Below are 143,129 nucleotides of genomic sequence, written 5' to 3'. Positions count from 1 at the left end.
AACGTGCTTGGCATCAGCCGTCGGCAGGACAGTGCAAAGGAAAAAACCACGGTGAGACACCACAGCACATCCATCAGTTTGGCGGAAACGGACATGGTGATGGAGACGGGGAATGCGCCGCGGGGAGCAACTCTACAGGACAGTTCAGCAGCGCCTTGTAAAGGGAAACGTGCAGCTCTTACTAACCAGCGTCCCAGAGAAACGAAGGCTGTGTCCACAGAAAACTGTGGACTTGTTCACAGAAGCTTGATTCCTCAGAGCCAAAACCTGGGGCCAAGCCGATGTCCTTTGACGGGTAAATGGAAGGCATGCCCACAGCATTTCATACAGCTGAGCCATAAACAGGAGCCGAGGACAGACAGACACAGAGCCTGGAAAGCTCTCTGGGGCACCGTGCTGTGGGAGGGAGCCGGGGCAGAAGCAGACAGGCTGTATGGGGTTATGAATGGGAAAGGGGCACAAGGGAGGTGCCTGTGGTTGGAACAGTCCAGCAGGCAGGATTGTCTTTCCCCAGGACAACAGGGGAGCTGGTGAGTGACCTGCTGTCCATAACTGAAGATATTGCACACATTAGTAACATAGTAACATTAGGAACCCTGGGGAAACTGAATAAGAGGCATGGGTATACCAATGTCAGTGTCCTGATTGTGATGTTACGAAATGTTACCACTGGAGGAAAATGGGTAAAGGCCCACAGAACCTGTGTGTTATTTCTTAAAACTGCATATGAGCCTGTAATTATCTCAACAAAAATTTCAATCTAAAAGCTAAACACATACCTGCTGTAAGATCCGACTCTCCTGCCCCTCGGTGTGTAGGCACACAAGGAAAGCGTGGAACCGTCATGATGATGACTTGCAAGTCGATATGCGCTGCAGGTTCATTTGTTTTCACCCCGAACCGGAAACACCTCCACTGTTCCTCCACAGAGGATGGGGAAAACGAGCTGTGGGCATCGTGGCATGGAGAACGATTCGGCCATACGACAGGAGGGAAATCCTATCAGGGGGAAACATGGAGAGTGTTCATGACAGAGGAAGCCAGAGGCAACAAGGAGTAGGATTCTGCTTACAAAACTCTAGGAACTGCTACGTGGTCTACAATGAAAGAAAGCAGGTCAGTGGGCGGCTCGGGGTGAGGAGGGGGCAGCAGGAAGCTTCTGGGGTGAGGGGTGTGTTCACTGTCCCATGTGTGCTGAGGGCTTTGTGGGCGTGTGCACCTCAGGCTGACCTAACTAGGACCTTCCAATGTCCGGAGCCTCGTGCCTCAATACAGCTGTGTGTAAGAGGAACATGGGATGTGCACATGAATGACTGGAAAGGTCAAGAACGGGGGTGCGTATGTTTAAATGAACAGGAGGGGGAAAAGCAGATGTGAGGTGGGGTGCAAGGAAGGAGGAGCCCTTGAAGAGTCCCCAGGCAGAGGCCAGACCCAGACATCCACTCTGGCCCAAGTCTGGCATTCAGACAATCGCTGTCCTGGGTCCTGACCAAGAAGCAGGTCTCAAGCCCGGGACCTTCAATTCCGCTCTCCTGGGCCCCAGTTCCCTGGCACTTCTAGGGCAACGCTGCCAGAACGCTGGGACATGTGCTCAGAGCACGAGGGGGCAGGAGTCACCCACCACTTCCAGCACAGGACGCAGGTCGAGGGAGTGGCGATCACTGAACGTGGCTCTGATCCTCCCCAGGAATGGCCAGCCTGCCTCCCACCACCTGTGCCAGATGAAGGGACCCCCAGCCCGTGGGCTGCTCAGGTCCAGGGCTGGGACTCAGAAGGGTTCCAGAATAAGAGAACTGGGACAGGGAGGACCTGACCGGGAGGTGATGTGGGTGATGCCTGGGGGCAAGAGCTGCTGGGAGGGACCAACTGCAGAGCTTGGGGTGACTTCCCAGATGGGGTGAGGACAGAGGGAGCCCCTCCCCAGAGCCATGCAGGCCACCTAGAAGCACCTGCCAGGTAGAAGAAGGTGTGGTGCCTGCCTTGAGGGCAGGGGAGAGAGTCCGGCCCCATCTGAAAGTCTCCAAACTCCCCACCAGGTGCTGCAGACCCTCAGGAGGACCCGGAATGTGCACACTTGTAGCTGTGCCTGAACCTAAGTCATCACGACCCCTTCCCCGTCCTGCACTGGGGAAATACAGCTGCCCAGAGCTAGGACAGGGGAGACAGCTAGCAAATACCTGTGGCATGAGGGGGAGAAGACAACCCCGAGTACACGCGTGCCCACAGGCACACACCCGTGCACCCGTGCACACACTTCAGCAGCTCTTGGAATGGTAGACGCATGGAAGGTGCCAGACCCAGCAGCCCCTGGGGCGGGAGGCCTGGTAATCCTCTCAGGTAGGGACCCCGGCTCTCGGGGGTGGTCCTCACCTACAGCACAGCTGCAGGGGGTTGGCTCCTGATTCCCTGCCTGCGGTTTGGGGGGAAGCTGAGTTTGGCCCTGGGTTGGTCCTAAAGCCTCCTTGCTGACTCTGGGGCTGAGGGCTCTGGCCCCATGGCTGAGCTGGTCAATTTGGAAGTGGTAGCAATAACTCTCCAGGTGTGGGGGATGGACAGTTCAGTCCTGTAGCAGTGGCAGACCCACAGGGCTTGTGGCCGCTGAGAGCACAGGGGCCTCTTGGGCTCCCGGGAAACTGCTGGCCCAGCTGTGCCCATCCAGGGGGTACAGACACACACTCGTGTTGGAGAAGGCAAGCAGGGCCAACACCCACAAACTGGGTGCTCAGACTGACCCAGGAAAGGGGCCGTGGGTGGGAAGGAGCCTGGGATGCAGGCCCCACCAGCTTGGGGGGCACCCCCCGGTGCTCAAAATGAAAACAGCAGTAACAACCAGGCCACCCGAACCCCAGCCTCACAGAGCTGCTCCCACTTGTCTACCCTCCTTCCAGCCCTGGTCCTGTCCTTGTCACTCTGCAAGTATAATATGTACGTCATTTTGCATCTGGGGGCGGGGGTGCTGTCCACTTAACAACATGTAATAAACATTTGTCAAGTTTCCACACAGGTTTCATAATCAAACAACAAACAAACACCACCACACGGATGGCCCTAACTTACTAGAAAAACCCATCACTGGGTGCATTGGTTTCTGCCGAACTGTCATTACTGACAGAGGCCGCGTCTCACATTTCCAGGAAAACATTTTTTCTTTCCAGAAGTAAACTGACTGGGCCAAAAGACGGCAGTTTCTGACTATACCGCACTATACTGATTATATGTTCTGACTATACACACACCATCTGTGTAGAGCAGTGACGTCTCCTTCACCACCGAGAGGAACCGAGTTCAAGGGCGACGCCACTTTCACGCCCCAACCCCGACCCTGCCAGGGCATCTGGGGGGGGGCACTTTCTGCCAGCTTAGCAGGTAGTATGCAGCACCTCAAGACGGCTTCGACTGCCCTCGCTCTGACGACCAGCGAGGCTCCCGGTTTTCCCAGAGCGGCTGGCTCTCTGGAGCACCCCATGTGAGCAGCCGGGCTGGAACGCGGAGCCTGCTGGCAACCGGGTCACCGTTTGCCTCTCGTGAACCGTGACGAGCCCTTCGAGGGCACAGCTATTCCCCCTCTGCACACCCCAGCTGGTGCAACCACCTCCCTTCCCCTGGCCTTTGCCCATGTACACGGGTCTTGGCTTTGTTCTTGCTGTCATCTACCCATGTTTCCCTCTGCGGCTTCTTGTGAGGCTTCAAAGCTGAGAGTGGTCTTTCTTCGTTAGTATATAAATATTTCATTATGTGCTAACTGTCCTGTTTTTTTTGTTTTGTTTTGTTTTGTTTTTTAAAGAGGTTTGGCTCTTTGAGGCATCTGTTGTCTATTCCAGCACGGCGGGTGGCGGGGGGTGGATCTAAATTAAAATTCTTCTATGTTATCTGGTTTCTCAACATCATTCATTTTTAATTATTATTTTATAAAGTGTTCTAACGTCAGAAAGGTGAGGCCTTCTGACTTGCTATTTTTATTTTTCAAGTGTCCTATGAAACCCTCATCTGTCTGCTTCTGCAGAACCCACAGAAAAATACTGTTGGGATTGATTCGAGGGAGGCTGTGTCTGCAAATGAAGCTGGTGACCTGTTCTCCCCCTATGACGTGTGCTCATTGTGAGAGAGATCATGTCTCTCACCTTGTCCCTAACCCGCAGGGGCTGTAATTTTCTATACAAAGGTCAGGCGTTTATTATGTTCCTAAGTCAGTCAGATCACCTGTTTCTGTTACAAATGGATTTTTTCATTATATTTTCTGGCCTGGGCATTCCACTATAAAGGGCTCTGCCCACAGGTGCTCAGAGCTGGCCAGGAGGGCTTGTATGCTCCAGGGGCTCAAGGACAGAGTGCACTTGGTGGGAGGGGCTCGGTCTGGCCTGCCAGTTGAGGAGGGGCTACAGGTGAGAGAGAAGCCCAACAGACCCCATTCTGAGTGGGAGGAGGCCCCAGGGGACTAGGAAGGAGGGACAGATGGAAAATCCCTTGGGGAATGAAGGAGAAGAGTGGGAACTCCAGCCCAGAAGGTGGGGCTGTGGACGGAGGTGAGAGGCTAGTTCACAAAACACAGTGAGGGGAAGAAGACAACCCTCCAGAGTTAGAGAAGTGAGGAGTCCAGGGTCCCACAGCCGCAGGTGCAGAACAGGTGAACCCAGGGCTCCCATCCCCAGCCAGGGCTCTGTGGATGGGCCATGGTTGCTGGAGCAAGTACACCTGCAGCACCCCAGCAGGCAGGGCAGGTCCAGGGCTCCAAGCTGCTGACCCGGTGAGTCCCACAGGTGATCCCATCCCAGTGTGGGTGCTGGCCAGATCAGTGAGAGGACCCAGGGCCCTGAGAACAGAAGAAATACAGCTGGGAGTGGCTGCAATCTCTACAAAGGGGCCAGCACGCGCACCTGCCCACTGAGGCCTCACTCCCTGCAGAATCTGCCGACAGCATCAACAGGCTCTGGGATTCCTGTTCTAAAACATCCTGCTGTCGGGGCACCTGGGGCCTCAGTGGGTTAAGCCTCTGCCTTCTGCTGAGGTAATGATCTCAGGGTCCTGGGATCAAGCCCCGCATTGGGCTCTCTGCTCAGCGGGGAGCCTGCTTCCCCCTCCCTGCCTGCCTCTCTGCCTACTTGTGATCTCTGTCTCTCCAATAAACAAATAAATAAATCTAAGAAAAATAAAAATGAAACATCGTGTCACTCCCTGGCCCTACCTCCCTCCAGCCACCACCCGGTCTCTGCCCCCAGGCTCCCCAACAAAGCTTGTGAGTGCTGTCTGCAGCTCCAAGCCCTCACCTCCTGCCCTGCTTAACCCATCCTGGCCTGGCTCCTGTCCCGGCACCCCTGGAGCCGCCTTTGTCCGGACCCAGGGTCCCCTGCCCTCTGCTCTGTCTGGATCACTACTGGGATTCAGAACGAACTGCCCCAAGATGGGCCCCTTGGCCACGCAGATAATTTTGAGCTGGAAACAGTCAAGGCCCAAAAAACTCAGGAAGAAACTGTGACCTCCTCAAACTGCCTGAAAGCTTAGAAAAACTCAGGAGGAGCACTCTCTTGGTAGATAGCTGCGTCATACTGTGAGCGAGGTATGGGGAGCGGGAGGAGCCCAGGAAGGACTGTTTGATCAGAGTTCCCTGCGTCCCAACATTTCACCATGGCCCAGCAGACACCTGCTACCAAACATGGGTCCTGTTTGTCTTCCTGTAGACTATATTCCTTCCCTTTCCAAGTTCCCAAGCCCTGCCCGGTCTCAGTCCCAATGACAATGCCCCTCATTTCCTTGCATTTGTAATCTCACATTTTTGCAAGAGCGGGGCAGGGGCAGGATGTCCCTATTCCTCACGCTGTTATGCCCTGCCTGGGCTTCCTGAAGGCTCCATCTGCCTGCACTGATTTGCAAATGAGGACACAAAACAGGGAGGCTCCTGGAAAGAGTCTCCTCTGAGGGGTGCGCTCCAGTTCCTTGTCCCCCCACCCTCCTGTACCCCCATCCCTGCTTCTGTGTTTAGCCATTCTAATTAATGAGCAAACATTCTTTACAGAACAATGTTTAAAAACCTTGGGATTAATTTAATCAGATATTTAATTGCCCTGTAATTAATCATCTAAGCTTAACGAATTGAACCCAGATCTCTGGGAGTTGGGTGTATCCCACTGACTTCTGAAAATAACTATGTGTCAGAACCTCAGGCTTCCTGCTCCCATTTGATGCCTATGGCCCCTGATACCCTTGCCCCCAGCAAGCAGCCTGGGCTCGGCTCTTTGAGGCTGGAGGGCACAGCCGTTGCTGGGAGAGGTTGCCGGGCTACAGGTCACCCTAGGCTGGGGAGGCTGATCCGGCTGTGCCATGTGCCTCTGTGCCCACCGCGTCCCCTCTGCAAGCTGCCACAGTTTCTTCATTGGTGGCAGGGGGAGGGCTCCGGCCAGCCAGTCTCCCTGGGCCCTGTACAGGCTCAGAGTGTCTCAAGGAGGGGCAACAGGGTTTATAGACTATGAAGTCTAAACCACTAGTGAGAAAGACCCTGAAACCCCACACTTGGACCCTCTCTCCACTGTCCCCCAAGTCCCTCTGGTCCCCTGCCCGAAGCAATGAAGGAGGGCAGTGGCCCACCTCTGAGAACATCTGAGGGGCTGACCCCTATTTGGGCTGGGATCTGAAGAACCCCAGCCGAGATGGCCATCCCAAGAGCCCTAAGCCTTCTCCTGGGAGACTGGTGGAAGGCCAGGGCACAAGGGCAGATGAGGTCCTCATGGATGGGAGCACTCCCAGTGGGCCAGGCCCTGGGCTAAGGCTCACTTGCACTCATGTGCGGCGTCTTTTGAAGCCCTATGCTGGGCCGGGCAGGGTCATCCTCCTATAAGTGAGGAAACCAAGAACCAGAGCCAGCAGAGGATAGGGTCAAGCTCTGGCTGCACAGGTGAGAGATGGGGCAAGGGCCAGTGGCTGATGGGCAGGACCCCTGCACCTGCCCAGTCCTCTGGGAGGACTGTGGCTGCCCAGCTCATTCCGGGAGCCGGCTGGACTTCTGTCTCTGGGCCACCAGGGACAGAAGGCCAGACTCCTAGCCCCCAGGGCAGCCTTACTCTGACCAAAGGACAGCAGGTTCTGGGTAGCTGCCTCTGCCCGGAGGGAATTAGTCCCAGACGGGCCAACCCCTGACTAACCCCAGACCCTCTGACAATGCGTCGGCCAAGGACTGATGAACTTGTCTGACTTGGGGGCTGCCAGGCCAGGGTCCTCCCTGGAGTGATTTATGCCACCTCATTAGTTCAGGAAAGGCAGGATTCATAGAGCATCATGGGTGAGGACCCAATGCAATTCATATTTCTGTGCCCAGGCCTCCGCTAGCGGATCGGGAAGGAAGTGCAAATCTTTGGATTTAGAATCAGATGGAAAGAGGAGTCTGGCCACGTGTCCAGCGAGCGACATGGGCGCCTGGAGAGAACGCTGCCCTGTGGCTCTGTGCTGGGAGTGGCCCCCAGCGGAGTGGCCCAGGATGTCGTGCACTGTGGGCAAACACAGCCCTTCTCAGCATCACGGTCTGGACCGCCTGGTCAGCGCAGAACCCAGGACCCGCCGTGTAGCAGGGGCGTATGTCCAGGCGTCTGATAGTTTGTCTTTAAGTTACCGTGGGTCTACGCAGCTATGCTACTGAGCTCGCCCACACCTCCCAGCCCCAAGGAGAGAAAATGGGGGCGGGCAGAAGGCGAGACACACTTTGGGTCCAGGCCCAGGCAATGGCCCCACTGGGGTGGGCTCCGTGGCAGGTCTGGGACGCCGGCAGTGGGCCAGGGATTTGCTGGAGTTCCGCACCACAGACTGGGAGGCCAGACAGCATGAGGGCACGGGTTCACAGCTAGAGAGGAAGGGTCTGCTCCTAGTCCTTCCCTAGGCTTGCATGCGGCTGTCTCTGTCCCCACCATGGTCTTCCCTCTGTGCCCATATCTTTGTCCTAATTCCTCTTTATTTCCTTACTTCAGGAGACTAGCCACACTGGATTGGACCCCCAGCCTGGTGGCCTCATTTTGACTGGATTCGTCTGCCAAGCCCCTCTCTCCAAATCGGGTCATGTGCGAGGCAGTGGGGGCAGGAGACTCATCAAACCCATACAGACTGCAGCTGGAGATATGCAGCCCCCAGCACAACAGGCCACACGGCCTCGGGGTCGGGGCTCAGACACACCAGCCAGGCGTGCCGACAGGACATCTATGCCCATTGACAGTGAAGATGGCTCCGGGGAGGCCCACACAGCTGGACGCCAGGTGCAGGAAACCCCTCAGGGCCCCCCAGCACCCCACAGAGAAGCCACTGACCCCCTTGGGTGAGAACACTCGATCGCACGCTGAGCTCTCTCTCTGACCAGCTTATGACCTCAAGAAGTCATTCTTTCTCCCTGAGCCCCTGTTTTCTCATGTGGAAGAGTGAAATAAAATTATTTAGGCTGTCTCATACCATGCGACTTTCTCCGCAGATCGGACGGGCCACCGGCTGCAAGAGCACCTTGTACCAGTCAGTTTTTGCTACGTAACAGGCAGCCACAATGATCTCTGCGATTTCATCCACATGCCCGCAGGGAAGCTGGGGCTGCCTGGGCTGGGGCAGCCGCTCAGCATCAGCCTGCAGGTTTGCCACAATGTGGTCGGTGCCACCAAGCTGGCTGGTCCATTCCCTCTGTGTTACTTCTGCTGTGGGCTGGAGGAGCAGTGAGGGCACAGGTGCCAGACGCACGGCCACGTGTCAAGCCCATGCTTGTGTGGGGTCTGTCCACACCCCAAATAACCGACAGGGAGAGAGAAAAGGGGTGGTCATCTGGATCTCACATCCCCCACGTGTGGACAAGTGTCCCCAGATGGCACATGGACTCTATCGGACCCCACGGCATGACCCTGTGCAAGGCTGGCCCGGTGACAGTCCCTCTACCACAGGCACAAAGGTTTAATCTCTGCCGTTTATGTGAACAGAAATAACTCACTAAAATTTAATTTGGTAAATTCCGGTCATTGTAAGCAGTGAATTCAACAGAGACACGATCAGACAGGCGGCAGCCAGCCAACCAGAGAACAGCAATAGCTCCGCATCGCAGACTGCTTTAAATCCCCATTCCCTCGTTACCGTGTCAAGGGCAGTCATTATGTGGTGACGGCAACATTCCCCACCTAGAAAAATAAAACATAACCTTGTGTGGGGGATTAGCATTCTCTGCCAGTTGTCAAATGGGGAGACTTTAGAAGCACGATTTCTGAATTCCATGGTCGGACGAGGTGTTAGCCACGTTAATGGAGACAACGATGGACCCAGGCCAGAGCAGTGCTGCCCAGCACACCCACCCCACGTCTCGTGGGTCCCCTTGGAGGCTTCTGCCAGAACCGGGGAGCCAGGCCCCACATGCTCTGGGGAGAGGCAGGGGCAGGGCCGACACACCAAGACCTGGGTCACACACACCTGCCCACATGGACCAGAGCTCTGGGGACTTCCTATGAGTTGATGACGACAGAGTCCATGCACACCTGGTGACCAGCACGGCCTGGGAAGCAGGTGACCTCAAATGTCCGTGAAAGCCTGTGCCTCGTCATCCGCATTGGACTGATTTGCTTCTGCTGGGTCCAGGGAAGCAGAGCTGACTCCCTCGGGTCAAGGAGAGAGGATGAGGTGGACCTTGGAGACCCCAGGACTGAAGTCACTACAGAAAGGCAGGTGAGAGGGGACCGCCTTACACACAGTGATTGGTACAGTCGTGTGTTCGCAGGCACAGGGTGGTTCAGGGAGGCCTCCCTGGAGGTGAGTGGCTGGAGAGGCAGAGCGCTTGGGGCGCACCCAGGAGGTGAGGGCCCAGAGCCATGCATGTGGCAGGCAGAACCAGAGTTTGGGCTCTGGCCAGTGGAGGATAGGCTGAGGGCAGCGGGAGAACAGGACAGGTGGAGAAGCCTGCTGGTCAGCAAGAGTGTGGCATCCACAGTAGAGGGGCCGGGGCTGGGGGGAGTGGACACGGCCAGTGGTGGCGGCCACGCGAGTCTGACAGTTGGAGGCATGTGGCTCCAGAAGCTCGGGCCCCCCTCCAATCCGTCCCATTAATCCGGCCTGGGACCGCTTTTCCTTGGCTGTAGATCTCTCTAGGCCTCTAAGGGTACTTGTGAGACCGGACAGGTCGGGACACCAGTACAACCCCTAACCCCGACGTGCCCGACACTTGTCGGGCAGCAGATGTGATGTTGTGGAGTCCCTGCGTCAGAGGGCGACGGGCGGGTTCTGAGATCCAGGTCTGAGTTGGGCCTTAAACCTGCCAACCACCTGGTATGAATTTCACTCATCAACACAGGGGTCCTCGGCATGGGCCCAGGAGAGGGTCCCCCCCCATGGGGGACTGGCTTTTCTGGGACAGATTCACGTCAGGACGTCCACATTCTCCCCCCTCCTGCAAGGTACCATCAGATGGGGGTTGACAAGCGATGGTCTGCAGCCTGTTCCAGCCCCACTCGGACGGTGGTCACCTCCACCACACCCTTGTACCCACTCCAGCATCTCTGCTCATGTGACACGTCACGGCTAACACCAGTGACATCAGAAGTGCACCCTCCCCCCGACCCCAGCCCTAAGCTGCAAACTGGTGTGCTGACCGATCTGCTGGACATCGCTCTGTGGGTGAGGGCCTCCTGCTAAACAGACCCACATGGGTGGCTGGAGACCCCCTTGCCCACTCCTGTTCTCTGCTCATGTTCTACACCAGTAGCCCTGGCCATGCTGCAGGCAGCTCATGGCACCTCAGTGCCCACATGAGAGCCTCCAACCAGGACTGCTGTGGGCCTGACTGGCTAAGATGGGTTCACACGGGAGCGGGGCGGGTCCTAAGCGGTCTGACCAACGTCCTTACAAGGAGACATTTGAACAGAGAGATCCACACATGGAGAGCATGAAGGCAGAGACTGGGTGAGTGTCTACAAGCCAAGGAGCTCCGGAAACTGCCAGTGACCTCAGTCACAGGGGTGAGGCCTGGGGCACTCTCTCCTCCCAGCCTCAGCCAGAACCAGGTCCGCCGCCCTGACCCTCCAAAACCGTGGGATGCGAGCTAGTTCTGCTGCTCACACCCCTGTGTTCGGATGCACCGAGTCGGTCATCACGGGGCGGGAGTTACAAATACCGACAGGGAGAAAACCAGAATCTGAACCAGGTGTACCGATGTGAACTCAGGGCTTCCCGTGTCTGGAGACTGATGCAGAAGTGTCAGCGTGTGCGTAACGGGGACTGACGGTACATCCGGATACGCACCATACGGCCATACATACGATATGTGAACTACATGTAGATAACAACAACACGTAACATAGTGTGACATGGTATCTCGCAGACATCTTTCAGCTCTGTTCTCAGAAAGCCGGAAAGCAGGGGCGCCCCGATACCGCTGAGCACGTCTAGCATCTGCGTCTGGGCTTCTACATACCACCATACTACATACCACATTCCACTGAAAGCAGAAAGGGCTCCTCAGAGAAGGGACTGATCCCAGACCTGGAGGGGTCAAGGTCAAGCAGGAGGCATTCTTAGAATGATGGGGACAGAGCCAGGACGGGTCAAGGGACACAGAGGGCTCCCACTGGTCAAATACTCGATAATGTGAGTATGAAATCGAATGGCGGTAGTAACGGGTTAGAACCTGCTGAGTAAAACAGGAAACCGTGAGTCCACATAGATGTTCATGTACAAATGAACTGAAAATGTGACGACGAGTAAAATACTGACACAACTTGAAGCACGGTCTCGCAGCGCAGAGGCATGACAGATGTCCTCCTGATGAGGGGACTGGAGCCATCGCCTCCAGCAACAGGACACATGGGAACAGGTACCCCATCCTGCGGAGGATGCATCGACACACCTTCCTCTTGAGGAGCCCCACACGGACCCAGGCTCCTGTCCCGTAGCCTTCTGCATCCTCAGGGGAAAGCCGAGGGCCTCTCCAGCCCAAGGGAGCCCAGGGAAAGGGAGAACTCAGGGAAGCACATGGTTCTTGGGCAACGCACGTCACCGGCACAGCTGGAGGGTGTGGGCTCTGGGATCAGGCACACTGTGGCTACCCCCTGGGTCGGGGGCTATGTCCTAGTTGTGTGGGAAAATATCCTTGTTTACAGAAACATACGCTGAAGCCCGTTTGCAAATAACTTTGGGGCACCAAGGAGCCCCGGAAGCCGTCCTGTGGCCCACAGCCCAGAAACCACTTCTCTCCATGCAGTCTTCCCAGTCCAGGCTGATCTCCCCTTTCCAGAGGCCATGGTGCTGGTGACTCATGACGTCTAGATGCTGCTGAGGGCTGGCCCACCCTGTGCCCGGCCTGTGGGTGCTCACAGGTGCAAGCAAATGAGACCGACGCTAACCTGGGAGCCTCTGACACTCACAGGGTCAGAAGGGGTTGGAGCCTGCAGTTTTCAACCTCGTGTGAGAAGGAACGCCTCACGTGAGATGGATGGGAACCTCCACGAGTAGGGGATATTTAGTCGTATGTGCTGACGTCTGGACAGTAACGAGCGGCCGTGGAGCTGGCTGTGCCCAGCACAGCAATTAAAGCACAACGCGGGGAAGACATCCTCACCCTGTGGGCCGACGGGGGCTCGAGGCTCGGCTCCCTGCGCATCTGAAATAATGACGCCTCTGTGTCCAGGAGGAAAATGCCCACAAGTTCCGCCCACTGCGTGTCATGGAGCCAGCGTCTCGGGGCCCCTTCTGTGCCGATCCACAATCTACCTCACGTGCACATCTTCGTCTAACAGGCTCCCGACGCCAGCTGTAGGCCGCCCCCTTCCCGCCCCTCCGCACCCTGGGATCTCAGGACAGCCCAAAGGCAGAAGGGAGCCTGACATGAGGCCCATCCTTCAGGGTCCGGGTGGGTCCCACCTGCTCGCTCAGTGAGGAGCGTGGGAGGGCGTCAGCTCTCACCAGGCCCCGAGATTCCTGTAGGTGGACTTTTCCCTAAACTTTCCCTGACTCCTGCCTGACATGCTCCTCTGGTGCTTCAGCAACTCCTCGGCTCCGCCCTCCAGCAAGCGTGTCGGGCTCCAGCTGCAGCACCATGTGCGAGTTCCCCACACACCACGCTGCACCACATGGGACGGGGACTTCACGCCAGCGGCCTCTGTCAATATTGCGCACGACCCACCCTTCCCTTGGCACAACTGCCACTGACGATGAAGTCCTTGAGACTGTGCTAGGGTCACCTCCGCCAGGAAGCCCTCCCTGATTACACAGGAGTTATCTTGAAGATCCTCACCCTCTCTATATCAAATGACTGTCCTCAGCTCCACTGCGTGTGCCCACACGAGCCTGCACTCCCTTAGGTCATAACATGAACCACTCTTGGTGTCACCTTCTCCACCAGACTCTGATCCTCTCCACGCTGTGGACTCTGTCAGCAGAGACTTGACCAACCGAGAAAAGCTTTCCTTTTGGGTGGGGTGGTCTCAAGGTCTGGTGTGGACCAGAGCTGGCAGGGACTCACATGGCCTTGTGACTCTGCTAAGTCCGGAGCTCCTCACCGGGCCACCGCCAGCAATGTGCCCAACTAACCCTCCGTGCAGCACCCAGGATGCAGGGATGAGGGATATCCAGAAGAGGCCGGCCCCGGAAGAAAGGCATCTTCACCGCCAAGACAAGGGATCCAGAATTTGCCCTGCATGCAACAGGGGCCAGGACAGCCCCACGCTTCATAGAGACACCACCTTCTTGGGACCTGAGCCGGCACCCCAGCAGTTGACGACTTGCTGGCTCTGAGCTCCTCCTGCAGCAGATAAGACAGACAACCATGAAGGCCCAGGAGGCTGGAGACCAGGGGCAGCTGTCCTTCTGATGGGGATGTCCTCTTCTTGGCCATGATGGATCCTTCTGCAGCCCTCAAAGCAGAAGCCCATCAAAGCGCAGACAGAGTGACGGGGCCGCGACGCCTCCTGGACCCCGGGAGCATGCTCAGGTCTGGGCGAGATGGCGCAGAAGTCAGAGAGAACACGGCCTCACTGGGTTGAGGATTCGGCCAGTCAGAGATGATGGGCTTCCAAGGAAGCCACGGTCTCCACATCCAAACCATCTGAACAGCGTCCCAGGCTTGTGATCAGGATGCAGGCCTCGAGCACGGAGAGAGGGCAGAAGAAATCAGACGCTGCCAGGCCTCTCCCCCAACACCAAGCGCACCATCCCCAGGACCGACCCAGGAGCCCCAGGCCAGGGCAAGCACCTTCCCTGGACATCAAGACCTGGGCCTAGCCCTGGGGAAGCAGGACGGAGAGGAAGACTACGTTCTTTGTGCTGGTCCTGCCGGCCTCCTGGTCATCCCCTCAGGAGCAAAGGGCAAGAAGGAGCAAAAGACAGAGTTCTCGTCCCTGGGGATTCTCAGTCCACACGGAAAGAAAGGCCCAAAGGAGCGCCCCAGCCCATGGCCCCGAAGCCACTGGAAAGTCACAGTGTCCAGCCCCTCCCTGGTTCTCCTGCACAAGTGGGAGATGCAGCTCCTGAGAGACCCCCACGTCCAGGGCGATGCTCCCTTGCCTGTGATCCTCCACACCCATCTGAGCTGGGCCTGCAGCCCCACCCATGCAAGGATTAGCTTTTTTCTCAAAACAAGGAGTTCCCTGAGGCCAGTGGCTTTGTCAAGCCCCAAGCATGGCCTGCAGCAGGTGCATGGTCCCAAGTCCTGAACTGCAGAAACACGTGCCACCAGGCCCCCACAGGAGCTCACGTGGTGGGTGCGCCACCCGTCCTAGATCCTTCCGTGCTGCTCTCTGAGATGCAGGACCTCAGCACCTGGATGAGCAGAGACGATCACCGACAGTCTTTGCCCCAATGGAGGACCCTCCTTTCTCAGGGAAGTAGGTCCTTGGTGGCCAGTCACACCCCCTGGCCAAACCACGGGGACAACCCCTCCCTGAGCATGGCTGACGCACCCCTACCCCCACCAGGCACCATGGAGCGCAGGACATGCACGCGCTGGGGTGGGGTTCCCAGAGGTCGGCCTTCAGCACTGGAGGCCGGTGGGTGACCAGCACAGAAGGGCTTTGGGGGGTTCCAGGAGCGGGCAGCCCCCAAGAAGCATTCCCCTGGGCTCACGGAAACTGTTAACGTGGGGGAGAACCCCGTCAGGCCGGCCCGTGACGATCCGCCAATGAAGAAAGGCAGGCATCAGTTTAAATATGTTGTCTGCTCTTCATTCCAGGAGACTGTAACTGGGACGGCACGGTGGAAAGATATTTCTGAACACTCGGAATATGTCTGAATGAAAACTTTTGCTTGGAGACTTTACAAGTTCCATCTTGTGCCAAAACATACACTTGACTTTTTTTTTTTTTCCCCCAGCAGTTTTTGGTCTTTAACTTATTGATTGATTCGATTACCTAAAACTGCATAATCCTGTCTTCCAGTCGCCAAGAAAGGCACTGTGCACGTGTGGCCTGAAGCTTCCGGGCCACCCCAAGGTCGCGGTCAGTACTAAGATAAACTGCTCACAGCCCATCTCCCTCTTGAACTAGAGGCAGGCTGTCATGCCTCCAACGGGTTTCCCGTGGCCACTGGGAAAAGTCACAACACATTCTCTTGCAGCTCTGGGACCATGAGGTCTACATTCGGGGCCGTGCTCCTTCTGGAGGACCCAGGCAAGTGCGTTCTCTTGTCTCCGAGGAGTCCAGACACAACTGTGCCCTTGTCCCCAGGGCCATCCTCCACCTCCAGCGGCGGCGGCAATCCTCCACCTGCTTCCCTCACTCCCGGTCTGTCTCTTCCACGCGCAAACACACACACGGCAACATACACACGTGTGCACACACACGCCTCTGCCTCCCTTGTCTCACTTCATCTGATGCAGACCTGCCTGCCCCCACGTAGGAGGCTCCTCGCACTGACCTGGTGTGTGTCCCAACAATCCAGGATCACCCCACCCTCAGTGAGAACCCTGAGTCAGTCCCATAGGTGAAGCCCCTCCTGAAAGGTGATGTCACACATTCCCAGGTTGGGGGCAGCAGGACATGGCATCTTCCGAAAGCCGGGACCCCATCTGGCCCAAGCCCCGGTCAGCTCCTCAGGTGCAGCTTCTACAGCCCCTCGGGCCTTGGGCTGACCCTCCCCGGACAAAAGCCTATCTGTGTGGCTCTGAGCAGTGTGCCACCCCCACTGCCCGGCCCTCAGTCTCCCGTGTCTGCAGGGGCATGGGCTTCCAGTTCTGCCGTCCTGCCGCAAGACCGCTCGGCACACAGGCTGACCAGGGAGGCCCCGGCCTGTCACTCACAGCCTGGCAGTGAGGACAGCTGTGTCCAGAGAGAAGCTGCTCGCCCAGGACCCAGTCATGGGATGAAGAACTCCCTCGGCTTACATGTTCTAATTGAATCGGCACAGATTTAACTCGGGTGTGACGTTCAGAACATGAGCCATAAAAATTCCACCAGTGCTGCTCTACGGGGCCACCCGGAGGAAAAATGCGCTCAGGGGTCCAGGAAAGACCACCTGGCTGGGGCTGTTAGCCAGAGGCCAGGAAGGGCTGGCGGGAAGCATGTGAGGAAGGGTCTACGACAGGCCAGAGGATGCTACCTTCCCACCTGGACATCCCGAAGCAGAGAACGGTGTGTAGGGATGGTGAACAAGCCGGCCACGGGTCCGAGGCTCAGTGTTCTTGGCTCCAAGACGTGTGGGCCCCTCAGCATGGCTCTGAGACGGACTGAAGGAAAACCCATCGTGCTGCTCGGCCAGCAACAACCTTCCGCGGCAAGTGTCCACTAGACCTCCTGACCTCTGTCTGACCAGCCTTCGCCCAACCCCAGAAACACTCTTACTGGTTCCCACTCTGCTAGTGAGGAAAAAGCCCTCCTAATAAAAGCTCCTCCCTAATGACAAGAATCCCGTGTTGTGGAAATTTGGCACACATTCTTCAACAATAAAAATGAAAACAGGATGTCTGCTTTGCAGCACTTACCAGCCCTGGGAAGGAGACGTGGTGGACTCTGACTCTGTTTTGCAACCACCCCGGGGAACGGAGATGCTATCAATGTGAGCACGAAGGAGCTGTGGGGACAGAAGGTAGAGATGGAGTCCATGAGAGTCTAATAGATGTTATTTTTGGAATTGGATTTGGGGGCAGCAGCCAGAACCGTCACTGCTGGGGCTGTGAAGGTCACACCTGCGCTAGGACACCCGGGGCCCCAGTGTCGGAAGCAGGAGCTTCCAAGGGGCCAGGTCTTCCCCGATCCTGGTGTGGTGGATTTCCTCTGAGAACACCTCCATCCTCACACGAGGGTCCATGTCCACACAGGAGGGACGAGAAAGGCTGACACAGAGAGGGACACATGGGAGTGGGGACAGAGGTTAAACCCATCGGCCAAACGTGGCACGCAGCCACCAGGTAAGCCTGCGAGTGGTGCCAGGAAGGTGCCGGAAGACGTCCTGGCAGAGAGGGTCGGAGAGACCGCCTCCCCTGCGGACGCAGGGCGTGAGCAGGAGGCCAGGGTCGCCTATTTACCGGACTTCCAACTCCTGAGGGCTGGCTACATTCTGCCTTGTCCATCCCTCTATGTCCCATGCAGAGGAATGTGCCCAGCAGACAGCAGGTCCTCACAACGTGCTAGCTGGCTGAAGGAAGGATGAATGAGTAAGTTCCCAAGCACACGGTGCTGAACCAGCTCAGGGCTGAGCCCTCGGGACTCCAGTGCACTCTGGTGGGGGATCACCCAAGCCAGGTCATCTCGAGGACCCCCCCCCAACCAGCTGCCCTCCACGCAGACTCCTCTGGCTTCTCTGGGTCTCCTTTACTCAGCCCTGCCTGATGGCCGGCTGTCCATGGGATGGGACCTAACCCAATGCAGGGGCTCCTGGGGTTGCCTGGACAGCTCCCTCCCAGTCCCGCAGCCTTTTGGCCACCAAACGCTCCTCATTCCACCTTCCATCCCCCTTTTGCCTTACAGCTAGATCCCCGCGTCTCTGCCAGCCCTGAGTCCTGCCCCAAGTCTTGGCCCTCCGGCCGGCGGGCCCCAACCGGCTCTGCTGCACTAACAAGCAAGCCCCATTTCAGAGCCGGGGGCCACCATCACTGTCACCTGAGGCAACCACGGCCACTCTACCGTCACAGCACCCAGTGTCCAGGGAGGGGAAGTCCCATCTGGGACACAGCGTTTTCACAGCACAAACAGAAGCCAAGCCAGTGGTGGAAAAACTCAGTGCCTCCAGATGGTTCCATAGCTGGTCCCCAAACATGTGATGCCCCTCTCTCCATGAGAGCGGGTTATTGGCCCCACTGAAGGTGATCGGGACTACTGGCCCACTGCAGCCAGCAAATGTCCGCCCGGGTTTCCTGGAACCCCTAGGCTGTGGCTGCAGGGCCCCCGGGCAGCGTGCTGGCTTCCACCTGTGCCCAGAGGGCTCTGTCTCCACCGTCTGGGTGAACCGGATTTCCACCGTGGGAGAACGGGGTGCAGGGCATTGCCTGAACCCTACACCAGCAACGGGCGCAGAAATGTGTGCAGAGAGGCGGGACAGCAGGCCTGCGACGAGACTGGGACACACCGCTCACACCCCAGTAGACTGCAGCCTGGGAGAGGAGACCGGGATCTAAGTGATGCCCGTGTCCCCAGCAGAGGGGAGCTCCCCCAATGACCCCACCAGTGTCCCCTCACAGCACCCCTTCCCCTGCCTCTCACCTCAGGACACACCGTCAACCTGCCAGGTCACACACGGAGACTTATCACAAACCCGTGTCGATGGCAGCACCCCTTCCCCCTAAAACCTGCTGTGCCTCCCAGTTCCAGTCGCCCACTACCGCTCCAGCATCTGGGGGCGCGGAACCACAGGGTCACATCATTTCCCGTGAGTGGGGTTGATGGGGCAGGGACACACGCGCAGCGGCACTCTGCTGGCCGGCTGGGGTTGGGAGCGCTCCTACAGGCTGGGCAGACATCCAGCAAGCACGGCCTGCTGCCTGTCCTCCCCGGGGGCCTCTCTTTGCAGGTGGCCCTCGCCCTGACAGCATGGCAGCAGGATTGCAGGGAAGTGGGAGCATGGGATGGACTCTCAGGGGCCAGCCCTGAACAACACGGTGTTGCTTCTGGCACATTCTGCGCATCTGAAAAGACCGCAGGGCAGCCGAGTGCTACAGGAGGGAATGATATCCGTCCTCGGGCAGGAGGAGCAGCGTGTGCCTTTGTGGAGGGGGACTTGCTGCGGTCCATGCTGGGATGCTGCATCCCATCACAGGCTGAGATCAGGGCGCTCGGTATCTACACACTACAGAGATGCATTAGGTCATCTCAGGAGGGTCTGCACAGGGTTGACCCCAAAGTCACACACTCCGCAGGTCTGCCAGGGAGACTTGGGATGGTGAGACGGAGTCCCACAGGGCTCTCCGGAGCTCTGCGGTGCCTTCCCTCTCCTCCCCACGGGGAAAGAGGTTTCCTACCTGGTCATAAGCCCAAGGCAGCCTTCCAGACGAACACGGACTGATCGGACTTGACCACACGGGCTGCAGCACGTGCACCCCACTGACAGCACACAAGCCTTCCAGGACCACCAAAGGGTGAGCAGGAACGGCTGCTGGACACAGACCAGCTCTGGGGTGGGTGGGGGTGGATCCCATCAGAGTCTGCAGAGTGCACAGCGAGAAGCCAGGGCTGAGGGGCACCTGGGAAGGAAGGACAACCCACCCATGCCAGGGTGCTGCCACCAGAGTCCCCGAGAATCCCCGAAGCGTCCCAGAGAGAGAGAACCAGCTTGGACGCAGCCCACCCTGAACCCCAGCCCCTGGGGCTGCCCCCCCTCAGCTCCCCCAGTAGTGGAGAGGGGGCGTCCTTGGCCCTGTTGCCCACGCGGCTGTCGCAGCCCACGGGATATCTGGCTGAAAGGGGGTGGAGACAAAGTCGTTTGGAGCAGTGCATGAGATTACGCCTGGATGACCCAGAGCACCAACTCTTACGGACAGGGGAGGGGACAGCTCGCTACCAGTAAGAGCAGTGGAAGGTCCCCCGGAGACCCACCTTGGACGACAGTTCCTCAGGACCAGGGAGCTGCGGGCAGAGCCGTCAGTGCACCGGGCGCACGCGTTCCGGTCTCTCGCGGCTGGGGGGACATGGGCTCTGGAGACTCTGGGGCACCTCCATCCCGCAGGCCGCGGGATCTAACCCCAGCTCTGCCGCCACAAGCAACGCGACGGGAGGCGAAGTGCGCAGCCGCCCGTGGCACCCACCAACGAGGGGCTCGCAAAGGAGTCACAGGGTGACCCAACGGGCTGAGCTGTTAGGAGTGGGGTGTTGACAGCCGAGCTCTCTCAGCGCCTCGGCAGCCGGCCTGGGGGAGCAGGCGGAGGGGGCGCAGGCCGGCCGGGCGCCTCAAGAACATCCTGCTCCGCAGTGTGCCCCGCTCCCTGTGAACGCCCGGTGGACGTTTCCGGCGAACTTACGGCACTTCCGGCGTACTTACGGCACTTCCTCCTACGGCCATCCCACGCTGCCGGCTGGCATGGGATACTTCCGGCACTTACGGCCCTGGCCCTCGGACGCTCACAGCGGGCGCGGACACTCCGGCACTTGCGGATGCTCCAGCACTTCCAGCAGCGACGGGAAGACGGGCTGCTGCTGTGGTCCCGCTGTCTTCCTTGGAGGAAGGAAGGAAGGACGACGGAAGCTGCATGGCCCCAGCCCTCAGGCTCTGGAAGGGCGCTGGCAGGGTGGGCTGGGCAGCAGCTCCAAGCATCTTCAGGCTCATTGCCCGGCCCCCGGCCCGCCCACGTCAGCTGCAGGACCCGCCCTTCCGAACACTCAGGGACAAAGGACACGTGGCTGGACAGTCCACGGTTGCCCCTGGGCTCCGCGGCTTCTCAGGACAATGGCCCTTGCTTCTGGGAGCCAACTGCGGAACAGATCCGGGGCCGCTGCTGTGGGGTCTGCCCTACCGGGGCGACCGCATCTCCAGGGGGCAGGAGCCAGGGGACCGACGCCCGCCACACAGCTCCCAGGGATTCCGGAGCTAGGGGCGCTCACCGGATGTGGGCAGGCGGCCTCCACTCTGGCGCTTGGCTGCTTCTGACGCGCCTCCCCCAAATGCCGCTTGTCCAACGTGTGCATGTCTGCTGTGGGCGCCTGCCCGGGCTCAGATGCTGGAGGCAGGGCTTGTCCACAGGTGGTGACTGGGGTTACTTTCAGACGACCCCGTGCTGGGTTGAATGGCCCAGGGTGGCAGGCCGAGGAGGATGCCTAGGACCCTCAAGTCCTGCGTCCTTCTGCGTGGAGGGGGGACAGGAGGCAGGTCTCTGTGCAGGGCGCATGTGGGTGCTGCCTCAGTGGACTTCTTCCAGCCAGCGACCAGCAGTGGGCAGCCCACCCTGCAAGCATCTCTGCAAGGGAATCGGGCTACTTGAGTGCCCCTGGCAAAGCTGAGGTGGCCAGGCGTCACCACCCAGACTTCACAGCTCTCGCGGCTTGCAGAAAGCTCCTCCACGGGAACCTCCAGTCGAGCGGCGCCTGGCCTCTCAGCGCACAGGAGGGTCTGGCATCTAGGAGCAGCTCCATACTGCATGGTGCCCTCAGGTGCGAGAGCGCGGCCCTGGCCTCCTCGGCTGCGCCGCAGGCCTCCCGGCTCCTGGAGAGCCCGGAAACCAGGGCCAGAATTGCAGGACGAGTGTCCTCTAAAACCACACATGGCCACGGACACTCTGAGCTGTGTCAGTGAGGCTCTGTAACCAGAGCGGGATCAGGGCAGCACCGGTTGGCTGCCCCAGGACAGGAGGGGCCCTGGCACAGACAGACTCCGCCACGCTGTCCTCCCTGCCAGCAGATGCCTGGGAAGGGGATTCAAAATCAATCCTTCCCATTATGTATATGCACTTGCCGGTCTTTTAATGACAGAAACGGCCTACGCTGAAATCAAGGCACCACAGAGCACAGAGAGAAGGGCATCTCCCTGCCTGCCAGCAGCACCCAGCAGCCCGGTCACGGTCCGAGGGCATCGGCCAGCAGCGTGCCATGTCCCTTCCACCTCCCCTGTGCCTGTAAGCACGCACACGCTTTGCCCCTGTGCACCTGTCCGCTGAAGACGTCGTGTGCTTGAGAAGCTAAACTGTCTTCTGACCGATGTCTATCTAGGTCAGAAAAAACTGGTGTGACCTGTTCTCTTCAATGACTGCCTGCTACGCCATCCTGGTACACCTCATGCTGTTGAACTGTGGTCCTCGCCGGTGTTTTAGTCAGGATGGGCGAGAGAAACAGAACCAATAGGATGTGTACAGAGATGGAAAGTTATTTCCAGTGATGGGCTCATGGACGGTGAAGGCTGGCAAGCATGCACTGTGGCAAGTGAGGCTGCAGGCGGTAGGCCCAAGGGAGTGTCTCAGCTTCAGCCTGAACGCATTCTGGGAACAGAATTCCTCTTTCCTAGGAGGACCTTCAACTGATGGGACAAGGCCCACCCACACCATGGAAAATAATCCCTCTTTCGTAGTCTGCTGATTTAAGTCTTAGTCTCACACACACACACACACACACACACACACACACACACACACCCCTCCACAGAAACATCCAGAATCACGTCTGGCTGAGTACCTGGGTACCGGGCCCTAGCCAGCTTGACATAGACGATCAACCATCACAGCAGACATTGTTCACTGTCAAATTCTAGACTGGAAGATTTCCATCCACGTAATTTTCCTGAATCTTCCCAGTAACCCCTGAGATACGCAGAACCGCCTATTTCACCATGGCAAAGCGAGGCTTAGCATTCAGGTTTGCCTCAGGGCGCCTGGGTGGCTCAGTGGTTTAAGCCTCTGCCTTTGGCTCAGGTCATAATCTCAGGGTCCTGGGATCGAGCCCCGCATTGGGCTCTCTGCTCAGTGGGGAGCCTGTTTCTCCCTCTCTCTCTGCCTGCCTCTCTGCCTACTTGTGACCTCTCTCTGTCAAATAAATAAATAAAATATTTTTTAAAAAAAAGAATTCAGGTTTGCCTCACGACGTGTTCTGAGCACTTCCATGAGTTCAACATCAGCTGTGTTCTCAGGATGAATGCGGACAACGTGCCTGGCAGAGAATAAACGTCTGACAGAGACAGAGACCCCTCCTGTTCCCAGTGGGCGGGGATGCCTGGGCAACCCCTGCTCTAAGCGAGGGAGCACTCTGACTGCACGTGCATGGGTGTAGCCAGTGCACAAACTACTTACAAACCACAACTGGTGCCTGCAAGCTGGGAGGGTCCTTAATTAAGCAGCAGCCTGGCCCACCATCTGGCAGTGTTTCCATTTCCTAGCCTGAAAGATGGTGTTGCCACAGTTGGGACTTTGCAGAGGAGATCTGAGAAACATAGCGCTCTCCGAAGCCCACGCTCCAGACCGGCTGGGGAGCCCACCTGGCCATCTGCCGCCGGCCCCGAGCTGAGCCTGCACCGACAGCCCCAGTGCAGGGGGCAGAGGGGGAGGCCGAGGAGCTCTGTGCTGGGCGTGTTCTCCTCCCACACCCGAGCCAGGGCCCCGAGCCAGTCTGGACAGCAGGACAGGGGCCTCATGGCATGTTCCGCTGGTGCCACTCTGACCCTGCACTCCCTGCACTGGACTCGCTTCAGGGGCACACGGTGTGCAGAAGCTGTTGCCATCTGCTCATGCTTCTTCCATTCCAGACACCTGGGGCTGGAGGGTGATGCCAGGGACCTCAGAAATGGCACACTGCTCTGCTGTCCGCCACCCCCACTGCACAGACACAGATACCCCCCCCCATTTAAGTGTGAGAACCGGGGTCATTGCAGGGACTGCTGATGTGCAGTTTCTCTCTGGGCTTCTAAGGTGGAGACAATAGGAGCATAGAAAGGCGAGAAATGCAGGCAGGACTGACCCTCCAGCCAGCCATCCTCACCCTGATCCATATGGGAAAGCCCCCACTGCTGGCAGAGGGTGGTGGAGGGAGCAGGTGACTCTGACCAGCGCAGCTGAGCACCCTCCTGCTCCAGGGTCTGGAGAGGGAGTGATGTAGAGGAGGAAGATCTGGTTGGGACCCGCAGGCGTGGGGAGGCCAGGTTCTCAGGGGTGTAGACGACAGGCATGCACACCTCAGGGTCCCCAAGTCAGGGACTCGGGCCGAGAGTGGGCCAGCGGTCCCAGTGAGTGGACAGGTGAAGGGATGAAATCACTCACTGGGCACTTGGAGTCAGAAAATAAATCCAGCTGCAGCAATCAGGAGCATCACACTTCCCCCCCAGTCAGCTCTGTGACCACTGAGATTCCATGCCCTCTACACAAATGCCAAGTGCAGGGCTCTTCAGGAGATTGGTCTCCAGAGCACGGCACACAGCCCTTGACTGCTGGCTGGGAAAGACAGCTGCTGACTTTAGCACTGTCGTAAGCGTGGGGCTGTCACGGCTGGGATTTCTGGACTGGGTGTTACGGCCACCTGTAGGGAAACCATAGCACATATCCTTTCTTGTCATGGGAGGGATTACTCCCCCCACCCCCAGGCTCCCTGTGGTATCAAAGTCTGGGTCCCCCCAGAAGTAGATTTCAAGATCGAGGTTTGAGCATGGGTGGTTCCCTGGCTGATTACTATCGGGAGCCCTGTGAAGAGGTGGGAAGGGAAGGGGGCCGGTTCCAGGGGCCTTCATGAGCAGGATGCCCCTGTGGGCAGCGGGTCTGGAGCGCTCCCATCGCCACCACCCAAGTAAGGAAAATGAACTCCTTGTTTGACCGCTTCTCTCTGTCATGGGCCAAGGGGGGCTACTGGAGGCCCGGACCCCCCGGTGCTTCTGAGCCTGGTCGGAGCATGCGGTGGGTGCCAGCCACACAAAGATGCTATGCTCAACATGTGTGCATCTAGTCCCACCTGAGACCCACTTGTGTGTGTGTGTGTGTGTGTGTGTGTGTGTGTGTGTGCGTGTGTGTGTGTGTGTGTGTGTGTTGGGGGTGAGGCTTAAAAATGCAGCTTTCCAGAGCTGGCTGGCCAGCTCACTTGGGACAGCATGTGACCTTGATCTCAGGGCTGTGAATTTGAGCCCCATGTTGGGCATAGAGATTGCTTAAAGAAATAAAAGCTTAAAGAAGAAAAGTACAGTTTGGAGAACCTGGGCGACTCAGTTAAGCATCTGTCTTTGGCTCAGGTCATGGTCCCAGGGTCCTGGGATCAAGCCCCGCATCGGGCTCCCTGCTCAGTGAAAAGTTGGCTTCTCCTTCTCCCTCTGCCACTCCGCCTGCTCATGCTGTCTCTCTCCCTCTGCCAAATAAATAAATAAAATCTTCAAAAAATAAATTTAAAACCCCTCCCACAGATCTCTAGCTTTCAGGGATCACACTGAATTTTATTTTCGCTAACTGTGGTGATCTAAGAAGACCAGGACAAGGAGGCATGCTCTGCAGGAAGGCAGGGGACATGGGGAGCCATAGATGGCTTCCCAGGAGTGATGACAGGAAGGCGGAGCCCATGCTCACAGGAAAGGCTGTGATTGAGGCCTGGTAAAACAGCATCCCATTAAGTTAATGCTATTAATTTGGATTTTATTTATTTCATAATTTGCATTCTGTAATTCATCCATTTGTTTTGCTTTTAGAGTGAAATGAGAGCCATAAACAGAATTCTCCTCCAGCTTCGTGTTGGTACATGTTCAAGTGACATTAAAATGGGGAATACTTGAGTCAACAGAAGTGGGTCAGAGTTCTTTGGAAATATGTTCATTTTAGAAAGGGATCCCAGCATTGCTTGGGTCTGAGATAAAATTTACTTGGTGTTAGCTTCTTCTGCCAAGGTCAGCGTCTTCAAGCCTTCCAACCACAGGAGACTTCATCACGTGGCATCTCTGTGATGTCTTTTGGAGGCACTGTCCCCCCATGGGCAGCTCGGAGCCTGCAAAGTGACATGTGGTGGGCTCCCCACGTGCACCCGAAACACGCCACAGCTGTGTGTGGCTGTGCAGACAACCCCAATTCAAATGATAAAAGCCAGTTTCTCTCTGCCTACCAGAAAATGAGCTGCAATTTGAAACACACAGGAAAATATAATCTTTCCTTTTTAACACTCGAGCGCCTTCATTCTCGAGAAAGCCAGTGGTGGGCAGATTGGATTTGTGGGGTTTTTGTTTGTTTGCTTGTTTTTTGAGTTCTTTTTCCCCCCCAAATATACATTTTGCTTCAAAAGCTGCGTGGAGAACAAAACAGAAGCGAGAACAGAGACTGTCATTCTTCAAAGTTGGCCATGCCCACCTCCCGGGTCTGCAGCTGAGCACGTGACTTATTAGCGCGAGGTGTGTGACAGGCCAGAGTTACGACTAGTGTTTACACACGAGTGTGCCGTAAAGAATGTCCTCTATTAATGACAACAGCTGTCGGTTTAATAACCCCAGAGAAGATCATTAAATTCCTTCACATTTACCAGAAACAGATGGAAGAATTGCAGAAAGGTTCAGGCATATGGGGGAACATATGGGATTATGGCAGCGCCGCAGGGAGGCCAAGTCTTCTGCACAGATGGAGGGGTGCTGGGGCCCCACGGAGGTGCGGGAACCACAAGCCTTTTGTGCCCCAGGCCCGGCGGGAAAGGGGGCTGCCCACTGGCGGGTTTGGGGAAGGCCGAGGGGTTGGTCCCACTTTGCCGCCTCTGCCATTGCGGGAGGCGCCAGCCATTGGCCAAGGACAACGTGCTCAGGTTCCCACACATGCTTCTCTGGATCACCGCTGGCTCATGGATGTGCGCAGATGTATCTGGTTCAGTGCCTGGCGGGGGATGGCCTGGCAGGTACAGCAGCAGATACAGCGTTGAGGGAAATGCCCACATCAGAGGCCGTCAAATCCCAACCCATCACTTCCCTGAGTGCAGGGTCCCAGGACCTGTGCGTCCCCTCGGTGCATCCAGTCACAGGACTACATTCATTCCAAGAGCTCAGGGGCCGGTGTCCTGAGGATTCAGAGCTGACCCTGCACCCTCGGAGGAAGGGAACAGCCACCATGGGGAAATGCAAGGTTAAGACATTATCTCCTCCCAGAAAGGGCACAGGATCCTTCACTCACACATGCATTAACTCCCGCGCTGCGTCAAGGGCTCCCACTCCAATGCGCCGACGGATTTGGAAAGCCAAGCTGCACTTTCTATGGAGGAAGCAGGGTCCGCATGGCACGTGGCAAAACGTCAGCAGAGGGAGAGTGAGGACACGCATGTCTGGGAGTGCTGATACACGTGCCTGTATAAGCAGAGGCAGGACAAAGAGAAAATTACTCGGACAAATAAATGGATTGATCACGTTTGCAAAAATGGCTTGAACTTACATCGTTAATGAGGAACGGAGAACACCTCTGATGCTTTTGGGTGGAAATGTGAAACGGGGTAAGGATGTCTTCTGCTGTTCCCTTCGATTTGTAGTCTTCCCAAATGTGTTCATTGGTGTCATGGGTTGAATGGCTTCCCACCCAAAAACGATACGGTGAAGCCCTATCCACCCCCCACTTGCCTGAGAACAGGACCTTATTTGGAAATAGGGACTTGCAGATGGAATTAGTTAAGGTGAGGTCATGCTAGGGTCAGGTGGGTCCTTCATCCAGGAAGACTGGTGTCCTTATAAGAAGACAGAGACACGAGGAGAAGCCCAGACCACAGGGGCAGAGACTGGAGAGCGGCACCCACCTGCCCGCCCACCGAGCACACCAACCATGGCCGGCAGCGCCAGATACCAGGGATACGCAAAGAAGAACTCTCTTGTGGGTTGGAGAGGGAACAGGGTCCTGCGGACACCTTAACTTTGGATCACAGGCATCCAGAACTGTGGGACCATAAACTCCTGTGATGTTGAGTCAAACCCTGTGTGGTTCTTTGTTATAGCCTCAGGAATCCCACAGAAATGGTTTAAATCACCTGCCCATGAATGACAGACAGCCAACGGGCTGTTTTTCCCCAGCCCTTGAATTAACAATGTTTTTTTATGTTTTACATTTGTGGAAGAAGAGGAGGGAAGATTGGGGGGAGAAAAAGGAAAGAGAGAGGAGGGAGAATTATAAAACACCTGTGTCCCACAAAGACTAGAATATTTAGTATTTGACCCATTACAGAAAAAGCTTGCTGATTCTTGGTTTAATACAACCCTAATGAAAATTCCGAACAGATAAACATGGGAGAAGCAGGAAAAGGACAAAGTTTCAGCTAAGAAATCTTTGGGTAGGGGCGCGTGGGTGGCTCAGCAGGTTAAGCCTCTGCCTTCAGCTCAGGTCATGATCTCAGGGTCCTGGGATCGAGCCCCTGCATGGGGCTCTCTGCTCAGCAGGGAACCTACTTCCTCCTGTCTCTCTACCTGCCTCTCTGCCTACTTGTGATCTCTCTCTCTGTGTCAAATAAATAAATAAAATCTTAAAAAAAAAGAAATCTTTGGGTAAAGGAACAATGAGGGTTTGTACGTGAGATACTTACATATATAAAGTCTATAAACCCACAGGATAAGGAAACCAGGAGAAATATCAGCAAACAGATCAATGAGACAGGACATTAAATGAGTCTGGTTTATAATAATGAGTAAGCACTCTCATTAATATTTCCTGTATATTTCCTGTAGCAGCAGCTGGTGGGAATACATAGAATGTTTTCAGTTTGGGGGGAACTTGTGGTATGGGGAAAAATAAATTATTAGATCATCACATCACACAATTTGGTAAAAATAAGTCCTAGACTAGTTTTTTTTTTTTAAATTAACTGTTAAAAAAAAAAAAAAGCCTGGAAGATGATGCCACCATTTTACCAGCTGCCGGCTGGCACAAAGCCACAGAGAAAGTAGTAAAGACGTGATGACAATGTTGAAAATTCTGTGCCTCAGGAGAATCCTAAACAAGGGGTGCCTGGGCAGCTCAGTCAGTTAAGCCTCTACCTTCAGCCTAGATCATGATCTCAGGGTCCTGGGATCAGGTCCCACATCCGGCTCTCTGCTCAGTGGGGAGTCTGCTTCTCCCTCTCCCCCTACTCTTGCTCTCTCTTTCTCAAATAAGTTTTTAAAAATCTTGAAAAAAAAAAGAAGCATCCTAAACCAAACCAAGAAGAAAATGACAAGCTGAGAGAGTATCTGACTGGTCACGACAGAGAAAGGATTAATAACCTCCATACATAAAGAATACCATGAACACCCCAGTGGAAGAACGGACACCACCAGGCCCCAAAAGTTCACGCAGGCCATAGAACTGGCTGAGGAACATATGAAAAATAACCATTTCCCTGGTGATAAACAAAACAAAACAAAAACCACACACTGAAAACCAAGATCCCATGTCTATCAAATTGGCAGTTTTCTGTGTCGGGAAGAGTCCAGGTAAGGATGCTCATGCACTGTAAATGGAAGGATACTTAAGCCACCAAGCTGGCCTGCAGGTTTGCAAACCAGTCTGTCCATCCTGCTCTTTGATGCGAATGAGGGCGTATATATGCATATACCTACATATGTATAACGGTGGATACTATACATTTGTACAACATCATAGAATATGCAATACCAAGAGAGAATCATAATGTAAATGATGGGTTTAGGTGGTAATTATGTGTTAGTGTAGGTTCACAGATTGTAACAAATATACCACTCTTGTGTAAAAATGCTTATAATGAGGGAGGGATGGGGTATGTGGGAAATCTCTGTACCATTGCTCAAAATACTACTCAATAGTAAAAGAATAAGAACATAAGGGAATAATCACATATATGCAATATTGCAAATTAATTTTAAAGCATTACGCTAAGTAAAAGAAGCCAGATACAAACATCTCATGTTATATGATTCCATAAACTACAGTGTAATGTGTAAAGAAAACGATCCTCTAAGGTCACTGAAGACTGAGCAAAGCAGGCAGATGTTACAGGTAAGTCAACACTTGGTAGAAGAGAATAATCCTAGGTAAGCTTCCTAGTTTTACTACTCAGAGCCTGAGGTCAGACACCATTAGTGCAATGTTGTGCAACTACAATATGGATGTGATAAGACTTTTTTATTAGACTGATGAACCAAGAAGGACAGAATCTGGGACAACTACACAGCTGAAAAATTAAGAGGGGGCAGAGTGGAGTGAGGGGAGGATCTCTAAAAAGAGAGACAAGGTAGGAACACCACATCATACCTAAATGTTTGGCTGAATTTGCCATGCACCACATGGAAAAAAAAAATTGTAGTTTGAGTTCTGTCAAACTGAACACTCAAAAAAAAAAAAAATCAACATTCTTTGAAAGCATATATCCTAATCCAGAATCTCAACAATGCATAATTCATACCCAGAACACAAATCCAAATCACACAAATTTCAATGAAATGGAAAAATGCCACACTCAAAGAAAAAAACAATCAATGAAGACAAAACTAGAGATGGATCAAATGTTGGAATCAGAACAGATTTTAAAGAAACTACTGTAATTATCTTCATGGATATGGAAATATATTGATGATGAATAAAAAGACAAGTCTCAGCAAAGGAACAGAAGCTATAAAAGAAGTATAAAAAGGAAATTGAAAAGTGAAAAATAAAATCTGAAATAAAAATTTCACCTAACAGGATTAACAACATATTGAAGATAAAGTAAATGAACTTTAAGACAGATAAATAATAAATTAGATAAGAGAGACAATTAGGGGTGCTTGGGTGTCTCAGTGGGTTAAAGCCTCTGCCTTCAGCTCAGGTCATGGTCTCAGGGTCCTGGGATTGAACCCCACATCGGGCTCTCTGCTCAGCAGGGAGCCTGCTTCCTCCTCTCTCTCTCTCTCTCTCTCTCTCTCTCTCTGCCTGCCTCTCCGCCTACTTGTGATCTCTGTCAAATAAATAAATAAAATCTTAAAAAAAGAGAGAGACAATTAAATGCAAAAAATGAACAGACTCAGAAAAACTGCAACAATTGAAGACGGTCTAATATATATGCAGTGATAGTACCAGGAGGAAAAAAAAATTAAGGGACAGAATAAGTGGATGAAGAAGTGGGGCTTATGTCTCAAATTTGGTGAAAAACATAAATGTACAAATTCAAGCTCATCAGAACACAAGCATAGTAATTGCAAGGAAAATAGCGTCTACTCACATACAGTCAAATCTACACTTAATTTGAAAGTTTTGAAAGCAGCCAGAGAAAAACAACATATTAAACAACATACAGAAGAACAAAATTTACTTGAGATCAGTCAAGGCAACTCTTCATTCTCTACTGTGTAACACAGAGATGTCAGAAATACTAGAAATCTTGTAGATATTTACTGAACAAATAAGAGATTTATTGAGATGTCTAAATGAGGCTATTAATTATTGGAGTGGGCAAAGGTAGTGGAAAAGACACTATACTTGGGGTAGAAGAGCTCAGTTAAGGTTCACATTGACCAACAAATAGCTGAGATTCTGAACAAGTTCCTAAGACTCTGTAAGTCTAATCTTCTTATCTTTAAAATTAAAATAATTGCTCCACAAGGTCCTTGTGAAGATGACCTAAGATAACACACTGAAGAGGTGCCTGCGTGGCTCAGTCTGTTAAAGTGGCTGCCTTCAGCTCAGGTGGAATCTCAGGGTCCTGGGAAATGCAAATCCTGCATTTGGATTCCTGCTCAGTGGAGAGGTGGCTTGTCCCTCTCTCTCTGCTCCTACCCCTGCTCCACCCCGCTTGTGTGCCCGCACTCTCTCCCTCTCTCTCCCTCTCAAATAAACAAATGAAATCTTGAAAAAAAGATGATCCAGCATGCCTGGGTGGCTCAGTGGGTTAAGCCTCTGCCTTTGGCTCAGGTCATGATCTCAGGGTCCTGGGATCGAGTCCCACGTCGGGCTCTCTGCTCGGCAGGGAACCTGCTTCCTCCTCTCTCTCTGCCTGCCTCTCTGCCTACTTGTGATCTCTCTCTGTCAAATAAATAAATAAAATCTTTAAAAAAAAAAGATGATCCATGTGAAAATGCCTGTTTTTAACATATAGAAAGTATAATATTTATGATATTCAGTTGAATCTAAATGATGTTTCATGTTCGAGTATTTCTTACAAAGATACACTGTTTAATTTCTGCAAGGAAAGGCCATAATTTTGGTACAATTTTTCTGTGTCAATAGTTTATGGACTAAAAATAATTGTCCAACATAAAGGCAAATTACCTGTTGACATCTGCAAAATGACTTAAATCTTTAAAATCTTGTCCATATGTCCTCTCACTCCCCAGCATGGTGACAGAAATTTTCCTTTAATGCTTCTAATTATCGATTTTCAACGACTGACCATCCTCCAGAATTTCCTTACATGGACTTTTTAAAATATGTGTTATATTAAGATTTCTAATAAATTGAAATTAGTTTTCCTTAAAATTATTGGAGAATTATATTTTGCATTTGCCATTCATTCCATCTCATTAAACATCACCATCTAATATCTACCTCCAACTAGCTACTAGTATTTTTTACATTTGTACCACAATAAACTTTGATGGTTTAATAGTTGTAAAAGTATACTGCAATGTTTAGCTGTGCTGCTATTGCATATATAATCAGGACTTCAGAAAGCATATCAAATTTACACAAATGTACATTTTTTATCTAGCAAGATTCAATTTATCTGAGGTAGGCTGTTTTAAATAGAAATATCTCAGGGGAGCCTGGGTGGCTCAGTGAGTTAAAGCCTCTGCTTTTGGCTCAGATCGTGATCCCAAGGTCCTGGGATCGAGTCCCACATCGGGCTCTCTGCTTGGCGGGGAGCGTGCTTCCTCCTCTCCCTCTGCCTGCTTCTCTGGCTACTTGTGATTTCTGTCAAATAAATAAATAAAATCTTTTTAAAAATCTCAAACATATAGGAATATGTTTTCTTCTTTTATGGATTAATATTTCCAAAAAGAGATACCTTATTTGACAGTTTCTGAAACAAACCATGAGCTCCTACAAAACTGAAGTGGTCAAAAAGACAAAATATTACTAACTCGCCAACAATACTATGTTTTTATTCCCTGGAATCTGGAGATTAAGAAAAAAAATACACTGTACTCTAAGCCATGTTAGGTGGGATTATTATCCTAATACTGTAAAGAAAATTTTCATTAAGTCATGGCTTTTTCTGTGTGAAGTACAAGCAGAGAATTACCTTTAGGAGATGGGGGAAAATTGTAACTACTTTTCAAATGTAACCTTGGCATTTTGAAAAGTGCAGTTATGGATCTGTCCTCATGGAGACAAATATTTTACCCTTCATTTCTGCACCATAATTCAGCACATTATACCCACGTCTGATCTAGTCTCCATGCTCTCTCTTAGGAAGGTTATATGCTTTTAAAGATATGTCCCGATGAACAGCAAAAATTCACTGAATGTTTCTCTTCTCCACCCTTTTAACTGATACTGACAGTAATCTTCTTTTTTAAACTTCAGGTTTTTCAAGACAAAAATCCATTTTTATGCACTAAAATAGATGATTCGGTCAAAAGAAAAAAGTTTGTGAGAACTTCAAAGCAACCACAATCCCTGGGACTGAGAATGAGACCCTATGGCCCCATTCTCCCAGTAGGACACACTTACAGAAATCAACATCACTTACAAACATCCAGAGTTTGCCTTCATTTTATCCCTTATTAATGAGAAGTGGAAGAAATGTTTAGAGTCACAGAATTCCACTGCTACGTATGTCATTATTTTACTTTTTTCTCCTCTTAACATTGAGATAATCTACACAAAATTGCTTTACCTGGTACCTAAAATATATTAGTTGTCCAGTAATGTGTTCATTTTAGTCTTTTCATTGTTTTGTTTCATTCATTTTTCCCTTTACACCTTGAAAAGATGCTAATTAAGAAATTCTAATCAATACAGTCAAACAGCCGACCTCATGTTTTTTTTTTTTTTCAAGAGTTCAGCTTCTTATTGAGCAGCTTATACAAGTGGTTTAGTCAAAAAGACCAAAGCCCATGTCATCATCACACTCCTCAGATTCTTCTTTCTTTGCTTCCACTTTCTCCTCCTCAGCTGGGGCAGAAGTGGTGGAAGGAGCGGGACCTCCTGCTGCTGCAGCACCCGCTGCGGGGGCAGGTCCACCAGCTCCTCCATTGCAGATGAGGCTCCCAATGTTGACGTTGGCCAGGGCCTTTGCAAACAAGCCGGGCCAGGAGGGTTCAACATTCACACCCGCTGCTTTAATGAGGGCATTGATTTCATCCTCCGGGACCGTCACCTCATCGTCGTGCAAGATGAGGGCCAAGTAGATGCAGGCGAGCTCCAAGACCGAGGCCATGGTGCTGGCGAGTGCTGAGCGGACGCTGCTGGGCGCGGTGCTAGTCCCAGGATGAAGTGAGGGCCTCACCCCAACATGGCCTTAGCTTCCTCGGAAGAACCGAGCACCTTAGCGGCAGCTGAGGAAAAAAGGAGACCTCATGTTTATCATCTGCAGAACTTTCTAAATATGTAGAACAAAAACAAAACTTTTTAACGAATCTCATTACTGGCATGTTCTTACTGGTAATTTCACACATGTGACTCATCAAATTTTGCCTCTGTGTATGCCGAGGAATAGGAGATCTTAGATTGTTACTATGCCAATGTACTTAAGCATTATCTCTTCTTGTATTTCAGTGTTGTTGTCTACCATGCGGTCTGAGGACCTGGCCTTTGAAAGCACGATAGAACTTGCTTTCAATGCAAACACAGTAATTTCACTTCAACACCATATCACGATATAGCTAAACAACAAAATCACATAGTTAACCCAATCTAATTCAGTCACTTACTCATTTCAGGGTTTTATTTTTCTTAATCACTTTATATTTTTACTGTCCAATGCTCGCTTCGGCAGCACATATATATATTTTTACTGTCCACATGGAATTTTGCCTTTATGTACCTCCATCTCCAGAGTAGGCATATCAAACATTATGAACACAGTTCACTTACAAAGGCAAAAACTTTCTGATAATTCATCTCATGGATTACAATTGGGTTTTTAACCTAACTGATTTTTCCTCATGGAAAATTTTAACACACAAAATTACATAGTGCATTTGTTTCTTTACTTACTTGTCTCTCTTCTACACTAGAATATCAAGTTTAGGAGGGCAGGGACTATTTCTTTGCTGCTCTATCCTCACTGAATACAGCACGCAGCACACGGCAGATGGACGATAATGATTTGTTGGATGGCTGAGCAGATAAAAAAGCACAGGGAAAGTCTGTCTGTACTTGTTCAACCTTATGGAGGGTCAGAAGTTTACACTATTAGTTGGGACAGGATTGCTCCAATGGAATGGAATTGAGTATTTTGCTTCTCTTAGGTCAGTTAGGCTCTGTGAAAGGACCAGAAGGTTAGGGTGTGGTTAAATCCTCCTGAGGGCTAACATTGTGAAAAACAGAATGCACATGGTTCCCATGAGAACCTGGTAAAGCTTCAAGAGATCAATGTGTGGGGAGTGGGAGGTCTATGACTGGGTCCCCATGGAGTTTTTGTCTCTTAGACTTGTCCATACCAAGCCTCTAGAAGTTGTCAAAGTTCAGCTTTCCCCCCATCCAAGTACTAACCAGGCCCGACCCTGCTTAGCTTCCGAGATCAGACGAGATCGGGCGCGTTCAGGGTGGTATGGCCGTAGACAAAGTTCAGCTTTCCCTACCCCAATACTGCTCCTAGTTTTCTGCCGGTGGATTTTTGCCATAGTAATCTATGATTCTCTGTATTCACCTGTCTTTCCAATTCTAGGGACAGCAGTCTTGCTTGTAAACTCACTTCTCTCAAAGATCTCAGAAGAGCTGTTGACTTTTTAGTTTGTTCACTTTTTTACTTCTTAGAATACAGTGGCGACTTCCCAACTTCTTCTACGGTGGACAAGAAACAGGAAGTCCAAGTATGTGTTCTTCATTCTATTTAAGAAATCTTTGCCAGACAAAAAATCAATTTCTCCTATTCTTTTTTCTAGATGTTTCATAATTGGGGGTTTATACTTAGGTCTATGACTCAATTTGAGTCTGTTTTTGTGTATGATAGGAGGTAAAATTTGAGATTCATTTTATTATCTGTATGTGGCTAGCCTCTATTTTCAGCATAATTTGTTGATCTCTATCCCCACTGAATTGCCAATTGGCTTTATGTATGTGGTTCTATTTTTGGTTTTGTTATTCTGGTCCATTCACTTTTATCTTTTTTTTTTTCCTTTTAAGATGTAATTTTTAAGTAGTCTCCTTATCCACCCCAGGGCTTGAACTCACAGCCCTGAGATAGTCACATACTCCACCAATTGAGCCAGCCTGGCACCCCTCGTTCAGTTCTGTCTTACCTTTATGCTTATGCTACACTGTCATGATTTTTGACCTGTATAATGAATCTTGAATTTAAGTGGTGTAAATCTCCAAAGTTGTTCCTATTTTTTAAAATCATTTTGGTTGTTTTAAGTTCTCTTCATTTCTTCATGTATTTTGAATGTACTTTTCAGATTCTGTAAGGTGTCTGTTTGGAATTTGATGGAGACTGATTTAATTCATAGATAAATTTGGGGACAATGTACATTTTAACTGATTACTTTGGTCTGTTGGACACTTCTTTGTAAGCTTTGAAGGCAAGGTCTAAAATAGCCTTTACTCTAGGTTAGTTCATTCCTGCTTTAAAAAAAAAAAAAGCATTTTATGTGTCTTTCCTGAACACCCCAGTTATCCTCCCAGGTCTGTGTGATCTCTGAATTATTCAGCACAGAAGTCCTGAGAATTTTCACCTCCTTAGCCTGATGAAGGTTACTCCTTTGTGTGCACAGATTAACATGCACCCACAATTTAAAACGATCCCTCTGCCTACTTCCATCCTTTATAGTATTCTGCCTTGCATGACCAGCTGGCTCAGGCTTCCCCAAAAGTGATTTCTGTTTTCTAAATGCAACAAGACAACACAGTTACCATTGGATTTCTCCTCCCAATGCCATGATCTGGAAAGTGTTTTTAGATAGCAAACGTAGTAACCATGATTTTAATCTCTTTTTTTTTCCTTGCCTTATGTGTCACACTCCCATGCTGTGTTTTCCAGTTTGTGAAATCAACTCTTTCATTTGGGTTTTTAATAGCAGAAAGGGATATTTGATTCCAGTTAGTCTAATATGGACAAAGCTTGAACTTGTGAATATTTTAAATCAGAATTTTCTTCTCTGCTTTTGCTTATATAATAATACGTATGAACACTGATTTGGATGGAGGCTTTGTAAAATATTGTTATGTGGAACCTTTACTCTTCTGCTTTTTTCCCTTCTTCTTTTACATTTCTCTCCACAGAAACAACTTTTATTGAATCATATGCTTCATGGGACCCCATCATCATCCTGTTAAGGGTGATATTGCTAGGTACTCTAACGACACCACATCTCGCTAGCTTAGCAGCCTAAATGATTCTTTCTCACTTAGTCATGAGCCAGGCAGACTCTCCGTGGTAAGTCAGGTATCCAAGATCTTTTCATCCATGATGCTGAATTCACAAGCAGAAGAAGAGAACAAAGGGGTGATTATGCACAAGGTGTAATGATTAGGCTAAAAGTTCTGTTTTTCATTTCATCATTCAGAACTCACTTACATGGTTGCAATCAACTCATATGGAGTCTGAAAGACACAGTCTTCCATTGTGTTCATAGGAGGCAGTGGTGTGAATGAATAATGACTCAGTCTTTACCACAAATACTAACTCATGCACAATGTCTCTATTATTTTATTTTATGTTATTTCTCCCTCTCTAGCTCTGATTAGAAGGCCCATTATCACCCATCATCATAGGCAACTACTCTGGTGGATTTCCTTTGCTATGACTTTTACTCGAAACTTTGAGTTTTATATAATATGTATGTATATATACATACATATGTCTATGTCTATATCTATATCTATATATTTAAATTGTGCTGTGCCTAAGAATTGTTTATACTTAGTAATATGATTTAAAATGCATTTCTGTTGTCATATGTATCTTTATAGAATATAGAGACTTTAAACTTTTAATTATTTAGCATCATAACTTGAGATTCTGATTTAGTAATTATAAGGCAAGGAAAACATTCAATAAAAAAGGACAAATAAATCAAAACACTAAACAGACATAAAATAAAATAAAAACAAAATTTAAAAAAAAACAAAAAGCAAAAATAAGCTTTCAACAGAACTGAGATTCACAGCCATGATAGAGACACAGTGATATAGTTTTCAAAAATCATAAGAAATATATTAAGAACTGTCATTATTGGGGCACCTGGGTGATCAGTCTTTGCGTTTGGCTCCAGTCATGATCCCGGGGTCCTGCGATTGAGCCCCGCATTGGGCTCTTTGCTCCACGGGGAGCCTGCTTCTCCCTCTCTCCCCTCTCTCTCTGCCTGCCTCTCTTTAAAATTTTAAAAAAAAAGGGCACCTGGGTGGCTCAGTGGGTTAAGCCCATACCTTCGGCTCGGGTCATGATCTCAGGGTCCTGGGATCGAGTCCCGCATCGGGCTCTCTGCTTGGCAGGGAGCCTGCTTCCTCCTCTCTCTCTCTCTCTTCCTGACTCTCTGCCTACTTGTGATCTCTCTCTGTCAAATAAATAAATAAAAATCTTTTAAAAAATTTTTAATTAAAAAAATAAGAACCGTCATTATTATTTGTAATCTCAAGAACTCCAAATTCTGCTTATTTCTTCCATTTGTATCTTCCTTTCCCCAAATTATTTTATAGGCATCTGTCTCATCTATTGATCAGAGATCACCACTCTATGTCAGAAATATCATAATAGAATCTGTATTCCTAATATTTCTAATAATGTTTTCTAAAAATAAAACCAAAAACAAGGTACTCACTAACATCATTTGAGAATCATAAATTTATGACATTTCTCTGTTCACATAATATGTGCACATACATGTATACTATATACTCATATTCTTACAAAAACAAGAATATAAAATGCATATACTAATTGAGAAACAAGCCATGAAGATAATTTAGAAATAAGGAATTGTTCAAATCAATTAAAATTGTAGAGTTTTTCATAAATTTCTATTGCCGTATTAGCAAATTGGAGGTTTTTTGAATGGCTAATTATCTCCTTAGAAAGTATATATCTCTTCTAGCCTCCAAAGGTGACAGACAGGACCAAACCAGGGAATATTAGTAGTTGGATGGTATCAATGAGTTCTGAGTTCCAAGGTTGGAAAGTAAACTAGAGAGCTCCAAATGTGGAATTCCTGAAAAGTCAGAGAAACAAGTTAAACAAGAGAGCAACTGGCAAGGGGTGGAATGTCTTAAAATGTGTCCATTTCATATATGATGTCTTTAAATATGCAGGTTTTCTAGCGCTGAAAAATTTTCCCTTTTATGCCTAGTATTTTAAAAATTTGTAATCATTGCAAATATTGAACTTCAAAAATGTTGTTATGGGGCCTGTGGGTGGCTTGGTAGGTTAAGCATCTATCTGCCTTTGGCTCAGGTCATGATTTGGAAGTCTTGGGATGGAACCGCATGTAGGGCTCCCTGCTCAAGGAGTCTGCTTCTCCTTCTCCTCTGCCCCTCTCCCTGCTTGTGCTTTTTTTTTCTCTCTCTCTCTCTCAAATAAAATATTTTTAAAACGTTATTACATCTATTTTTTAAGTGCAGTGACACATTGCCTGATATTGGAATGCTAAATCATCCTTGAATACTTGGGTAAGATCTTTCTTTCATGTCATGTGTTACTGTCATGTATTTTACAGGGTAACTGTACTATTGAATTTATATTATGTTCCTGACCTTTTCCTTTTTTTTTTTTAAAGATTTTTTTTTTTTATTTGACAGAGAGAGATCACAAGTAGATAGAGAGGCAGGCAGAGAGAGAGAGAGAGAGAGGGAAGCAGGCTCCCTGCTGAGCAGAGAGCCCAACGCGGGACTCGATCCCAGGACCCTGAGATCATGACCCGAGCCGAAGGCAGCGGCTTAACCCACTGAGCCACCCAGGCGCCCCTGACCTTTTCCTTTATGACAAGTTTTTTGATTACCTTTATACTGTTGGACTGATTTGATTGTATGGGCTATCTCAAATCTGTTTCTGTTTTGCTGCTATGTTTTGAGAGTTCTTTACACATTCTGGTTACTAACACTTGGTCAGATACGTGGTTTGCAAATATTTTCTCAGTCTTGGTTTCAGGCTCTCAGAGTCCCTTTCACAGAGCCTGGATTCTTAAGTTTGGTGAATTCCAGCTGATCCATTCCTTTACATGAATCACACTTGGAGTGTCAAGTCTAAACTCTCTTTGCTTAGCCCCACAGTCCACATATTTTTATTAGAATTTTTCCTTTAAAGTTGTGTAATTTTACCTTTTACCTTTAAGTATGTGATCATCGGAGTTCCTGTTTGTACAAGTTGTGGGTAGGATGAGTGGTTTTAAACAGAGACGCTGGATCTAGACTTCGAGTTATATTAGAAAGCTGTAGGAACCAAAACAGTCTGGTCCTGGCACAAAAACAGACACATAGACCAATAGAACAGAAGAGAAAACCCAGAAATACACCTACAACTACGTGTTCTGTCAATCTTTGACAGAGGAGAAAAGAATGTCCAAGAGGAAAAAGACAGTCTCTTCAACAAATGGTGTTGGGAAAACTTTACTGCTACACACAAAACAATGAAACTGGACCATTTCCATACACCATACACAAAAGTAAACTCAAAATGGATTAAAGACCAAAATGTGAGACCTGAGACCATAAATATCCTGTAAGAGAGCACAGGCAGTAACTTCTTTGACATCAGCCATAGCAACTTCTTTCTAGATATGTCTCCTGAAGCAGGAGAAACAAAAACAAAAATGGAGTATTGGGACATCATCGAAATCTTCTGCATGGGGAAGGAATCAACAAAACTAAAAGGCAACCTACTGAATGGGATAAGATATTTGTAAACAACAAATCCGATAAAGGGTTAGCATTCAAACGCTATAAAGAACTGGTACAAGTCAACAGCCCCCAAAAAACAAATAATCCAATTAAAAAATGGGCAGAAGACTCGAACAGATGTTTTGCCAGAGAAGACATCCAGATGGACAGCAGACACATGAAAAGATGCTCACCATCACTCATTATCAAGGAAATACAAAGCAAAACAACGAGATACCACCTCACATGCATCAGAATGGCTGAAACCAGCAAGACAAGAAACAAGTGTTGGTGAGGATGGGGAGAAAGGGGAGTCCTCCTGCACTGTTGGAGGAAATGCAAATTGGTGCAGCCACTCTGAAAAACAATATGCAGTTTCCTCAAAATTTTAAAAATAGTTACCCTCTGATCTAGGAATCACACTACTTGCGTATTTACCCAAACAATAGAAAAACACTAATTTGAATGCGACCCACTCACCCCTGTGATTACTGCAGTATTCTTTAAAATTTAGAGTGCCAAACGGTGAGTGCAACCCAAGTGTCCATCAAGAGAGGAATGGATCAGAAGATGGGACATATATATATACAACGGAATATTATTCAGCCACAAAAATGAAATCTTGCCATTCACAATGGCATGGCTACAACTAGAGAATATAATGCTAAGTGAAATAAGTCAGAGAAAGACAAGTACCATATGATTTACTCATGTAGAATTTAGGAAACAGAACAAATGAGCAAAGCGGGGGAGAGAGAGAGGCAAACCAAGAAACAGTCTTAGCTATAGAGAACAAATTGATGGTGAGCAGAGCAGGAGTTGGTGGGGGGGAATGGTTGAAATAGGTGACGGGGAGCAAGAAGGACACGTGTCCTGATGAGCACTGGGTGATGTAAGGAATTACTGAATCACGTATTTTATACCTGAAACTTAACTATACTGGAATTAAAATAAAGTATAAAAAATAAAAATAAATGATACTGCATAAAGCTCCCTAGATCTTTCCGCCATATGAGATTATAAGGGAAGTCTGCGACTCAGAAGAGGGCCCTCACCCAACCATGTCAGTGCCCTGACCTTGGACTTCTAGCCTCCAGAAATGGGAGAAATGAATTTCTGTTGTTTTAAAGTCACCCAGTCTCTAGTCACTTGTCACAGCTGACTGAGTTGGACTGCTCATAAACCAGAACACACACTGTACTGCATTGTATGGACACACCAGAGATTCATCTGGCTCCTCTGAATGACTATTATTTTTCCCCAACTTTTTGTTCCTGAAACAAGGAATGCTGAAATCGATATTCTTAGAACATCCATATATACCTGAATGCTCCCCACACCTATTTACTGTCTGCTGACTTTCCTTGTGGTTTATGCAAAGGTAAACTGTATTTACTCAGGTGGTCAAGTTGATCGATTATATTTCCTTTATGGATTCTGGACTTACTTTTATGCTTCCTAAGACCTTGTCCACTCCAATGTCATACACTGAAATTGATCCATCCACGTTTTCGGCCAGTACTTTCATGGTTTCAGTTTCACAGGCAGGCCCACTGGACACCCATGGAATCTTCTCTGTCCACCCTGGAGATGGAGGAGCACCGCTGTCGCTCTGGGAAGCTGGGGTAGGGCATGGGGGCTGCTGGCGTCTCTGGGAAACTTTGATGTTTTCCTCTGGCACAGGAGTCGCCAAGAGTCAGCCGCCTTCTCCTTGGCAGTCCCGGGCAGGCAAAGGCGGTTTCAGGACACCTCTTGGATAAAAAAGTCAAAGCCCTTCTTCTGCGTTTGGAGTCACGGGGTGCCAGGCCTGCCGATCCCGCTGGCCCTGTACTCCGAGCCAGGCTATCCCGGTCCACAACCGGCGCCCTATGCCCTCCTCGCGCTGGGAAGTGGGATCCCAGCCAGACCTGATTCGATCCAACCTGCAGCAGCCGCCTGCGCACCCCGCGGGCCTGCGTCCCCGGTGTACAGCCCGCACTTTTGGCCTGTTGTCTGGCGCCACCTGGCGTCGCCGTCATAGTGTGCCTCCAGAGCAAGGGATGGGATTTGACTGCAGTCCGCGAAGCAGCATTCCGGAAGGCCCACGGTGCTCCCAGAATCTCCTCGCGGGGCCGGGTGTCTGCAGGTCTCCAATCCGCCGAGGGCTGTACCAGTAGGTTTGCTGGGGAAGAGGTGGGCCTCGCACTTCCCTCGCAGAGGGTCATCCAGCACACGCCAATGCCCGACCGCCGGCGGGAACCGACTGGAGGGCCGAGAGGTTACAGGATAGGGCCTTCGGGACCCAGAGATGGGGACCCCGCAGTGCGGAAAGGGCGCCACGGGTTCTCCGTGGTTCCCTGTGAATCGCTACCGTGGCCCATACCCGCCACGGCCAACTCCCATTTCCTTCCCCACCTTGCCAGGTCTCAACAGGGGCAGGGACAGGTTTGGGGAGCAGTGGGAGCCACCGAGAAAGGCGATAGGACGTGGCAACTCGCAGGGTCCCCTTCTCAGGGACACATGAGCAAGGGGACGGCGGGCCAAGTGTTGGGGCACCCGCTGAGCCTGAGAAAAGAGCAGGTTGGCGGTCCTGACGCCTTCTGGGGTCCAGGTTGACCAGCAGGACCTCAGGATTGCTTTTGGGTCAATTTGAAGTTTCAGATATGAGACCCCCCCTCCCCCCCGTTGATTGGAAAATCGGACTTAAAAACTGGCACCAAGATACCGTGGGAATAAACGGACTTGGTCGCTGGCGCCAAAATGAGGGCTGGAACACTTTTGTGTCACGGAGGGTAGACCAGGTGGACAGACTGGAACCCCAAATGAACAGGTTAATCTGTGGTGTTTGTCAGATAGAATAGGAATAGGTGTCCTGAGGTTTACAGCAATGATACTTTTTATAGAAACATAAAGTGTTATAAGGACACCGGTGCTAAATTTTTTTACATATATATGAATTATAATATAAATTTAACTATAAATTTGAGCTACTATAAATAGTAAATAATTCTGGTTTTGTCATTGCTTTAACCATTATTGTAATAATATGGATAATTTTATTATTTATTTTTTCTTTTTAAATTTAATTTCAATTATTTAACATATACTGTATTATTAATTTCAGAGGTAAAGTTCAGTGATTCATCCATCTTATATAATACCCAGTGTTCATTGCATACATTCCTCCTTAGTGCCCATCACCCAGTTACCCTATCCTACCCCCTCCCCTCCAGCAACTCTGTTTGCTTCCTCCGATTAAGTCTCTTAAGGGTTGTCTCCCTCTGATTTCATCTTGTTTCCTTCTCTTCCCCTATGCTCCTCTGTTTTGTTTCTTAAATTCCACATATCAGAGAGATCATATGGTAATTGTCTTTCACTGATTGACTTATTTTGCTTAGCAAAATCCCTCTAGTTCCATCCACATCATTGCAAATGGCAAGCTTTCATTTTTTAAAATATCTGAGCAATAGTCCATTGTGTGTGTGTGTGTGTGTGTGTGTGTGTGTGTGTGTGTGTCCCACATCTTCTTTATCCGTTCAACTGTCATTGGACATCTGGTCTCTTTCCATAGTTTGGCTATTGTGGACATTGCTGCTATAAACATAAACATTGGGGTTCAGGTGCCCCTTTGGATCACTACATTTGTATCTTTGGGGTAAATACCCAGGAGTGCAATTGCTGGGTGGTAGGGTAACTCTATTTTCAACTTTTTGAGGAACCTCCATATGGTTTTCCAGAGCGGCTGCTCCAGCTTGCATTCCCGCCGACAGTGGAGGAGGACTCCCCTTTCTCCCCATCCTCTCCGACATCTGTCCTTTCCTGACTGGCTCATTGTAGCCCTTCTTACTAGTGTGAGGTGGTCATCTCATTGTGACATTGATTTGTATTTCCCTGATCCTGAGTTTGACATGTTCTTTATAAATTTTGGATAGTAGCCCTTTATCTGATTTTTCATTTGCACATATCTTCTCCCATTCTGTCCCAGCGGTTTCCTTTGTTGTGCAAAAGCTTTTTTATCTGGATGAAGTCCCAGTGGTTCAGGTTTGCCTTTCCTTCCCTGCCGTTGGAGACGTGTCTAGCAAGAAGTTGCTGCAGCCGAGGTCACCGAGGTTGCTGCCTGTGTTCTGCTCCAGGATTTGGATGGATTCCTGTCTCCCATTTAGGGCTTTCATCCATTTTGAGTCATTTTTGTGTCTGCTGAAAGGAAATGGTCCAGTTTCATTCTTCTGCATGTGGCTGTTCAATTTTTCTAACACCATTTGTTGGAGAGACTATCTTTCTTTCCATTGGATAATCTTTCCTGCTTCATTGAAGATTAGTTGACCTATTTATTATTATTACTTTTTAATATTTTATTTATGTGTTAGAGAGAGAGAACATGCGTGGTGGGAGGGAGAAGCAGACTTCCCGCTGAGCAGGGAGCCCAACTCGGGGCACAATCCCAGGACCCTGGGATCATGACCTGAGCAGAAGGCTGATGCTTAACAGACCAGGCCACCCAATGCCCCGCTGTTATATTTTTTGAATAGTTTCTCTATCCACAAAGGGTGTCCAATGGACTGAGGAAAGGATGGAAGGATGGGTTTTTGTCCACGGATATTTCTGAATCGTACTCATGAGACCGGCAGCACTCACACTGGCTGAGAAGAGTCCAGGCAGGGTGCCCCTGGTGAAATTTTCAGCTCCACTCTGGAGCCAAGAACCGGCCCAGCGTGGGCCTGGAGGTGCCTGGGAGAGCCCATCCTTCACCTGACAGATATCCCTGGCCCAGAGTCCCGTGGACAAATTTTCCAAGGCTCTGTCTGTGGCTGAGGTTGTATCTTTACGGCTGGTGCAGGCTGGCGAGCTCATCAAGACACATGAGCAGTTAATGGATGAATATACAGATGATTCTGGCTTTGTTATCTTGTGAAATCCATGTCAGTTTGCATTTAGCTGATATAAACTATACTTCTTTGGCTGGTTTTAAAATTTTGTATCTATTACCTGAAAATTCCTTTTCTTTTTTTCAAACACTTAAGACTTTTAGGAAAATATACTTATGTTATGGTGTATCTTGATTTTGTACAGTAATCTTCCATTAACAATGCTTGAAAATGATAGAATAGTAATTAGTGATGCCTTCACTGTGCCTAAATTTCATCTAATTCCTCTCCAAAACTAAAACAATGTCTTTGCCCTTAAGAGTGGAATGAGGCTTCAGATGTCATCAAAGAAACATACATGTTGTTTTTAAGTTTTTTAGGTTAATTTTACTATCGCAGGTTACTCCTTTCTGTTAAAGAGATTAACTGAAGTTTTTGGTACTTATTTTTTTCCCAACATATAAGGCCAGTATACAAAAAACAAACAAACAAACAAACAAACACCACACACACACACACACACACACACACACACACACACACACACCAAAATAAAATCCCCAGATCTTGGAACTGATAGAGATCTTGGAGAAAGTACCAGGGACCCAACACTCCGCACACAGACCCAGGCTGAGTTCTTCACAGGGGATTGATTTCCCTGAGCTATGAATTCCATCCACTTTCACACGGAATATAGAGGAGACAGAACAGAAGGAGGAGGCAGGCTTTGAGGATAAACAGAGAATCCAATGGTAAACAGAGAATCCATTCTCTCTCAGTTGTCTGTGCGTGATGTGAATGCCAATGATCGTTCTCCTGATTTACAGAATATTCACTTGTCTAGAAAGGAGAGTCTGAGATAACTCAAGGAATATTGGAGCTATTATAGACTTGATGCCAAAATAAAATAGCAATGAGAAAAGAACACAATAGGTTCAAGGCCTTTGGGAAATGATTGTGTTCATCAGATTTCATCTTCTCACAGCCTGACACCTGTCTTTTCCTTCTAATGAATTCATCAGCTGAGAGAAGCTGTCTTGCAGGACATGCAAGTCACCCAGCAAGTAAGGATGAGGATCTAGCGTTTTCCACATGCAAGTGGTTCAGATTCGAAGTAGCTTTTGGTCTCTTGTACTGAGTGAGCAGATGGCTTGTCTTGATGATGTGCAAATAGTAAAAAGGATACAGTGGGTGCTGAAGAGCTGAGTTGCAGTCCTTTTCTAGCATTTCCAGATCCCTTGAGATCCTTGGGAGTATTTCCAGATATTATCAGCCTCTTCAAGCTCTTTTACGTTCAAGATGGCATGTTTTTAAGTAATCTCTATGCCCAATGTGGGGCTTGAACTCATAACCCCCAGATCAAGAGGCACATGCTATACCCATTGAGCCAGCTAGGCACCCCTCAAGATGGCATTCTAGAAAAACAGTGCTTTTAAATACTAAAATCTGTTTTGTCAACCCCACATTGTCCTTCATGCCTCTGTGCACTTATTTTTCATCACACAATTTTCCAAGTTGAGATCAAATTCTCAGGGCTTTCACTGAAGGCCTTTGACAACAGAAGGGTCTTGCCAGAGTTCGTGGGGCCCACACAAAGCAGGTCATAGTCTGGTCGTGCAGGTGGTGGTCCCTTGCTCAAAGTGCTCTAAAACACTGATAATCCCTGTACAGAAACACTCGGTTATCTGGAGATCAGATACCTGGCAGTCTAAAGCATTAGGAGCAGCTCACAATAAGGAAAAGGAGCATCTCTGGCTCCCAGTGAGTCAATCATTTTTATCATAAAATTTTTATTATTTAATACTTCATTCATGTATTACTTTATTATGTTTTAATGTAGTTTATCACTTATGTTATCATAATTATAAATATGTATAATTAAATACATGCTATAAGCATGATATATCGATTATATAATTTCATACATATTAATATTTATACATTGAATGATATGTAGGTGATTATCATTATTATTGATCATTATTGTAATTATTATGTACAGTACTAATCATAGTTGCTATGGAATACAGTTTCTCTATCCATAGAAGGTGTTCAGTTGTCTGAAGACAGCTTAGGAGAGGGATTCCAGTTTCTGGAACTTCTTAAATCTGCCAAGAAACCAGGCAGGGCTGGACCCACAAGCTCTGCAGAGGCCCTCCTGGAAAGCCAAGCCATATCTCTGCAGCGATCGGCCCCAGATAGGTTTACTTGTTCTTGCTCCCAACTTAGCACACACCCCCGAACTTGAGACCATGAGGGAAACAGATATGCTCCTCGAATATGGTCTGTGACATAGAACAGCCCTCTTCAGTCAGCTCCCGTCCCGCTCCCCCACCCCAACAACCTGTCATCGGACCTTCCCCTTTCACCACCCAAAAGCTTTCCTGCTCCTCCACCTGCCTTTGACTTGATTCTCTGCCAAATGCAGGGGTGCAGGTGCCCCCCACTCACTCTCCTGCTGTCACTAAGTAGTTCCCGTTCTGTCGTGGGTGATGTTTCTTTATCTCAGGCTTCTCTCACCCTCTCCCTCTCCCTCCCCCTCTGAACCTCCCTCTGTTCACACAAGAGCTCACACACGCAGTCTCTCTCAAATAAATAAATCCAGGACCCCTGGGTGGCTCAGTCAGGTAAGCATGTGCCTTCGGCTCAGGTCATGATCGTGGGGTCCCGGGATCAGACAGAGTTCCACCTCGGGTCCCCTGCTCAGCAGGAGAGTCTGCTTCTCCCTCTCCCTCTGCCTGCTGCTCCCGCTGCATATGCTCTCTCTCCCTCTCTTAAATACATAAATAAAATCTTTAAGAAAAATAAAAATTCACATGAAACTTCCAAGTTGTATTGTGGTTCTAAATCAGGACCCTAGGTCAGAAAGTAGCCAACTGAAAACAGTCCTTGGCACTTATTGTGACTTAGGAGAGAACAGTTCTCCCTGTGGAGGCCAACCCAGACAGAGCCATGCATGCCTCCTGGAGCCCCTGCTTCAAACAGCCATGAAAACAGAGTAGTGGGCCCTGCAAGCAGCCCGTCAGAGAATCAACCGAGTGCCCTCGGGAAGATGCAGTGCAGGTATAGACACGACAAAAGAGGTGGACAACTATCTGCAAAACAGCAAGATGTCACAGCTGCATTAGAATTGTATTATCCCAAAGAACTGTTTAGAAACCAGTGTTATCCAATAATACAGCCTGTACGTGCACAAATGCGGAGACCGTGAATGTGGCTAAGAATCCGGAGTCTGTTAGTGGTTCTGATGAAAGAAAGACTCTTGTGGATTCAGGAACTTCTGCCCTCCAGCAAAAACAAGGGAAAAGTTTGATTTGTCATGGTATTATGAGGAGGCTCTTTCTGAAAGATCATAACAACAACAACAACAACAACAAAATGCTGCCTCTTCTGTAAGGGTTAGTGTGGGATGGAGCACTGTCTTTCCAGGAAGGAGAGGAAGCAAGGGTGAGAAAAGGTACATGGGTCTCATCCAGGCATCGTGGCAAAGCTGTCTCTTGAGATGCCATCCACTTCAATGCTGGGAAATCTGTACGTTTAGGTCACTGCATGGTGTGCAGGTCCCACAGAATCTGGAGATTTCCTCAAATGTGCCACGTGAATCCAAGAGCTTATTCTCTGGAGTTTGGTAGCACAGGGTTGGTTAGCAAGACCTGATATGGGCCTTTCCAAAGAGCTTGAAGAGATTTTTTTCTGGAGCTCTTTTCCAGTAGACAAGATCTCCAGGTTGCAAGATGGGATGCTTAAGGTCATCCCCTTAAATGCACTGGGAAACCACTGCTCTCCCAAAGCATGGTTATTTTTAACATGAACAATTAAGCCTTTAAATATTAATTTCCATTCATTTTATTTATAAATTCCCTTTATTAATTTTCATAGCCTGAAATTCACATTGCCTGTGTGGACTGAGAAATCTAAACCAAAATGTGAGTTTACTACATCTACTCGCATTGGAGGTACCGAGACGAATACATATAAAATTTACTCTACAGAAATGTGTTTTAAAGCCAGGCATTAATATATTCCTATTGAAAAACTTTTGAGGAAATAATCAGAACCCATACAACAGTGCAGAATGTGAACAAAAGAAGAAGGTGGGGGAGGAGGAGGGGACTGGGGGCAGGGAGGGGAGGGGAGGGGAGGGAAGGGGGGGGGAAGGAGAAGAAAAACTTGCAAAGACCACATACTGCAAATGACAAACTCTGTATATTTTCAAAAGAATGTATTGACATCAAGACGAAAGCTTACCAAAAATGTCCAGACATTTGAAAGGAACCCAGGTGAAACTTCCAGAATTGACAAGTGAAATAACTAAAATTACAAACTCAGCTAGAGGGCTAAGCAGATACAGAAGAATTAAATAAGTAGGAGCCAGATTTGAAGGTACTCTCAATGATGCCACAAGGATTAGAACAAGGAAAATGTGGAGAAAACTCTCCATGAAATTTCAAAGCCCTTAAAAGGTCCTCAAATGCACTTGCACAGCCTCCTAGATGGGGATCTCTCTTTTCTTCCTCCGTGACCTAATTTGGTATCATTTCCCCGTGACCCAGAAGCTTCATTCACTCTTGTGGAATATGCTGTGATGGTTCATTTTTTGTGTTGGCTTCGCTGGACCACAAGGTACCGAATTGGATGAAACTTTGCTCTGGTTCTATGAGAGTGTTTCTGGATGAGACTAACATTTGAATCAGTTACTCAGTAAAACAGATTGGCACCCCAATGCTGCTGGGCCTCATCCAACTGGTTGAGCCAGAACAAAAAGGCTGAGTAAGGGAGACGCCCCTCTTTCTAACCCTCTGTCTTTGAGCTGGGACATTGGTCTTCTCCTGCCTGGATCATAACCATGTGAGTCAGTTTCTAATAAATCCATCTCTAGAGAAAGATTACATGGAGATGTAGGTATAAACACAGTTGTTTCTCTGGAGAATGTGGACTAATACACATTCAATTCCTCCTCCTGACTTAGTTCCATTGATTCAACTCCTTCCTTTCTTTGGGAAATGATCCCGGTTAGATGCCCTTTCTGACCTAAACAACTTTAGACCACACAGATCCGCAGGTCCCGCCCCAGTGAATGGAAACACCACTCTGTGGTCCAGATCGTGGATCTGCATTGTCACAGCTCTGTCCTAGGGAGGCTTCCGGTAGTTTGCCATGTTCCCCCAGGGCCACGAGAAGCCCTTACTATTTCCCAAGTGGACTACTAAGAGGCCACATCCTATGTCAGCTACAGGAGAAATAGAGCAGAACAAGTGGATGAACCAAAAAAGCAGACCACTTGCAAATGAAAAATGAAATGAAATGAAAAGATGCTTGTTCAACCAATTATCATTTCAATTAGGAAATCTGGGTTGCAATTCAGATAAAATCAGCAATTTAATATGGCAGATGGGTATCTTAAAATTTTTCATACAAAGGGGGCACCAGGATGGCTCAGTGGGTTAAAGCCTCTGCCTTCAGCTCCTCTGCTCAGCAGGGAGCCTGCATCCTCCTCTCTCTCTCTCTCTCTGCCTGACTCTCTGCCTACTTGTGATCTCTGTCTCTGTCAAATAAATAAATAAAATCTTTAAAATTTTTTTTTTCTTACAAGGACAGGAAACCTGCACCGGGGAGAGTTAAAATCCCTTTTAAGTGATGATTAAACAAAAAATTCAAATGATTTATTTGCCCAAGAAACAGTGGATCTCAATCTAAACAAATCTCAAGGGGAAAAAAAAGGACGGATAGAATGAGAGTGCAGATTTAGACATTAACTAAAATTGAGTAGAGAATATATGAAAATGATGGATACAGAAGTATCACTGAAACCCAGCGACTTGCCACATTCCTCATATCTAAATGTCCAGTCAAGTACTTCTACTTATGCTCAAGTCCCAGGCCATGCTGTGCTATGTGATACATCCCAGACCCATATTACCAGTCATTATAGCAGTAATTTACCAGTGGATATTAAACAGCTTCAAGATACTATTCAGGGCATTCCTCAGTATTCTTACAATCAGTTCCAAGAGTGAGTTCCGCACAAAGGATTAATGATATTCTGTCTGAGGTTAAAGCCCTTTGCTTGGATCAAAACACTGGTCTTCGCATTATAGGTGGAATGATGACACATTTTATTGCTATAATCATTTTATGCTTAGTCCTCAAATGCTCACGGAAATCTTTCTGACGACTAAAGTTTCGAGAACATGCAAACAGATTTTGCTGTTTCTGCATTAACAAAAAGGAGGAAATGTAACCGTCCCTAAGAACGATAGACTGCTTAAAATATCACTAATGAGAAAATGTACTGGTCACACAGCATGCTTGAGGATGACCTTGAGAAAACCTGTACTTAGCAGCAGGCCTCCAGTGGAGAGGAGGATACACATCCTTGAAGCTCAGCAGCTGGGGATGCCCTGGTCGCTCAGGGTGGAACATTGCCTGTTTCCCTTTTCCGTTGTCTCCCCGGCTTCATTAAAGCCTTCTGTTAGAATAATCCCTTTCTGGAGCTGGAGAAAGAACAAGAAAGAAACCCTAAACCCAGCAGGAGAAGAGAAATCATAAAGATCAGAGCAGAAATCAATGAAATAGAAACCAAAAAAACAATAGAAAAAATCAATGAAACTAGGAGCTGGTTCTTTGAAAGAATCAATAAGATTGATAAACCCCTGGCCAGACTCATCAAAAAGAAAAGAGAAAAGACCCAAATCAATAAAATCATGAATGAAAGAGGATAGATCACAACTAACACTAAAGAAATAGAGACAATTCTAAGAACATACTATGAGGAACTCTATGCCAACAAATTTGACAATCTGGAAGAAATGGATGCATTCCTAGAGACATATAAACTACCATAACTGAACCAGGAAGAAATAGAAAACCTGAACAGGCCCATAACCAGTAAGGAGATTGAAACAGTCATCCAAAATCTCCAAACAAACAAAAGCCCAGGGCCAGACAGCTTCCCAGGGGAATTCTACCAAACATTTAAAGAAGAACTCATTCCTATTCTCCTGAAACTGTTCCAAAAAGTAGAAATGGAAGCAAAACTTCCAAACTCATTTTATGAGGCCAGCATCACCTTGATCCCCAAACCAGACAAGGATCCCACCAAAAAAGAGAACTACAGACCAATATCCTTGAGGAACACAGATGCAAAAATTCTCACCAATATACTAGCCAATAGGATTCAACAGTACATTAAAAGGATTATTCACCACGACCAAGTGGGATTTATTCCAGGGCTGCAAGGTTGGTTCAACATCCGCAATCAATCAATGTGATACAACACATTACTAAAAGAAAGAACAAGAACCATATGATACTCTCAATAGATGCTGAAAAGCATTTGACAAAGTACAGCATCCCTTCCTGATCAAAACTCTACAAAGTGTGGGGATAGAGGGCACATACCTCAATATCATCAAAGCCATCTATGAAAAACCCACCGCAAATATCATTCTCAATGGAGAAAAACTGGAAGCTTTTCCATTAAGGTCAGGAACACGGCAGGGATGTCCATTATCACCACTGCTATTCAACGTAGTACTAGAAGTCCTAGCCTCAGCCATCAGACAACAAAAAGAAATTAAAGGCATCCAAATCGGCAAAGAAGAAGTCAAACTATCACTCTTCACAGATGATATGACATTATATGTGGAAAACCCAAAAGACTCCACTCCAAAACTGCTAGAACTTGTACAGGAATTCAGTAAAGTGTCAGGATATAAAATCAATGCACAGAAATCAGTTGCATTTCTGTACACCAGCAACAAGACAGAAGAAAGAGAAATTAAGGAGTCAATCCCATTTACAATTGTACCCAAAACTATAAGATACCTAGGAATAAACCTAACCAAAGAGGCTAAGAATCTATACACAGAAAATTATAAAGTACTCATGAAAGAAATTGAGGAAGACACAAAGAAATGGAAAAATGTTCCATGCTCCTGGATTGGAAGAATAAATATTGTGAAAATGTCCATGCTACCTCAAGCAATCTACACATTTAATGCAATCCCTATCAAAATACCATCCATTTTTTTCAAGGAAATGGAACAAATAATCCTCAAATTTATATGGAACCAGAAAAGACCTCGCATAGCCAAAGGAATATTGAAAAAGAAAGCCAAAGTTGGTGGCATCACAATTCCGGACTTCAAGCTCTATTACAAAGCTGTCATCATCAAGACAGCATGGTACTGGCACAAAAACAGACACATAGACCAGTGGAACAGAATAGAGAGCCCAGAAATCGACCCTCAACTCTATGGTCAACTAGTCTTCGACAAAGCAGGAAAGAATGTCCAATGGAAAAAAGACAGCCTCTTCAATAAATGGTGCGGGGAAAATTGGACAGCCACATGCAGAAAAATGAAATTGGACCACTTCCTTACACCACACACGAAAATAGACTCCAAATGGATGAAGGACCTCAATGTGAGAAAGGAATCCATCAAAATCCTTGAGGAGAATGCAGGCAGCAACCTCTTCGACCTCAGCCGTAGCAACATCTTCCTAGGAACAACGGCTAAGGCAAGGGAAGCAAGGGCAAAAATGAACTATTGGGATTTCATCAAGATCAAAAGCTTTTGCACAGCAAAGGAAACAGTTAACAAAACCAAAAGACAACTGACAGAATGGGAGAAGATATTTGCAAACGACATATCAGATAAAGGGCTAGTATCCAAAATCTATAAGGAACTTAGCAAACTCAACACCCAAAGAACAAACAACCCAATCTAGAAATGGGCAGAGGACATGAACAGACATTTCCGCAAAGAAGACATCCAGATGGCCAACAGACACATGAAAAAGTGCTCCACATCACTCGGCATCAGGGAAATACAAATCAAAACTACAATGAGATATTACCTCACACCAGTCAGAATGGCTAAAATTAATGTCAGGAAATGAGAGATGCTGGCAAGGATGCGGAGAAAGGGGAACCCTCCTCCACTGTTGGTGGGAATGCAAGCTGGTGCAACCACTCTGGGAAAACAGCATGGAGGTTCCTCAAAATGTTGAAAATAGAGATACCCCATGACCCAGCAATTGCACTACTGGGTATTTACCCGAAAGATACAAACGTAGTGATCCAAATGGGCACGTGCACCCGAATGTTTATAGCAGCAATGTCTACAATAGCCAAACTATGGAAAGAACCTAGATGTCCATCAACAGATGAATGGATAAAGAAGATGTGGTATATATACACAATGGAATACTATGCAGCCAACAAAAGAAATGAAATCTTGCCATTTGGGACAACGTGGATGGAACTAGTGTGTATCATGCTTAGTGAAATAAAAGTCAATCGGAGAAAGACTACTATCATATGATCTCCCAGATATGAGGACGTGGAGATGAACATGGGGGTTAGGAGGATAGGAAAAGAATAAATGAACCAAGATGGGATTGGGAGGGAGACAAACTATAAGTGACTCTTAATCTCACAAAACAAACTGGGGGTTGCTGGGGGAAGGTGATGTTGGGAGAGGGGGAGGAGGGGAGTTATGGACATTGGGGAGGGTATGTGCTATGGTGAGTGCTGTGACGTGTGTAAACCTGACGATTCACAGACCCGTACCCCTGGGGATAGGGACGCCTGGGTGGCTCAGTGGGTTGAGCCGCTGCCTTCGGCTTGGGTCATGGTCCTGGGATCCTGGGATCGAGTCCCGCATGGCCTCCTTGCTCAGCAGGGAGCCTGCTTCTCTCTCCACCTCTGCCTGCTTCTCTGCCTGCCTGTGTGCTCTCTCTCTCTTTCTCTCCTTCTCTCTGACAAATAAATAAAATAAAATATTTTTAAAAAATACATTATATGTTTATAAAAAAATAAGAAATAAATAAAAAATTCTAAAAAAAAACCAGTATGTTATAGTCTTTCTAAAAGGACGTGGTTCTGGGGTGCCCCTTCCCTGGCCCTGCTCTGTGAGACCAGAGCGAGTGCCCACGGCACCCTGGCAGCTGTCCTCATGGTGAGGGACAGGCTCCTTCCCCAAAGCCAGCACTGCTATAGACCTTTTGTGACAAAAAGTAACAGCCACTCAGCACCAAACACCGTCCTGCACATGTCACAGCGTCTGAGAGGCGGCTCCATGCGGCACTGGCGGCCCGACTCTGCTCATCTTCGTGGACCCATGATCTCCTGTTATCCCACGTACAATAACTTATTTATTTTGTACTGCTAAGGGTGATTTAGACAATTTTCAAATTTTGCACTTCAAACAAACAGCACGCTGAAAATCACTGCAGGCTACATTTCTAGAAGACCGTAGGTCATGGAAGAGGCCTCTCGTTTATTTTGAGACGCAACAGCAAACTTCCTGCCAAAATGCGTGACTCACTGACACTCCCACCAACTATGTAGAAAAGGGTGCCTGTGTCCCCAGACCCTGCCCACTTTGGATACTGACCACCCTTCGTTTTTGCTGCTGGGATGTGGAAAATGCTGTTATTATAAGGCAGTTGTAATTTGCATTTCTGTCAATGTTCATGACATTGAGGAACGTTTCCTGCGTTTGGAAACTACTTATGGTTCCTTGCAAAAATGGCCTCAGAAATGTCCCTCAAGGCCTGTAGGACTGCCGGCTTCCATGTGTTAGCCAAGAAGGAGCAGCTCTTTGGGGTGGGCGGCTGAGAGAGCAGGCACCAGCACAGCTCCTCGGAGCCCTGAGTCTGGCCCCGGGTCTGGAAGCGTGTGCATAAACCTGGACCACATCCCAGCCGGACAGAGGCTCCACGTGTGAGCCTGGGCTTGATCCTGACATGACTGCTGTGGTTTCCTGAAAACAGGAGAAGTGACCTTCGCTGGTTTACTCGGCTTGTTTCATTGACTAGGAGGTGAGAGTGTCCGTGACAAATGGGCCCGAATGTTACCAATCCTCATGCTTACATCATGGATCAGTCAACAGGCAAAAGTCTCGTTGATGTTCCTTCGTTCCTTCAAAAGTTCTGTTGTCTTTGATGCCATAGCTGTTGAGAAGATTGTTGGTGACCGGCCCTGTGTCTGCCTTTGTGGGTCTCCCCACGTTCTTCCTGAACCCTACACCTGTGTCGTTCCAGGATCTTCCTGCACCCAGTCTGGGTGCAGACCTACTTTCTTTTTCCTTTGGCCCCAGCTTTACTGTACTCCTCCTTCGGAGAATCCCTGTTGTGCGTGGGTCCCCAGGAAGGACAGTCATTCACAACTGACGTGTGACAGTCTGTGCTCTCTGCTCTTGGGGAAGCATCTATCGTGGTGCTCCCGTGGCCCTCACATCTCTTCCATGTGTCTTCACCGGTCTCTTGTCGCCCCTCCACCTGAGTTCCAGGGCACTCCCTCAGGTCTGCTGTCCAGTTTGCCTTGTTTCTCTTCTGCAGCGTCTAATCGATGTGTGACCACCCATCACGTGGATAACTCCAAGGGGAATCTTTTTCATTTGTGGTTGATGTCTTTATTCTTTCTTGAATCTGCCTGCCATACTGTTCTGCTGCCTTTGGTCCCTGCTGCAGTATCTTCAGTCATTGTAAACCCAGGATTTGATTGTTTCTGTCTAATGCTTCTGTCATCCAGGTTCTTCTGAAGCTGATCCTGCTCTTGATGTGTTTGCTGAGTTGTTTAGGGGGCGAGTTTGCTGTCTGATGCAGTCCATCACGTCCATCTTTCAGAATTTTGTGGAGGCTGCATGGAGGGTGTTTAACTCGAGAGAGGTCCTAGGTCACTTTGCCACACAGTCTAGGCTCCCATTAAACCAGGTGGTCCAAAGCCTTCCCGTTCTGCATCCCTGTGAAAAGAGACATGCTTACCCTGGGTCTGAGGGGCTGGAAACTACACACCCCGCCCTCTCGCAAGGGCTTGAGTGCCTTTGGGTCACAAGCTAACCAGTCCATTCTCCACCTCATTGTGGATCTCCAAGGACTTCTCTTCATCGTATGGAGAGCTGACTGTGGCATGTACGTGACACTTCTACGTGTCTCACCGGGAAGGCTCCTCAGGACACCTCATTCCTCATGCCTCTGGGAACATGAGACTTAAAGCAGGTTAAACATAGGGAACGCAGGGAAAGTGCGCAGCCCCGTTTGATTTCACACTGCCTTGACAGTCGCGTCTGAGAGCCGACTTCATGTTCTGCATTATGAGGAAGACGTAACAGCGGCAGCTCTTGTCAGAGAAAGCCTGGCGGTGGCCTCATTCGGACTGGTCCCACGCTTCCCCACCATCCACAGGAAAAGGTGTTACGTGCTTCAGGAAGTGTCACCGCACCCGAGCGTCCAAACTGAACTGTCCGAGGGTGTGCACTGCCCAGAGCCTCTAACCCTTGGTGCTGATGGCTGGCAGCCCTGGAGGTGTTCCAGATGGTACCTTGTTGCAGTGACAATAAAGACAGCTGTGGGCAGGGGTGGCTCTAGGCTCCATGGCTGCACTCGCGGGGCCAGGAGAGTAGGTGGTGTGACGTCTGACAGCGTACTCTCACTTCACCCATCAGACCCAAGAACTCGTGGGCATGGGATGCAGGCCGTCCACCGTCAGACTGGCAGCTGACCTAGAAGATTAAAAATATATTTGATAGTCTTACCTCTAACTTTTCACCCTACAAGTGAAGATAATTTCTGATAGATCAACTCACTTCTCTTTTCTACTTTGAGCTCCTTATTTCAAAGGCATCGACTGAAGACTGAAGCCCATCAGTCCCAGCTGTGGTGGCCGACTGATTGCTGCTGCTCCGAGGTCCACACCGTGTGTCAGCTGTCCCACTGCCTCCAGGATGCTGTGGGAAAGTCACGGACACTCGGACCTCTTCCAGGGGAAAACAAACGTGGGGTCTTCTGTGGGTTGCTCACATCTGCGCCATGGGCTGGTCCCCATTCCCGTTTACTGCCCGCAGCACGTAGCCTGTTGGTTCTATGACAGCAAATCTCCAAAATGCTCTGGACCCAAGGAGTGCTCTCAGAATTCCTGCAAGCATGTCCCGACAGTGCGCTGCGGCAGGAACCAGCATTGCCCATCCACACCTGGGAGGGAAGTTCCGTGTCTGTGTGCCGAGCCGACGTCACCTCACTGCTTCACTGCGACTCTCTCTTCTCCCTGAGCGCTCTTCAGGAGGTCACAGCAAGGATGTCGTCATCAGTGTGGGGCGCCCAGTGCTGCCCAGGGAGGACCTGCCACCTGGGGGCAGCGGGGCAACCAGACCCTTCCCCTCTCTCCAGGGCCCTGTCCTCAGACTGCTGACACCGTGCTCGTGTCACACCACTGAGGCCCTGTGAATTTTGCAGCTGACCCTCCACTTGGGGACGGTAGGTGGACAGCCATTCAATGCATGAGTCTGCTGGCCCACCGCATGGAGACACAGCTCTTCAAAACCTGCTTCTGAAGAGCACTAGGAACCAGTGCTGCCTGAGTCATGGACGCCAGTGTAGACAGAGAGGACGGGTGAACCGATTCCTCCATCTCACCTCCTCTTGCTGAGTAGCAGCCATCGGGTAGATGTAGCAGCAGCCACCAGGTTCCCGCATGGCTGGTGTAGATGTAGCTGTGACCATCGGGTGCCCACACTGCCATGTAGATGTAGCAGTGGCCATCAGGTACCTCCAGGTCCAGAGGTGGCAGTGGGTGCCCTTGGTTTGGAGACCCTATTTTTCTACAAGAATTTGTTAACGGAAGGTCTTTCAGGGTTTGGTTGTCCTAGGACTGCATTTTCATGACATGTTTCCTCTTGTGTCCCCATCTTGCATTTCCTGTCAACTCTTTGGAACCCAGCGTTGGTTTCCTGCTGGATTTCATACATGAATGGAGTCTCTAAATAACTTGCATCTTTAGGTATTTTTCATATGTCAAAGGGACATGGTTACAGCTGAAATCAAATTCTCATGTTCTCATTTAATAAAAAGCATATTAATTTATATCAATAGGGACTTGTAAAACCCTTTGCAAACACATTCTTTCATACTGCTGAAGTAATCTGTAGAAATAAATAGAAATGCAGCGTTGTCGGGTGGCTTTCTTCTCCAGTTAAAGTGTTCTGATTTCTGTTCTACATCAGAGTTTCAGAAACGTGAACTTTCTTTGTAAAAGTTAACATCAGTGTCTGCGCAGAACCGTAGTCAAACTTCAGTCTTACAGATGGAATGATTTACTTACTGCAAAACACAGAGACCTGGCATGGGGGAGGAGGGAACGGGGGACCATCGGGTCCCGTCGTCTCTGCGAAGTCCCTTCTGACTCCCAGCCCGTCATTGGTAGAAGCTAGATGCTGTCGTAGGAAGGCTCTTGCTTAGGAAAGAGTTGTCTCAAGAGTTCAACATGCCATGGGCAGACTTTTAAACTCTTAAGAAGCAGAAATCAGCAGAAATATCATAAAGCTGAACTATTTTTTCTTTAGACTTGTGATGATTGAAGGAGCTGCCAATGAGCAGATGGATATTTAAAATCGCGATGTTGTCAGTTGAGGAGTTGTGGGGACGGGTGCTGGTTGTTGTTATTGTCTGTACACCAACATTACAAAAAGAAGAGAATCACACAGAAGATATTTGGTAAAGGCGGGTCTTCTGGATGAATAATGCTCCTTTCATTAATATAGTACCCTTATTAACTGTATAATTAATTGTGCATAGCCCAGGGAGGCTGTGGAAATTGCATTTTGAGATGTATCAAAGCGGACTTACGCTTCAAACTTGCATGCAATTTACCATTAATGAAGCCAGAGATGGAAGCCTCAAATCTATATATAACTTACTATTTGAATGACAAGCAAAGAATTTTATCAGCAGAGTTTTAAATGAAAGGATATTAGCAGCTAATGTTGAAATTGTTCATCTTTCTTATGAAAATAATTTTGAAGAAAATGTTTTAGTGGAAAGAGAGGTTTGAAGAAAGTGTGTGCCATTAAAACAGCCACTTTCTGCGACTCTGTGTGCATTTGTCCTCATTGACAGTGGGGTGCAAATATTTTTAAAAGTCAATGAGTATTTTATAGGGCCCAGAACTGCTCATGCATTCCGGGAACGGATTATGCAATATTCCCAAATATCCCAGCGAAGGTGAGTGGATCCGTCAGGCAGCCAGAGGAAGGAGCCAGAGCTGAAAAACTTAAAACATATGAGAATATGTTAAAAGCAATGGAAATCTGCTTAAAAGTCTAGAAATCTGCCTTTCCCCACTTCTGAATGCTCCTGTGAGTTGAGATCATAAATGGTAAATATTGTTCAAAGAAAACCATTAAACGGAGCACTGGGATCCATCTGCCCAGGAAGATTTCATTGGCGACACTGCCAAGGCTCTTGCATGGATGCAGGTGTCCCCACGTGGGCCCCGCTTCCGATAACCGGGGCCACGAGTTGGTGACATGGAGCCCTCCCACAGTCTCAGGAGGGGATTCCTACAGCAAATATTTGTTGACTGCCGAGGCGCCAGCCTCCCTGCAGGCAGTGGAGACACTGTAAGGGGTAAAATAATTGGCCTTTTGGGAGCACCTAAAATGTGGCTCATGTTTATTTTTTTGTCCTGCTTTTCCCCAGAGTTGAGGATGTGGACTAAAATACTAAATTTATAGCACCATCGGGTGAGTGCCTGGTGTCGCCACCAACAGGGGAGGGCCTGTTTGTGTTTCTAGAAGCCCAGGAAGCTTGGCGTGGGAGGGCAGGTTCCCTTTCAGGGCTCCCAGCAAACCCCACATGTGTTCTGGGCTTCAGGCCACGCTAGAGCCACGCGCGGATGGAGGACTCGTGGGACGTGGGGCTCTGTGGCAGTTCCTCGGAAACTCTGGGCTGCCCCCCACCTGGCGCCCAAAGAGCACAGGCAGGGGGTGCAGAGCAGTTCTCTTTCCGTTCCCTCAGAAGTCTCATTTTCTCCTTCAACCTGATGTCTTCTTGGTTTCAGTCTTTAAAAGATTTTTAAAAATACACTTTAATGCACGGATCCATCATTCTCCTCCAATCCGCAGACCTCTCGTGGAATCGTTTGGGGTCACGTGGAAGCAGCTCTGGGGCCGGCGGCGGGACGTCCTGGCGGGGGCTGTGGGAGGGCAGGAGTCAGCACCGCGTCTCCCCTGCCCAGCACGCAGCCCCCGCCCTCTGGGGCCTGGGCCCAGCCGCGCTCGCACACCTGTGTGCGCCTGGGGAACCACTGTACGCGTGACTGCGTGCCTCAGGCTGCTCCGGACAGTGTGGCTGTGGGACTGTACGTGTTGAACCGGGAGCCAAGCGGTCGGCTGTTGATTCTGTGTGGCTCTTTGGACACGTGTGGTGATGTTGACAACCGTGTGGGGCAGCAGCCATCCGCACATTTCGTCCACGCTGGGAAAGCGTGAAGGGTGCTGGAAATGCCAAGAATGTGGATGGAATGTGTCGGATTTTACCCCAACGTTTGACTTGGGGCAGATGAATGCTGTGACCCTGTTTCTCCGACCAGCTCGGCGGGACCTTGCCCCGTGGCGGCTGGGTGACCGACGAAGCTGTGGCCCGGCTGCAGAACGTCATACAAAGTGCAGGTCCCAGAAACCGAGGAGTGGCAGGCAGAGCAGCCGGGGAAGCAGATGCTCCGTCTCTGTTGGACTCGGGTCCCCTGTTTGCCAGTGAATGAATCCCGGCAGTTCGGCTCCGGAATACAGGACGCCTCCTCCCCTTTCTCCGTGCCCTACTCCCCGCTGTTGTCGCCAAATGTCAGCCCCCGCACTTTTAAATAAAACCGAGAACTCAGTGTTCACAGGCTCAAACCCAGCATGTTCCTTTGTACTTGGTTGTGTCCCCATGTTCACCCACTCCGTGCCTGGCCTGCGTGCGGGCTGGGGACTCTCTCTTAAAGGCTCTCTGCTTGGCAGCCTTTGAACTCTTCTCCACCATTTTAACCCTTTCACACTTCTGTCACTGCCGTCGGATTGGCGACGACATAACGTGTGAGCATGCGTTTCTAAGTCACACGGATACAGCCCTGACACCCCTCCACAGGGATTCTGCTGGGCCTCCAGAGCTCCTGGAGGGAGGGTTTGGGGGAAATGACAAGGGTTCACACTTGCCGGTGAGGTCATTTCTGCCACTCACATGATGTTCCTGCTGGTCAACCTCACCAGGATGAACCAGGCTCACTGCAAAGACGTGTGGAAATGTTCCCTTCCTAGAATGAATTTCCATGGCAGCGATTTCAAAAATGTAATCAAAAGGATTAGAACCCCAAGCCTTTCCTCTATTCCTCACACATACATCTTTAGGCTTTTTATACACATGACCCAGAGGCTGAAGGCCAGACTGTGTTTGCTTTTCCCAGGTAAAGTCCGTTTTGACAACACAGGAACATGCTTTGAGTTGGCCTTTCCTTGGTCTGTGGGGTTTTTTTTTTGCCATTTTTAAGGATAACGTGTGTCTATCTGCCAGAGGAACGCGTGTTTGAGCCACCCGGGGAGACGAGCAGTCCCGTGGCAAGTAGGAGGAGGTGCAGGGCTTGGGTGCATAGTAGAGACCCGCTGGGCCGGCAGGCGATGGCCTCCGTGCAGGGCCCCACTACGCGGCTTTGTTGTGGAGGACTCAGGCGACGATCTGAACATGATCTGGGAGCACATTTCCTGTTTCTAGCAAATCTTTCCTAAGCTGAGAAGCAACAAGGCTACCCTCTGATCATTTTACCAGATCTGTGCTTTTTAGGACGTGAATGTACTATGTCAAATTTCATTTGAATCTCAAGGACCTTCACATGCCCGCTCAGGGTGTTAAAGAGCAGCACGGCCGTGGGTCTGGAGTGGTTCTGTGCGGGTGGCGGAGCCTCTCCCCTCGCCAAGCCGGCGGCCAGCACCGAGAGCCACTAAAGTCAGGATGACGACACCTACGGACTTCTCCGTTCATCTTTTCATACTTTCTGCTTGGAATCCAAACCTCTCACTGCGGGAAATCAAACATTTAGCATCAACATTTGCCTTTCATGTATTAATGAAGATAGGTGGCAATGTTGATTTTTAAAGAGGAAAAGGTCCTCCCTTTGCCCAAACGGCAGCAGAAGCAGCTTACTCCTGCCTTTACAGACATTCATCTACTGCTCGCCGACTTCACAGCACAACACAAGGTCCTCTCAGGAGGAAGGAAATGTAAATGGGCTGCATTCTTCACTCGGACAAAAGGTTTGATTGTCACACAGTAAAGTAAAGCGCTCATAGGCACCAAGGTAAAGAAAGGAATGGAAACAAAGCTTCCCCCATAAAAACTGGGTCTCCCAAAGCCCAGCTTGCTTCAACACGCCTTGGACATGGCAGGCAGGTGCTGGTGTCCGGCAGCGTTGTTGTAGAATGAAGCTCCACCGGGTGGTTCTCTGCGTGTTTCTTATGTGAGGACCCACAGAGGAGGTGTCCGGACACCCGGGAGGGCAGTCGGATGTGGACGTTGATGGTTTCTATATACACTGGCTGAGGGCACGTGAGGCCGAGTGGAGGTCGTTTCACGTCTTTGTCCGCAGGCCTCCATCCCCATGAGCGTCGGTGTTCCGTGAGAGGGAGCTGTTCCCACTGTTCTCTCGGGTGATAATGAACCTGCTGGCCAGGCATCACATGCCTTCATTGCTGGTGGCAGGAGATGCTGGAATGACACAGAAACTGCCCCACATTTCATGGAACTAATAACCTTCACTGTCCCTCCGTGTTGCCCTGAACTGGGCCCAGATGACCCCCGACAACACTGAGCCCCTGCACCCGACGTTCAGAGGCAGGCAGAGCCCTGCCACCTGGCATCAGAGTGTAGACGTGCACCTGTGCCATGTGGGGAAACACTAATTCTACTAAGTGGCATTATTTCCTTCGTGACCCTGGGAACCAGTCCGGACGTTGACACTGCACATGAGACAATGCCCGGGAAACAGTCCCCATCAGGACGGGGGCTGGGGGCGCAGAGTCCGAACAGCCACAGGGTATTAGCACCTGCTCTCCACACTGGAAAACGTCTCCTTAGTGGCTGAGTTCACACCTTCTCTTCTACTGGTGTTTTCCAGTGACTCCTCAAGCCTGACCACCAATACCTCCCTCCCGAGGCGCTGAGCCACAGATGGGAGCACGGCGAGAGGAGGGGATGAGTTCCGGAACCATCCCTGATTGCACGGTCAGCCGGCTGTGAACCCAGCACATGTTGGCTCCATCCACACGAGGTGGAGACTGAGTGAGGAGGACCATTGTCCATGGGGACCAGGACAGGATTCTGAAGCCAGGGACTGTGTGCTTGCTGGCGCTGCTTCTTTCCTCTCCGGCAGTATTTACCATGGTGTCGCTACACTCAGGGCGACGGTGCGGACGCACCTGCGGCGATGGCCCCCGTGGCAGTGCCCCCGCAGTAGCCCTGGGATTTTGTGTTCAGGCTGCACCAGCGGCTGCTGTTTCTGGAGACCCATGTGTTGTATGTCATTAGGTCAGGGACAATGTCCCCAGGACGTGCCGTAAAGTCACAGATTGCAGACACCAACTCAAGAGAGTCCCTCTGTTTCCAAAGAAAAACGGAGATCCACCGCGATCACCATCCTCTCCGTGTGGGCACACTTCATATTCCCAAAGCGACTTCACAAAGTGACCAGTCAGCCTTCAGAACCGCCTTGAGAAATCCTTGTTCTGATCCCCATTTTATGCAGCAGTGAATTAAGGGCTAGTGAGAGGAGAGTATAACCAGAAAGTCTATGTGGGGACCAGCCCTTGCCGTGTCCTACACTGTTAAGAAGACTTCCAAAGCCCAGTCCGGTGCCTGCTCCCCTCCACTGCTTCCCAGCAGAGTGGGAGCTCCCGGGGCTTTCCTGAAGGCTTTGTTGGTGGAGTCTGTGATCAGCTCCCAAAGACACACAATGCTCTGGCGGTTATTAGTAAAACCCCATCATGTGCCAGAGCATCCCAAATGCTCCATATTTCTAGAAATCACTTTCTTGATGTCACAGTGTTGACAATTCCATCAGAAAGCTCATCACAGAAAATGTTTGCGCTATCCAGACAAATGGTGGACATGTCTCCAAGCAATAACATTTTCATCCCAAGAGTTTGGGATTCTGTGTAAAATGATCCCATTCAATGTGGAGGCCCGTCAGTTTGTTTGACACATGGACGCTGTGTCATCTGGTGGCCACAGTCCCTGTGACCCAGAAAGGATCTTTAGTCTTCCTACCAGTGTTCTAATAGTGTGAACCAGAAAAGGAGACACGAGATGGGAATCTGGACTCGTACGAGGAAGATTAAATGGGGGAACCTCTGGTTGGGTTAATATCTCATAAAGTACGGCTCACAAAAGCTGGTGTCATTCTCGCTGGGCAGAGGACTCAGAAGAAGTGCTGGCTCCTCTTCCACCTGCCCTAACTATGAAGCCACAGAGCCTGAGACCGGCGTCAGCTGGTGTGTCCTGGTTACTGACATGGAAAAGCCATGTTCTGGAACCCACGGCCTTTTCCCCACAAACACTTTATCTGGGAATTATCTTTTCTGCAAGCCCGTTAAGTCTAGTCCCAGGAAACCTATCAGAATTCAAAAAGGTTTATACAGCTCCCCGCTCAGCACTCATCCAAAACCTTGGTCACAAGGTATTGGGCACAAGTGAATTGGGCACAAGTATTAAGAGCACAGTGAACCCCTCTCAAAGCTCAGGGTCCTGCTTCCCAACACTCCTTAATGACCAGAAGTAGCTGTCAAGATTGACTTGCCGACGCCCTGCAGATGGAACCAACTACTGCTAAGCCCCGACTCCTCACTTCTTTTACGTTTCCAGAGTGCACGTCACAGTGGGGTCCCACCAGCTCAGGCTGCTTTCCTTCTAGTCCTATTAACTAGTACTATTAACTAGTACTTTGTGTATCCCAGGGCCTGTCTCTTGAAGTTTCAATTCAGAGGTACTCAAGAGCCCGTAACAGGGACTGTGTAAAGTGATGTGGCTGAGGCGGGTATCTAACCAGCAGATGCTCACAGCTCTGGGGATGACAGGTTCTAGAAACATCCCTCGTGGCATCCATGGCAGCACGTATCACGTCCTGAATGGGAGGCACTGGTCAAGGGCGTGGATTCACACAATGACAGAGGAGAACTGGGGGAGACAACAACTGGACTCAGAGGGCCAAGGAGGAGGGTTGGGGGAAGAGCTCTCTGAACTGTTGTGGCTCCTCCAAGTTCCTAAGGCTGCCATTATGCCCGGGTGGTCACGGGACCGTTCGAAAGTGGCAGCATCCACTTGGCGTGGATGCTGGAGGGCTTGCATAACCCACAAGGAGGAAGGAGGTGAGTAAATAGATAATGAAACATTCCAAAGTCCATGCGTTACTTGTCAGGGCATTTCTTCCAACTTCAGAAGATCCTATGGCAGTTTTTTTGGATGCCATCATTGACATAAACTGTTTATCTGTAGTACGAATTACTTCCAGAAACTTCCAGGTTGTGAGAAGTCATCGAACAAATACTGACCGTGTGCCCAAAGCTTGTGCCAAGTGAATGAGACATTGGCCCCATTCTCAACAATCTTGATCTCATGAGGGACGGAATGTCCTGATGCCCCCGAGCCAGAGCACAATGCAGAATGCGATGATTGTCACAAAGACGTAGCTTTTAAAATAGTAAGTGTCTGATGAAGAGGGTGGGTTTGTAGGAAATGAGAACCAGACAGGCTGGCTGGAGCACGCCCCAGACTCACAAAGGACATGATAGTGTTTGCACCAACCTCAAAGTCAGGATAGATTCATTACAGAAGAATCACACAAACAAAGTGTAAAGAATGATGGTGCTGTGGGGTGGGGGTGGTCAAAACACGGGGAAGTAGTCTTGGTGAGACAGAAATGAGCAGACTGGTCAAACGAAGTTTGGACAAAGGCTAGTGCTGGCCTAGACTGCATTGGTGGTTTTTGAACCCGGTGGTATCTGGGACCAGGAGTGGTGATCCTGTCGCTCTGTGAGTGGACTAGGAAGTGGGTGTGAAGGGAGGGGTGTGGGGAGGAGGTTGCAGGAGGGAGCCAAGACAGAACAGCTGCGTCCCAGGTGGCAAGACCCAAGCTCCAGTGCTGCTGGTGGCTGCCAGAGGCTTTGGGGTAAGTGTTTAAGGAATCTAGGCCTTGGCTTCTCCAAAAATAAGCGGCAAGTTTCATCTCAGCTTCTTTCCATCTTGGACAAGAAAGTCCTGTAACGTGGATGTTGTCCAAAGCGGAAGCAGTGAGTGGCACTGAAGAAGGGAGAGAAAGGCAGCCGTGTGCGGGCTCGGAAGAGCCTTATGGTTCGCTCCGCGTGGCGGAGTTATGAGTGGCTTTTGTTTTCATGACACTTACCTTCATTTTTTGTTCTTTTCTATGCATGCTACTGTGTAATAAACATGTGCAGTTTAAAACCTGCACCCTCCCGCCATTGCCACCACACTCACTGTCACACGCACGCACACAGGCGCGTGCACACACACACACAACAGAAGTATCGGGATGTCAGTTTTGAACGCCCACAGCTCTGTGCTCACTCTGGGGGGAAGAGCCTGAGTGGAGCTTCACCATATGCTGACTTGCCCCATTGTTCCAGAGGCGACTGTGTCTCAGGAGGGGACTGTACCTGTTCTGATCCACCCATCTCACACCCTTGAGAGACAGGAACTCCCAGAATTAAGTTATTCTGCCAGTTTGGTTTTGGTTTTGTTTAAAACACATTATTTTATGACTAAGGCCTAGCTTCCCCACAGACAACATGAAAACATACTCTCGTGTCACAGATGAAAAGCTAGAATCTTGGGACACCTGGCTTGGTCAGTTAAGCGTCTGCCTTCGGCTCGGGTCATGATCTCAGGGTCCTGGGATGGAGCCCTGCATGGGGCTCCCTGCTCAGTAGGGAGCCTGCTTCCCCCTCTTTGCCTGCCTCTCCCTTGCTTGTGTTCTCTCTCTCCCTCTCTCTGATAAATAAATAAAATCTTCAAAAAAGAAAGAAAGGAAAAGCAAGAATCTTATCTACAAACGTGAAAGAGGAAATTCTCCAAAACCATGAATGGGGAAATTACATCAGTTTTATATCATAAATGATGTCTCATGAAAACATTAACAGAACAGATCAAATCGAGAACAGAGCATGACAGACAGGCTACCGGAGCCACACACGCCTGGAGAATGAAAAAGTTCCCTCACTTTTAATCTAATCAAGTGTATCTTTACATGATTTGTTCTCAATGAGGAAAAAGAGCCACATCTGCTCTTTTCTGCCCCCTCCCTCCTCCCTCCAGCCATGCTTCCTACAGTCCTGGTTGGTATTTCTCACTGTAAATTGAGAAATCCCAGCGAGCTCATGGCGTGGTTTTGCTTCTGTCGAGGTGAACCTGTGCACATTTGTGTTTGCAGGAATTCAGGGGGCATCCAACTCCCCTTTCGCAGACAGCATCTTGAGGGCAGTGACCCCAGAAACACTGAGAGTACCCACTTCCGCCGGAATTGTCCCTCCCCCAGCTCCCTCACACCATACTGTAGCTGGTAAATGTTTCACAGAATTTAAATGTCATCTTATGCGAAGCTGTCCTCATCAGGGTAACTCTGTCTTCGGTATTCCAGGAGGATGTCTTGCAAGAAAAGAACCAGGCAGTTTGCAGTTGATGTCTTCCGGATTGGGCCACTCGACTTCATTTCAATCCACTGCCTGCCCTTGCCAAGAACCCGGAGGGGCTGTCTGGGTGGAGGTCACGGTGCAGGGCCCTTGCGGGGAGGGGTGGGCAGGCGCGGCAACCTCGGCTCCCGTCCTGAGGAGGCCGTGTCGCGGAGGGTCGCAGGGATGCCACCGCGTGGCTCATGTGATTCGGTGTCATCTGTACAAAAAGTCTGTGTGTCCATTCCCCAAGTGATAGTGACAACCCAGCTGCTGGTCACAGCCATCGCTGACCCTCCTGCTGGGCCAGGCAGCCCTGAGGGTGGTGCCTTCTCTCCTACAGCACTTTCCGTCGTTTGTGGACCGATGTGGATAAGCTGCTGTTTGTTGAGTGAATAACACAAACCAATCCGAGTCAGCTCTAGTCCAACAGGTGGTTCCCCCAAGTCCAGTGCAGCTGGCCAGGGGGGAGGTGTGGGGCAGTCCTGTCCTGGCCTGTGCAGGGGCCTGACATGCGTGCTTCCCCACAGTGAGAGGACGGCAGGGGTTGGCGGGGGTCAGGGCCAACCCTCACTGGGCGTGGGGGTGCCTAACCACCAAGGACCCGGACTTGTGTGCGTGTGTCTCATTTTGCATGTGGATATAGCTGAAGACTTGTGTCCACACATGACACCAAAGACCCACAAATACGGCATCCCAGGGTGGGACCAGTATTTCCGTTGGGCACAATAAAGCCGCTGGGGGTTGGTCCTTTGAAATGATTTTCCTTAAAGCCATGGTCGTTTCTCAGCTATACAAATTGGTGAGAATGCACGGACAGGGCTGTCTTTGTGGGAGCGAATGTTCTGGAAGTATTTCCTCATCCACTTCCAGCCATTGCTGCTGACAGACAAGGGTCCGGAAAGATTAAGATCTGAGCAGCCGAGGGTCAGGACATCGGCTCCGTTGTTCTGAGTTTTGGTTTTGGTTTGTCTTTTGCGGCCACCCCACACTGGTTAACACAAGGCACACGTCAGAGCAGCCTGTATCTTCAGTGCCTCACCCACTTGATTCAGAAAAGTAGGTCAGTTATAAGGAAAACGGTGTCTGTGTGGACACGTTGTCTATACCGGCTTCAGGTCGGTTGATCAGATCTGGTCTGTGTTGTGTCCTTCTCTTTGCCCGTTGGTTGGTAATACCTGATGGGGCCATGCCATGCCTGGGTGTTCCTGACGCCGGGCTCTGCCCCTGGAACACACATGCCACGAACAGCCGGAAACCAACCAGCGAAACAGGTAAAGAGCCTGCCCTGCCCTGTGCATCCGGTAGGCCTGTGCATTTCCCAGGTCCACGGAGAACCACTTCCTCACCCATGTGCGCAGGGACACATGGGCTGCGCCCTGTGTCCCGTGTCACACCAAGGACCCACCGTCCGCAGCCGTCCCTGAGTCTCTGTTTTCCATTCCAGGCCTACATGGAGGACCACCTGAAGAACAAGAACTGGCTGGAGAAGGAGTGGGTGGCGCTCTGTGTCTACCAGGCCAAGCCCAACAGCTCACTCGTGGCCCAGAGGGAGGAGAATGTGCCCAAGAACCGCTCTCCAGCGGTGCTGACCTGTACGTACCAGGCCATGCTCTGGGTCGGGGGAGGGGAACTCAGGCTGAGCAGGGCCCACCACGCCGTCCCCTGCTTGCCTGGGTTTCTGCAGGGCGCTCGTGGCTGGGGAGCCATCTCCAGCCCGGAGACGGAGTCGGTGGATTCAATTGTGGTCCAGGGGCACAGTCCTGGTTTGAGGACGTCTGGGCCCCAGTGAACACTTGCCTTCTGCGCTGCTGCTGTGTGGTTTGAGACTCATTTCTTAGCCTCGTGGAGCCTCCCCTGTCTGATTGTGATCCTCCCGTCATCCTGGAGAGCTCTGAGCCTGAGGACTGTCAGTGCTGTGGGCCCGGTGTGGGGGAGGGTCCGCAGATGCCCACCAGCCTCCCGCGTCCTGACCGTGTCATGGAGAGCCCGCTCTCTGCACAGGTTGGCACCAGGAAGCAGACACAGAGAGAGACCAGTGCTTTAATCAACTTGCATCCAGTAGGAGACAGTCTTAGATTACGTGTTGTATGTGGTGTGACTCACAGACAGAAAGACAGGCCCACGCAGAGGGCGAAAACAGACTGGCCTGGTCTGCCCCTGCCTGGCCACCAGGATCTTTTCTCAGTCACATGGCTAAGAAACGCAGCAAGTTCCCGTGTTCCAGCAGGTTTCAGGCCAGGCTCGTAGCCAGATGAAGGTAGGAACCCCCTGCAGAGGGGACAGGCTTGCGAGGCGCGCTTGGGACCCAAGTGGCTACCAGAAACAGATGCTCTCGGAAGGCTGCCCACGTGTGCAGCTGATGTGTGAGCGAGTGACCTGGTCCCCGTCCCAAGAACTGCAGGCAAGAGTGGTCGGGCACGTTTCAAACATAGGAAAATGTTCTTGGTCAGCTGACGTTTTGGAAGACACAGCGCAGCCACACTCTGTGTCCCACACGCTGTGTCCCAGCACCTTGGAAGCCAGCACTGCCGCCTGCATGGTGCCCCCCCAACATGCTCCCGATGGTCCCCCCTCACCTGGCTTGGCACCGGCCGAGGGACGTGTGCTGATGGTAAATGGCAGCAGTCCGACTGGGCTCACAGGTCAGGGTATTTTTGTTTTTGTTTTTTTTTTTTAAAGATTTTATTTATTTATTTGATAGAGAGAAGATCACAAGTAGGCAGAGAGGCAGGCAGAGAGAGAGGAGGAAGCAGGCTCCCTGCGGAGCAGAGAGCCCGATGTGGGGCTCGATCCCAGGACCCTGGGATCATGACCCGAGCCGAAGGCAGCGGCTTAATCCACTGAGCCACCCAGGCGCCCCTCACAGGTCAGGGTTTTTAAAAGCTGACCCCTTGCACTGCCTTTGACACTGACCCAGGCACCACAGAAACTTGACATCTGAAGGCCCTTCCGGGGGGGATTTTTTCTCACAGTTCCCTGGGGGCTCAGACCAGGCCCTCCGTTTCCATGAGGTCTGAGGTGTTTTCCGTGATGGGATTTAAAAAGAGGAGGTTTTACAGACACCTGGGAGGCTCGGCCAGTGAAGCATCTGCCTTCGGCTCAGGTCAAGATCTCAGGGTCCCAGGATTGAGCCCCACATTGGGCTCCCTGCTCAGCGGGAAGCCTGCTTCTCCCTCTCCCTCTCCCTCTGCCCCTCCTCACCTCTTGCTCTCTCTCTCAAATAAATAAGGAAATAAAATCTTTTTAAAAAATTTTAAAAGCAACATAAAAATAAGAGCTTCTGTATTTAGAAGGTAAGTAACAAAGAACCCACAACTGACTGACATATTTATTAGGTGCCTATTGTGTGCAGGGGCCGCCGACAGGCTGGGAGATGTGAGGCTCTAGCTAGGCCACTGAGCTCAAGGAGGACCTGGCTGGGGATGGGGGCAGGCTGACACCTGAGCCTCAGGTGCACAGTGGTTGGGGCACACGGACACCCAGCAGGCCTACACAGAACATCCCCTGGGTCTGCTCGCTTACTTGGACTACGGGGTCCCGAACAGTAAATACTAAAACCCAAAGTCTCTCCTTCTTCCAGCACCCCTCCCACAATGGAAACCCAGACCACAACAGCAGCCCATGGGGCCCCTGTGCCCACAGGAATTTAGTGATGGTGCAGTGTCCCGTCCCAAGGTCATGGGAGCCCTGACACCTGCCCTTTGATAGGAGCCTCTTGCTTCTTCCCGTGGCACTGGGGAGACGTGGCCGGTGCCCTGCAGCCTGGCTGGGCTCCTCGCTGTCCCGGGTCCTGAAGGCGCAGCTGTGCTGGTCTGGGAAGTTGGGGCAGGGACCACACGCTGTTGGCACAGAAGCGTTTGTAGTGACCACCCTGTCCACATGCCTCTGGCCATCTTCCCTCATCGGGGGAGTCCTCCCGTCGGATCTCAGCCTGCACCCCTTCCTGAGCAGGGTGGGGGTGGGGACGTGTACTGTCTTGGTCTTGCCAGACTGTACCGGAGATAATTGCCTCCTCTTTTGGAAACCCTGCTTCCTGTGGCCAGGCGTGCACACTCCCCATGGTACAGAATCGGCTCCCCGCACCTCCGGCCTCTGCCAGCCAGTGTGGGGCCCATGGTCAAGGGCTGGGGCCATCAGCACAGAACCCACCCCTCTCGGCACCCACATGGGCAGGAGGGAGCCAGATCCGTCTTTCCCAGCACTGGCTTCTTGGGCTGTGACCCGCCCTGTCCCTTCCCCTGAGCTCCCTGGTTGCTGGGTTTGACAGATTCTTGGATACCCAGGGCAGGACCCCCGCAGTCAGGGCCTCCTGCCCTCCTGCCTCCGCACCTGTCCACGCAAGGAAACCCTTCAGTGGTTCCTCCACCCAGGAGGCTGGAGCGACAGCCTGACTTCCACAGCACGGGCCGGCCGGCATCTGAGGACTCCAACAGCTGGACCCCGTTGCTCCCCAGAGCCCGGACACAGCCCGCACAGCCCCCGAGCCTTCCACCTGCCTTTGCGTCTTTCTGCATCCGGGCCCATCTGAGGCACCTCTCCCACCTCCCAGAGCTGAGGAAAACACCACGGCAGATGGTCCTGGGCACGTCAGACAGACGCTGTCCCGGGCAGCCATGCTGCTTGGGGCAGAGGGCCCGTTTTGGGGTTCTGGATTTTGTTTCGAAGGGAAGCCGGGTAGAGGCAAAAACGGTGTTTCAGGAAACAAGGCCGTGTCCTGAGGGGACCTAGGAGTGCTGTCCTTGCCCCACCCCTCCGTGCCTCCAGGACCTGGGCTGGAGGTGCCCTGGGCTGGTCAGTTCAGGAGCTGCAGTGACTGTCAGCCAACTTAACCACTCACAGCTCACGTTTTATATTCCCTTTCCTCTTTTGCTCGGAGCCAGGCCACAGGCTCATGGAGCCGTGTGGGGGGCACTGCCTCTGGTCCCTGTGCTCCCCGCCGCTGCTGTGAACAGACTGACCTCGGGGGTGCGAGGTCTGGGGCCGCGACGCTGCCTGCCAGCAGCCCAAGCCACCGTCTCTGGACAGGCCCCAGCTCCCTTGCCCAGACTGGGGGTGTGCCTCCTCCCTGACCCATCCACAGCCACCTTGCCATACGCACACCATGAGCCATGAGGCCGGCTGGTCCCCTCCGTCGCCCAGATGCACCCGTCCCTGCCCATCCCCGCCCATCTCCCCCCACCCCCCGTCCCTGCCCGTCCACACCCATCCTCACCGAGATGCCGCTGAGACACTTTGCTCTCAGTTCCATCCGCGGGTCCTTGGTCACCGCCAACAAGGGCTTAATTTCTGGTTCCACACTCACCCCTCCCCCGTCAGCTTTCTGACATTTGCACGTTGGACAGACATGATTTATGCGTCTCCATCTATAACAACCACATCTGACGGGGTCAGTACGGGCTCTGCCTTACCCAGGCCCCCCACGTGGACACAGGTCTGAGCCAGGACATTCAGTGGACCGTGGAGAGCAAGGGCTTCACGTACAGCCCTTCTGGGTGGCCCCGGGGACGTCAAGATGCTCACTCAGCACTTACATGTAGACACGGGGGTAGAAGCCACAGATGTGAACCCCGGGAGGCTCCAGTCCTTTGTCCCCAGTTGTCCGTAGAAGAGCCAGAGGTTAAGAAAGGAAAGCAGGTGGCCCCAGGCTGCCAGCAGCGAGACCGGACCAGGAGGGATTCCCATGTGGGCCAGCCCAGGAGCCCTGGCAAAGAAACGTCACCCGCAGCACAGCTTTCCTCCACATATTTTATTGTAGAAGCTTGAAAACAGTCAAGTAGAAATGACCACTGGGCGGTGGCCTGCAAACCCACCGCCCAGCTGCCAGGCAGTCTTGTGCCGATTTTCCTCGACATGTATGTGCTTTACCCATTTTTTGGCTGAACTCTTTCAAAGTGAGCTTAGGCATTGTGACATCCATGTAAATACTTTAGACTGTGCCTCCTAAAAATAAGGATGTTCTGTTCTCCTATGTTCCTACAACCCGGTCACTATAGCTAGAAACCGAGCCTCTCGTTCTGGTCCATCATCAGCACCGCGGACCTCCCAGGCACCTGTGTACAGCGTTGCATGACCACGATGTAATCAGGTGGAGCTTCCCTCCTGGGGGTCCTGTGAAAACAGCTCCTTATGTTTTCTGACATGACCTGTCCCTAATGAAGCTGCTCTCCCACCGACCGCATTCCCATTCCAGCATCGCGAATGGATCAGCGAGGAGTCGGACTGTCCCGATGGGTCCGTGGGGAGCTTACCTGTTGTTTGCAGGCCTGCTCCCCCCCTCCCACGGCCCCGTCCCTTTCTGGTCTCGCAGCCAAGGCCCGGGGCCCAGGGGCGCCATGAGACTGAGAGTGGCCGTGCCAGTCTCCACATCTCCAAGTGGCCCCCGTGAACATGAGCTGCAAGCATGCTTCTGTGGCGTCCCTGCAGGACTCATAAATGCCTGAGCTCGATCGATCACCAGACTGGCAGCGAACGGCATCCGCCGACCATCCCTCAACCCCCTGTCTCTGCCCTTCCTGGTTTGGAAAGAGATGGTCCAGGCAGAGCTGTAATCGAATACCTTTTCTCCAAATCGCCTGTTAACATAGCTTCCTCTGCACCAGACAGAGACTTCGTACCTGGTGAGATCTTTAGGTCTAAACAAACGCAGCTGAAAAGGCGGTCAGTGATCATCCTCTCTGTTTTCCACCATCAACCCACAGAGGGCGTCAGCCTTCCCAGCACTTCTCCTATGAGGTCTGCACCCTTGTGTGACCCCTTCATTGGGTGGACAACAGCATGTGGCCTTCGAAATCCCACACGTCCTGCTGCTCTGGGCATCTGTCCCTTTGTTACATGGGATATTTGCAGCCATGGCCTCGGGGCCCCAATGCTGAGCGATCCTCTCTCTGGGGCTGGGCTCCCTTCTAGGATCTCTGGAACAAAGTTCTCTCCTCTGCCTACATGTTAACTGTCCATCCAGGGTTTTCTTTCTGGCAACCTGACACTTTAAGATGAGCTGTCCACGTTCCTCTCAAGGTTGCTATGAGTTCAGTAATACTTTCCTCATTAGAAGTCAGTGCGGGTGAGTAGCAACGCTCGTCTGTGGGCTCCCGGGACCTCGGGAAATCAGGATTCGAAGTTGCACTTTCCATCCCCAGGCCCACGCTTCCCTCCCTCTACTCCCCTCCCCTCCACTGCTTCCCTCCCTGTCTCCTCGTCCACATCAACCCTATTTCCATGGAGAGTGCTCGCATCGTCGCATAGGGAAAGGTCCAGAAGATGCCGGTGGACACCGGCCTTCCCTCAGCGGGAACGCTGACCTCGCCCGTGTGGCGCCCTCTGACCCAGGGGGAGGTGCTGGCCGCTGGGGCCCAGTCGCACGGACTGAGGAAGCCAGAAGCTGCTCCCACGTCCGATCATGGTCCTCCATCCCCAGGGCCACACCCCTTCTCCCATGGAAAGGGCTAGTTTTGTGGGGTGTCTAGGAGTTGCTTCCCACCTCTGTTACATTAATCAGCAAGTTTTCTGCCGTGCTCTCTTCTGTTACTTTTCCAGAAGTATCCGAGTGTGCAAGGCCTGGGGGAATAATGTTGTCTCAGCAGCGCCAAGGGTCAGGGGACACTCTGTCCGCCTGGGTCCCCTTCAGATGTCAGGACTGTCCTCGAAGACGATGGCTTATGCCCACCGTCCACCCCCAAGGGGCTCTAGTCCCCCGTCAGCATGGGTGTAGGTGGGATTGTTTTCTGGGGGCAGCCTGTGCTCCCCACAAACCCAGCTCTGTTGTTTAATGTGTGTGACTGCCCAGCCCCGGGGCTGCGGGAGCCACAGCCTCCGCCACCTGCACACCCTGCATTTCCTCATCCCAGCCTCGTGTGTGCTGTGGTTCCTCGCATGAGCAGAGGTGAAATCCGTGGGCACTGACTGCAAGGCTCAGCAGAATCATGCGGATAGTGAGGCTGTGCTCACGTGGCGTCCGCTCTGGTCACTGGTGTGCGTGTGGCCCCGTTCCCACGAGATGCCGGCCACACTGCCTCCCTCGGCTCTGCCCTCCACATTGGACGTGGAGCCCTGCGAGTGTGCTCGGCAGCCATGGCCCCGACACCAGCGTGGGAAGAGCGCTCCTTCCACCTGCCGCGGCGGGCCGCCCGCACGTCCCAGCAGGGCCAGTGCCCGCTCCCCCACTCGGGCCGGGCTCCAGATGCAGCCCCTCGTCTGTCTGCCAAATGCTCTCGGAGAATCCGGATCCTCTCCCGCTGCTGGCACCCTTCCTGATGGTCTCGCTGCGAGAGACGGGGAAACTGCGTCAGGGAACGTGCGACAAGCCAGGCGAGGGGAAGGCCAGCTGGTTGTGCAGAAGCTGGAGCGGGATGGAGACCTGACTCCAGGTGTACAGCCCGGGGCACCCTAGACCACAGGCCATAGCAGCGACAGCAGCCAGCAGCTCTCGGCCCCGGGGCCGACGTCGGAGGCCCTGAGGGAGCACCGGCTCCAGGCTCTGCTCAGCGTCTCACACGTCGTCTTCCTTCCATGACCGCCTCTCTGTGTAAGGACACCAGACACTCCATGTGGGGCCCGAGGGCCCTGGGGTGGGGATGCCAGCAGACAAGGGTCACCCGGGTCAATTCTTGACCCCACAGAGGCTGGGTGGGCAGTGCCAGGCCCCAGACACCAGGAACCCCTGGGTCAGTTCCTGCTTGTGCTGTGCTCTGAACACATGCCGAGCACACAAGTGCCTTGTCCCCAGGGCTGTGCGGTGACGGGTGAGGCCCGTGCGCGGCTGTCCTGGCATGGTCCAGCCCTCGTCCTCCTCTGCACTGTCATTCCCCTGGAGAGCAAGCTGCCCATCCAATTTGGGGATTTCTTTCTGAGAGATCGGTGGCAATGTGGGTGGAACTCTTGAAGCCACGAGGCAGACCAGGCCGTTGTGGGACTCCGAGACCTCCCCTGGCTGCATCCGGAGCCGGAGGCCAACGAGAGGCTCTGTGTTGGGTGACGGGTAGGGTGACAGAACGGGTCGTGTTCCCTCACCAGCTCTGGATGCGGGAGGGCACCGTGACTGGGATCTCACCACCCAGACCCCCAAACGCAGCATTGTGTGCTGACCCGAGGGGCACTGAGCGGAACCCTGTGGCTTTCTCTTCTGGGAGGTTTAGAGATCTTTAGAGTTTGAGCTAAGGGTTTCAAACACGCTTACCCGAGAGCAGAGCACCCGCTTACTTACTGAGGAAGGTAAGGCCATGGGAAGAAGCTTGAGCCAGCCTTTCTGGAGGACTTATGCTTCAGAACAGGCCTGTTTCCTGACCTCACTGTGGTCTTCCGCTTCCCAGGTCTGCAAAGAAGCTTGCTATCTGTGTAGCTACTCAGTCTCGAATCCAGTCTGCAGACATTTATAGCTTTGCTTAATGATGCCGAGTCCAAGTCAACAAGGACATTGCCATGCAGAACTGCCGGGATCGCTAGACCAGCTTTAGCGGCTGGGAGCCGGCGGCAGCAGAGAGCCGTAGGCTGTGTGTTCACAGTGCACCAGACTGTCCATGGCCCTGTGAAATCTGAGGAGAAACTGGCGGCCGCGGATGCCGCTGAGCTTCCCTGGGTAATGGGTCCCCGTAAAGACTCAGAGCCCCAACTCCACAGCACACGGCGCTGGGTGTCACCGGACACACTCCGCATTTCTGCCAGCCACACCACCGAAGTTAAGGTAAGAGCAGCCAGCAGGAGAGAAAGTCATGAACCAGTGGGAGGCCCCACGGCGACATGGGCAGAGCGCTCAGTGAAGACTTCCCTCACACGGTGCCGATGTCCAGCGTGACCTTGCACATGCCTCGTGTGAAGGCAGTCAGTGTCCAGTAACTCATCTGCTCCTGCTGTGAAGGTCATCGACCACATGTATCAGCTCACTTGGCACAAATGGCATAACAGGAACCTAAAGAAACAGGACCCTGGTGCCACAGGACAGATTAGAAGGAAGCCTCCACACACCATCCTTGAACAGCTCCTGTGGACATGTTCTAGACAACAGTGAGAGCAGAACGTGCCCACTTGCGGTTCGGCCACAGCCCTCCAGATGTACCTTGGGCTGTCTTCACGTGCTCTTTGTCCCACTCATAATCAAGAAGAACTTCTAGAACTTGTTTCTTCTGTTGGAATTTATGAAAATAAGTTGAACCTAAAATGGAGACACAGACCCCCTTCTATCTCTAGCGCCGCATTCCCGGAAGATGAAAGGTGTGTGTGTGTGTGTGTGTGTGTGTGTGTGTGTGTGTGTGTGTGTGTGAGACTACCCTTGAGCAGAGAGCACTGAAGCACTTGAGCAAGGAGTTGAGAAAAGGAACGTGGGCGTCTGGGTGGCTCTGTGGGTTAAGCCGCTGCCTTCGGCTCAGGTCATGATCTCAGGGTCCTGGGATCGAGTCCCTCATTGGGCTCTCTGCTCAGCAGTGAGCCTGTTTCCCTCTCTCTCTCTCTCTGCCTGCCTCTCTGTCCACTTGTGATCTCTTTCTGTCAAATAAATAAATAAAACCTTTAAAAAAAAAAAGAAAAAAGAGAAGGAACGTGCCCTACATGTGTAGATAACATGTTGATACCAAGATAACAAGTTTCCTCTTGGTAGGTGTCTTTCTCCTCCTCTCCCTGACAGAGCTCACTATTGTGGACCCCGTGAAAGAAAACAGCTCCGTCTTAGGGCTTAATACAGACAGGAGGACTCTGAGTTCCCATTTCCTGGCTCCTGAGCGAGGTCTGGGAGAACCGAGAGAACACATGGCCTTCTCAGCCGAAGGGCAACCCCCCAGGTGGCTATGCATCCTCGCTCCGTGGTTGGGGCCCCCATATCTACTTCCGGGGCAGGGGTGTGTGTTCACATGGGCTGTGCTCAGTCAGGGGAGCACTGGCGATGGTGAGGACCATGTGGTCATGAGCTCTGTCCTGCCTCAACTCCAGCGTGCTCAAGCGATCTCGGGGGACCCTGCGATCCTGCCAGGCCACACAAAGACTAGAGGCAGCCAGACTCTGCTTGATGGCAGCTTGACATCCTAACACTCACTGGCCCCCACATCAGCCATTTTAAAAAGATGAGCAGGAAAAAGCGAGCCCCAAGAGCCACAAGCGAGCCACAAGAGCCACTTTGATGAGATTTGCCCAACCCATCAAAGTCCCCCCGGGCCATCCCGGCAACGGCAGTGTCCCTCTGCTGGACTCCGACCCTTCTGGGGCAGCTCCAGCTGCTCCAGAGGGAGGTTTAGATGGCCCGATTTTATTTTTAAAGACGTTATTAACTTATTTGAGACAGAGTCAGTGATGGAAAAAGAGATTATGAGGGGAGGGAGGAGCAGAAGCAGCCCGACGAACTTGATCCAGGGACCCCAGGATCATGACCTGGGCCGAAGGCAAATGCTCAACCTATGAGTCACCCAGCGCCCCAACATGAAAAACAAAACCAGATCACCATTAACCGTGAAATGAGTGTGTTGCTGCCAAAGTCAGGTGTGTGATGGGAGGCAGCGGAACTCTGAGGCATTCGAAGTCCTCATCCCAGACTCAACGGCAGCTTGGAAAGCATAGCCTGGAGGAAGCAAGCGCAGCTGAAACAGCGCTTCACGGGGCCGCAGGGAGCACAGCCCGTCCTCCTCGCTGGGCTCGGGCTCTCCAAACAGCCTGTCTCCTCAGCTGTCCGAATGGAGAGCTCTGAGTGCCAAGCGCAATGGCAGGCTGCATGTTTATGTCACCGAGACTCCCACTTTGTGCAGCGTGAACGTGCTGACCAGAAACTCCAGCTGGGCTGGGATGCCCTGGGCCGGTTGCTCACCAGACAGAGCAGTGCCAGCCGACGTGAAGGGTGCCCAGTGGCCCCCAGGCCTGCGTCTGTCCGGCTGGGTGACGTCTGGGGCTGTCTGAGGCCAGAAATCAGGGGGTGCGGTTCTTCCTCCCTAGACCCCTCCCGTCCCTTCGCCTGTGACCCTGCTCTTTGTAAAAGGTTCTCGGACCGACGGGAGGGATCCCCACTGCAGCAATCAACGGCTCCGGAGGCTGGCTGTGGCAAACGTATTTCCAACGTGGCAGGGCCCCCGGGAGGCTCTCTGGAACCCTTTGGAAGCAGCCAAAAGTGCTGCTTTTTTATTCCAGAATCCTGTGTAGGCTGCAGCGGGAGACCCAGGGTGTCCTGGAGAAACTGTGCCCGCATCTGAGCAACACAGCACGGTCTCTAGCCGGACGTGTGCATGAGGCACCACACTGCGGACCGCGGCTTGCCGAACCTCGTGGGCGTAGTGTAACTGGGGCCGGGCTCAGTCTGCTCACCATGCAACAGGCCAGTAAGCCGAGAGGTAGGGTGGTGAGGGAAGGAAAGCGACTTCATTCAGAAACCCAACAGACCAAGATGACAGCCTTTCATCCTAAAGAACCAAATGGCCTTGCACAAACGCAGGCTTCTTTAATGCTGGGACAAGGGGATGCCAACCAGTGCAGCCACTCTGCAAAACCATGTGGAGGTTCCTCAAAAAGTTAAAAATAGGGGCGCCTGGGTGGCTCAGTGGGTTAAAGCCTCTGCCTTTAGCTCAGGTCATGATCTCAGGGTCCTGGGATTGAGCCCTGCATCGGGCTCTCTACTCAGGAGGGAGTCTGCTTCCCCCCGCCCCCGACTGCCTCTCTGCCTACTTGTGATATCTCTGTCAAATAAATAAATAAAATCTTTTTAAAAAAAATAAAATAAAATAATTAAAAAAAAAAAAAGCTGTCATCTCCAGAACAGAACGGTGTCCAGACCACAAAATTGTGTGCAGAGAACAGTTGCCTGATACCTGGGTATTCACATAGAAACGTGTCTACTGTGGGTGGCCACATGTGTCCACTGGCTGAAGGGAGATCCCAGAGAAAATCCTGCAGCGGAACACCTGACCCTAGTGTCGGACTCTAAGAAAAACCCAAGAATACCTCATTTCTGCTGGATGAAACCCAGTGTCCCTTGCCACACTCCCCGCTTCTCCACCCTGAGGCTGAAGGGGTGTGAATGGAGGATGGGGGGGATGTGACTCATAGTGGCCTCCACAGAGCCCCAAGGAGGGACACCAGCATGGCAGCTGGCAGCCTCGAAGGGCATTCGGCTCCTGCTGTCCCCTCGTGTGGCCCCTGGGGACACCGGCCTCTGTGCTCATCTAACTTCCTGCCTTTGCTTGCAGATGATCACTCCAGGATCCTGCTGAAATCTGAGAACAGCCACAGCAACTTGGACTATATCAACGCCAGCCCCATCGTGAGTACCTTCCTGGGCCCCCCTGCCTGTCCTCAGTCGTGAGCCCCCGTTGTGTCAGCCAGGCAACTAGTCAACTAGGTGATTAGTCTTGACCGGGTGACCTGTCTCAACTGGTGACTAGGGAACTAGGTAGTCTCAGCCAGGCACTGGGCTCAACCAAATGACTCGTGAACCAGGTAATTAGTATTTGACAGGCAACTAGACTCCACCTGGCAGTTAATCCTAACCAGGTGAGTCCTCTCAACCAGCCGGCCTGGGCTGAGTCCTCCCCAGGCAAGAGCAGTCCTGGGTACCCTGGATTGGGGGCCCAGCAAGAGCGGCCGCTGGTTTTCTGATGGGAACCTATGGCTTTCAGGAAAATCTGGGGCGTTCCTCCTTTCTAGACCCACTTGTTCACTGTGTGTTCAGGGGGAGCAGAAACGGGCCCCAGCCCTCCCCTCATGGAAAAGTTGGCGGCACCGAGGCAGACGTGCACAGGCTGGTCCCTGCAGCTGTTTCCAGGTGCACCTCCCCTAAGACAAGCAGTGAGCGGTGCGCGGGGCGGTGCGTCCCGAGGCCAGGTGTCCTGCGAACAGAACCCCTGGGGACCCCCGTGACCCAGGGCACCCCAGCTCCCAGAGGATCCCCTGCAGCCCACGCCAGCATGAGCCCCACGGGAGAGCGGCGGGAAGGGAGGTTGGGGCAGCCAGAGGGTGACGGTCAGAGACCAGCCTGCACGGTGCTCAGCCTGGCTTCTCAAGGTGAAGTCCGAGTGATCATAAGTGGGAGGCCGGGGAAACACGCCTCCGTGGTGTGAGTATTAGGCAGCATGGCTTATCGTGGGGATTGGGAGCGAGCAGGGATTTCCAGGGGACAGTTGGTGTGTCCCCTCCCTGCCCCTCCCCCCATAAATGGCAGCGTCAAAGCTGGTCACCAGGGAGGCGTCAGGACTTCTCAGTGAAGCCTCAGATTGCATTCCAGGGAGCAGTGCACATAGCGTCCCAGCTCGGGGGGCTTGCCGGTGACCTGCAGGTGGCTGAGGGAGGCGGTAAGCTCGTCTGTGTTTGGGACACACCCCGCAGCATCCTGACAAAAACTTGCATTCCGGGGAGCAGTGCACATAGCGTCCCAGCTCGGGGGGCTTGCTGGTGACCTGTGGGTGGCTGAGGGAGGCGGTGAGCTCGTCTGTGTTCGGGACACACCCCGCAGCGTCCTGACAAAAACTTGCGTTCCGGCAGCAGCAGGCTTTCCTTGAGGACGTTCACCCTCTGATTTCAGAACATTCTAGTAGCTACTGGTTGCAGGTGTCTCCGGGGCGCCCGGCGTATAAGCATACTCCTAGGAGCCCAGGGTGCCATGGGTCTGAGCCCGTCCCGTGGCCCTCATGGTGCACAGCAGGGGCACAGGGTAGCATCCTCACCGCGAGAAAGCAGGTTACGGGCTGGTCTGCTGTTCCGTCTATACCCGAGCCCAGACCTCGGCTCCTGCGGTTGCTGGTAAGGAGTGACTGTTTCCCCCAGTGCAGGGAGACCACAAGGACTGGCACCACCCGTGTCTTCAAGGTTCTCATCCTGAGCCAGTCTCTCAAAAAATGCCGCACTGGGCTCAGTAGTTTCTGTCAATGCTGATTCAGAACCAAGCCAAAGCCTCATGGGTGTGCAGCCTCTCCTGTGGGTGGAGCGGGGTTTCTGGGAGGGAGGCCGTGGTGAGGGCCTGGACGTGGTCCCCCACGGCAGGCCACGGTGCCGGCAGCGCAGAACTTCCTGGAGGGCCATGTCCCCCTGCTGGACTCCTCGTCCTGGGCATAAACCATGTGACTGGGCCAGGAAGAGGACTGAGCTGTTACTTTCAAGCTAAATGGTGAGCGTTCAGAGTTGGGGTGCATCCAGCTTCCCCCGACTGCCCCGCCTATTTGACGGGTTCCAATGGCCCACCGTCCCACTGTCCGGTGATCCCCAGTTGAAGAGAAGTGTCAATGCAGAAGCTGTGTTCTCCTTGGACACGGCTGGTGCTCCCACGGGGCCCAAGCTGCTCCCACACCCCTCACCTCCATTGCAGGAAACAAGGGACTACACCCCCGACCCTGACCCCACGGGGCCATGGCACGGGTTGTGAGGCGATGCCAGGAGAAAGAGGGGATTTAAGCCATATTTTATGTTTCCCCTTCATTTCACACCAGAATTCTTTTTCCTCATTTGGGTCGTAAGAATGAACCGTGGTACCTTTCTGAAATGACTGAGGGACGGTGACAATGAGCTTCCCAGCTGCACTTGAACGGAAAGCTCAGTTGCAGCCCAAGAAGACCCTGGCTGTGCGGAATGAAACTATGACGATTACATCCGTCATGTTTGTCCTTAGTCCTCACTGAATCCCGGGGAAGTCATTCACGCGCCAGCCACGTGCAGTCTTGGCTTTGAGAGCAGGGGTTGTGGAAGTAAATGGGAATTCCGTGCTCCTGCCCAGCGCATGTGGGGGGCATATGGTGGGGGGCGCGTGGGGGGGTGCATGTGGGGGTGCCGGCTCTTCCCGAAGATGCGGACTGAGGCAGGTCATTAACACGCCTGCCATGCCGTGTGCTCGAAACGCCACATACATCGTGACCAGGGATGGGTCTGAAAGTCCCCCCGACTCGAAAATAAACTTATTCTTCCTTCCGCTGTGTACGGAGGGAGAAAAAGTTGTTGAACGTTTTAATCCAGAACACATTTAACTAATGTGAGGGGCGTACCTGGACCCCTCAGGAAAGGGTGACCGGTGTGGTGTCGTGAATATCATAGAAACAGGCCAAATATGGGAGCCGACTCTCTGGTTCTCAGAAAACACTTACACGCAAGCACCTCTGTGTGTATGTTATCTTTTATAATTTACTTGAATCCCAACTCAGAAGAAAAAAGTATGAAAACAGCTTCGGCTCCTAAATCAGCCTCTCTCACATCAACTACAGAAGCGACCGTTTCTCAGTGAATTCCCCTACAAAGACTGGGTGTCTAGAAAATTGACTTGAAAACTCTGGCTTCATCCTCACTTGTTTTGAAGAAAATGGTCTGTGAAGTGTGCTCTAAAGTTTAGAAAAAACAGATGCAGGGGCAGTCAGATAGGAATAGAGAAGGAAGACGTGCGTGTTTACTCTCTGAGAGCCCGGAGTGAGAGGCCTGGCCCCGCACTGCTCCCTGGGTTGTGGTCAAGATGAGGGTCGTGCTGGACAGAGCTGGCTGACCCCGCAGGACACAGCAGCGGGCAGCCCGCCGGCTTCTCCCCCGAGCTCTTAATGGCTTTGGGACATGGGTCCCTGGACTTGGCATGCTGGATGATTGAGGTTAAAAGTCTGTTTTGTTCGTACTATTGAGGACACTGTTGCCAAGTTTGTAACGCAGGTTAGAGTTTCTGAAAGCCACTTGCACCCCTTTACTAACTGGCATTGCACAGCCTAGAGCAGTTGGCTGGGACTGCATTGCAGGGCCTGTGCATTCAGAAATTCATGGGAACACACCTCTCCGTACCCTGCCAGGAGCATGGACAGTGGAATCAACAGTCTGTGAGAGCAAAATGGTGGTGTGAGTCGTACTTGGGAACCGGCACCCCATGGCCCACGCCTGCTATGCAGTCACTGGGCGTAAGTCCTGTTTGATTTTGGGGGCCCTGCAGTCCACGGGGAAGGCCACCTGAGGGCGTGGTGTGAACTGCACGGGCTTTGACTGATAGCCTCAAGGTTACTGGCAACACACGCCCACGGCGCACACAGGGGAGTCCGCACCATATGCACGTGGCTTCCCAGAGCCGACGGGCCACGGGGTCATGTGTGCAGCCTCCCCTCCACCCGCCCCACCTCACGGACCCTGACCGCGGGGCCCAGACACAGCCGCTGATTTCCTCCCCCGTCCCAGAGCGGACATGTGTGAACATACGTGCGCACGAGTGAAGTGCTCTCTGCCAAGAACAGGGGAGCTCCTCCTGCCTTGGAAATCTTAAATATAAGCTTCTGTTCACTTAGTCAAGTATTTGTTTTATTCTCTTTGGGTTAAAGATTGCACAAACCCGTGAGAAGTCCTTCTGTTGCCCGATACTTGCTGCACATACAAAGCACTTCTGTCCAGATTAGTTTCTGTTCAACAGAATGTACACAGAATGAAATAATCCTAATTGTCTGTGAATTATTGTTAAACGGTTGCATGACACATTCCGCCACTCTGTGATCGTTATGCTGTCTACTGTCTGCCAAGTGGCAGCCGTGTGGCCGTGGCCGAGGGCCTGGGAGACCGGTGGGCCTTGTCCACGCCCTCCCCTGCCATGGCGGACCACGGACACCAACCTCAGTGAGTCGCCTTGTTTACCCTCCTGAAGCCCTCCTCAGGTTTTGACTGTTAATCAGAGATTTCTCAGTTTGAAAGCAACTAAGGTGCTAGTTTGAACACACTGATGATTTTTAAATGTGGTGCTCTCTAAATTGCTTTGGGCAAAAACCCACATTTGAAAAGGAGGTGGGGTTTTACTTCTCACGCAAAATTGTTTGCTGGAAAGAGACAGGGTTTTTGTACATAGCTGTTGCCTCCAACAAATGCGTGTTCTGAAAACGAGGCCCAGTCTTAATCGGGACCCACAGACCAGAGGCAGAAAAAGCATTTTCCTGCCCCACCCCCGCTGGCGTCCCACAGCTGTTCTGTGGGACTGACCTGCATCCGATCTTCCAGGAGCCTCGTAATTACAAGGTGGGCCCCGCACCCGTTTGTGCTGACGGCCGTCATCTCTGCGAGGACGCCCCAGATGCAGAGACGGCGCCTCCCGCGGCAACTTCAACCCCAGCGCTGGGCTGGGTCTCACCATGGCTGTGGGGTAGACAGCCGACACCCCCGTGGGCTGCCACACAACCATGTGTGTTGAAAACGCCTCCTTTTTTCATTGTATTGGGAAATGTCTTCTTAACAGGTATCTTTAAACACAGAGGATTTTAAATCTCTCCTCAAACCTTGGTATCAGGAGAGTAAATTTTAGCTCCAGATGGGAGAAAATCAGGGACGGACAGGGGAGCGGAAGCCTGGCGCCGAGGTGAGGCTTCAGCTCAAGGCCCAGTCCACCCCCCATGGTGCCGTCCATCCAGGGTGCACAGTGGGCCGGGAAGACCCGGGAGGGAAGGGGCTGTCCATTCGATGACCCTCAGATTGCATTTCCCCCACTTTCCTTTTCCAGGCTTTGTTCCTTGGGTCACTTTCTCCCTGCATTCTCCTGCTTAGACGTCTTTGAATTAAATGTCATAACAAAGGTATTTTAAACCAGACTCCCTCTGTCTCGACCAGCAGGCTGTGCTTGGATAGACCACCCAGCCAGAACGCCCACCGCGGCGTCTTCTGCTGTTTGTCTGTCTTCAGCCCCGTGCCTGGCTCTGTAGGACTGGAATGGGAAACGAGCAGCCAGAAGGCTGGGCTCATCTCCAGGGGAGGTCTTGCACCCCACGCTCACAGACCCCCAGCCTGATCAGGGTGCCGGCACCCCTTTCTGGGTAATGGGGACCAGCATCCGTGTGAGAAGAGCTAACTTTTCGTGGGAGGCAGGATGCACTCCTCCATTCATTCTTCCGGGACCCTGAAGGGGGTCTCATGGGTCTGACCCCCGGCTTCACCTCTCCCAATTCCTACCCCTGCAATTCCTACAGGGGCGTGTTGGCCACACCCCTGCACGTGGCCTGGGGTACGGGTGCGGGCAGCTTACATGGCAGGTGGCCGGGGCCAAGGCTCCTGGCTGAGGTGGGGGCCATGCATGCTGGTCCGTGGCTGGGCGGGTCTAGAACACCCGCATCCCTGCACACACCGCCACGTGGGCGCCCCACCTGTCTTCGCCCAGGGCCACGGGGCTCTGCTGAGGTCCAAGCATTGTCGCAATCAGAAGGGACAGCAAGGAAGCCCGGCCTGCTCTTCTCACTCTGCGACCCCAGGGCCAGCATCTGGCCCGGGACATGCCACCTTCACCTCCTTAGCCGTGTTCTCTTTCCTGGTTGTTTTCTAGGTTTTTGGCTCATCTTTGTTCCTCTAATCTTGTCTCTGCAGATGGATCACCACCTTGGGAATCCTGCCTACATTGCCACCCAGGGACCGCTGCCTGCCACCGTGGCCAACTTCTGGCAGGTGAGTCTGCAGGGAGTCAGAACTCTTCTGACGACGAGACCTTGACAGACGGGCCGCGAGTAATGGCTTGGACCTGATTCAGTAAATGTAAACTTGTTTCTAGGCGGCACTCATCAATGTTACTTGATTTATGCGGGTCCTTTAATGGTTTCTATTATTAATCTTCTGTTTTTCAAAACTCGAGAGATTGAATACTTTAAAGATCCTTACTTTTCTACACACTTTAAAATTTTATTTCATGAAATAGTAGGAAATGGAATTAATAAGTGTTTAAATTACTGCATTCTGTCCAAATGTGTCCTTGTCCATGGTTCTCTTCTCTGAAGGTAAACAGTGGTGTCAGATTATAGCTCCTCTTCTTTGTAGACACTCTTTCACTCATTTAAGGGCCAGGCTAGTCTGTTCCATCCAGCAGAGTCCTGAACACCCAGACGGAGGCTCAGCCGCTGAGAGCCAGCATGAGCACAGGCCCCAGAGAGCAGACAGGAGAGCGAGGGGCCTCCCCTTTTTCCCCCACGTCCTGCTCCAGCTTCTGCCATGCCACAGAGCTAAGGGGGAAGGGGCTTTGCAAGGTGGCACGGTCAAACCAACTCCCCTGTGCATCAAGCACGCTGCTGTCCCCAGCCCTGGTGGGGGCATCCAGCCGCCCAGCCGAACCCGTGGAGGACAGAGGTGAGAGGGCGAGCAGACAGAGTGCCTGGGAGGATGGCAAGCCCCCACCCCGGCAGCATGGCCATGCGCTCAGATGGGGTTACCTCGGACCCCAGCTGGTGAAGCTGGCGTCCAAAGTGGCAGTTCTAAGAGTAAAGGCCTCCTTGGGCTGACAGGTTCCATGCTTCTGTTCCCCAGAGTCTCTTGTTCTGCTCCCCAATGTGCTGTGGGCCCTCTGCAGCCTCCTCACCTGCAGCAGGGCACGTGCCCAGCGTGGGGGGCTCTGGAGAACTTGGAGGAGGGTCCCGCATGCACCCCTGCCTTCTCAGTGTGTTGATCCTGGGTGCCATAGCTTACCACAGACGTCACCTGGAACCAAGATCAGAGCATGTCCATGCAGCCCCGGGCTCTGCCTCGCAGCCTTTATGCTGCTGAAGAAAATAAACCAACGGAGCCTCAGGGTTCTGTTGTCCAAACCTGTAACTGCGGTGCAGAGCCACTAAACTCACGTTAGGATGGTGGGAGGACCAGTGGGTCCCGAGCCACGAGATGCTGACGTTCTCCCACGTCACACCCAGAGAGGCCATGTGGCATGCGTGGGGTGCCTCCCTGCTTGGAGCTCAGCACCCATGGGCCACCTGGTCCTGGGACACCAGCTCCAGAGGGACCTTCGTGCAGAGGCTCAGCTGAGACTCATGGGAGCCCACAGATTATGGCTCTGCTCATAGAACATCACTGATGTGCCGCTGCCATCCCATTCCAGCTGCCTCCCCGGCTTCTGATGCTCAGGAGGAGGGACAGAGAACATTCCAAGTTGTGCGCCGGGAGGAGGGAGTCCTCAACCTTGACCCATCATCCGATTCTAACAATGGTTAGGTGCCGGCAATTGCTTCCCACATGCGAGGCTTCTGGAAGGCACAAGGACACTTCCCAGCGGTAACAGCTGGTCACATCCACAGCCACTTACCGTGGACCAGGTCCCGTCCAGAGGGTTGTGTGTGTGTTAAAACAATCTTTGCTGTCGGAAGACGAAGAGGCCTCCGCTTTGCCCAGGTCACATGAGCGTGAGCGCTGGGATGTTTTTCTTGCCCCGTGTTCCAGATGGAGGTAGTTGTCAGAGTGACCCACGTCATGTCACCAGGGCCTGCAGGGCGTGGGTCACTCTCCAAAGTGTCTGGAGGTCTGACATTCAGGAACAGAAGAAGCCATCATAAATGAAGCAACGTGAGAAACATGACCATGGGCGGGATCGCAGCCTTAGTCATGCTGCTCAGAACATGCCAGTGTCCATCTGAATGGTAGCAGGTGTCCCAGGACAAGAAGACTCTGCAGGTGACCAGTTCACACTCCAGGATTATTGCACACAACAGCACACCGAAGCCGCTGAGAAGTCTATCATAAAGAAAGTGGTTCGACTCCAGACACCCTGAGGCTAGATGCCATGGTCTCGAGGAAGGTGGGGGCACGGCTTCTCCAAGGCTGCCGTGACTTAACAAAGTAGCGCATACAAGCCCTGACACCAGGTGTGGGCAGGACTGGTTCCAACCGGAGCCTCTGTGGGGGGACCTGCTCGTGTCTCTGTCTCCCGCTTCTGGAGTAGCCAGCATGGCTGGGGTTCTGGCCATGGACACATTGCACCCCCCTGCCTCCATCCACGGGGTGACCCCCCACAGGATATCTGTGTTTCTGCCTCAAATTCTGCTCCTCTTCCAAGGTCGCTGGTCATTAGACTAAGGGTCCATTCTGGCCAGTGTACATCGTGCTGAACACACCTGCAGAGGCCTTATTTCCAAAGAAGGTCATGTCCGCAGGTTCCAGGTGTGTGTGACCTATGGGGGACACTATTCCGTGCATTACTAAGAGAAGAGCACTGGCTGAGACCAAACACTTTGCTGCTGAGACAGACACGTGGCCACTGCGGGAATCCAGAGAGAGGCTGCTGGGCGGCGGGGGCAGGGGAGGTCGTCAGCGAGGGGGCCCAAGCCAGGCCCAGCATGTCCAGAATGTGCAAGTCCCCAGGACTGCTCAGTTAACTTGCAGGGGGTAGCGGACAGTCCCACAGCCTGTGACAGCCCACAGACACCGGGAAGCTTGGGCGTTGATGAGCCATGTGGGGAGGGGATCGTCGGGACTGGAGGGCAGAGGAGAAGGAGGAGGCGGGAGAAGCCAGCCATCTGTTGGTTCGAGCGCTGAGGCAGGTACACACGTCCTGATCCGGGAGGGTGTCCGCCACTGTGTGGTGTGGCCTGCGTGGTTCCTTTGAGAGAAAGACACGCACACATATGCACGGGCGGCTCTGGAGTCCAAGGGAGTGGAAGGAAAGGAGCAGGAAGAGAGGGAAAACCCACTGCGGACTCACTATGTGCCCGACCCTGGGCGGCGCTGCGGGCAACCACCTTCGCCAACGCCCCTGATGACCGAGGGTGAACCTGAGTTCCCAGGGCCCCCGTAGGAGGGCTGCAGGGAGTCCAATCCAGGGAGACAGGAAGCAGAGGGTGGGTGCCAGGGGAGCGGGATGGAGCTGGTATTTAACGGGGACAGTTTGCGTTCAGGAAGACGGAACGTTCTGGGATGAGTGGTGGCAACGAGAGTACTTAACGCTGCTTAAGTCTGCTTGTAAAAACGACAGAGAAGGTGCATCCTAGGTTTATTTGACTGCAGTGGGAGAAGATCGTGGTCCCTGTTCTACCAGAAGGCTGGAGCCCGGGGCCCCTAACGACTTCACCGAGTCCGCACAGCCAGCTGGAGGCTGGGCACAATGCAGACCCAGATCTCCAGAACTCAGGCTTTTTGCTGCCCATACTCGGCAGGAAGACGGCGCCATGCTGGGGGAGGCGCTGCTCCCAGGCGCGTCCCCTCCCGGAAACACAAGGCAGGCAGCCTCCCCGCAGAGACGGTGGGCGTTCTCATAGTTAACACATTGCTGCCAACGAAGGTGCTGCGTCACTGGCTCTCGAGGCCCAGAGCATGTCAGAGCTGCAGGCAGTGAGCTCTGGCCCCCCAAGGCATCCTGGAGCCCGGAGCCCGTGGGCTGAGCTCCATGCCAGACATCTCCAGAGGAGCGTGAGGACAGCTTTCACCCAGAAGAGACATCTCTGTGGGACGGGGATGTGGGCAGCCGGGGCAGCAGGAGGAGGGGGCCATCCTGGGGGACTTGGCCAGTTGCCATTCTTGCCACGGGTACCCCCTCTTCCCATGGCCACAGTATAGCTCCCAGCAGACCTGCACACACTCTCTCTCTCCCCACCCAGGCCCGAGGGAATCCTGATCTGAGGAGGCAGGTGACTGTCCTCCCTCCTCTCGTATTATAGGGGAAGCTGCCCAAACCAGGTCCTTTCCACAGTGGCCGCGTTGATGCGTCACCACCAGAAAGTCAGGCCACCCTGTTCACCGAGCTCAGATACGAGAGGACGACTTGCAGATGGGAGTGGTAGAGCAGGGCACCGGCAGCCTCCCGGCCCAGGACCTGCGACATTCTCCACAGGTTGCAGACTGGTTGTCATCCCCGTTCACCATGGGGCGGCTCAGCCAAGAGGACACCGGCCCATCCCGCCAAACAGATGAGCTATTTCAGGTGGAACCAGCAGCCAGCAAGTGGGGATGGGGCCCAGAGTCTGCAGCCCAGGTCAGAGGGCCGCCCCATAGAGGGGGTCCCGCTGGTGCACGGTGGACACAAACACAGACACTGTTAGCAACGTGTCACCGAGAAGAAAGCCCTCCCTTTGAGTCCTGTCCCCCACTTTCCAAAGGTCCTCCATTATGAAGCCTTCACCGGGGGCACGCTCTCTTTCCCAAGAGGGATGGGCTGGGTTTAAATAGAGGGTTATATTTATCGCAGTTCTTGCCATGATCCCATGGGAGAGCCCAAGAAGGCAAAGGTTCCCTGTCCTGAGCACTTTCCGCTGGGGGTTGTGGGGAGGAGGTGAGAAGGGGACCCGGGAGGAAGAGTCAAACAAAGCCCAAGCGAGCAGCATGCATACGGCAGGTCCCCAGGGCCCAGACACGGCCAGGGACCGAGTCCATGCATCTGCCCTGCCCTGGAGGCCCTGGGCCTGTGCCTAGTGGAGAGCAGAGGGAGGGAGGAGGCTGGTGCCTGGGCAGTCCACTCCGGCCACACACGGCCCTGTCAGAGGCATCACCGTCAAAGCCTGCAGGAGCGGAGCCAGTGTCCAGAGAAGCCCCAGCCTGGTCCCCAGGGCCAGCCCCAGCCTCCCTCAGATCCAGGGTCCCCGTGGCCTCCTCGTCCCTCTTCCTCAGGGGACCACATCACACCAGGGCTCAGGTCAGAAGTCGGACTCCTAGCCGTCCTCAGAGGCCCCACCTGAGAGTCTGAGCTTGTCCCCAAAGCCCCATCGCTGTGTGATGCTCCTGATGCATTGTCATTGGTCTTCCCCCTGGACACCCTCTAGGTCATGTGTGAAGGGGTCTCCTGCTTCTGGGGCAGCGAGGAGTTGTGGAAGCGGACATTGGCTCCAGAGCCCCGTTAGCTTAGGGACTGGCTGGTTTTCAAGCACATTGTTGGGTTAAATTAAAGGAAATACAGGAACTGAGGAGAGTTCATTTCTTGGGAAAACCCCTTCAGTCCCATGCCAGGGACATGCCAGGATGTTTTACCGCAGATAAATCGTCTCACCGGACTCCCTACACACAAGTTCATCACCTCCCCTCAACGTAGGGCTTGAAACCCCTGATCTGCCAAGCACTTGCGACTCTGTATAGGGAACGCACAGCGGAGAGCCCTGAGTCCTCTCATCAGCCTTCGCATTTGGGTGGGCCTCGGTGAAAGACAGATATCCTGAGTGTTGTCTTCTCTCCTTTAAAAAAAAAAAAAAAAGAGATTTATTTATTTGAGAGAGAACAAGATAGCATGAACGGGAAAGAAGCGGAGGGAGAGCGAGAAGCAGGCTCCCCATGGAGCAGAGAGCCCTATGGACACAGGGCTCCATCCCAGGAACCTGAGATCACGACTGAGCCGAAGGCAGACGCTTCACCAACAGAGTCCCCCAGGCACCCCCAGAGCCACCTGAGTTCCTTTTTCAGCTGGTATTCCAGATCACAGCTGCAAACATCCTGGCTGTTCTGCTTTTAAGTGTGTTCCTGGTTCCCTGTCCCCTCCCTCTGTCCCCTCCCTCACCTACCTCCACCCTGCTTTTCTCCCTCCTCCAGGGAGTGTTCTAGATGTCCAAACTCTGTGATGAGAACCTGTAGGGACTGCACAGGACTGGATGACGCAAACGTGGCAGGAAGCGTGTGCCCTGGCTCTGGGAACCCCTGCGTGACCAGGGTTCGCGTCCAGCAGCCTCCAGCTAAGTGAGCCGTGCTATCTTCCGTAGAGAATGTGTACCCCGTTCCAGGGACACGACAAGGATTTCTTACTGAGATGCCTTCTTTACACCTGGTAGGAGGGAATTTCAGAGGTCAAGACTGCCGTGTACAGCCTGTGGGATGGCGGCCATATGACCGGCTGGGGCGCAGGATGTCGGCACCGAACATCACACCGCCAGCGTGGACGGTGTCTTTATCACTGAGGGAGGCCCATGCGGATGTGCTTGTGCGCCAAATAGCAGGTTGGGTGGGTGCGTTCTGAGCTGTGCGCGGAAGACACGACAGAGGTTTCCCCGCCTGTCCTCAAAGTGGCTTGATGCAGAGCCCGTGACCACAGGAAGCCTGCTGCAGTGCTCAGACCTGGCGTTCGGGGAGGCCGAGGGCGGGTTGGGGGTCTCGACTGCAGAAAGTGTCCCAGACTCTTGTTTTTCCCTTGTGGATGTGTTTCAGACCACGGTAGAGCCAACAGACACCAGTGAGCCCTTAAGGACGAAAACGCAAGTGTTACTAAATCTTATTAACTGACTCCTAAAATGTGAGTCAACTTCATCTTGGCCAGACTTCGGATATCTCTGTTCAAGCTGTAAAAGTAAGTCCAGCACAGAAATGAGCTGCACGGTTAGGCCCGTGGGGGCTACAGCGCCCACGAGAAGAGCTGTCTGCCTCATGTGCCCATGGCTCCAACACCCGTGCACATGGTTCCCATGCTAAGAAAATGAAAAACAAAAAAGCCTTTCTGGCATTGAGCAGGTCCTGGGAAACCTCCTTCCAGGCCTGCCTTTGACAGGATTTTCTTTATTTCCTTTTACAGAAATATTCAAGGGGTCTCTTCTAAACACACGTGTTGTTTTTAGCCAAGCACTCACTAGAACCAGGCATGGTCCTGGCTGCCGGGGAGAGTGGAAATTGTGCCCAGACCAGCCTCTGGTCTTCTCAGAGATGCTGGGCCAGTGGGAGAAAGGCATGAGTACAGAACAAGGATAACAAAGGTAGAAAGGGACACATCACAAGAGATCTAAGTACAGAGAGCAGTTTTATGCCTTGAGGGAGCGGGTGCCTGGCAGAGAACGTGACCTGGGCTCCCTGCGATTTTGGATGGGTCAGCTTTCCTTTCATCAGGTCTCTGTGGGGCTTTCAAAGATTTTGGTTTGCTGAATAGTTAGTTTTCAAGATGGACTTTGAATGAAGAGACATGGCGGTTTCTTTCCATCTGCTTTAACTAGGCTCGTCTGTGCCCCTGGAACTGCAGGCATGCTCAACTGCTGCATCATCCCGGAGAAGAAGCCTGGGGCGGGCTCCTAGGGACTGGCGGCCAGTGGTGGCACAGGACATTGGGACTGCTCCCAACTCTGCAGTGCACGATTGCCGAAGAAGAGGCCAGCAGGAACCAGATACACCAGAGGCTGCCATGGCCACTGCCTTGGTGCATGAAGCCATGCCATGGAGGCGTCCCAGGTCTTAGCAGTGGCCCTGGGGCATCCGAGCAGAGGCTCTCCAGCAAGTGGGACCCGGTTCCTCCGAGCACGGCCCCGTTTATACTCAAGAATCATCCCTGAAGGCTCGTGTTCCATCCACGTTGGTGGCCTCATCTGGATCCAGGGTCAGAAGCAGCTGTTTCCCATTTGGGAAATGTCACCAGATGGAGGGAGCTGCGGGCAGAAGGGCAGACCCCCGAAATGCAGTTGCTTGTAAATATTTTTGTGAAGTCCCCGTAACCCACCACAGGCAAAGCATGCTCGTCCGGGCTCTGCAATTCACCAGGCTGACACGCTCCCCGGCACCGCCTCTGCGTGGCCCACAGAACCAGCGGTCTCAGTCTCAGTGACGACACTACAGGGTTAACACGCAGGCCCACAGCCACCAGACTGGGAGCTGGAGAGGAAGCCCTGTGGAGGGCCCAGTGTCTGCCCTCCACCATGTTTGGATGTGTGTCCATCCATTCGCTGTGGCTCGTAACGTGGCTACTGTGAATTGTGTTCGTGGCCTAGTGTGGCCATATTCCGTGGAGGTAAATGAAACCCCAGCCATGGCTCTCTGTAAGCAGAGTCTGCTTCCCATAGGACGGCAGCTTCACAAAGCAAAAACGGTTTTCTCATCATGCAGAAAAATGACAACGACCAAAAAACAGTCGTGCCATCCAGTTTCCATCTGCACTGCATGTGGGAGCAGACGTGCCCCCAGTGGCACTGCTGGGGACAGTGTCAGAGGCCACGCTGCCTGTCCGTACCGTGTGGTAGAAGGTTCCCTCCAAAGGTCCAAAGCTGGGAGGCCAGACGGCTGAACGTGGGTCTCGAGACATTTTAAAAGGTGTGGAATGAGCCACTTGTGGTGTGTTTTTCATATTTTATGGAGCGTGGAAGCTACGGGGTGTATTCAGGGGCAGGAAGCCAGCCACAGAGGAGGCGTGGCCAAAGAGAGGGCAGTGCTCGAGCATGAGCCCCCATGGCCCATGTCAAGGAGCGCAGGGATTGCATGCGTCACGCAGGACCCAGTAGTCACGAGGTGGCCGTGGCCTGTCTCTGTCTCTGTCTGCATGGTGTGGGAGAGCAGCTGCGTGGTCATCGTGATGCTGACGCCCCTCTCGGAGAATGGCGTCCGGCAGTGCTACCATTCCTGGCCCGACAAAGACTCCAACCTCTACCACGTCTACCAGGTACTCCCGCAGAGGACAGGAGCAGGTGGGCAAGCAGGCGTCCCCAGGGTCCCACAGTCCATGGACCCCCAGACCCTCCAAACAGCCGTGCTATGGCGCCCCAGGCTCTGGCATAAATTCTAAAGCTTTAGGGTTCCAAATCCAGACAGAAGGAACCAAAAAACATTTATGTCCCAAGGAGGCCCATGGAGCCAGGCCCCGAGCAATAGACGCTCCTGGGCCTGTTGTAGGAAGAGCCTGCCTGCACGGTGGCCTCCTGCGGCGTTCAAGGCTGTGGAAGCACAGATTCGAGCCTCCTTCCCTTGCCGGACACTCTGTCCACTTCAACGATGAACTGTGCCGACTTGGGCAGCTCAACATGAACCCGCATGAGCGCATGAGCACATTATGTTTAATGTTCTGCATTAAACATCAGTCAGAATGCAGATTCCCGTGGGGGTAGGGGTGTGAAGACCAGCCCTAGCTCAGAGTCCTGGCTTTTAGGCCACTGAGCATGCCCTTGACCCCGAGAAGCGCCCAGCCCCGCTGTCTGCATAAACCCCTTGGTCTCCTCTCCACCTCGAGGTGATAACCACCTGCAGTGAGATTTAAGGTACAGTGGAACCCACTGGTGTTTCTGTTCCAAAGCATAGTTTTTTTGCAGGTTTAGATGGCTTAGAGATACAAAGGATGAAAGCTAGAATCACTTTGGATTGTAACATAATTTTCTAACAATTTGGCTAATGGACCTGGGTGATATTAAGAACCCACAGTTATCGTTTGCATAAACGCAGTTAAAACTGAGAAGGTAGGAGGGGCCGTCCAGCCACTGCTGACCCATGTGTGGTCCGGGTAATGTTCGCCCTTCGCTGCTCAGAATGCCATGGTGCTCAGACAATGCTTTACCTTCCCAATGCCCCCCCTCCCCGTCCTCCTGTACAGGTGAATCTTGTCTCCAAGCACATCTGGTGTGAGGATTTCCTCATCAGGAGCTTCTACCTGAAGATCCTTCAAAGCAACGAGATGCGCACAATGACCCAGTTCCACTTCCTGAGCTGGAATGACCAGGGAGTGCCTTCCTCCGTGAGGTCCCTCCTGGATTTCTGCAGGTATGACAAACAGCCCTGCAAGCAGGGTAACATGATTGGAGTGCAGGCGTGAGAGGAGGGAGCGCGGTCCAACACCAGGTTTCCTGTGTCTAAGGGGTCATTTGCTGTACAACGCACCATCTGTCTGCACTTATAGATCATAAACATACAGTCGACCCCTGAACAGCACGGGCTTGGGGCACCAGCCCCCTGACATCGTGGAAAATACACGTTTAACTTTTGGCTCCCCCAAAACATAACTATAATAAGCCTCTGTTGACTAGAAGCCTCACCAGTGGCACAAGAAGCCAGTCGGCACATCCTGGTTGCTGGGTGTACTGGGCCCTGCGGTCCTGCAGTACAGTACGCCGGAGGAAAGAAACCATCATGAAGAAAATCACAAGGAAGAGAAAATACATTTTCAGTGCTGACCTGTATTTATCGAGGGAAAAAAAAAAATTCGGGTGTGAGCGGACCAGCACAGCTCAGAGCCGCGCTGTTCCAGGGTCAGCGATATCTTCCGTATGACACAAAGGAGGGGGAGGGGAAGGGGTTTCGATGATGGTACATAGTACCCGCAAGGTGTTTTCTGGTTTTACAGGAGTTAAAACGGGGGGATGTAGCCATGTTAGAATTGTGGAAATGCGGTCCTTGTTTCTGATAAGATTCTCCAAGTGCTGGAGTCCTGAAGTTCCTGCTTCGCAGGATATTGATGAGGAAAAGGCAGGGTTTTAGTTTGGATAATCTCTGGTCGGACAGGATAATGAGATGTAACAGGCGCGGGCCCAGATCTGGCCTGGGGGGCCTTAGACCTTGGGGGAGAGCACAGATGGAATTAGTGCATGACTGTGTGTTCTAGTGCAGTTTGGAAGCCAACAGTCTGGAAACATCCAGTCTTTGATCACGCCCCACCAGCCAGCTGCCCAGGGGGCTGTCTGGCGCTAGAGGGTGGTTACTGAGCTGTTGACATGAATGCCAGACTCCATCTTTCAGGAAGCTATTGACAAGGCAAAAAAGGGGGGAATTCAGAATGGAAGCTTGGCTTGTCCATTGGACTAGTTGGTAATGGGGGCCAGCACTAGCTGTTGCCTATAGAGGTCAAGAATGAGCAGCCACCCAGCGAGGCAGGTGCTGAGCAGCACGGTGCCCGAGCTCTTGGCTCTGCAGACCCCTCTCACGCTTAACCAGTGGGAAACCTGCCTCATTGCAAAAGCAGGCAGACATCCAGAACAACGAACTAGGAAATAAAGTGCACCTTAGTCCAGCGTGGTTCCCCACCCCAGAGGGATTGATATCCGAGCAGTTACCACCCTTGAGTCTGTGGCCATGTCACGTGAGACAGTGGGGTTTCAGGCTGATCATTCTTTCTAAACGTGGGCTACCTAAGAATCTGACCTAGAGTGCATTTCCTGAGATAGCGTCTTGGGAAGGAGTCATTACTGGCCAAAGGACGTGGCTACAAAGAGAGACCAGCTTCGTCTTTATGCTCACCCAGTGTTTGCACATGTATGCTATGGGTGGACATGGAAATCCATATCCCTATATGGAATGGAACAATACACAACCAGCCCTCAGTGCGTACAACCTGCTCCAAGAAACACGGATGCCCCAAGTTCCCCCTCCCCGGAAGCTTGGGAAATAAGGCTCCGGGAGGTTTTTGTTCAGGTGAAATGTGCCAGTCTATTAGAATCAAAAGCTTTGCGGGCTTGCCTGACTCGGCACCGCCCAGTATTCCAGACCAGCCTGCCTGTCATGGACTCTCTGGATGGTGGGCAGCAGCCACCGCATTCTCAGAGGCATCGTGCTCAGGCACGGATTGCCGCTTTGGGGTTTTCTGGGTAGAAGAACCTCCCAAAAGTCAGCAATCAGAAAGGGGCATTGGCTTCCGGAGACACTGGTCACCTTATGCGGGGTCCCCCCGCCAACCCCATCCCCGACCATGCACCCCGCCTTCCCCTGCTCTGGCCAGGGTGCGTCAGGCAGTGAGATGTGTGATTACACAGTTCAGGAGCCCAGAGGGAGCACATTTCCACTTTAAAGGGAAGCCGCTGAAGCCAAGAGATAATCAGCATCACATGTGAGGGTTTTGCTTCTTTTTTTTTTAATTTTTAATTTATTTATTTGACAGAGAGAGATCACAAGTAGGCAGAGAGGCAGGCAGAGAGAGAGGTGGAAGCAGGCTCCCCGCTGAGCAGAGAGCCTGATGCGGGGCTCGATCCCAGGACCCTGAGACCATGACCTGAGCTGAAGGCAGAGGCTTTAACCCACTGAGCCACCCAGGCACCCGAGGGCTTTGCTTTTAAAAATTCTCTCTCTAGGGGCGCCTGGGTGGCTCAGTGGGTTAAGCCGCTGCCTTCGGGTCAGGTCATGATCTCAGGGTCCTGGGATCGAGTCCCACATCGGGCTCTCTGCTCGGCAGCGAGCCTGCTTCCCTCTCTCTCTCTCTGCCTCCTCTCTGTCTGCTTGTGGTCTCTCTCTGTCAAATAAATAAATAAAATCTTTAAAAAAAAATTATCTCTCTCTCCCTCTGTGTCTCTGAGTCTCTCCCTTCTTGCTGTACGCAACGGCACTCACAACGCTGACCCCTGTAGAAATGGACAGACCCTTACTTTGCCAGCTCGTGAGTGGTGGCCAGTGTTATTTTTGTGATGTTGCAGCTGAGCCCAGTTGCATAGTCACAAAAGTGATCATTGGAAGCTGTGACTCTGCTGCAAGGCAGTGTGGGAAGCCCCTTTTCTGAGCCTCTAATGACCTCTGACCATGGCTAGCTGTTGGTTGCATGATGGTTCCTTCTCAGGGACCTAAGGGGTTGGTTTGTATTGCTAATCATTCTTTCTCAGTGAATTCCTCCTGCTGAAATATATATAATATCCATTTTTCCGAACGTTTGCAACCTTTCGCCGACTGCTGATTTGTTCTAATCGAGTCAAACAAGACAGCTGTGTATCGCTTATCTGCATGAACACCCTGCGCCTCTGTCTGGAGTCGACCAGGTGAATGCTTCTGTTGACTGTGTGATGCTGTTACTTTCCTATTTGTGATGTCTTGCGTTGTAACGATACAAGCTTCCGATTCTTTGTAAATAAAACTCTCCACCGGGCAGCAAGCTGTATGCACGCTGGACTCCTAGCTGTTCGTAAATATGTTAAGCCAGGGCGGGGTCAGCGTGGAGGGTTAAACCGCAGTGAGCCCTCCCTGGGTCCAGCCGAGGTGGCCTGTCACCGCCCACCAGAGAAAGCAGCTCTCTATTCTGTCACATAAGAGCAGGGACCACAGGGGCACTTACTAGAGAACACCGTCCTCTCTAAGAGCAGTTATCCTCAAAGCACTTTGCCAGAAATGGGGCTGACCAGCTATAAACGGGATGTTGATGCTCTCCTAGCCCCTTATGGTGACTGTTTTCTGAAACCGGTACAGTCTAAACAAGGGAATCTGGGGGCTCGTTCTTTCTTTCTTTCTTTCTTTCTTTCTTTCTTTCTTTCTTTCTTTCTTTCTTTCTTTTTAATGTACTAGTTCCATGCTCGGCCCCATCAGAAAAAATGCCCCAAACCTGGAGACTGAGCCATGTGTGAGCAGGCAAACGTTGGGTAGAGTCGTTTTAAACCCAGCCTGGACTGCCAAGTAGGAAACGGCCAGAATGTTCGCATCAAAAAGATCCAGTGACCAAGAGATTTCTAGTAAAACCTTGTGTTTGAAACTAAAAGGCCTGTAGGAATGAACCTTCCACAGATCGAGTCTGAGCCTGGGCTTGCTTGATTGGCACGTGCACGCACCGTGTGTGCATACACACGCAGGCAAACGCCAGGTCCGCGGCCATGCACACAGCCTGGGTGGGGGCCAGCGGGCCTCTCGTTGCTCACGTCTGGGGTTCATCCTGTGGGTTTGGCGTCCATTTCGTCAGACCTAAAGCTCATGTTGCCTTTACAACCTGAGTTAAGAATGGGAGTTTGAAGATTTTTTTCCCTAATTTTTAAGTAATCGGTACACCTCACCTGGGGATCGAACTCACGACCCTGAGAGTCGCACACTCCACCAACTGAGCTGGCCAGGTGACCCAAAGAGTGGGAGGCTTTAGAAGGAGAAATTAAGAGATTTATTTTCCAATCCATTTGATTCACAAAGGTCCAAGAATCTTCTGGGCATCCTGGCCCGCCGCTGATTTTAATGAGTGCACTCGTACCTTCTTCACCTTCCCGCTAAACTCTTACACTGCAATGACCTCGCAAGTGAGAAAAAGCTCCAGCAGAAATAGCGATGTGGTCACAGGGATCCTCAGCAATTGTTCCTCCACGTTTCTGGGTCTTCTCATTTTTAAGATGGTTTTGGGTGGTCTGCACGTTCCACACAGTGCGGGAGGCAGCCCTGATCAAGGGCTACCCCAGTGGCTTCCGGCATGGCCCATCTTTGGGGTGCATTGCACCCAGGTACCCCTTTGTTTTTGGGGGGCCGTGTGGACCTCACTCTGTTCAGCCCGTACAGGAACTAGGAGCAGCCAGCTCTGCTCTGGGGGTGGACGTGGAAACACGTGCTGGGTGCCTGGGCGGTCTGCCAGCTCCCTACTGCACACAACCCCCACCTCCCGACCCCTCAGTTCTGGGATTTCAGGACGAGGCCACCAATTGAGAGAATATGAGCTTCCAGCTGACCCTGTGCTGGGCAGCAAGCCTTTACAAAGAACGGTGACGTTTTCCCATGTCTGGTGCAAGGAAAAAGATTTTTTTTTTTCTGCACTGTCATTTGTTTTCAATTTTGCTTCATGTCATACACTGTAGAAATTCATAGGGAGTATTTTAGAACACAGCCCCGCACACGTTATTCCACTGACTTTTTTCTCTGCAGAAATATTTTATTGAGAATTCCGAAGCACTTCGTAAACACGCTTAGTTGTTTCATGCTTCACTGACTTCCGACAAACTTGGAGTTCATACAGTGCGTTTGAAATCGGTGCTTTGCTTTGATTTAGGGCTCGGTGACAAAATAATCTATGTTGTTGTTAATTTTTCTAAACTGTGGTCTAAAATCTGCACAGCAGAGTTGCTTGTAAACACACACATATACATACAAAGGAATTACTTGTCTCCACTGTGGTTTCTTAGCGATATAGAGCTCCCACCGATGGACAGAGCCAAGAGGCCCTGTGAGATGCTGGAGACGATAGTTGTGTTACGTTCCAGTATGATGTCTAGGGTGTAAGAAACTTGGTGCATAAATGGCAGAACTCAAACATTTTATTTTTTTTAATTTTTTTTTTATTTATTGACAGAGAGAGAGATCACAAGTAGACAGAGAGGCAGGCAGAGAGAGAAGGGGAAGCAGGCTCCCCGCTGAGTGGAGAACCCGATGTGGGGCTCGATCCCAGGACCCTGAGATCATGACCTGAGCCGAAGGCAGTGGCTTAACCCACTGAGCCACCCAGGCACCCCAAGAACTCAAACATTTTAGCAAGGAATCTAGATATTCCCATCGCCACTAAGCAGCCCAGGTGACTGGAGCCTTAGATGGGGCAGTGGGACAGGCTGGTGACAGAGGCTGTGGGTTCCTGCTGGGAAAGGGGAAGTGTGGAAATGTAAGAACTGCTTTTAAAGCTCTGTTTAATCCCTTGATATTGAACAGAAAAATAAATCTTTGAAAATGTGTGTGTAATTTTGATTCTCTTTGTTAAAAGAGGCTACGGTTGCAAAACGATGTCACAGACGCAGTTGTTGGTGTGGGCTTAGGACTTTGTCTGCAAAACCGAAGACAGGAGTCATAGTGCATAACCATGATTTCTGTCCCTTTTTATTTCAGAAAAGTAAACAAGAGCTACAGGGGCCGTTCTTGTCCAATAATTGTTCACTGCAGGCAAGTACCACTCCTCACGCGAATTGCCCCTTGCTCGCTACCTGAGAAGGAGTCACAGTTACATTCCCATGTTGAGCTTTCTTGCTGCCTCACACGCACAGCTAATGGCCCTGCTGAAGGAGACCAGGCTGCAGACGGCTGCTTGTGCCCCGCTGGGCTGGTCCACCCGCCTGGGCCGCCACCACACACGCATGTCCTCACACCCATTTGTTCTCAGGCCCGCACGCTGCCCTCACACAAACACCATGGGATGGTGTTTTCCATCCGTGGCCTTGTCTCCGCCGCCAGCTCACTTAGCTGAGGTTTGGAACCGAGAGGCTGGGACGTGCTTGGGGCCCGTCGGGAGCAGGGACAGAGTCGGGAATTAGCACAGGGTTGGCCTCACCCAGCTTAGGATGCGAGTCTGGCCATGGAGTAAAACCCGGGGGCTCCTCAAGCCCGTTGGACCCACACAGACAAGCAGAGTTCCCACCAGAAGGCCATGTCATCGTGCCCTCTCGTCAGGGCCTCACACCCACCTCCTTGGGGTAGAGAACCGTGCTCCGATTTGTGGAAGTGTCTTACAGCACGTTCCCTTCTGCTGGGATAGAAAGGAGCTCTCCAAGGATCAGACACCCAGTCTGTCCGTGCGGTGGGGAAGTGTACGTGTGTGTGCGTGTGTCAGTGTGCCTGTCGGGTGTGTGTCTGTCAGGTGTGTGCCTGTGAGTGTGTTTGTCAGGTGTGTGCATGTCCCTGTGAGATGTGTGTCTGTGTATGAGTGTGCCTGTTGTGTGCATCTCTGTGTCTGTCGGGTGCCTGCCTCCGTGTGTGTGTGCATGTGTGTGTGTGTTGGGTACGTGTCTGAGTGTGTGTGTGTGTGCCGTGTGTGTGCGTGGGTTCATGCCTCTGTGTGTGTGTGTCATGTGCATGTGTGTGTGTTTGGTGTGTGAGTGTGTCTGTGCCAGTGCACGTGGCATGTCCCTGCGTGTGTCCATGTGCATCCCTGGGGTCTGTGATGAGGACCTGAGCCAGCCGTGGTCTGGGGCCCTCGGAGAGCAGAGAGAAGAGGCTGGAGGCACAGGTGCCCCGCGGCCGCAGCAGTGGCCAGTGTGTGCGGGTGTCCGAGCAGCCTTGGGAAGGAGGCCCATCCAAACCAGGACAGCTAGGTGTCACCTGGGGAGCAGCACGGACGGGGCAGTGAGCGAGCTCCCCACATGCACAGACCCTGCGGGTCCCCGCAGCTTTTCCAGCCATGGGTCTGAGGGTCTGGTAAAGCCAGAGCCTGTGAGACTTTCCCACAAAGGCCACCCAAGGCCCCACCAGCTCTCCCGGGACCGTGGTCACATAATTCCTGATCCTGAAGTGGGTACGACCACCTCAGCTAGGAGTATGCATGTGACAGTCCCCATCTAGCAGCTGCTTTGGGAGTGGGAACTCATGGCCTCTTGGTGAGGGGAGACACGCTCTCACGCCTCACAAAGCAGCTGCCTTCCCCAGAAAGGGCCCTCCCTGCCCTCTGAGGGCTGCTGCCCTCTCCCAGGGACGCTGCAGTCACAGCTGGGGTGACATTGCTCACCGCCAGTGCAGACACCCTCAGCACGGACCCAGCCAGACTCATGTGTTGTTTATTCTGACGAAACCGACCATGTCTTTGGCCAGAGAGGGAGGAAAAGGGGAGACAGGATCAAATCTGTACAAACACACAGCTAATCCCTCTGCTGCTGATCAGCTCCCTGCCGGCCTTCCTCCCCTTTCTCCCCTTCCTCCTCCTCTTCCCCCTCCCTTCAGCTTCCCTCATCCCCTTCCCCCTCCTTCACCCCTTCCTCCTCCCCCTCATTCCCTTCCTCCTCCCTCTCCCTCCTCTTTCTCCTCCTCCTCCCCTTCTTCCTCTTCCCCTCCCCTGTCCTTTTCCCTTTCCTCCTCCACCCCAACCCTCCTCTTTCTCTTTCCTCTCCTCCCCCCTCTTCCCTTTCTCCTCCCATTCTCTCTCTCCTCCACTTCTCTGCCCTCTACCCCTCCTCCCCTTCCTCTTCCCCTTCCTTCTCCCCCTCCCATCCTGTTACTCTTCCTCATCCCACTTTCTTCGTCTTTCTCTCCAAATCAAGTCTCCCTCTCCCCTCGTGAGCCTCACTCAAACGCGGAGGGAAATACACTGTCCCTGGCTTTGCTGGACATGGGGGTCCCATGGCCGGCGGTGTTCTCACGTCTCCCCTTCCGTTGGCAGCAACAGCGCAGGCAGGAGCAGCACCTACGTCCTGATCGACATGGTTCTCAACAAGATGGCCAAGGGTGAGGCGGGCAGGGCTGCTGCTTTGTGGCAGCTGAGCCAGGACCGCGTTGCCATGGCAACCTGGGGGGACTCTTCTCCTTGGCCTTGGTCCCTTTCCTGGGTCACATGAAAGCCGTCCGCGTGAGCAGGGTGTTTCTCGGGCTGGTGCCTGTGGCCAGGGCAGTACTCAGCCCAGTGCAGGGTGGGGATAAGCAGTCGCTGCCTGGGGCCCGGGGAGCCTCCCTGCAGAGGCCGAGCCAGCCGCGGGCTCAGCCACCTGAGCAGCCCCAGTGTCCTCCGCGCCCTCTGTGCAAGCCTCCCTGTTGCCACAGCTGGGTGAGCAGGGTGCCATGGTCTTCCCCTCTGCGGCCCCTCGCACTCTGGTCCGCACACTTCACCCCTGCTGCACCTGACCCCGGGAGGAGGAGGCTCGGGTCTGGCACTGGGGGCCCACGTGGCCGCCAGCGGCTCGGCAGGGGCAGAGCTTCGGCCCCTGCCCCCTGGGCCCCCCAGATGTGTGGACGCTGAGCTGCTCTGGTCACTGGGACACGCTCTCCAGACCGAAGCTGGGGGGCATCTCTTCAGAGACCAGGGAGCACACCCCACAGTCACTTTTGGGGAAGGATACACATGGGACCCAGCTCTTGGAGAGTCCTGGTGAGTTCCCACTGCAACTCAGGAAACACTGCTCTTCCCATCATGCCCGTCTGCGGCCCATGGGACCTTGAAGGAGGGCCCGCCAAGGCGGGGATCCCGCCATCCCTCTCACCTGAGAACAGAACATTCTCTTGGTCTGTACACACACGGGCACACACTTGCATGTTATCCCAGCCTTCCGGGACAGCCGTCCTTCATCGTGTGTCCAGAAGCAGGAGCAGGTGCTGATTACAGAGATGATTTTCAGTGTGTGTTCCCGCAGATGCCGGCGAGCCCAAACTAAGCACTTTCCTTACCCCACTCTCTTCTGGTGAAAAAGGAGGAGAAAAGCGGACCACACCACCAGACCAAGGATGTGGTCATGAGCCCTGTTCTACACGTAAGGACCAGCACACCTGAGTGATGGACGCACATTACCAGTGACCAGAGGGTCAGCAGCAGATCTGGGCTGGGCACCCTACCCCTCTCTATCAGCAGTCCCCCGGGCCAGCCACCTCGGAGAGCAGGAAATGGGCTTTGCACCATCAAATCTTATTTTAAGCATACAAATGAGCAGAGTGCAGGCGACGTGCAAACACAAGAGCCAAAGCAAACAAACAGTCTGGTGCTGGTTTTAATGACCTATTTTGGGTTTGGGTCCTAACACAGCCCTAACTTCTTTAGTTAAAAGCTTCCTGACCTGGAGGGCACTCTGGCTTCAGAGGACATCTTTTCATTTGCAAATCTGCAAGTACTGGGAGCTCAGAGCTCTCAAGAGAGTTATCTTTCTTCCCTCACACCTCCCTCCTTCTCTGCCTGTCTCACCTGTGGTATTTCCCTGAGGCTGGACCAGGATTCCCTCTGAAGGCTGCACATAGTTGTTGCTGTTTGACATGACGCCATGTGGGTGAATCAAGGCGACAAGGGAAACAGGGGGCCCGTTGGCGTCTGACAGGAGCCCGGCTCACCCACAGAGAGTGGACAGACGTCCCCGATCTCTCAGCCGTGGGGCATGGGGGTGTCCTAGATATTCAGAGGCGCAGGCCGGCTTCACCGGAGCAGCGGCTGAAGAATGTTGCGGCCCCTGAAGCCCGCCCGGGGCAGGGCAGACTTCATTGTCCAAGCTTGGCCTGTCCAAGGGCCTCTGCGGGGCATGGACCCACCCCCGAGGGCCTCTGCCGCTGCAGGGCCCGCAGCTCCCCCTCTGGCGCGGGAGCCATCAACAGTGCAGCCCAGCAGCAGCGTGGAAGGAGCCAGTCAAGGGGGGCCACTGTCTGGCCGTTCTGTTCTTCACCTGCTCCTTCTGCGGGGTGGGGGGGGAGTGCGCAGTGAAATCCTCTGACCTGGGGCCCAGGACTGGGTCTCAGGAGAGATCAAAGGGCAGGGCAGCCCCTCGCAGGCCAAGGTAGGTCTTTCCCAGGCCGCCACACTGTGCGGCCGCCTGTGGTTTTGTTCTGGGCTCGCAGCTGGCCGGGCGGTGTGGCCCAGCCTGCCTTTGTCTAGCCTGGGAAGCTGCAGGCCAAGCAGCAGACCCCACGGTCATCGGATGATCAACGGCCCCGAGGCTGGACACGAAACCTGTCTTCCCATTTCCTTTTCTTAGAAGGAATGAATTGCATGAGGACCAAAGAAAGCCCTTGTGACGCACCCCCCCTCCGCGGCCTCCGGTGCCCCAGGCCCACACGGGGCACACACACCCGCGCCCACGGACTCGGGCTCCTGGGGATTAGGGCCCGTGTCCTATCCAGGGCCTCGGAGAAAGCGCGAGGCATCCTTCCGGCTCTTTCTCCACCGCCGGCTCAGTAGCAGGCAGACGACGGGGCAGCAGAAAGCAAAGCTCTCTGCCCTGCGGTTGAAGCCTCTGGGTGTTCCTCGGTGCGATCCTCCGCATGTTCCTCTGCGGCCCGGAGCGCTCTTGTCACTCGTCATCAGCACTAGTCTGGTCGGGACGCATTTCCAGAGTGCATGCGGCTCAGGGGGCTGGGACGCGCTTGCCACCAACGTGTTTCCCCAAGTTGTGCCTTTTGAATGTGTGTCCATTTCTTCGGCCAGGCAGAGGGGTGGAGGGTTACCCCGAGGCATTGGCTGCTGGATGGCGACGTCACTCGCAGGGGGCCACCACGGACACCCGCCCGCCCCGCCCCACTGGGCTGCCCCGGGGGCGCAGCACGGCCTCCTGGCCTCCGCACTGGCGGCCCATGTCCAGAAACCCCTTTCGTATTCTGCCGAGGGTCAAGGGCCCGGGGACCGCACTGCACATGCACATCACGTGCCCTGCAGGCCTACGGGGGTGCAGACGGGCCACGGAAGTGACCACGCTGTGGGGACGTGCGTGGGTCTCTGTGCCCATGGGGTCCGGCCCCTCCTTCTGTGTCAGCGGCCTGGCCTGCTTCCTGTTTTCTGTCACACAGTGCCCCTCAGGTGACAGCCATCTGTAGGAAGGAATGTGTCCTCTCCATCCTGCTCGCTGTCCCTAAATCTCACCGAGCCGTGGGCCTCTTGCCTGGGACCATGCGGCATGTGTCCTCCTGTGATGGGATTCGCTCACTTGGTGTCCCCGGGCTCACCTGTGGCGCAGGCGGCGGGATCGCAATCGGTAGTGTGCACAGACCACCCTTCGTTGACCATCACCCCCGATGGACAGACACTCGGGGCACGTCCAGCCTGCAGCCCCTGTGCATCATGTGGCCATGAACATGGGCCTGCAAACTCATCTCCAAGCTCTGGCTCCCCCTCTTCTGGGTGCAGACCCTGGGGACAGGGGTCGGACACTGCCCATGCCAGGGCTGACGTCCGAGGTCGCGCCAGCTCACCCTCCCACAGAGAGCACGCGAGGGCTCTCGTCTCACCTCGTCTTCTCTGAAATCTGCTATTGTGTGTGGTTTGGGGAGTCGCCATACTAAGTGTGCAAAGTGGTCTCGTGGTTTTGATTTGCATTTTCCTAATGAGTGTGACATCTTTACATGTTTGTTGGCTCTTTGGGTCTTTTCTTTGGAGAACTGTCTCATCAAGCCCTTTGCCCAGTTTTTAATTGGGCTGTTCGATTTTGTTGTCATTGAGTTAGGAGGTTCTTTATATATTGTGAATATCAATCCCTTATCAGATACGTGATTTGCAAATATTTCCTCCCACAGAAGAGGGAAATTCTGTGGGAGAAAATATTTTCCTTCTCTCAAATGGCGTCCTTGGTGCACAAAAGCATTTTTATTTATTTATTTATTTATTTATTTATTTATTTATTATGATGCCCCATTTGTCTGTTCTTCCTGGTGTTGCCTTTAGTGTCCTACCCGGATGATCTTTTGCCAAAACCAATGTCATGAAGATTTTGCCTACATATTGTACTTTTGAAACTAATGTAACACTGTATGTTTACTACACTAGAAGTAAAATCTAAAACTCAATAAAACCAAAAAACGAGAATAAATAAAAGCAGTAACATATACATGTCTGTCAAAATGTTAGAAAAACATATAAAGCGAAAAGGGCAAGTTTTCCCACCTCTTTGCCTTTATCTGCAGATGGGATGATTTTTAACTCTTTAGTGGGCATCATTTTAATACTTTGTGTATGGACACATGCAATTTTCATTTCTTTAGCTGATTACAACTATGTTTCCCAAAGTAATACATAATCAATGTGGAAAATACACAGAGGTTTTTTTAAACCTCTCCCCAACTTCATTTCTTATGTACTTACATTTCAAGTGATGTCCTACAAGGGCTCAGCAGATGGTAACATGTTTATTACCATTTCTCAGGTAAAGACATTCAGGCCTAACTCGCCCAGGATCACACAGCCATCAGTGACCTTGCTGGGATGTGACTTCACAGCTCGTGTCCTTGATAATGCTATACCATTGCCTCTTCCAAGGCAACAAACAGACCACCCCATTTTTAAAGTCCGCAGTGAATTGTCCGGTATAATAAACAACGTTTTATGGCTGCTTGAACCTTTCAACCTGTTGCTCCTCCTCAGACGCGCCATTCCCCACGTAGCCATCAGCCACACGTGCCGACGCAAGTGGGTTAAAATGTGAAAACCTGTGCCTCCGTCACCCTGGCCACACTTCACGGCCCAGGACACCCGTGACTCCTGACTGCCATGGTGGGGACATGGAGCACCTCTTTCGTCACGGGGAGTCCCACAGGGCCATGCAGCTCTAGGGAACAGCACTGATGGTGGGCACCCGTTCCTTCCAGCCCCACTGCGGCGGCCTCTGGACAGATGTCCCTGCTCGGTCCTGACCCCGTCTGTTCTCCACATGGCGTTCGATGACATCTGAAAGAGTAAGTCTCGGGGGCCTGTGGAGCCCTCCTGTTCCTCCACCATGCCCCTCGGGCCCACGGCCTCTCTGACCTCAGGGCTCGGGGCCTCCCACGTACTGCCCCACGGCTCCCCAGCTCCTCTCTTCTCTCATGGGTCCTCCTGGGCCTCGTGGCCACTGTCACTGTACCACAATGTCCTTCTTGGGGCGAAGCCATAGGAGTGTCATTTCAACCTGGTGTTTACAGAACACCTTGCCAGGCACGGTGTCAGGGGAGGCACAGTGAACGAGGCCAGACAACAAGGTCACCTTCCCTGAGTTTATCCTCCATGGAGAAGAACAGATGGAGTCGGGTCTTATAGGGGTGGAGCGTGCCGTGAGTCCCCTTACTCGGGACGCAGGGCCCTGGGGTGCCTCACTCCCCACCTGGGGCAGAGCTCTGGACCATCAACCTCGGACAGAAGGGGGCCTGAAGCTCATTCACTCAGACACCCCGTTGTAGACTGAGGCAGCAGATCTCAGAGGTTTGGCGAACTGCCAGGTGGCCTCCCACTGGCCGGGTGGATGCAGAGCCCAGGTCTTTCTGCATGTGACAGAGCCCAGAAGGAAGAGAGGACAGACAGCAGCAGGACACCCGGCACGGGCCCCAGAGAGATGGGGCAAGCAAGGGAGCTGAGAGGAGTTGTTTCCAGGCTGGAGTGGCAGCCCCACTGACCTGGGTCGGCCTGAAGCCACTGCAGAAGCGACAGGGCAGGCAGAGGCTGGTGGGACTGTTGGTTCGAGGGGAGGAGTGTGCGGGAGGCCTGAGCCCGCCCTCGCCGTGGGGACGCCCATGGCTGGGCACGCGGCCAGCTCTGCCACAGACAAGACGGGCCGGGAGGACGGGCCGGGAGGACGGTGCGTGTCGAGGCGCAGCATCACCTTGTGTGTGGCGGAGTGTAAAAAACCTGAAGAACCAGCGGAAAGCGGATTCCACAGGGAGTCTGGCTTCAGCACGGCCTCCAAGCCAGATGCCTCCTCCCCAGCATCGTGCGGTCCCAGGTGACAACGTGTCAGGACACTGGGAGCCGTTTGAGTGCAGCAGGTGGGGTGTGCAGGCACCATCCCCCACCCGACTGGATCTGCATTCCCACGACGAGCTGCCCGGTGGCTTGCGGCAGGGCCAGGCAGCGGGGTCAGACGGGGCAGCGGTGCTGGGAGCACTGGGAGCGATGGGAGCCACGTGCGCCAGTGGCCGGCTGCGGCCTTGACTCAGGGAAGCGGCCCGGAGCCGCATCTGTGGGCCAGGACCCTGGCCGGGCCACACCACGGGTGCCGCTTACCAGAGAGAACGACATGATGGGCCGCTTAACCCCACGGACACAGCATGAACACCACGTATTTGGGTTCCCAAGTTCACCTCCTAAACGATCCCAAGTTCACCTCCTAAACAGTCCCCATCCCGTGGAGTGAGCCACCGCGATGAGCAGCGCAGTCAGGGTGTCGGCTCTGGGTGCTCAGAACAGCCAGTGGGGGGACGCAGGTCCCCGTGAGGCCGTCACAGAGCAACAGTCCTCCCTCCCATACCTCCTGGGTCAGATCTGGATGCTCACACGGCCTGCTGGGGTCGCCCACGCCGCTCCTCCCTGTCTGATGAGTCCGTGGGCGACCCACAGACACACAGCCCAGCTGACACAGCACAAAACCTGGGTCAACCCGCCTGACTTGGCTGGTGTTTGGGCCGTCCCTCCTATGAGTTTGCTTCCTCCTGCTGGACCCTGGGCTGCCAGCCTGTCCATCCACTCGTCCCCTTCCCCGTGAGCAGCGTCACCATCGGTCCTGCCACCCCCAGGCAGGCCTGATCACTGGGCCCTGCCACACATGCCCAGCGGCTTTGCTGACAGCACTCTCCAGCAGAGCTCTGCCCACTGCTGGGCCGCTGAGGCCACTCCATCTGCCACCACGACCCTCTCCCTCGAGACCCCGGAGGCCTGCCCAGGCCTCCTCTGCTGCAGTTCCCACCTCGTGCTCATTTCCTCCCCGCACAGCGAGGGCAAGTCCCTGCTCCTGCTGAGACCACCCCCCCATCCGTTCCTGATAGCAGAAGTCCCCACACACAGACATCCTGGTCTCTTGGCAGTGACAGTTCACAGGCTGTACCAAGTAGGATTCTGAGGCCTGAGCGAGAAAGGGGCCGTCTGGCCGGGGCAGTAGTATAGGTGATGTGTCTCTGTCCCTTGAATTAGTGACTCTTTCATAAGGGCCCCTGAAGTCACCTGGACTTCCGCAGGACAGAACACATGGAGCTACATGTTAATGTCCCACGCTGTCCTCCCGACCTCTGGGCTCCCTCCCGACGCCTCCTCGGGCATCTGCTCCTCCTTTCCACGAGGCTAGGAGGAGTCCACAGAGGAGGGGCCCAGTGCTTCACCGGTGGCACCGACAGAGCCTGGAGTCACGGTGGTGCTCTGCACCGTCCCCAGCCAGGCCTCAGACTCCGCTTCCTGAGTCAGAAGCAGAGGGAGGACTGAGGGAGGAGGGGCCAGCGGAGCCCACGGTGCCACTTTGGTGACCAGAGGTTGGAGGGTCAGTCACGCTGAAGGACTCGTTTCTCTGACCAAGAGCAGCCCGTGCAGCCTGGCCCGGCTGGCTTCTGCATCCCCACCGCCCAGACATTTGGGTAAAGCTGCTTCAAGCTGCAGACTCTCCTACCAGGAGCCCCCGGTGTTCCCGGGGACTTGGCGGTGGTCCTGTAGGCCCCTTTCCTGCAGCCAGGATGCGCTCCAGGACACACGTGTGCGCGTTCATGACTCGGACCCTTCTCTGGGCTGCGTGGACCCTCATGGACAGGAGGCTTGACCACACCTGCAGGCTTCCGCAACCCCCGCAGCCTCTGCATCTCCTTCACTCCCTGAGCGCACCGCACCTGCTGCTCCGGTGGTGGGAGAGGCAGCCACACCTGTGCATGGTGGCTTGCTCCCCAAGTGCTGGGCGTCTCCCCTCATCCGTCCCTTTTCACACCCAACGGCCAGCGGGCTCACTTACACCTGGGCGCCGGGCCCATATGCTCACAACCATGGGTGCCCCGTGGTGTGCAGACACCCCGGCTGGAGGACCGGCGGCCGGCACCCCCAGCAGCCCCACATCCTGCAGTTCGCCGTGAGTGCGCCCACCGGCACGGCCTGCTTCTGTCTGACTTCACGGCTTGCATACAAACTTGGAAGCATCATAGTTTCTCCTGAAAAATGATTCCAAACTTGTTTTTTATAAAAAAACATGGAAAGTATTTTGGGTTTAGGTCCTGGTATCCTTGATTTTCAAGGGAGGAGGATGCAAATTTGTCCCCTTTGATCCAGAGACAAAAGATTACAGCTCATCTCCGAGGCCAGCAGAAACCCTCTGGCTGCTGCAAGTACAGCCCGAAGGCTCTGGACAGCGGAGCGTGTGCGTGAGCCTGTGCCAGGCGTGTGTGTGTGCAGTGGGCACACCTCCGGGACAGCGCCCAAGCCACCGGGTCTTGTCCGAGGCGGAGCTGGGGCCGGACGTGTTGGGTACGGCGCTCCTCGGCCAGAGCACTGCCCGCATTCGGCGCCTCCTAACAGCAGAAGCCAGACCACTGGCTTGTGCAAACCGAAGGCTTTCCCTCTTGCACACTGGACACACCTTGTCTTTCTACCTTGAAGAAAAGAGCGCACGGGAGTCCTGCTGTTTGCACACCTTGTGGGTAGAAACCGATGAAACTGGTTTGTGTGTCGGGCATCAGCACAGAGGTCGTGTGTGGGTGCGCACCTGCCGGGAGGCCTGCTGGCCAAGGTGGGAGGACTGTTCACACGAGTCGGCGGCCGGGAACAAACACCAGGAGAGCTCGAGGCCAACCCCATCAAGACCTTGGTTTTCTTAAATTTCGAGAACATCCGTTCAATGTAAAAAAAAAGTTGTTTTTATCTTTTTTTAAGATTCTATTTATATGACAGAGACAGCGAGAGGGGGGACACAAGCAGGGAAAGCAGGAGCAGGAGACGCAGGCTCCCAGCTGAGTAAGAAGCCCGATGTGGGGCTTGATCCGAGGACCCTGGGATCATGGCCTGAGCTGAAAGCAGATGCTTGACCGACTGAACCAACCAGATGCCCCAGCTCCAAAAAAAGTTTTAATGCTTTAATCATACTAGTGCTCTCGAGGTGTTCATTGTTTCATGATTAATACTTTTTATCTAGGGCCTAAAAACCTCTCCAGGCTTAAAAATGTATTTAATGGGTACGTAAACTTGGAAACCAATGTTCTTGAAATTTAAGGAGAGACTGAGAGTGATCGGAGCGCCGCCCTGGGTGGGTCCCCGTGTGCACTAGCCGACCCCAGGGGGCTGTGGGGAAGACCTCGGGGTGGGCAGGGGCAGCCGAGCCCAGGGGGCACCCCTTGCGCTGGGCAGGCCCTGAGAGATCTGCTGTTGGAATAGCGATGCTTCTCAGGCGGGGAGGCCGGGAAGCTCCCCCGTATCTCGCGCCCATCGGGTCTTCCCAGGGGCATCTTTCCGCATGTTCTGCTTCTTTGAGGACTTACAGGCTCTCCCATTTGAGCACCGCACGCAGTAGGTCCATCCATCCGCCTCCAGTTTCTCATGTTGTCAGCAAGACGGGATTTTTAAAGAGGGAATTCCACTTTAAATGCACTGAAGGGAGCTTCCTGGAATCGGGGGGATTTAAATAAATCCCTTCATAGAGCAAGGAGGGACGCACACACCCGCCCCGCCCTCCCGACCCAATGGGTCTGCTTTACAAATGCGGGTTCTGCGTCCTGCTCTGTGAGGCCCCCTGCACTCACGGGCGCTGAGTGCCAGGCAGCACCTTCTCCCACCGCCCTTCCCATGTGACCCCAGCATGCACGACAGACCACGGACTGAGTTCTGTGAACTTTTCTCTCTGCACTCACTGCAAGTAACTTCTCTTTTTTAAGACTTTTATTTAATTGAGAGAGAGAGAGAGAGAAAGCGAGCATGGGCAGGGGAGGTGCAGAGAGAGAAGCAGGCTCCCCACGGAGCAAAGAGCCCCACGTGGGACTGCATCCCAGGACCCCAGGATTGCTCCCCAAGCCAAAGGCAATTAACTGACTGAGCCACCCAGGTGTCCCTGCAAAGAACTTATTGTCACAATTCTGACAAGCAAGCGGACATTAGCCACCCGCATCCCACAATGGACTTGACTTTTAAACCGATCAGTTCCCCAAATTTTGTTCTGGATGTTTTTCAGTGTTGGTTTGACCTCCTCAAGTGTCCGACTGGCTCCAGGTGAAGCAGGATTCTTGCTGGCTCTGCTGGTGGCTTAAATGCCTTATCTAGGAACCACCCGATTGGCCTTCCCCTCCTGCCCCTCCCTCTCCCCACAGACAGTGGTCCAGAGGGGCATCATCAAGTGATAAAACAAGAGAGGTTCCTCATAGGGTTTTATCCAAGCTACCGGCTTGGGACAGCGGCCATCATCCCTTGACCTGCACACTGCCACCCAGGAGGGAGGGCGCATGTGTCCCCAGCCCCGGCTGTGGCCTCCAGCAGGGACGGCCTCTGTATGGTCCCAGCATACAGAGCAGCCCCTCGGAATAAAGAGCCCTGGAAGAAGTTTTAAGCAGCTTCAAGGACTCAAAGTGCATGCCCTGAACGGCCTTAGAAAGAGAGGGTTCTCCCTAAGTCCAAATCCCACGTGAAGCCGTGGATTTCATTTCAGAAGGATTGGGACTCCTCTCTGTTGCACCAGCCTCTGCCCCACACATGATTCTCCCAAATCCAGGCCTTGAGGTCATGGGATGAAATCGCCATGGGCCCGGCTGGCAGCCAGCATGGCCGGAACCGAGCAGGTTAATTCTCTGGAAGCTGCGAGCGTCTAGCACTGTCAGGACTATGAATCGTGGCCGCATTGTGTCGCTCTGTGTCGGATCCTTGGTGTTCCATGCCCGCTTAGACTGGGGCAGGGCAGCAACACAAGCTCCTGGCACTGGGTGGCAGGCACGGGGAGCAGTCCTGCAGGCACCTTTGCGGCCACCCCTGCCCACTGGAGAACAGTGTTGCGCGTGGGTGGAACAACTCCGTCTGCCCCTCGCTCCCTGTGCGTGGAGCCTTTGGCCCCCTAAAGTCAGTGTCTTAAAGAAGTCTGTTTCTGTACACTTATCCCGATAACTCGCACGAGGGCCCTGAGGGCCCGGCCTACCCTGGGAAGATGAGGCAGTGGATCCTCAGGCCGTGGCCGCCATGGGAGGCACCACACGCCGTGGCCTCCCTCCCCGACTGCTGGGCTCCTATCTTCTCCATCTCCCCATTTCGTAGTGGGCAAACTCCTGTTTGTTTCAGATTCTCAGACTCGGCAGTTCCCTTTAATTCTACTTACTGTTTCTGATCCATTGAACTTTATTTTTCTTACTTAAAGTTTCGTGAACATACAGTGTTGGTTTCTGGAGTAGAATTCAGTGGTTCATCACTTACACACCCAGTGCTCATCCCCGCAAGGGCCTCCTTACAGCCCGCACCCGTGCAGCCCATCCCCAGGCCCCAGTGTGATCTCTGTCTTCAGGAGTCTCTTCCGGTCCCGTTCCTTCTCTTCCTCTCTTCCGCCCTTCCCCTCTGTTCATCTGTTTTTGACAAACATTGTTCAAATGTCTACACTACCCAAAGCATCTACACATTTCATGTAATCCCTATCAAAACACCACCAGTATCGTTCACAGGACTAGACAAATCCTTAAATGTATACAGAACCACAACAGACTACAAACACCCAAAGCAACCTTGAAAAAGAAAACCAGGGGCACCTGGGGGCTCAGTCAGTTAAGCGTCTGCCTTGGGCTCAGGTTCTGGGATCGAGGCCCTTGTCAAGCTCCCTGCTCAGCGGGAAGCCTGTGTCTCCCTCTGCCCCTCCCCCTGCTTGTGCTCTCTCTCTCTCTCTCTGTGTCAAATAAGTAAATAAAATATTTGTTAAAAAAGAAGAAAGAAAAAGAAAACCAAAGCTGGCAGCATCACAATCCCGGACTTCGAGCTCTGTTCAAAGCTGGGATCGTCAAGCCAATCTGGTACCAGCACAAAAACAGACACACAGATCCACGGGACAGAACAGAGGATTGTGGGTTCCCTTAAAACAAATCCCATTGATTGTGGCCTCGTCACACCCGAGGAGACGCACGTCCAGAACTCGACCCCTGTCTTTTCCTTGGATGAGATTCTCAGCAGACCCCAGCTGCCGAGCACCCTGGGGGACCATCTGGCTGTTCCAATAGGGGGATTTCTTCTCCTTGCTATGAAGGCCCTGAGGTAGCGCTCGGGGAAACTCGGGGTGTCCCCGTTCCTGCTAGCACAGTATCCCGTGTCTGAAAGGACTGCCAACCTAGTTCCCGTAAGGCCAGCACTTTGGCTGCAGGCCTCGGCATGCTGAGCGCCGTCCCCCATTGTGTCTGCTCAAGGACCGGCGGGGAGGGGGGGCACGAGGGCAGCAGCCACAGTGCCCACCTCACCTCCTCTCTGCCCGGCTCAACCCACTGTGCTCAGGAAACATCACAGGCTGCTCGGTTCCAGCCAAATAAGCCCCAGAACTTGAAAAATTACCTTCGAAACATGCAAGTTCGTGGTCCTGGTTCTGTGCCCGAGAGGAGCGACGTGCTCACGTAGGTTGTGGAGACAGAGAGGGGCCCATAGGGGCCTCTCACCCCTCTGCCTGGTGCGGACTGATGATGACCGCGGCCATGGGCTGTGTGACCAGGGACAGGCTGTTCTACGGGGACAAGCCTCGGTCTCCTCCGTGGGGTGGGGTGGCAGCTCCCACTCCCCTGTGCTCTTGTGACGAGCTGAGGTGACGCTCGGAACACGGCACCTCATGTGTGGCACAAGGGTCCTTCCACCTCAGAGGCGACTACGCCCTCCCAGTTCCCACATTTTCATCTTCATGTTGGCGGATGTGTCCCAGTGCCTTCAACTGTGAGAAGGTTTTTGGGCTTGGGACCCAGCGCCATTCCTTGTCTACTAAGACAGAGAAACAAGAACTCACTTTGAATTAATGACAAGGTCAAAGTTTCAAACCCAAATGGTATTTCTGTGAAGCCGGGGTCACGTGCCGTGAGCCCGACGTTGCCTGTTGCGGGGGGTGAGGGGGTCTCTCAGCAAAACTCTGCCGCGGACACACACAAGGGCATCTCCACCCTTTGTTACTGTCTGAGACACTCACCAGGAGCTCTACCTTTCGATATAAGACAGAAAGGATTTATTAGTCTAATTTCTCATTACGTGAAAATTTTTTAAAAACCTACACAATTGAAATTACTGAAACATTCTGTTAATGCCACACATACACATGAGGCATCAGGTTGTTGTCTCTGACAGCGATGACTGTGGTAAGGACCTAGCACGCGTCTGACAGCCAAGTCCCAGCCCCGCGTTCCTGCAGGAACCCGCAGAAACCAGCGCACCACATCCTTCCAGATGAATGCGGCCAGGGCGGCTGCCCTCCAGACCTGTGAGCAGCGAGTGTAACAGGGCCAAGCCGGAAGGGAGCCTGGTGTGGGTGAGGGACAGCGAGCGCTGGCGCCAAGTCTGAGCTGACCTGTGTGTGTCATTGCAGGCACCAAGGAGATCAACATCGCTGCAACCCTAGAGCACTTGAGGGACCAGAGACCAGGCATGGTCCAGACGAAGGTACTGCTGGCCAGTCCTCGGGGACGGGAGTGGGGGGAGGAAGTTGTCTTTCTGCACGTGTTTCCAAGCCAAGAGAGAGGAGAAGAGGACCGAGCGTCGCCCATACAGGTCCCAGGCGGGCTTCAGAGGCCCCTCCCCAGAGGCTGGCCCGAGGTTCCGGCGACCACCTGCATTTCAACATAAAGACTCGGTAGGATCTCCAGGCTTTGGAGCCCTCCCTCACCAGATTCAGGGACGGGGAGAGCATCACATTTTTATAAGAGCTCCGTGACAGGGACGCCTGGGAGGCCCAGGCAGTTGAGCATCTGACCCCTAATTTCCACTCAGGTCATGACCTCAGAGTCCATGCTCAGTGGGGGGTTTGCTCAGGATTCTCCCTCTCGCTCCGCCCATCCTGTTGCCTGCTCTCTCTTATTCTCTAAACAAAAAGAGGTCGGTGATAACCCCAGCACCCTTGCAGGGGAATGTTCTAGATTCACCAAACATCCTGCCAGACTCCCCTGTTTTGGCCCTCAGAACCACAGCTCTGCTGCATGGTCATCGAGAGGCCCCGGGCTAGACGCAGGCCCCTTGACACCTCACAATGCCTTGATTTGCCTACTGAAACGGCGACACTTGCAACAAGAGTGAGCACAAGCTGCCTGGTTGGCGTTGGGTTAAGCAGAGCTAGAAATGGGCTCAATATGATGTTCCTTTAGCGTTCAGAGTTATCGGGGTCCAAGGGGCACAGACACTCCCGCACATCAGTTCCATAAAGGTCCCAACGTCATGAAATACAGAATGTTGCCCTTCTTAAGGTGGTCCCGACCCCAATGCCGCCAGCACCTGCATGGAAGTCCATAGGCACTGAAGGATGCCCTTGCAGAAGGACTTCCTTATGCCCACAAGGACCACAGTCATAAAAAGCCCTCGTGTGAAGTGGGTCTGCCCCGAGCACCCTGCCCTTCACTGTGTCCCACTGGTGGCCGCCCGCGGGCTGTCCTAATGATCACAGTTGATTCGAATGAAAGGATTTCATCCATCATGACACACTTTGTTTTCCTGGGGCTTTTCTTTAATTTGAAATTTTGAAATTATTCCAGACCTGCAGAACACTTGCAGAAACAATCCAGATCGTTCTCCTGTGCCCTCACTAGGGTCCCACTGCTAGCACGTTATGCAACTCCAGGTGACCGTGGCCAGGAAACGGCGCCGGTCTGAGCCTTTTACTCGGGTGCAGCTCTGGGTCCCAGCTCACCCATGACCCTAGCAACCTTTCCCTGGAGCAGGACCCCCCCCAAGTTGTACTCCGTCATCCCACCTCCCACATCTCCCCTAGTGGGACAGCTGGGTGGCCTGGAAAGGTCCTCCAAAGGGAACTGGCAGGTGTGACTGAGTCTGTCTGCCGTCCCTGTGATGGATTCCGGCTGTACCCCTCAGGCAGGACCATCTCAAAAGGAAGTGAGCTTCGGTCACTCGACTCAGGGGCTGTCCACCAGGCTACTCTCCTTGGTGTGAGCAGTGTCCTGGGGGAGAGCTTTGGTGTTTTTCATGTGTCTTTGTTGTTGTGCTCTATCACAATGTCAGCAGTGACAAGTAACCTGCAGGTTTTGTGCCCAGGGAATGTCTGTCCCACTAGCCTGCCCTTGCCACTTGGCGGTGGCCTCCTAAGGGCCAGCTCGGCAGGGTCAGTGCGCTGTCCTGGATGGTCTGGCCCCACCAGGCCACCAGCAGCCACGGAGGAGGCTGGGTGGGGGGCAGGGGGTTGCTGAGAACCGGGACCTGGTGAGCAAGGACACTTAATAACTAGGAACGAGAAATGGATTCTCTCTCCCCTGAATCTCGATGCCGCACAGATAATCTGCAGGAAATCATCAGTTTGAGACCCGCTTTACTCTCTGCACCTGGGTACCCGCCCAGGCAGGCTTCCTCCACCCCAGACGGTTCAAGGACACCCAAAACGCAGACTCCAGAGTGGATCTGGGAGAAACTGTGGGGACAATGCCTAACACACCCCAAAACCCATCGGCCCTCTTGTCTGCGTCCTGTTTGCCAGAACGGACCTCATGGCATGAGGTCCTGAGGCCCAGGGGGTGGCCCCCAGGCCTTGTGGGAAAGGGAGATGAAGCAGGCAGCAGAGAATTGGCGTCACGTAGCTTCCCGGCAGGACTGGACCCTCTTCCTTCAGGTCGGCGTTCAAGAGTTGTCGCGAAGTGTGTCCGTGAATGCAATTCTTGGAATCTCCAGGCGTGAAGAAAGAAGCACATCCAGACCCCCGTCTGCTTAATTCACGGCGGCTTTGCCCAGCCCTACTCCACGAGACGGAGTTTCCCTCACGGTCAATTGAACAAAAGGGAAATTCCTGTGAGAAAAACAGTGTCGTATAATGTGAATACTCTTCTGTCGAAGCGAAGAGAAGGTCGCCTGTGGACAGTTCACGCAAACGCGTGTGGTCGGACTTTGCCACGGGAGCCGAAGACACGGAACAGGGGCCGGCAGGCGCCTCGCCACCAGGACTGGAGACGGCCCCGGCCCCAGTGCACAGCCTTGACCGCACAACTCCATCTTCACGTTCAAAAATCCCGAGAGCCGCTTCTCCACCTGGAAGCAAACACTCAGTCCAACGAGGCCCAGACACGGGCTGCACGTCTCCGGGGGCAGGAACTGGCCACGGAGCTGGCGTCAGCCGAGGGCACGTCCTGTGCAGCGGGGTCACAGCCCGTGAGACCCGAGCTGATGGAGGCCACCTGAGCCAAAGGAGAGGCCACCCAAGCCCCTCACCGCACATTTGTCAGGAGCATGCTAGGACGCGCATTTCAGGAAGGGAGATGCAATCGCGGACATAGTGAAAACAGCACAGTCACGGGGTGAGCAATGTCTCGTCTTCTACGCCTGCTGTGGGACAGACCCTCCCCTCCGTGCCCTCATCTCGTGAAGGTGCCTCCTTAACTGAAGGCCTGAATGCTCTCTAACGATACTTTCTCTTCGACATTCATTTTCAAAAAGAAAAGCCGACTGACCCGTGTGTCCCCAGGAAGGACTGATGTCGCTTGGCCCCAGGTGGGTGTGCATGGGGTACACGTGTGCTGCCCACACCTCCCGCCTGTCCCTCTCCGGAGCATCTCTGCATGCGGGTTTTGCCCAGTCTGTGATCTGCTCCACAAGCCTGTCCCCTGCCTTGCTTAGGGCCGGGAGCGACAAGGACCGATTGAATTAAGTGTAATCCAGTTCACAGCCCCCGGCCTCCCGACCCGCGCCCTGCTCCATGAGAACCTGGGGATGGTCCCCTCAGGTGCTGTGTCTCTATCCCCCCCATGCACATGCATGTGTGCGTCCCTGTGTGTGCTCACACACGACCGTGAAAATGCACACATGCACACGTGTGCACACCTATGAACACGTGTTTGCACTTGTGCTTGTGTACGTGCCTAGCTGCACATGTATGACCATGCACAGACGCCCACGTGCGCATGCCTTCTGCATGCCTATGGACATGCACGTCTGTGTGCACACACATGTGGCCATGCATGTGCACATACGTGCAAGTGTGTGTGCCTATGTGTGCACCATATGAACATGCACGTGTACACTCGTGAATGTGTGCATACTACATGTGTGCGTGCATATAAACACACACGTGTGCACATCTGTGTGCACACACCGGTGTGCATTCATATATATGTAGCACACATTCATGCCAGTGTGTCCATATGCACACATGCACCCTCATGCACACACAGGAGCACATACACTCTCGTGTGTACACTCACATGCACGTGTGCACACGGACGTGCACACACACGTGCACGTGCATGCACCCAATCCCTTGTCTGCTCTGACATCAGACAGCAAGGATGGAGCCAGGGCTGGGCTCTGTGAGGAATAACTGAGCTGGGGGCACGGAGAGCGTTCCGTCCCGCCCCCCCCACCTTGAGGGAGGCGCGGGAAAGCGCTGCCCAGGAGGGGAGGGGCCGTTGGCTCTGCGTGCAGGGTGACAGCCCCCGGGACAGGCATTCACTGTGACCCCCTTCAAAATCAGTAACGATGACAGTACTATGGCAATGTTGTGTGTGCCCCGAGCTCTTTGTGTGAGCCACAGGGATCGCAAACACGAATCTGAGTGTGACTATAAATGCAAACACACACACACCCGCACAGACACAGCAGTCCTGAACGCCTCCACTCGTACTTGCAGTCACCATGGCAAAAGCTCGTCGCAGGCTGGGTCTGCCCAGCTTGTCGGCTCGGCTCCCCGGACTTCTGAGGCGCCGACGCAGGCCTCTCAGCAGAGGTGATACCACTGAAATGTGAGTGTGCACCCGTGTTCACCGGGGGCCAGAGACCAGAGCACACGGTGGCACGGCCACTCGCGGCTGCTTCTCCAGGAAGGAGCAGAGGGGCTGACAAGCCCCATGTCCTTGCCAACTGGCCCCGAGGCGCAGCGCACAGCACGCCTCTGCCAAGAGTCCCTCGTCCCAGGAAGCCCCCCACTCCTGCTACCAGTGTGCCCAGAGCTACTCCCGTGTTGGGACCCAGGGTCGTGCCACCCCCAACCATGTCCCGCAGGCCCTCCTGTTCCCGGAGCCACCCGAACCACCCAGTAAGGATCTAAGCCTGCAGACGTGCCACACTGCTGCCAACGTGGACTGTCTGATGAGGGCAGTCGAGGCACCGGCTCACATATGCCGTCTGCTTTGGTCGCGGCCGCTGTAGCACGTGTTGGCCCGACCGGGTCCTCCTGACAGCCACGGAGGCTTCGCAGTGTGTGAACTTGCCGCCTTCCTCATCAACGTTATGTCCCGGGATTGACTTTCAGGGTGTCAGAAGCTGTAGCAGGCACATGATCCTGGATGTGAGTGTCCCAGAGTCTCCATTTGTCTTTGCACGTTTCAAGTCATCACGAAACCCTGCTCTCCCCATCGTCAAGTCGGCGATTGGGGAAGAAATGGTTGGGTGTGACTGTTCGGACGTCCTAAACTGGGTCCTCCCGAAGGCGTGTCCCCCTGAACAGGCTGTTACCGGGAGAGAAAGTGACAGCAGACAGCTTCCTGTCCCCGGTGACAGCCAGATGCCACTCCTCTGGGATCTTCGAGTGAGGAGGGATGCCGGGCGCACGGGGCCTGCCTCCTGAAGCCACTGCTGCACTCGACCGGGCACCCCTGTGACGGTCGTGTCCAGAATGTGCGTCAGGAGGCTGTGCGCCCACTAACAAGGTCGCCATGCGGGTCCACACGGGTCAGTCCTTCAGTGCCAGCATGAAGAGAACACCCAGTGACAGTCTTTGGTCCCAAAGTGAGCGCTGAAGTATCCCACCGTTCTGTTGTTTCTGCCACGTGCCTGGCATTCAGAGTCAGTATTAACCTGATTTCTGGATCTGCAGCTGCCTTCCCCTTGCGTTCTCGCGCACTGAAACCATCCCCCAGGCTTTCCTTCACCAGAAGCAATGGTGTGTGCGACTTCTTTATCCCTGTGAACTCTGGGATGACTGTGAGCCTCCCGTGCAGTGGCAGGCGGGTCAGGGAGGTGGCCTGGGAGCCGCGTGGAAGAGTGGGCTTTGCTTCCAGCTGCCGAGCCCCCCACTTCCAGAGAACAGTCCTGACACCGCCCTCGCTCCCACCTCCTGGTCTTGGCAGGTTTGCGTGTGAGACAGCGTGCCCCCTCCAGCGTGTGCCCGTGGCTGGGAGCACATGTGTGCTCACACACGTCTGCAACTGGACATGCTGTGGTGAGGTGGGGCTTCCTGGCAGGTGCGACAGGATGGGGCGCAGCTGGACACTAGGTCAATGGCCCATGACCGCGATGACACTACCCTCTGCCTTTCCGAGGGGAGGCCGTGTGGCTGGTCCCGCGGCAGCTGGCATGGGGTCTGGAGCTCAGAGCGGCCAGGGTCTGTGTCTGCCCTGGGCCCCAGGGGCTGGGCACTCTGCCGTCCCTGTGCAATCCAAGGGACCAGGCGGGGGCCCCTCCATGACAGAAGATGAGCGAGAAACCCTAGTCACCATGAAAACGGGGTCTCGTCGTGCAAGCCATCCGTCCTCTCCTTTCTAGGGACATAAGTGGCCTTTCTTTTCTTTCGTGAACTGTTTCTGCAGAACAACACAGCCGAGCTGAAGGCTGGAGTCGAGAGGAACATGGTCCCACCCACTCTCCCTCCCTTTCTTGTCCCTCCAGGAGCAGTTTGAGTTTGCACTGATGGCCATGGCGGAGGAGGTGAACGCCATCTTCAGGGCCCTCCTGCAGTGACCACCGAGGCTGGGAGCGGCCCACACCCGTGACCGTTGCTGCGAATCGTGATGCCGCTTAGCTGTGTGTCTCCAGTGTCCCTGCCTCGTCAGCACGGTCCCTGGTTACAATGTGCATTCGTGTTCACCCAGATAATGCTAAGGGGAGATCTGTGGGATCATCCAATCACAGCGACAGTCACCATATCTGTTTTTACTTCCGTAAAGCACACTTCCACGTTCTTACCAGCAAACGGTGTTGCAGCCATGAGGCGGGCGCACTCCGCATGTCGCCACCGAGAGAGCTGGCTTGTGGACTGTAGCTTGGAGGGATGGGCCAGCTGGGCGGGAAGAGGGCGCTGTTGACAGCCCATCTCTGCCCTCCACCTCCCAAAGAAGGGCAGGGTCTCTGGGCACACAAGCCCCAGGCCAGCCGCCCCAGGGAAGGCCTCACATCTCCCACCAGTCTAGAGCCACATTCTTAACTTTAAAGTCCGGATTTGCATATTGCCAAAGCCGCTCCTGCTAATCCACTCTTTCCTTGGGGATGACCAGAACTGGGGGAGCCAGCCTGGCAGGTAACGAGCTCTGGGGTCCCTGGCGAGCCCACTGGCCCCCGCAGGCACTTGTGCTAACCTCTTGGGAGATGACCTGGGCCCTGCCGGTGTCGAGAGCAGCCTCTGGGCTCCCCGTTCGCAGAAGGAGATGCAGGGTGACAGGCGTTTCTGGCTTTACTGGGTGTGAGATCCCCACAGCAGGGAGAAGAGTGGAAATGGCAGCATTTTCTGGGCCTCCCCCGGGTCACCTGGGTCAGACACTGGTGTGACTTGATTGTCGAGGGGATTTGAATTTGCCGCCCCCCCCCCCCCCCCCCGCCACGAGAGGAACTCATGTCGCTGGAATGACGGCTTCTAGGAAGGCAGACAGACAGGCTGTAGCTTTTGTGATAGGACTTGGTGTGGGGAGACTCTGGGTTGCCTTCCTTGCCTGCTGACCCCACAAATCCTTCCCGCCCTGAACAGAGTCTTCCTCCCAGGACCCAGCAGCGTCCGTGGCCTGTGCTGGGGAGGAAGAGGCCAGAACACTGTCTGCGTCTTTAAGAGACACTCTCATGCCATCTGCTCTCATAGATCCACGATTTTTTGCCAGAGTTGTCTCTCCCTATTTGGAATCAAAATAATGAATAAAAACAAATGTATCTGAATATAGGAAGCAATAGCTACTTGTAATTTCTAACTTCTGATGTTTCGAAAAATCCTCCAGTGTGAGATATATGAATATATTTAGTTGTGTCAGATTAAACTTTGGATTTCACATTCGAATGGTCTTTATTTGGGGAGGACAGAACAACTTTCCTGCCCATCCTTTGCTCCTAGAGGTCGGGGAGCAGGTGGGAGCCTTTCCAAGAGGTCTGACTAGCAGGGTCAGCCGTGTGCCAAGGCTAGAGCATCCCAGAGACAGGTCGCAGGATTTCTGTGACCATCCAGGGCCGTGCTCCGTGCAGTGTCCCCACACCCCCTTCCCGTGCCCATCTGCATGCTGTGAGCTCAGGGGTAGTGGCCGGTGACCCTTCCTTCCTGGACCTCAGGGTCCCACCCCCTCCTGGCAAATGGCCCATCTCTGCACATCCAAGTGGCCACTCCGAGAGGACACACGCTCACTCAGGAGTCTCACCTGACAAGGGACGGGCCGCACAGGGTGGGGCACTGTGACTGGTCCTGCAACGCCTGGGGGACCGCAGCAGAGCAGGCGGTGTGTGGAGTCAGCTGTCATGGAATTAGGTCCCATCGGCTTGAGGGCCTCAGTGTCCCCCCACACACTGGCGTGCACTTCTTGGGAGATCAGCCTGCCCGGTCTCACTGGGTGGACACCAGTCACATCTGTCTCTCAGACGCCCCGTGCAGAGTCGGCCTCACGGTCAAACCCTGCCCGGGCTTCAGGGGACTGTGCCGCCACTGCCGTGAGTCACTGACACTGTGGTCACTGGTCCCGCACACACTGAGCTCGTCACACAAGGGAGGCCTCTCGTGATAAGCCAATGTCCGAATGCACCCCTGGCCGGCCCCAGAGTCTTGGTTATCCCCAAGGATAGGTCCCCTCCCACCGTGAATATAGGAACACAGGACAAGATATGCTGGAAACATGTGGTCCATGCCAGCTCTGAGGAAAGGACAAGAAGGAACCCGCCATCCGCGTTGGCGAGTGTGGACACCAAGCCGCATGAGGGCTGGGGGCCGGTTCTGAGCCCCGGCTCTGACCCCACATAGATGGCCCCGGGAGGCACTGTGCTGGAGGGTGGCCAGAGCCGGCTCCCCGTGACCGTGCACAGGCAGAGACGCGCTGAGCCTATCGTAGGATGCACACTCGGCCAGTCCACGGTCGTGACACAGCAAGTCCTCCTCGTCATCCAGGCCACGAAGCCAAGGGCGCGTGTATTTTTTGTGGCAAGTTTCCTTATATGTTTCTGTATCAACATAAAAAAACTCATAGTTTTTTTCTTAGTTTAGTTGTTAAATTTCCAAAGCAACATATATGATTAAAAATGAAGCATGTGAGGAATTTAATCACTTACTTTAGCAAAATTACATGTTACTGGCACAGAGCTAATCTCACTTTGTAATCTTGCTTGTCATAGAGTTTGCAGGTTTGAGGTACTCTGAGTGTAGGCTGTGCAATCAGATAAACTAATTTGCATTTTAAATGCACTTTATGTTTATTTTAATTTCCTTCGTGTTAATAATATTGTATTTCCTTATAGCTGATGTACCACAGGCAGTATAGAAATGACTGGGTTTTATGAATATTTAACAAAGAATAGCTCCTTTTGGATGATGTCATCTTTTTAAAAAATTTTTATTTATTTATTTTTTCAACGTAACAGTATTTATTGTTTTTGAACAACACCCAGTGCTCCATGCAATACGTGCCCTCCCTATTACCCACCACCTGGTTCCCTCAACCTCCCATCCCCCCCCCCCCCGCCCCTTCAAAACCCTCAGGTTCTTTTTCAGAGTCAAGGGATTGCATTTGTAGAATGGTTTTTGTTTGGAAATTGTGGAAGATTTAAATAGATGTTTTATACTGATTATAATAGATTATACTGCTTTATACTGATTAAACATCTTAATGTTTGAAGGGAACTTAAGACTCTCTTAAGATCCCCTTAAGATTTCGGATACAAGACATGATATTTTCCTCCCATTTTTTAATAGAATTGCCAAGTATATAAAAGGTCAGATGAGTTGTCTAAACTCATACAAGGAGTGTTAGTCACAGAAGGGAGCTAAGCATGCAGTTTTTCTGTTTTCTTGTATATTTATTTGTTACTTTTAAAATATTTTATTTATTTATTTATTTATTTGACAGAGACAGAGATCACAGGTAGGCAGAGAGGCAGGCAGAGAGAGAGGAGGAAGCGGGTTCCCTGCTGAGCAGAAAGCCAGATGCAGGGCTGGATCCCAGGACCTTGAGATCATGACCTGAGTCGAAGGCAGAGGCTTTAACCCACTGAGCCACCCAGGCACCCCTATTTGTTGTTTTTTGAAAATCTGATATATTGTCCTAGTAATCCACATCCAGTATGATTATTTAAGATTAAATGGTAAGGAGGGGGCAACTCAGATTATTTCCATATCATTCTTTCTTAGGAGTATATAGTACATAGTACCTAAATAATTTTAAAGATGAATTGCTGAACCCTGGGTGATAAATACAAAAGATTATCAAGTTTTCAGATACTGGACATTTGAAAGCATCATTTCTCTGGGCCACATAAAACCACTGGCTCCCCACGTATATCAAAATGTCATTCTAGGAACAGAAATGATCTAAACCATAACTTATAATTCCATGTGTCTCTAAAACACATATAACACTATGTGTTTTTTTAAAAAAAACATATAAAGTTCTTGTAGAATACTCATTAATAAAGTCTATTTGAAATTCACTATGCCAGGCATTTTCACAGACATTTAGTCCCTTTAACACCCTTTTCATTATGTAAAACAACTATTACTACATTTCCATTTCATTATTTTGTTTTACCTTTTCAATTTGAATGATTAAAAAAAGCTGAGGGTAATATAGTTTTGGAGTGATAGATTTAGAATATCTTCCAGGTCTTAATTCAAGCTATGGTTGTAATTCACCATATTCTGATACTAATACTCTTATTATACAATGTTCTGTTTGCAAGTCAGCTGTCCTTGACTAAATTTTGCTACCTGTCACTGTAATAGAGGAGAATTAACTTGCTGTCAAAAACAGTGAAAGTGGAACTTCCTATCAGTGAGTTCAAAAATATTGTTATTCTAAATAGCGAGTGACTTGACTTCAGGCGACATGATTTTCATGGGTAATTGGGAAACTCTGGCTGTGTTAATTTAAAAAAGAAAGAGGGAGAATAAATATTTTTTTTCTTTTTTTTTTTCCCTTTTTATTTATTTATTTATTTTTTCAGCGTAACAGTATTCATTCTTTTTGCACAACACCCAGTGCTCCATGCAAAACGTGCCCTCCCCATCACCCACCACCTGTTCCCCCAACCTCCCACCCCTGACCCTTCAAAACCCTCAGGTTGTTTTTCAGAGTCCATAGTCTCTTATGGTTCGCCTCGCCTCCCCAATGTCCATAGCCGGCTCCCCCTCTCCCAATCCCACCTCCCCCCAGCAACCCCCAGTTTGTTTTGTGAGATTAAGAGTCATTTATGGTTTGTCTCCCTCCCAATCCCATCTTGTTTCATTTATTCTTCTCCTATCCCCCTTCCCCCCCATGTTGCTTCTCCATGTCCTCATATCAGGGAGATCATATGATAGTTGTCTTTCTCCGATTGACTTATTTCACTAAGCATGATACGCTCTAGTTCCATCCACGTCGTCGCAAATGGCAAGATTTCATTTCTTTTGATGGCTGCATAGTATTCCATTGTGTATATATACCACATCTTCTTGATCCATTCATCTGTTGATGGACATCTAGGTTCTTTCCATAGTCTGGCTATTGTAGACATTGCTGCTATAAACATTCGGGTACACGTGCCCCTTCGGATCACTATGTTTGTATCTTTAGGGTAAATACCCAGTAGTGCAATTGCTGGGTCATAGGGTAGTTCTATTTTCAACATTTTGAGGAACCTCCATGCTGTTTTCCAGAGTGATTGGACCAGCTTGCATTCCCACCAACAGTGGAGGAGGGTTCCCCTTTCTCCACATCCTCTCCAGCATCTGTCATTTCCTGACTTGTTAATTTTAGCCATTCTGACTGGTGTGAGGTGATATCTCATTGTGGTTTTGATTTGTATTTCCCTGATGCCGAGTGACATGGAGCACTTTTTCATGTGTCTGTTGGCCATCTGGATGTCTTCTTTGCAGAAATGTCTGTTCATGTCCTCTGCCCATTTCTTGATTGGATTGTTTGTTCTTTGGGTGTTGAGTTTGCTAAGTTCCTTATAGATTTTGGATACTAGCCCTTTATCTGATATGTCGTTTGCAAATATCTTCTCCCATTCTGTCAGCTGTCTTTCGGTTTTGTTAACTGTTTCCTTTGCTGTGCAAAAGCTTTTGATCTTGATGAAATCCCAATAGTTCATTTTCGCCCTTGCTTCCCTTGCCTTTGCCGTTGTTCCTAGGAAGATGTTGCTGCGGCTGAGGTCGAAGAGGTTGCTGCCTGCATTCTCCTCAAGGATTTTGATGGATTCCTTTCTCACATTGAGGTCCTTCATCCATTTGGAGTCTATTTTCGTGTGTGGTGTAAGGAAGTGGTCCAATTGCATTTTTCTGCATGTGGCTGTCCAATTTTCCCAGCACCATTTATTGAAGAGGCTGTCTTTTTTCCATTGGACATTCTTTCCTGCTTTGTCGAAGACTAGTTGACCATAGAGTTGAGGGTCGATTTCTGGGCTCTCTATTCTGTTCCACTGGTCTATGTGTCTGTTTTTGTGCCAGTACCATACTGTCTTGATGATGACAGCTTTGTAATAGAGCTTGAAGTCCGGAATTGTGATGCCACCAACTTTGGCTTTGTTCTTCAATATTCCTTTGGCTATTCGAGGTCTTTTCTGGTTCCATATAAATTTGAGGATTATTTGTTCCATTTCTTTGAAAAAAATGGATGGTATTTTGATAGGGATTGCATTAAATGTGTAGATTGCTTTAGGTAGCATAGACATTTTCACAATATTTATTCTTCCAATCCAGGAGCATGGAACATTTTTCCATTTTTTTGTGTCTTCCTCAATTTCTTTCATGAGTACTTTATAATTTTCTGTGTATAGATTCTTAGTCTCTTTGGTTAGGTTTATTCCTAGGTATCTTATAGTTTTGGGTACAATTGTGAATGGGATTGACTCCTTAATTTCTCTTTCTTCAGTCTTGTTGTTGGTGTACAGAAATGCAACTGATTTCTGTGCATTGATTTTATATCCTGACACTTTACTGAATTCCTGGACAAGTTCTAGCAGTTTTGGAGTGGAGTCTTTTGGGTTTTCCACATATAGTATCATATCATCTGCGAAGAGTGATAGTTTGACTTCTTCTTTACCAATTTGGATGCCTTTAATTTCTTTTTGTTGTCTGATTGCTGAGGCTAGGACTTCTAATACTATGTTGAATAGCAGTGGTGATAATGGACATCCCTGCCGTGTTCCTGACCTTAATGGAAAAGCTTTCAGTTTTTCTCCATTGAGAATGATATTTGCGGTGGGCTTTTCATAGATGGCTTTGATAATATTGAGGTATGTGCCCTCTATCCCTACACTTTGAAGAGTTTTGATCAGGAAGGGATGCTGTACTTTGTCAAATGCTTTTTCAGCATCTATTGAGAGTATCATATGGTTCTTGTTCTTTCTTTTATTAATGTGTTCTATCACATTGATTGATTTGCGGATGTTGAACCAACCCTGCAGCCCTGGAATAAATCCCACTTGATCGTGGTGAATAATCCTTTTAATGTACTGTTGAATCCTATTGGCTAGTATTTTGGCGAGAATTTTTGCGTCTGTGTTCATCAAGGATATTGGTCTGTAGTTCTCTTTTTTGGTGGGATCCTTGTCTGGTTTTGGGATCAAGGTGATGCTGGCCTCATAGAATGAGTTTGGAAGTTTTCCTTCCATTTCTATTTTTTGGAACAGTTTCAGGAGAATAGGAATGAGTTCTTCTTTAAATGTTTGGTAGAATTCCCCTGGGAAGCCGTCTGGCCCTGGGCTTTTGTTTGTTTGGAGATTTTTGATGACTGTTTCAATCTCCTTACTGGTTATGGGCCTGTTCAGGTTTTCTATTTCTTCCTGGTTCAGTTGTGGTAGTTTATATGTCTCTAGGAATGCATCCATTTCTTCCAGATTGGCCAATTTGTTGGCGTAGAGTTGCTCATAGTATGTTCTTATAATTGTCTGTATTTCTTTGGTGTTAGTTGTGATCTCTCCTCTTTCATTCATGATTTTATTGATTTGGGTCCTTTCTCTTTTCTTTTTGATGAGTCTGGCCAGGGGTTTATCAATCCTATTGATTCTTTCAAAGAACCAGCTCCTAGTTTCATTGATTTTTTCTATTGTTTTTTTGGTTTCTATTTCATTGATTTCTGCTCTGATCTTTATGATTTCTCTTCTCCTGCTGGGTTTAGGGTTTCTTTCTTGTTCTTTCTCCAGCTCCTTTACGCGTAGGGTTAGGTTGTGTACTTGAGACCTTTCTTGTTTCTTGAGAAAGGCTTGTACCGCTATATATTTTCCTCTCAGGACTGCCTTTGCTGTGTCCCACAGATTTTGAACTGTTGTGTTTTCATTATCATTTGTTTCCATGAATTTTTACAATTCTTCTTTAATTTCCTGGTTAGCCCATTCATTCTTTAGAAGGATGCTGTTTAGTCTCCATGTATTTGGGTTCTTTCCAGCTTTCGTCTTGTGATTGAGTTCTAGCTTCAGAGCATTGTGGTCTGAAAATATGCAGGGAATAATCCTAATCTTTTGATACCGGTTGAGACCTGATTTGTGACCCAGGATGTGATCTCTTCTGGAGAAGGTTCCATGTGCACTAGAGAAGAATGTGTATTCTGTTGCTTTGGGATGAAATGTTCTGAATATATCTGTGATGTCCATCTGGTCCAGTGTGTCATTTAAGGCCTTTATTTCCTTGTTGATCTTTTGCTTGGATGATCTGTCCATTTCAGTGAGGGGAGTGTTAAAGTCCCCTACTATTATTGTATTATTATTGATGTGTTTCTTTGATTTTGTTATTAATTGGTTGATATAGTTGGCTGCTCCCACGTTAGGGGCATAGATATTTAAAATTGTTAGATCTTCTTGTTGGACAGACCCTTTGAGTAGGATATAGTGTCCTTCCTCATCTCTTATTATAGTCTTTGGCTTAAAATCTAATTGATCTGATATAAGGATTGCCACCCCAGCTTTCTTCTGATGCCCATTAGCATGGTAAATTGTTTTCCACCCCCTCACTTTAAATCTGGAGGTGTCTTCGCGTCTAAAATGAGTTTCTTGTAGGCAACATACTGATGGGTTCTGTTTTTTTATCCATTCTGATACCCTGTGTCTCTTGATTGGGGCATTTAGCCCATTAACATTCAGGGTAACTATTGAGAGATATGAATTTAGTGCCATTAGTAGCCTGTAAGGTGACTGTTACTGTATATTGTCTCTGTACCTTTCTGATCTACTACTTTTAGGCTCTCTCTTTGCTTAGAGGACCCCTTTCAATATTTCCTGGAGAGCTGGTTTGGTGTTTGCAAATTCTTTCAGTTTTTGTTTGTCCTGGAAGCTTTTGATCTCTCCTTCTATTTTCAATGATAGCCTAGCTGGATAGAGTATTCTTGGCTGCATGTTTTTCTCGTTGAGTGCTCTGAATATATCATGCCAGCTCTTTCTGGCCTGCCAGGTCTCTGTGGATAAGTCTGCCGCCAATCTAATATTTTTACCATTGTATGTTACTGATTTCTTTTCTCGGGCTGCTTTCAGGATTTTCTCTTTGTCACTAAGACTTGTAAATTTTACTATTAGGTGACGGGGTGTGGACCTATTCTTGTTGACTTTGAGGGGGGTTCTCTGCATCTCCTGGATTTTAATGCTTGTTCCCTTTGCCATATTAGGGAAATTCTCTCCAATGATTCTCTCCAATAGACCCTCTGCTCCCCTCTCTGTTTCTTCTTCTTCTGGAATCCCAATTATTCTAATGTTGTTTCGTCTTATGGTGTCACTTATCTCTCGAATTCTCCCCTCATGGTCCAGTAGCTGTTTGTCCCTCTTTTGTTCGGCTTCCTTATTCTCTGTCATTTGGTCTTCTATATCACTAATTCTTTCTTCTGCCTCATTGATCCTAGCAGTGAGAGCCTCCATTTTTTATTGCACCTCATTAATAGCTTTTTTGATTTCAACTTGGTTAGACTTTAGTTCTTTAATTTCTCCAGAAAGGGCTTTAATATCTCCAGAGAGGGTTTCTCTAATATCTTCCATGCCTTTTTCCAGCCCGGCTAGAATGTTCAGAATCGTCATTCTGAACTCTTGATCTGACATAGTACCAATGTCTGTGTTGATTAGGTCCCTAGCCTTCGGTACTGTCTCTTGTTCTTTTGTTTGTGGTGATTTTTTCCGCCTTGTCATTTTGTCCAGATAAGAGGATATGAAGGAGCAAATAAACTACTAATAGGGTGGCAAAGACCCCGGAAAAATGCGCTGTAACCAAATCAGAAGAGACCCCAAATTGTGGGGGGGGGGGGGAAGGGGATAAAAAACAGGTTCTGAAAAAAAAGAAAAAAAAAAAAAGAAAAGAAAAAAATTTAAAAAATAAAACAAATAAAAAAATATAAAAAAGAAAGAAAAAATATATATATTTAGATGAACTAGTCAAAAAACGTTAAAAAAGAAAAGGGTAAAAGTTTTTAAAAAAATTTAGCGAAGAAGAAAAAAGAAAAAAGAAAAAAAAATTGAAAAAAGAAAAAAAAATAAAAAATTGAAAAAAGAAAAAAAAAATTGAAGTAGCCGCAAGACTAAAGAATCATGGGGAGAAAGCCATGAGTTCCGTGCTTTGCTTTCTCCTCCTCTGGAATTGCTCTGCTGTCTTAGGAATTGAATCTGCTTTCTCCTTGATAGATGAACTTCGTCCTGGCTGGATATTTTGTTGATCTTCTGGGGGAGGGGCCTGTTGTAGTGACTCTCAAGTGTCTTTGCCCGAGGCGGGATTGCACCGCCCTTACCGGCGGCCGGACTAAGTAATCGGCTCGGGTTCGCTTTTGGGAGCTTCTGTTCCCTGAACGCTTTCCGTAGAGTTCCGGAGGACGGGAATGAAAATGGCGGCCTCCCAGTCTCCGGCCCGGAGGAGCCGAGAGCCTGGGGCCCCACTCCTCAGTGCGCCCCCAGAGGACAGCACCCAATCACTCCCGTATCCCCAGCCTCTAGCCGCGCTCCGAGCTCACCCAGCCCGCGACCAGTTCAAGGTAACCCCGAGCTGAGAGTTCAGTCCTCGGCTCTGTCTTTGCAGCCGGTTTCTCCGTTCTAATACCTGCGAGCTCTCCGACACTCTGACACCCCCGATCCTTCTGTGACCTTGCGGGGCCTGGGGCCACGCTGGCCCCGCGTGGGCTTCACCCCGGTTTAGCCCCTGGAGCAATGTCCCTCAGTGGAACAGACTTTTAAAAGTCCTGATTTTGGGCTCCGTTGCTCCGCCGCTTGCCGGGAGCCGGCCCCTCCCCCCGCGGTCTATCTTCCCGTCGTTTTAGATTCACTTCTCCGCCAGTCCTACCTTTCAGAAAGTGGTTGATTTTCTGTTTCTAGAGTTGCTGTTCTTCTTCTCTTCGCTCTCCCGTTGGATTTGTAGGTGTTTGCTATGTTTAGATAAGCTATCGAGCTGATCTCCTGTTACCTGATGTAGTCTCAGGCTGCTACTTCTCCGCCATCTTGACTCCTCCCTAGGGGGGAGAATAAATTTTAAAAATAAATAAATAACATAAACAGTGATACAAGAAACAGTATTATTATATAAAGAATTGATTAACTACTATTTTAAATCCATAATCTTGGTAAAGAAACTGGTGGTTTTAAATGATACTTGAAAGTCTGTACACAGTTCTGATGTATTCGTGGTGACTGAAATAGCATAGATTTTTGATATAATTTTAGAAGGCAGTGATTTTTCAAGGGTGTAGTTTTCCTAAATTTTATAAAGGTAAAAACACCAATTTTGCTTTCAAGTAAGAATTTTGCAATTTCATTCATATGTAGGAGCACTGTCCAATACTCAGTAGTTCCTCTAATTCTTTTTAACTTTTACTTGAGTTTTTTTTTTTTAGAAGAGATCATGTGGAGGCTAGAACAGTATTTGTCTAAAAATATAAATCATTACCATTTATACATCAGCTCACATTTTTTCTCACTGCAATATCAATAAAGACTTAATATTTTGCATTTTCAGGAAACTTTTATTCTAAATTAAATATTTTATTCTAAATTAAAGGAAAGGGAAATTGTTACTATAATCTCACTCAATTTCCTAGAATCCACTCTTCCTCCAAATATAAACTGAATATCTAGAAATGTAAATGTTCTCATTTATACTTGCTTGTTTTCAAAAAATAAAAAATGTATAGTGTGTCATTTTTTTGAAAGCCACTGAGAGCTCAAGATGAATGAATTCTCTGTTGTTTTAGGGGGAATGTTCTATCCATATCTATGAGGTTCATCTGGTCGAATGTGTCATTCAATGCTCTTGTTTCTTTATTTATTTTCTTCTTGGATGATCTATTACTGAGAGTGGCATGTTAAGATCCCCTACTATTAATGTATTCATACCAATATGACTCTTTATCTTGACTACCCGTTGTCTTATGTAGTTGGCTGCTCCCATATTGGGGGCATAAATATTTATAATTGTTAGATCTTCTTGGTGGACAGACCCTTTAAGAATGACGTCGTGTCCTTCTTTATCTCTGACTACAGTCTTTAGTTTAAAATCTAATTTATCTGATATGAGAATCACTACCCCAGCTTTGTCTTTAGGCCCATTGGCATGAAAGATTCTTCTCCATCCCTTCACTTTCAGTCTGGATGTATCCTTAGGTTCCAAATGGGTCTCTTGTAGACAACATATGAACGGGTCCTATCATTTTAACCAATCTGCAACCCTGTGCCGTATTATGGGTGCATATAGGCCGTTCACACTGAGAGTGATTATTGAAAGATATGTTTTTATTGACATCGCATTGCCTGTGAAGTCCTTGTTTCTAGAGATTGTCTCTACAAATTCCTGTTCTATGTCACTCTTGGGTTTTTTCTTTTATACAATCCCCATTACTATTTCTTGTAGTGCCGGGTTGGTGGCCACATACTCTTTTAAACCTTGCTAGTCTTGGAAGCTCTTTATCTCTCCGTCCATTTTGAATGTCATCCTTGCTAGATAAAGGATTCTTGCCTGCATGTTTTTCTCATTTAACGCACTGAGTATGTCTTGCCAGCCCTTTCTGGCTTGCCAAGTTTCTGTGGACAGGTCTGACATGATTCTGATGGACCTTACTCTGTATGTAAGGAATCTCTTCGCCCTAGCTGCTCTCAAAAACGCTTGTCTAAAATTATGATTTGTCAGTCTTGTAATCAAGTGCCTTGAGGTCTTTCTAGATTTGATCATCTTGGGAGGTGATCTTTCTACCTCTAGGACAGGAACGCTGGTTCCATTCCCCAGATTGGGAAAATTTTCATGAGAATTTGTTTAACTATATCTTCTAGTCTTCTTTCTTTTGCCTCCCCCTCAGGGATCCCAATACTTCTGACACTGGAACATTGCATGGCACCATTTATTTCCCTAATTCTGTTTTCATGGCTTCTAAGCAGTTTGATCCAGGCCTCCTCCTGATCCTTTTTCTCTATCAGTTTGTCCTCTACATCACTAATTCTTCGTTATGCCTTGCTTACCCTAGCTGTTAGAGTACTTAGATTAGATTGGATCTCATTGATAGCACTTTTGACTTCTTCCTGGGCAGCTTTCACTTCTGCCCTAATCAATTGCATATTGTCACTAATGATTGTCTCCAAGGTAGTGACTGCCTGGATTTTTGTTACCCTGAATTCCCTTTCTGAGATACTGTTTATGTCCATATCCAGTAGCACTGATGGCGAGGGCACAGTCTCCGAATTTGTCCTCTGTCGGGTGTTCCTCCTCCTAGTCATTTTGGTGAGAGGTGGTGAAAGGGATGTGTAGCTGAATATATTAACCATGATCTGGGCAAGGTACACCATGGAATGTTTCTGAGGAATTGTAAGTCACCACCAAAAAGAAAGAAAAGAGAAAGAGAGAGAAAAAGAGATAGAGAGAGAGAGAGAGAGAAGACCCAGCCAGAATGGGCCCCAAATGAAAAAACTGACAAAGAGATGGACAAAAAGAGCACATACTGTGTCACAAATCAGGGTTCAACCAATACCAAAAGACTGAGATTATTCCCTGCATATTCTCAGACCACAGTGCTTTGAAACTGGAATTCAACCACAAGAAAAAGTTTGGAGGAGTTCAAACACTTGGAAGCTACGTTCAAATAATCTTCAACAAAGCAGCAAAAAATATATAGTGGGAAAAAGACCATCTTTTCAATAAATGGTGCTGGGAAAATTGGACAGCTATGTGTAGAAGAATGAAATTCGACCATTCTCTTACACCATACACATAGAGAAACACAAAATGGATGAAAGACCTCAACGTGAGGCAGGAATCTATCAAAATCCCAGAGGAAAACACAGGCAGTAACCTCTTTGACATAGGCCACAGCTACTTCTTTCCAGATAAAGTATGCAAAGGCAAAGGAAACAAAAGGGAAAATGAACTTTTGGGACTTCATCAAGATCAAAAGCTCCTGCAAAGCAAAGGAAACAGTCAACGAAACAAAGAGGCAACCCACAGAATAGGAGAAGATATTTGCAAATGACACTACAGACAAATGGCTGATATCCAAGATCTATAAAGAACTCCTCAAACTCAACACACACAAAACAGATAATCACGCCCAAAAATGGGCAGAAGACATGAACAGACACTTCTCCAAAGAAAACATACAAATGGCTAACAGACGCATGAAAAAATTTTCATCATCATTGACCATCAGGGAGATTCATATCAAATCACACTGAAATACAACCTTGCACCAGTTAGAATGGCCAAAATTAACAAGACAGTAAACAACTATTTTTGGAAAGGAAGTGGAGAAAGAGGAACCCTCTCACACTATTGGTGGGAATGCAAGTTGGTGCAGCTACTTTGGAAAACAGTGTGGAGATTCCTTAAGAAATTAAAAATAGAGCTTCCCTATGACCCTGCTATTGTACTACTGGGTATGTACTCCAAAGAGAGAGATGTAGTGAAAGGAGGGGACATCTGTACCCTTCTTTTACACCCATTGCATAGCAGCAATGGCCACAGTCATCATATTGTGGAAAGAACCAAGATGCCCTTAAACAGATGAATGGATAAAGAAGATATGGCTCCTATTTACAACGGAGTATTATGCCTCTTTCAGAAAGGATGAATACATGACTTTTGTATCAACATGGACGGGACTCGGAAAGATTATGCTGAGTTAAATATGTCAAACAGAGAGAGTCAAGTATCATACTGTTTCACTTACTTATAAAGCAAAAGGAATAACACAGAGGACATTAGGAGATGGAGAGGAGAAGTGAGTTGGGAGAAATCAGAGGGGGAGAGGAACCATGAGAGACTGTGGACTCTGAAGAGACAAACTGAGGGCTTGCGGGGGGTGAGGGTGGGGTGAGCCTGGTGGTCGGTATTGTAGAGGGCACATATTGCATGGAGCACTGGGGGTGGTGCATAGACAATGAATTTTGGAACACTGAAAAAAAATTAAAAATTTTTTAAAAAGCCAATGAGTGAGGGAGGTTGGTCTTCTCATTCACACGAGGTTGGTTTTTACAATGTTGGACACTGGATAAAGTATTATCCATCATTCCTCCACTTTGTTAATTCTGTCCCCAGCAGCAGAGGTGGCCATTTCAATGAGAGGCTGCCATTATTTTTTAGTGACACACATTTTTATTCTTTATTTTTTAATCTATGTTATTATGGACTGATCACTCCCACCCCCAAATTCACAGGTGAGGTCTAAACCTACTGTGACTGTATTCTGTGAGAAGGACTTCAGAAGGTAATGAAGGTTGAAAGAGGTCATAAAGTTCGGCTCAAAACCAACAGAACCGGTGCCCTTATAAGAAGAGGAAGAGACATCAGAGAACAGCATTCTCTCATCAAGCACAGAAGAAAGGTCATGGGAGGACACAGAAGAAGGCAGCTCTCTGAAAATCAGTAAGAGAACTCATCTATAACCAAAGCTGTAGATTCCTTGATTTTGAACTTCTAATTTCTAGAAGTATGAGAAAATATGTTCCTACTATTTAAGCCATGCAGCCTGTGGTATTTTTTTATGGCAGCCAGAGCACAACAATACATAAATACGTACATACATATCAAGTTTTTTTTTTTTTAACTTTTGATACTTGAAAAATTAAGGTTTTTATTTTTCTCTTTATGCTATCCTATCTCAGAAGTGCCTTTTGCTGCCAGGTAGCATCTTTAACATAACTCCAATGGAGAGGTAATATCCAAACTAATAAAATTAGAAATGACTCTGAACATTAAGAACTGTATTGGAGTAAGAACAGAATAACTATCCACCAAAAAAATAGACTTATGTGATCTCTATGAAAATCCCAATGCAATTTTTTTACAGAAATAAAAACAGCTATCGTAAAATTCATCACAAGAGACAAGGATAGCCAAGACAATCTTGAAAAAGAATGAAGTTGGAGTTCTCACAGTTCCTTATTTTGAAAGTTATCATAAAACAACAGTACTAAAAGCAACGTAGTACTCGAATAAAGACAGACCTATAGGTCAATGGAAAGAACAGGGAATCCAGTAATAAGCTCTCATCTAAATGGTCAAATGATCTTTGGCAAAGGTGCCAAAATCATTCAACGGGGAAAGGAAAGTCTTTCTAACAAATGCTATTAGGGAAATTGCAAATTCACAAGCAACACAATGAAGTGTACACTTACTTTACACCATATACAAAACTTAACTCAAAATGAGTCAAAAACTTAAATGTAAGAGCTACAACTATACAACTTTTAGAAGAAAACGGGAAAGTTTTTATGATATAGGACGTGGAAATGCATTCCTTGAATATGACAGAAAAAGCACAGGCAGCAAAAATTAACACAGAAAAAGTGAATACATCAAAATTGAAAACTTTGGTGCATAAAGGACATAATCAATAGAGTGAAAGGCAGCCTACAGAATGATAGAAAATATTTGTACATCATATATTGACAGAGGTTTAATATCCAGAATACATTAAAAAAAAAAACTCCTTCAATTCAACAACAAAACAATCCAATTTAAAAAAAGGTCACAGTGGGTTAAGTGTCTGCCTTCAGCTCAGGTCATGATCCCAGAGTCCTGGGATCAAGTTCTGCATCAGGCTCCTTGCTCAGCAGGGAGTCTGCTTCTCCCTCTGCCTGTTGCTCCTCCTGCTTGCGTTAATTTTATCTCTTTCTCACAAATAAATAAATAAAATCTTAAAAAAATAAATAAGTAAAATAAAAACAAATAATGGGCAAAGGACTCCAATAGACATTTTTGCAGTAAGATACAGAAATGGCCTATAAGTTTGTGAAAAGATTTTCAACATTAGGAAAATGCAAGTCAAAAGCACAATGAGATAGCACCTCACACCCACTGTGATGGCTACTATCAAAAAAAGTAACAAGTGTTGTGAAGGATGTGGAGAAAAGAGAATCCTTATGCACTATTTTTAAATATATTAAAAAGGTGCAGTTATTATGAAAACCAGTATGGAGTTTCCAAAAAAAATAAAAACAAAAGTTCAAAAAAAAATTTCCAAATGGTCTAGGAATTTCACTTTTGGTTTTATACCTATTTCTAACAGAATTATGTCCCTCCAAATTCCTAACTCCTAGTAGCTCAGAAAGTGATTGTATCTGGATACAGTCTTTAAAGAGATAATTAAATTTAAATGAGTTTGGCCCTAGCTTAATGTGACAGGTGTTTCAATAAGAAAATAAAGTTAGGATACAGACAGACAATACAGGGAGAAAATGGCCCTTTATAGGATAAGAAGAAGATCCTGAGGAGAAATCAATCTATGGTCTAAATTATGATGATCTCCCAACATTTAAATGTTAGAATTTTAATGCCCAGTGTGGAGGTGTTAGGAGGTGAGGCC

At 51.3% G+C, this 143,129-nt stretch overlaps 2 protein-coding genes across 2 annotated transcripts; one reads left to right on the top strand and one right to left on the bottom strand.

Annotated features, from left to right (window-relative positions):
• Positions 1-33,716: 33,716 nt before the first annotated feature.
• On the bottom strand, positions 33,717-34,236 carry LOC123929089 (60S acidic ribosomal protein P1-like). The gene is made up of 2 exons (XM_045984332.1): positions 34,047-34,236; positions 33,717-33,965 (listed from the first exon to the last, which is right to left on the bottom strand). The coding sequence occupies exons 1-2, from the start codon at positions 34,110-34,112 to the stop codon at positions 33,768-33,770; spliced, it is 264 nt and encodes an 87-aa protein (XP_045840288.1). The 5' UTR covers positions 34,113-34,236; the 3' UTR covers positions 33,717-33,767.
• A 24,793-nt stretch (positions 34,237-59,029) lies between these two features.
• On the top strand, positions 59,030-125,913 carry LOC123930001 (receptor-type tyrosine-protein phosphatase N2-like). Its single transcript, XM_045986230.1, has 14 exons — positions 59,030-59,100; positions 60,810-60,953; positions 61,571-61,775; positions 61,925-61,997; positions 62,089-62,174; positions 70,489-70,636; positions 82,193-82,266; positions 88,284-88,361; positions 96,871-96,990; positions 97,912-98,078; positions 103,845-103,898; positions 106,102-106,166; positions 119,618-119,691; positions 125,842-125,913. Exons 1-14 carry the CDS (start codon positions 59,030-59,032, stop codon positions 125,911-125,913), a joined length of 1,431 nt encoding a protein of 476 aa, XP_045842186.1.
• Positions 125,914-143,129: the final 17,216 nt, after the last annotated feature.

The sequence above is a fragment of the Meles meles genome, chromosome 18, assembly GCF_922984935.1.
Source record: "Meles meles chromosome 18, mMelMel3.1 paternal haplotype, whole genome shotgun sequence".
In the NCBI taxonomy this organism is placed as follows: domain Eukaryota; kingdom Metazoa; phylum Chordata; class Mammalia; order Carnivora; family Mustelidae; genus Meles; species Meles meles.
This window is presented reverse-complemented; position numbering and strand designations above follow the sequence as displayed.

Excerpts from the sequence above, each read along its gene's own strand:
- LOC123929089 (XM_045984332.1), bottom strand. The coding sequence starts at position 34,112 with ATGGCCTCGGTCTTGGAGCTCGCCTGCATCTACTTGGCCCTCATCTTG. Across the intron at positions 33,966-34,046 it reads TGCACGACGATGAGGTGACG|GCCCTGGCCAACGTCAACAT; the intron begins GTCCCGGAGGAT and ends TTGTTTGCAAAG.
- LOC123930001 (XM_045986230.1), top strand. The coding sequence starts at position 59,030 with ATGGCTGGTGTAGATGTAGCTGTGACCATCGGGTGCCCACACTGCCAT. Across the intron at positions 98,079-103,844 it reads TCCCTCCTGGATTTCTGCAG|AAAAGTAAACAAGAGCTACA; the intron begins GTATGACAAACA and ends TTTTTATTTCAG. Across the intron at positions 119,692-125,841 it reads CAGGCATGGTCCAGACGAAG|GAGCAGTTTGAGTTTGCACT; the intron begins GTACTGCTGGCC and ends TTGTCCCTCCAG.